This window comes from Rosa chinensis, chromosome 7 (assembly GCF_002994745.2).
Source record: "Rosa chinensis cultivar Old Blush chromosome 7, RchiOBHm-V2, whole genome shotgun sequence".
NCBI lineage: Eukaryota > Viridiplantae > Streptophyta > Magnoliopsida > Rosales > Rosaceae > Rosa > Rosa chinensis.
In genome coordinates this window covers 18,593,517-18,737,695 of record NC_037094.1, presented here as the reverse complement: position 1 = coordinate 18,737,695, position 144,179 = coordinate 18,593,517, and the positions used below count along the sequence as shown (strand labels likewise).

The window sequence follows — 144,179 nt, the reverse complement described above, 5'->3', positions numbered from 1 at the left end:
CATGCTAATTTTATTTTCTAGATATAAAACCAGGATATACCGGCTCTGACTGATTACCTGTTCTGCTATTCCATTAACTTCCAGATTTGGTAGTAATGATTGAAGCTATATACATCAAGGCCTGTACTAGTACTGGTTGATGAAGAATATAAATACATAAATTTTTTTTTTTTTTTAACCTAAGAAACCCACAAAAGGGAAATCCATTAATGGAGATCAACCACATTTTGCATGATGGGGACCATTCACACTTAATAGTGTTCACAAATCATTCAATTCAACGTCCTTTTGTTTCGATAACTTATATGAAATTGATGTTACATGTTTCAATTGAATGTTCTATAAACCATCATCGTGACTGGTCCTAACAAAAATGAGAAGAACTAAACCTCTATCAATAAAAAACAAGAATAATATTAGGGGGATTATCTTTACCAAAAATGTGAAGCATTTTTGCTCACTTCTTTTAGTTAAGGGTTATATATTCACGTTTCCTCTAATATGTTATTACCTATCAAAAACTAATGAGTATAACCAAATAGTTGATATTTTCATTTTATCATTCCATAATTAATGCCTGTATTTTTTGGTAAACAAGGCCAGTTGAGATATGATTGTTCTGGGGAAATTGCAACCATTGCCAAAAGTGAAAGAAAATGTTGCGCTAACCTGTTTACCAGATAACCAACAAGCAACATATCATTGGCAGTCAAGCTCATATATGCATTTTCTAAAACTCAAACCTCAGTTTGTTTTCTTTAACCACCCTAATGTTTCATTTGAGTTTGACCAATCGATGTCGAGAAGATTGTATGCACCGACAGTGCAAGTGCACTATAGGTTATTTTTATATCTTAAAAATAATAGTCACTCATCTAATCTACTCCTTTATATTGATATGAACATGAGTTGTATCAAACGATTTACATCATATCTGTTTTCCAATTTGGTTAGGTCGCTCTTGGTTCCGCATTTGGCAAGGTTTGGATGCCTTTATGGGCTGCCTTTTCCCTTGCACCCCCCCCCCCCCCCCCCCCTAGATAAAATTCTCAATTTTGAGTTTTATTGAGCAGGTGGGAATATGAATAAAACTAAAAGAGAAAAAGAAAAGGAAAAAGAAATAGAGAAATCATACTCCTCCTTAAGAAAATTCCGGTAGGAACCAATTATATTTCCGATATGGGACTTTGATTGTTACTTGATTTGACCAAGTCTCCAATATGGGACTTGTGCCCCAATTTAATTGGATTTGTTAATTGATTTCACATGCAGATTTAGAGTTAGGTTGCACGTGAAGAGATGTGCTAGAGATGAAATATCTCACATTAAATTGGTGACGAAAATAAGTGGGTGGATCATACTCAATTTTACTGAGGCTTTTTGTGTTAAGACCTAACACCTAATAGGTGATAATAAGTTTGAACAATATCGATCGGTACATTAATAGTGGGCCACTAGCCATGCTTGTTGCTGACTCGCTCTTTAACTAATCATTGTATGAGCGTTTTGATATTCTCTCAACATTTGGCTATGGATGTGCATATTGATGTTTCTTTCTTTTCCAATTGATCTAGTTAAGAGGAGGCGCCAATTTTCTTACAGAATGTTCTCTACCAGAATTCTTGTAATGCTAATGTGAGCGTTAGGGGTACAGATTTTATGTCCCCCCTTATGCAACACAATAAAATAAATAAGGACTAAATATTATTTAATCCTTGAGCTTTTGACTATAAAACACTTCAGTCCATGACCTTCTAATTTCACACGTTTAGTCCTTGTACTTCAAAATTTCAGACCAATAGGTATTTACCGTCTAAAAGTAGCAGCGAAATGTCTATTATGCCCTCAGTTCTTTTTTTTAATAAATTTATTCATTTTTTTTTTCAAACAGAAAGAAAGAAAGGGAAAAAAACAGAAGAAAAAAAAATAAACAGAAAGAAAGAAGAGAAATTTTAAATACACATCCCTAATCACTTAATACACATCCCTATTATTTTATATTTCAAATTAGATTTTTTTTAGGTAGGTTGAATGACCAAAATAGACATCTATGCATTAGAAAGAAAGAAAAAAATAGTCATATTTTCCTTATATAGAATAATTTATGTATAAATAGTTAGATAAACATAACAAATTTCTATACATGGCCTCCTAATTTAGTACAAGAATAAAGTTAGAAACTATCTAATTTATTTTTTTCTTAAATAAATTGTAATTAAATGAGGTTAGAAACCATAATATTTAGAATTACAAAATCAAAGGCATTAAATGTTTTTAAAATGGATCGTTTTACTCCCTTTTTTGGTTAATTTCATTTTCTTTTCTTTTTTCTAAGAGATACGATTAATCCATTTATTTTCTAATATAAAACATCACGGGTGAAAAAAACTTTGTAATTGTTAATTTGTTTGGCCTCTCTAATGATAACTTTGTAGTTCCACCATTGGAGAGAAACTAGTGATATGGTTTTGGTTAAATGTTCAACTCATAATTTTATACTTGATCAACATGGTGTTTGGTGGATGAGAACTCAAATAATATAAAACCTATTTATATGCATCTATTTAAAGGGAACAATAATAAATCTTTATGGATTTCTGAATAAGTAACACAAGTAATCAATATGGTCATTTAAAAACATCAATATACTAGAATATACTAATCATATTAAATAGTAGCCTTAATATGGTCAAATAATAGGATATTTCATGATTTTTGAGATTAAGGATATTTTAGGTACTTTGGGTTGTGTATTTAGTAAAATATTATAATGAGAAATTAAATGGGTGGTGTATTAAGTATGGAGTGTGTATTAAGTAATTAGGGGTGTATATTTAAAACTTATCAAGAAAGAAAGAGAAAAAAAAAATTCATTTTCCAAAATAAATAAAATAAATAATTAATTAAAGACACCAAATTAATGGGCTGGGCTTGGCTCTCCTTGATGGACTTTTTTTATGCAGTGGTGTGGACTGTTTTGCTTGTTTCCTCTTTTTTGTAATAACTCTCAAACTCAGGGGCTTTCAAACAACTCCTTGCTTCTACGAAGCTTCGCGCACGTCTCTTCTTCAATAGTATGCAAAAGAACCTTGGACGTCGTCACCTGACTCACTGAAACCCTCCACATTACTTCAGAAGTTTCACAGAAGCTCCTCTCAACAAAGTACAACCTACCACAAAAATTTCCACATTCACTCTGCTATATTGCATGGATCATTCTTACTAGCCAGCTATATGATTCATCCGCGGTCACAGTTTTACGGGCGGAACATGTGTCCTCCGGCCGTTTCCGAGAGGACCCTTCAGACCTTCCCGCCGGAGAGGCACACCAACCTCGTACGCCGGCCGGGAGGTCTCATCTCCGTCCCCGGGAGGCTCTGGAAGGCTCCGGAGACCCGCCCGGAGAACTCCCAGTACCGTTTGACGAAGCTGCTTCTGAATGTGACGATAGAGAGGAGCTTGGGGCCTGTACACGTGTTGATGTCGCCGGAGAACACGGTCAGTGATTTGATAAAGTCTGCCGTGGAAATATACGTGAAGGAGAAGAGAAGGCCTTTGGTGAAGGAGACTGATCCGCACCGTTTCGAGCTTCACTACTCTCAATTCAGTCTGGAGAGTAAGTAGTCATGTCACGAGAAATTTAGATTCGTCATTCATGAACTTGAAAGTTCAATATTTGGCCATATTTCTTGGAAACTCTTATATTTTGTTATTTTCTTTAAATGTTAGCCTTTTTGTAGTGACAGTTTTTAATGAAAGATTTTGGGTTATTACAGGTTTGAAGGAAGATCAGAAGTTGATAAAGTTGGGGTCTAGAAATTTTTTCTTGTGCTCAAAGGCATCAGATTCAGATGCCCTTTCATCTAGCTCTGTCGTCAATCCTTCGAATTGCTCAAAGGAAGCAAAGAAGGAAATCAATTCTCCATTTCCATTAATAAAGTTAATGGATTTCTTGCTGTAATTGCTCTTCCGTTAAGTTCATATATATATGTCATGTATTATGTATATGTATGTATGTTTCTTTCTACAAAGAAATAGCATCGATCTATTGTGAATTAATGCTGATCGAGCATGACTAACCCAAGAGAAATTCCATCATATGTAGCGTTTGTTTCTAATTGAACATTCAAGTTATTAGTGAATTTAATTCTCAAAAAAAAAAAAAAATTATTAGTAATTTAAGTATTATGGACAAAACTATACAAGCATAATTTTCTACTTTCAAACAATCTCATACTCAATTTCAACTTTCACAAATATTACAAGCATACCTCAAAGATCTTTTAAGCTTGAGATTCAACTTGTTTTCTTTAACCATCCTAATGCCTCGTTCGAGTTTGACGTTATATTGTCGAGTGAAAACTCATAGCATAGTTGTATCGACCAAATTTACATCCGTATTTGATTAGGTTCTTGCTTCCTCAATGGGCAAGGCTTGGGTGCCTTTTTATGGGCCTCGCCCTTTCAAGCATCCCCTGTATCAAATTCTCTCAATTTTGAGTTTTATTGGACAAAGTGGGAAGATTGTTTTTTGCGCTCTGTAAGTATTAAAACAAACAAAAATAGGAGAAAAATCATTATACTCATCCTCGAGTCTTCGAGTCTCCTCCGACCATCGATATCAAAAAGAAAGAGTCTTCTCCGATCGTTTTCGTGTATCGGCAGCCAGACCCGGCCGCGCGTGATTTTTCTGCCACGCGCCTCTTTCAGGCCATCTCATCATCCATACTGTGTTGTAAATTCGAAACAGAGATTGAGTTAGTAGCAAGTGAAAGAGAAAGATTGAGTATAAATGGGGGATCTTTACGTTTGGTTAATTTCCTTCTTCCTCCTCATAGCCCTTCTTGCTCTAGTTGTTTTCCAGGTGGGTCAATCACCAAAACTCGTTTGGAATTTTATCTCAATTTATTATGAGTTTATTGGCAATTTCAGTTTCTATTTTATTCCTATTAAATCAGAAAAGGATATCACTTCTTTGCATACTAGAACTTGTTTTAGTCTAGAGGATCTGTATGTGCTAAAGTATGTGTTTTTGGTGATAAAATCAAGTACTTTTATGGCAAATGTTAATAGAAGCATATAGGTGTAGTAGCTTAATTTTGTCTGAATAATCATATGTCATTCTGTAATCTGGCTTTTGAGTATGGTGATATGTGTGTTTGTGTTTTGGCATTCAGTCATGGCAGTTTTTCTTGAATATAGATTGACATTGGTTTCCACCCAGCATTAGGTTGAAGCCGAAACCAAGTACCATCAAGAAGGGGTGTTATTGAAAGAATTTCCGAGAATCTACCAAAACAGTATAAATATATGAAGTTAAAACTTTTTCAAAAGAAAATGAAGACATCTTTGATTTAATTTCATATCCTTGTGTCAAACATGAGACCTTATTCAGTGGCTGTTACGTTTTACCCAGGGAGCAGCAATTTAGGATTTTCTTATGTTGCCTTGACTTTTCTTCAGTTTTATTAACCTTGGATTGGCAAACCCCATAATGTCAACTTGTATTGTGCTTGTTGAGGTGCTTAACACCAATTCATCTTGTATTAGGTGATGGTAGTGCTAATGATACCATGAGAAATCGTTTTAATGTTGAAATTGCTGTTGTGAAGATTATGTTAGGACATAGAGCATATATATATTTTGAAATTACACGGGCTATGGTTGATTGTTTATATAGCGTCTGTGTTTGCATACTGTTATGGCTTCTCTAGTACTTTTTTAAGGGATATGAAAACTGAATCTTAACACTTCTAAAATTGTTGCAGCTGATGTGCTTAGCAGATCTAGAGTTTGATTATATCAACCCTTATGACTCTTCAACACGGATTAACAGAGTGATTTTGCCCGAGTACATCCTAGAAGGACTATTAGGTGCCATCTATCTTATGACAGGGCATTGGATCATGGCACTATTCTGTGGTCCATACCTCTATTATAACGTGAAACTGTAAGTCCTGTTACTTTTTTATTGTGATTACTGTAAACTTGTAAGAAAAAGAGAAGGAAAGGATGAAGAAGAGAGTAAGAAAGTGTCCCAAACAAAGCCTGGTTTATCAGCATCAAGACTATGCAAAAATAAGAGTAGACTGGAAATCGTGGAAGGGGGAAAGTAATTATTAATAAGAAGTAAATAACACTTAGAATCTATAGTTAATTGAGGAGTGAGGGAAGGATATACATAAAAGAGGTATAAAAAAATTTAATTCTAAATTTATATCTTTCTGCTACAGCATTGATGTTGAAATGGTCTTATTTTTGGTGCCGTTGGCACACACAACAAACCAAAATTTAAACCTACACATTCAAGGACTATAGCAACAGTTACAGATAATGTACCATCAGATTTCTTTTCGGGGCCTGGGTCTTTTTACAGATGATGTACAATATTGTGTTCAGCTAAGTATTAGAACAATACTCCAAGGATGGTTACACTATCACTGGTTTGTTGATGCACATGAAAATGGTTTATGTCACACGCAAGCTGGTTGATAAGGATTTAACCCAATTGCCACGAATAAACCTGATAACTCCATGATTTATAGGCTAGATGATGGTACAGTAGTTTATCATGTCTTGGTGCTGTGAAATACTGAATGTGTTCTGTTCAGTCTTATGACCTTAGTTTTGTATCCTGAGCTTATGATCTTACTAACTTTCTCCTTTTCTGAGTAGGTATACGAGTAAAAGGCACCTCGTAGATGTTACTGAGATATTCAATATGCTCCACAAAGAGAAGAAGCAACGACTTTTCAAACTCTTCTATCTTGTTTTCCTTCTCTTTCTCTCAATATTCTGGTACTGTGGCTAAGAAAGTTACACGTCTTCCTTGAAATATTCAGTCTATGTATGTTTAATCCGTCTTATCTCATATTCTTTCACCCACCTTTGCAGGATGATTCTAACTGCATTGGACGACCACGAGTAACACAGACAATTGCTGCATCAACTGACTGTTGACCGGAACTCTTCAGTTTGTTGCCACTAAGTTGCCACTTTTTACAACTTCTATTCCATCACCACTGATGTAATTTGTGCACCTTCCATTGATGTTGTATGATTATTGGATGGTAGATTTCCTTAGTACAGCTCTGTGACATTCTTTTCAACCCATATATCATAGCTGTAGTTCGAGGGATTCATGATTTGTATTCTTAGTATTGTTAGGTTAGCAGGTTCAAGCAATCTAAATTTGTCGAATAAATCTATTAAATCAGACATTGTTCTGTTTCAGTTTTCATTTGTGTATGGTTGATGAACAACTCCTAATTGCATGCATTTGAAGCTGATGCCTTGATTTGTTGTGATCACACTTGCATTTTTCACTGGTTTTGTAATACCACATATCTAGAGAACCCTGTAATGCTGTGGTTCTGAAGGAGTGGATTTCTTTGCCAAAGAAACATTTTTCTCACCATTTGTCTCTTTTTGCATTCGTTAACCCAAAGTGTGTATAATTTCTTGAAAATTTTTAGGACATCCAATAAGCCACAGCTAAGATAGAACTTCTCTAGTTTCAAGCCATTCTTGGTTTGTGCCTACTCTTAAGTTTGTATGACATGTCATTTCAAATGATTTTGTAATCCTTATTAATTTATTAAACTTATTTTAAAAGAACCAAATGAATGATATGTACAAGATTAGTATGGTGCTTAAAAATCATATCACAGAAAAAAAAAAATTTGACATTAAAATGAAGTTAACGAACCAAACTACAGGGACAAAATTGAAATTTACTCAAAGATAAGAAAATATATATATATATATATATTTGGGTGAAATTTTCAGCTTGCAGCGGCCAATAGAAATCCACTGATTCCCAAATAAAGCAGAGACAGCCTTCGAGTCTGTCCTAGAAAGTGCGGAAGCTCCCGCGGCTCTGCAACAGAAAGAGGTCAAGATTCGATCTTGTTCGTATCTGTTTTGTAAATTTAAGTAGTTATTAATCAATTTTTGGGCTTTATGGTTTTTGGGGACTTGGGTTTACCTGAAGAGCTGTTTAGGTGTGAAATTGAGTTTGATTGTTATAACAAATGAATGTGTTGTTCTGGGTTGGGATTGGTTTCATATGCTTATGTTTGGTATAGTACATCTTAGTATCTGTAGAGACTGGTATTGTTTATCTAAAGGCACTACTTTCAGTGCTTTGATCAATTCTATATTTTCGGCTTCTGATCAAGAATGCAGAGAACATTGACTTCCATATGATAGACTTGTAAAACTAGACCCTGAAGAACACTGTTTTCGGGGATCAAAACTAATGTACACTGTATTCTGTATCATTCTATGTTTTATGAGTTATGATGGGTAGAAAGGCAAAAACTTGTATTGCTTCTGTAGTTTAGATCAGGTGCTCTAAAGTAATTTGTTTTGTGGGTTTTGAGTAAAATGACTTTAATTCTTGGATACTACTTCAGTTGTGACACTGAAGCATTGCTGGCGATTGGTATAATCTTATTCATTTTTTAAAATTATTTGAATAGCTAAAGAGATTAGAGACTGCTAGTTTCTGTAAGGGTAGTATCTTCATTACTTTGATCAATTCTTTCTTGTTGTGGATAGCATTTGAAACAATACCGTTAAAATGTCGCTGAGCATATCCTCTATGTCTACTATGGTCAAGATAAAGGATAACTATTTCAAAGAAAGTTGTTCTCATTCCTTGGTTTTTGTTTTTGCAGTTAAGATTTTAAGGTTGCTGATACATTATGGTGAATGCTACTAAAGGATTGTTTATCTCTTGGTAAGATGCATGTACCATTGTTGGGCTGTGCTTTTCTTATTTTTACACATAATCAAGTATCCTCTGTGAAGATCTGGGTTTAGAATCGTCCTCACCTGTGTATAAACAGAAAGCTAGCTCAAATGTTTGGTTGAACTCAAATAAATGAGAGCATATAGAAAAGGGAGCCATTATCTGTGCTGCAGTTAAGTGCCTAGAAGGCATTGTGTGCAGCATTAGGTCTTCAAGCAACTGCACGCATCCTGAATTTTTTCTGGTCCTTTATGATGGTTCTGAGGCAGACTTAGTTTGCCTGTTTAGGACCAGTAGAACTTTCCCAATGTGACAATAGGGTTTTAGGAAGCCTACATAGGGGCCTTTAAGAGTCTTGCCTCCTTGGTTACGTTGGGTGAGACCAAAAGACTGATGCATAAGCCCACCCAAAAAAAAAAGTAAACTGTTTATGTGGTAAGACACTGGTACCAATTGTGTTTTACGTGTTTCCTAATAAAACTAAAATGGTTTTTGAGGACATTATGTTCTGGTTGCTCCTGTTTCATATAATGTATGTAATTATGAAAGTATGAAATTTCAGCATTTTGTATTGTGTAAGAACTATTCTATCACTTGGGACTGATAGTTTAGTGTTTTTGAGATGAAAGTGAGGGTTTAGTTTTGGACATCCTGGAAATCACGTTCCGGCACTTTCTAGTTGCTGACTTGCTGTTATATCAGATTCTATGCTTTAAATATCAATCAAGATTAGGTTGTGCATTTAGTGGAAATTCATCTTTTAAGCCTCATATTTAAGTTCTTATTAGCAGACAAATGAACCTACTGCTTGATCCTGAAAGAGTAGTTTGAGACTTGGAGTTGCCTTGTTTGCTTAGTCAAGCTCTCTTTTCTGTCTCTGAAAGCATCTGTCTTTCCCTTGTGCAGTGACATACCTATGGCGCAATTCATCATCAATTACAACAATTCACTGCCTCCATCACAAAAGTTCATAATACACGTCTTGGATGGCACTCACTTGTTTGTGCAACAGCATGCAGCTGAGATGATAAGAAGTGCCATTTCAGAATTTAGAGACCAGAATTCTTATGAGAAGCCTACTTGAATATCTTCTATTGACCGGATGTTTGCATTGTACCTTGGTTTCGATCATCCTTGTATTATCAATTGGTGAATTACAGCTTTCTACATGAGTAAGCATTTGCCTACCTTTTGAACACAATAGAATTGTTAGGTTTGCTTCCATTATATACGTGTATTGAATTCAGTGTTCATGAAGTGAACATTGCTTTGATTTTGGTCTTCTAAGGAATCACATTTGATAACTTAACTTGCAATCGGAGCCAATGTACAGTATAGTTTTTTTTTTTTGGGAGAATATGTACCATATAGTTTGGTTCATATTTCTGGTCATTCTCTAAATTTGTCTAGAGCAATTTTCAAGTGCCTCAATCTGTGCTTCCCTAGGATGTGTTATGTTGATCAACTATACATAGAAGTCTCATCGCCACTGAGTGAAAAAGTTTCGTAGTCTTATACAATAAGGAGGATACAGTTGATTACAAAAGCTCGATCCTGAGTTATTGGAGGTGTTTCTTTGATACGGGTTCATAACTAAAACTTGACTCGAGTAAATACTTAAAATTCAAATAGAGTTACAAGACCCCGGATATTTTAGTAAACTGATTAAACTGAAAGAATCACAGTTATAAGCCAATCTAGCAATGAATGTGTTCAAGAAATCAACTTGGACCTTCCTTTGCGGGTCGGGTCGGGCCGGGCCGGACGGGGCAGACCCATGACCCGACTCTATTTGTCTCTCTTTCTAAAACAGTTTAGATTGGTTCAGAAAAATAAGCTGCAACTTCTTTCTCCCTCACAAAACTCTGTGCTCGGCGAAAATGGCAGTCTCTTTTGCCACAACGACGTACACTCCAAGCCTTCAGGCCCAAGCTAGACTCTCTCACCCTCCTCCCAGGTTCTCTCTCTCTCTCACTTGTTTAATTTTCTCTGTTTCTAATCCAAAACAAAAAAAGATAAATGTTATTGATTGTAATCCGTAATTGGTGTTCCACAGTTGCTCAATCAAGCATTTTTCTGGGTTAAAGCCTGAATCTTTAGGTGTGTTGGGTCCTCATTCCTTAATCCCATATGCTAATTTCGGCCTTCTTTTGTAGGATGTAATCGGTTTTTGAATTTTGTTTTTCTTTATCTGATAAGGTACTTTTGGAGCTAAAAATCCCAACTTGACGGTTGAGTTCTATGGCAAAGTTAGTAAGAGCCTTCTACCCAGGTAAGTCATTATGGGCTTGTAATTTATTTGCTTAATCCTTATGCAATTTGGTGGTTGAGTGACAAGATTAGGGTGCTGTCCACTTAGTTGTTAACAGCAATAAGTTGGATTTAAAATATGTAATCAAGTGTAGGTATTGGAATCATGCTTCTTAAACTCCAAGAAGGCTTTACTAGAAACAATTTATGCAGTGTCTGACACAGGGTAGGCTTAAGTTGTGACAAGATTTTTAGTTAAAGAAAAAGACTTGACAATACAGCGTTCATGCATTCTTTCCCCTTGGGTAAGTGTACTTATTTGACCGAGGTTCGTGCATGTATGTGTGGTGTTGAGGCTACAATTATGGTATTTTAGATTTATGTTTTTGAATAAGTAGACGCATATTGAAGGTTTTCTTGTCTACTCTTTAACCACCTGCAGTAGAGATGTAATGGTGACAGTCATGTTTTAGGAGGAAAACTTGCTTACATGCTAGATTAGTCTGTCAGATTGAAATATGTCTTTAGAAGTTTCATCGTTGATTCACCGTCAATGGAGAAGCTCATAGTGATTTATTTTGATTACCAACTGATACTTTAGTATAGCATTTTTCAACAAAGTGAAAATGCTTGATTTGGTCTTCTTCTCATAAAAAGAGTAGCTATACATTTGCACTGTACACTCTTTTCTGGGGATTGTTTAAATCTCTAAATCAGGCTGTTAATGCATGGATGATGCAGCTTTATGTTTGCACTTTTCAGGACAGGAAACCACAGATCATCGCGTGGACAAGTTCGAATGATGCCAATAGGGACACCAAAGGTTCCCTATCGAACCCCTGGTGAGGGAGGTTGGCAATGGGTTGATCTTTGGAATGCTCTGGTAAGTCATTAGAGTTAATTTCAAATCAAATGAACATGCATTTATTGAGCTAGGGAGGTTATAGGTAGATGTTATTAATAGTAATACGATCTGTTGGTATCAACACCAAGGGGCTTGCAGCTAACTGACCCTAAACCTTATCTGAACCAGAACTTTCTTTAAAATCTCTTAATCTTTAGTATCTTTTCTCTTTTTAAACCCTGGTGAGGGAGGTTGGCAATGGGTTGATCTGTGGAATGCTGTAGTAAGTCATTAGAGTTAATTTCAAATCAAATGAACATGCATTTATTGAGCTAGGGAGGTTATTGGTGGAGGTTATTAATAGTAATACGGTCTGTTGGTATCAACACCAAGTGGCTTGCAGCTAACTGACCCTAAACCTTATCTGAACCAGAACTTTCTTTGACATCTCTTTAGTATCTTTTCTCTTTTTAAACCCATAATATTTGAAAGTGCGGTGGAGTCTTTCTTGAACATGTCTTGCTAGTGGTATTAAAGTGAGATTAACTGACATCCTATGTCAAGAATGGTGTTGCATCTCTGTTAAATCTTTTTCTCTTTTTAAATTTGTTCCTATACAAAATATTTGAAAGTGCCATGGAATCTTTCATGAACTTCCTTGGTAGTGGAATGACAATGAGAGTAACGACATCCTATGTCAAGAAGTGTGTTGATTTAAACTTTTTTATCCAGATTTTACTGGATTCTCATTTTATTGTGTGTCTCTAATCTCTTGTTTTCTGGGAATGTAGTACCGGGAACGTGTTATCTTCATTGGGCAAAATATAGATGAAGAGTTTAGCAATCAAATTCTGGCAACAATGCTGTACCTTGACACAATTGATTCGTCCAAAAGGCTTTATATGTATATCAATGGTCCTGGTGGAGATGTAAGCTTTCAGTTTTTCATGATGAAATTCTTTTACTTATTTCTTGATCTTGTGGTTCCATGTGGCATATGTCTAAAACTTGCACCATCTACAGCTTACTCCGAGCATGGCTATCTATGATACTATGCAAAGCTTGAAGAGTCCTGTTGGCACCCACTGTGTGGGCTATGCCTATAATTTGGCAGCCTTTCTTCTTGCAGCTGGAGAAAAGGTAATGTTCTTTCCCTTTCTAAATCCAGGTTTAATGAAAAGCATCATGAACCTGGTGGAAGTTAAGCGGTTAAATAGTTCTATGATACATTTAGGAGTCGGGCCCATTAAGATTTTATAGAAAATGACTCCATTTCATTATATATGAGCTCGTCCTTCACATGGCCCTGTGCATTAATGATTTGATAGATTATCATCATGTTTCCAATAACTTGTAAGAAAAACAAAGCACTACTTTCATCTATTCTAACTTAGATGGTTGAACTCTGAAACTCCACCTTTTTGTTGTTTTCTGCTTTGATTAGGGTAATCGATTTGCAATGCCACTATCAAGAATTGCACTGCAGTCTCCTGCTGGGGCTGCTCGTGGTCAGGTATAACCTCGTATTTTGGTATGTGATTCATTGCTTTCAGGTTTGCAGATTTTTGGATCTTTCTTAAATCATTCAAAAATTTGTGGCAGGCTGATGACATACGCAATGAGGCAAACGAGCTTCTCAGAATCAGAGATTACCTTTTTAATGAGTTGGCAGAGAAAACTGGCCAGCCAATTGAAAAGGTTAGCTAGTTTGACAAGTAAAACTTAGAATTGCATCTGGTTAGGTGGTTTGATGACTTCATTAAGCATGGTCACTTGCTTCCTTCCGTAAGTGCTGCAACTATTGCATCATGAAGCATTATTTCTTTATTTAATTATTTTATTTCCTTATTTTGGAATTCAGTAGCCACCCTTTTGTTTTTATTGTTCATTGATCTACTTCAGAAATTACCCAAGCAAAGTGGCCCATGTGTTTTACCAAAAAAAAAAAAGAATTGCCTATTTGAATCTTAGGTTGAAAATGGTTTATGCCCATTTGAATCTGCTTGGTCCTTTATAACACCATTGCAATGTTTAACTAAAATATTTATCATGATAGGATGAATGCTTATTCTGAAATGTGTATATGCAGATTAACAAAGACCTAAGTCGGATGAAGCGCTTTAATGCACAGGAAGCTCTTGAGTATGGGCTCATTGATCGTGTAGTTAGGCCGCCTCGTATTAAGGCTGACTCACCTAGCAAAGATGCGGGAACAGGTCTTGGTTAGTACAGATCTTGGCTTCTCACTGACCAAATTGGATTCAAAATGTTTCTGCAATTCAGTTTTCTGTTGTAGAATTTTCTACCTAGTCAGAATTGCTGCATAGAAATTTTTCATTCTCTCTTTAGAAGGCTTTTGGAAAGAACTATTTTCTGAAAACAAGGTGCTGTTTCATTTATACACCCTCCCAGAGCACATAATCTAAATGGATATTTAATGTGGTTTAAGACTTTGAAGTGTTTCAGCTTCTGTGGTAGATAAAGAAAATTGGATAGTGATATTAGTTACAGGTTTCAGAACTAATTCTGTCTGCTTGTGTTCTGTGCCATATTAGAGCAACTCCAACAGATTCCCTATATTTTGATTTTTCTCTACTTTAGAGAAAAATAAGCCTATTTTGTTCCAACAGATTCCCTATAACTATCTCTATTTTAGGGAAAATGAGGAGAGAGAAAACCAAATTCCCTATATTTACAGCAAACTCTAAAATTTAAGGAAGAATTATGGAGATTTTAGAGATTGCTGCAAAATAAGGAATCTGTTGGAGTTAGAGAATAACAAATAGCTAAAACTTTGACTTTTGCTTCCCTATAATACAAAAATTATAGGGAAGCTGTTGGAGTTGCTCTTAGTGTTTTGATTCGTTTGTGCTGTCACTCTCCACTTTTCCGGTAACTATCCAATGAGGGGATGTGAGCCTTTGACTGTACAGTATTTGAGATTAGCAAACCAGATCAGTGTATATTAATAGCAATCTTCTTTACAAAAGTTGTCAACTGAAAAAGGAAAGAATTGTGGAAGGCAACAACATTATATAGAAAGGTACACTTATTTCACCTCAAAGGAGACGACGAGGCAGAAAAATACAAAAACATATTTGGTATTTTACAGAGGGCAAATTTGGTTGAGGTTGAGTTTTGTTTGTATGATCTAATTTGCTCTACATATTCAATCTACTTTGTGGAGAAAATTTGAGGTAATGTTTTTACAACTGTAAAGATTATAAGGGATTGATGCAACCTAAAAATTGCAGGGGATTGCATGGAGTATCCCTTAACCTCTCTTCTCGCCATCCCTTGTAAACCCTATCAATGAAGTTTTCGACCCTTGTCTCCAAGTTATCATCAGATTCGTCTGTGTCTTCCCAGCCAATTTCATCATCGCTACCATTGTCATCATCATCTTCGTTGTAACCGTCAGAATCATATTCTCCATCTTCTTCTTCACTTTCATCAACTTGATCGTCAACATCCTCACTGCCATTAACATGACCATCCATATTGCAGTGCTTGTTGCTACCATCATCCTCAACACCATCAGTTGCATCCTCTGCTGAACCTGATAGGAATGGTAAGATGCTGTCAACTTCCTCAGTAGGTGGCCGATGATCTCCAACAATGATGGCAAAGATTATGATGTTACAGAGCGAAAACACGAATAGAGGATTCGATGAGAATTGAAGATTTTTTTGTTTCGAAATCGACTGAAACAATGAGCTCAGGACAAGAACAACAGCTAGGAACAGCAATAGAAACACAGGCCTAGGTACCCAAACGAGCCTCATGCCCTCGTTCACCAAAAAAAAGAAAAAAAATAGCTGTGATTTTGATAGTTTAATTCTGAAGTCTCCTCTCTGAACATGCATATATATATATATATAGATGATTGCTTCATTGTATTTGATATAGGAGATTTTCCGGGAAAGTTTGAGAAGAGTATATTATTTGTATACACCATTTCACATTGAAATGTAGTTAGTTTAGGCGTTAACCAAGTCAAAAGTGAAGAAAGCTTCCAAGCATATAACAACATTTCTGGGTTTATGGGTTCCTTACTTAGAAGCTTAAAATGGAGCTAAAACACAAGCCAAGTCCACGTATGCACATATCACAGTTGGGTGTTAATTTGGGCATATATAAAACTAATGAAGCCAATACAAAGTTGAAATGTGGGTTATTAGGATGTCAATATGATCATAATTTAATATAATTTAGTATCACAATGATTGTGAAGATTTTTTGTTAATCTTCACAAGAAATTGGCCCGGATTTGTGAATCTGAATCAACGTTATCAGACCTGTGAGGTATTGAACAAGCCAATTTGTGTAGTACATTAAACGAGTGACTTGGGAATGTTGGAATAGTTCTATTTTTGGGTTTAACACAGTCGCTGGGAAATTTCCATGAGAGGTACTTTTCTTTTTTTCTTTAGGGTTCTGCTGCTTCTGCATGAGCCATGAAACTTCACGTAGTTGACAAAAACAGCCGCAGATTTGGGGATGTTTCGAAGTTGACATATTGAATAAATATTACGTTGAAGTACAAGCCAAGATTTGTGTTTCTGACCAGATTCTCATTACATTGTTGCAAGTTAAAGAACTGGCAACTAAGAGTTCATGAAAAGAAAAAGAGCTTTGCCGCCGACCTTTTCTGACGAATAGGCTTTGGCTAAGAGGCCTCCAATAAAAAATAAAAAATAAAATAAAAAAGAGTTATAGGTATATTCATCGAATCATCATCACCTGAAAACTAAAGCATGACAATTTAACTATGAAATTTCTTTCCCAAAATTTTATTAAATTTCTTTATTCAAAAAAAAAAAAAAAAAAAAACTTTGTTTCATTAAATGATTAATGATTATAATCGTTACGAATGACATCTATTTTAAATTTAAGTCATGTTTAATTATCACTATTCCTTAAAGCATAAGAAACACACAAATGAGGCACATCATTTGCGTTTCTCCGTACATAATTAACCTTGAATTGAGGATCATCTCTCAAAAGCACCTTGATGTCCTCTATTAGAAAACTCGTTGTAGACAAATCCTGACCTTCTCGATCGGTTAATAGCTTGTACCAAAAGGGAGCAGTCTGTCTCAAAACATACCTGCGCATATTCTGCCAGCTTCATTCCTTCCAGCAGCGCAGCGAGCTCGGCGTGACTGCTTGAAAGGGCGAGGTAAGCAGAGCACCTGGTCTAGCAGCGCCGGCTTTGACTGCTACACTAGGCTATTACAGGCCGGTTCTTCCAAATGCCCCTAGCAGCATAAGCATCTTAGTCACCTGTTCCTTACTCAAATTAAATGGGAGACCGCCTCCATCAACCAGTGTTGGAAATTATTGAAAACTCCCCCATCCCACTGAAAATCCTCTCTATGCCATACCTCCTGCGCATATGAGCAGTCCACGAACACATGCAGGCTATTTTCCAATGCATGATCACACCGTACACATCCCATCTCCCCTACATAGCCTCTAGTACTTACGCTCATTCTTGTAGGCAAGATATTGGCTGCCACTAATATTGCATTTTTGATAATTCAATCGTAGTTATCAATTGCAGCGAAAACCTTTTATTAATAGATTCACCTAGCGTGTTATATATGCAATCTTTATTTTATGTTCATTCTACTAAGAGAGAAAATTTGAATATTTGCTGGGTACATTTAGAAAAATCCTAATTTTTTTTATATTTGTTAGTTAAAAATTAATAATAATAATTCAATGTACAGCAATAACTCCGACTTTTTTCCTTCATTTTAAATTATCATTGGACAAAGTTTTAACAATGCCATTATGACTTACCTTTTTCTTTTCTTTTTTGGTTACAATAAGTTAACCAAACTTTCAGGTTCTTCCCATATCGAAATTTAAAAAAAAAAATGTGAAGAAAGGTCTCGAGTGACTTTGCCTTGACCCCAGAAATTTTCGGAGCCGGCCATGTCCGTTGTTACTGTTGAAAACGACCTAAGCTCGAGTAGTTGAGTGGGCAATTCCCTTGGCACAACTCTGTTGTTTCAGTTCACACACAATATTCGGTGCCAAAACGATGGGGATTACTCAGAACTGACCGCGAGTGTTTCTTCTATCATGACTTGTTTAATCAAGATGATAAATAGCTTCTCATGATGTATGACTTGATGTTGACGGTAGCTGACTTGAGTTGAGTAGGCTAGGGTTTGTCATGCTTGCTGGGATTGGAAAGAGACTGGGAAATCTTTCAAAAACAAAACCTTCGCAATCAATGTTTTATTCTGAACCATCAGAATCACAGGGGTTAATAGATGAGACCATTGCCGGGTTAAAGCAACATAAACAAACGAATGAGACAATAGCGTGAGATTGTCACAAACTTCTAAATCACATTGCATCAATCCAAAGAGATTACGAGAGTCAGATTCCGGTCGGGTGCTAATATCACATCACACTACTCTACATGACACAACAACAGCAGTAGTGCAACAAGAGCCTATCTAAGCGGCTAAATTAAATGATACATCAAAGTGGGGAGCAACCCCAGATGAAGCTAGACGACTAGTAGTCAACAAGTTTACAGACAGCAAACAAGGTGAAGTGAGATCCAACAGTTGGGGACTGGGAGAAGAATTGCCGTTGTGGTCAGTGAGAAACCTCATGTTGCAACAAATAAGCATAGACTCTTCACATTACACCTCCAGGCAATGATACATTAATGTCAGTCTTATTTTTATGATCGGATTGATACGAAGACCAATTATCACCACGGAAGGAAGTCGAAGATGAGAGGTTTGTCTTTGGTTCAGCACTTGAAACAGGAATAGCCATAGTTGGTGTTGCATTAGAAATGTATTCATGTTTCTGTTTCTTGGGTTTCTGCTCATGCTGGTTTCCCGCCAGAAAACTGCCAACTACAACCTGATATAAATCAAGAAGAAATATTAAAACCATGGTCTATTGTTTTCCAAATTTCAAACCATCCTACTTTTTTTTGTTTTTTTTTCCGTCCTAGAAGTCTGGACCCCAGAAACTAATCCATACCTGCACAGGACTTGCAGCAACTAATAGTCCAGCAACTCCACCACCTACGACACGCCCATCTGGACTTGCTAAAGAAACACTCATCCCACCTGATCTGCTTCTTGTCCCTCCACTTTCATTTGGCATAAAGGAACCAGATAAAGACAGTATCTCGAAACGACCCTGCAAGAACAAGGCAAAGAGATGGGATATCCACTAGTGGTTAACAGAGAATGTTCAATAAACTGTAAGAGATTCAATATTAGAAATTGAAAGTTATAAAGATAAAACATGTTCCGTTGTTTAGAAGTATCAAATGAAAAGAAAATCATTAAAGCAATGGACAATGTGGACAAAAAAAATCATGGAGTGGCATTTGGGAATAGGTGAAAATCTTGTGGATTGAGGTTGCAACAAGCTGACAAGACATATAAACAATGATTGCCCAATGTCAACCTAATGGAAAATAGTTACGCAATGATGATGGAAAATTTTCTGTCCTCTTCGAGTTCAAATCCGGAAAGATAGACAAAATTCACTTAGCTTTTTCCTATGATGAAGTTTGCATTAAAGCACAATTATACGTCTTCAGTGATTCTAATCACCCACATTAGTGTACACCTTAGTTCCCATTCCCACATTAGTGTACACCTTAGTTCCCATTCTCTCGCCTGTTAACTTCTTTAGTTATGCACAGTACAGCACCAAGAGTGCTAGATGTTCATCAGTCTATTAAGCACACTTAACCCCAAAAAGAAATGTAAACTTGAAAAAAGATGGGGGCTTTGACTACAAATTGACTAGCTCTAAGCCTCACCATCCAAATTATGACATCATAAACAGAGTTGAGGGGAAAAACTTCTTTCTTTGAAGGGAAAAAACACCCTTATTTAAATGTCCACTATAAGGATAAATATTTAGTAATACCAAACTACACAAAGAATCAAGAAGTTTCAAACTATGCTTTAGAGATTAGATAAAAAGCACACTACTGGATATAACCACACATAGGAAAAGCATATTATGCTGATAATATATATAAGCATAAAATTGCATAAAGTCACATATTATCTTACTGAAAAAAAAAAACTACCAACAAAATAAGGATAAGATGCATCACCTCGTATGTCAATGTACCGCCAGAAGAATCAGGTTGACGAAGTGTAACACTTGATATAACACCATTTGCGGAGAGCACACATATAGCTCGAGGACCTTGTTGAGAAAATGATATAATCTTCATCATGACATCCTAAGACAACAGAGTTGTTACAGAAAAAGTTAACTTTAAGCAATGAAATTAGAAACATAGAAACAACTAAAGAAGTTACTAAAGATCTGAAATGTATACTGGCTATCGAAGACAACTGCTGAATCTAGTTATCATAATTGGCCATCTCCAGCTATTTAAACCATGTAATGTACTCATTTGGACCAACAATTAACATAAACTCAATTCTTCGAGTTAATTACCTCGCCAGAATTAACATTGATGATATGAGGAGTAAAATTAGCACCAACAGAGCATGCAACCCATTCACCTACACAAATGAAATTCTCACATTATCAGACACCTGGAAAAGAGCTCTCCACTTTGCAATAGATTCTGTGATATTTGCACTACATGAAGTTATTTGTTCCACAAATCAAAGTAAGGAAAAGTGATATAGAGTACCAATTTAGAGATCTTTAACAATCTAATAGGTTCCCTTACAAAAGCTTTAATCTTTTGTTTTACCAAACAAAAGTGTTGACTCAAAATTCTGCCAATTGCATATCTCACTCAACAAAACCAACAATAACACCCTCGGCATCAACCATACACAACATATTAGGAACTAACTCTACAACAATTTCAAGAAATACTAGCTTAATGAAGATATTATGCATCAACATATTAGGTAGTGTTTACAGATTCCTAATCATTTTTGTTGGACAGTACATGGTGTAAGATAGTAAAAGTTTTACTCAGAACCCTTGTTCCCAGAAGAAACTTTATGCCTGGCTACTCACGCAGTACAAAGGTAAACACTCACAGAAGTAAAGTGGCAGTTTTTGTTTACAATAAAATAAAAATTGGTACCATTCCTTATCTATCTTGTTTAAGAATAACTAATCATGCAAAAAAAAATTGAAAAGAAAGTCCAAGTATCTGTTTATAAGCATATACCCAGTGCACAAAGCAATAATGGAAATACCTGGGATTCTTGTACCAGTGATAGAATACGCAATCAATGGATTATCAAAAAGGACAAATGAAAATAAGCTGAGCTATATTTAATGCATTGGTGAAACGAATTCAGTGAATGAATGGAAATACTGAGATGTAAATCATGTAATTAAGATGGATGATCCATCTGGAAAGAAACCAGTAACTGCATGCGAACTTACAAAGACAAAATGATTTGACTCATTAGAATTAACAGCCAAAGAACTACTCAAAATTCCACATGGCACATTTCTGCTAATAACCGGTAGCTCAGATTTTAAAGATTCCACCATACATCTTGCAGAGAATAATTCAGAGAATTACAAATCATGCTGACTCAAATGAAAAACTAGCAGTACATGATAAGACTCGAAAAGCCAAAGACCATCTCAATCTCATCATGAGATACCAACAATACAACACACAATCAGAGCTGGGTCTCTTCAAGAAGGACAAAACTATATCAAAGAGTGGGAGAAAGGGGATATCCTTCTATAGGTTCATGTCAGCAAGCTTAAGACAGGTTTCAAGTCCAAGCAGTCTGTTCACCATCACTTGCAGACTTTAGCAGGTACACAACTTGGCACCTGGCATAAATCTCCTTGCTCAAAAAGGTGAGAGAAATGCCAAAGGACAGCCATAACAGCGAGATTCCATCATTCCCATACCAACCCACAAAAACTCATCTTTTCAGAACCACCACACAAACACCAAGATCTGTCTCTCTCTCTCTCTCCCCTCTCTCTCTCTCTCAATAACAGCATCCAATCACAGGTCCCACATCTACCCAACCAAGAATCCCATAAACCCCAAAGCTCCCTATCTAACACCCTCTTAAATTCTCAGTCCCTCCCAATAAAAAGACTCAATCTTTCCCCCAATCCCCACATAGAAACAACACTAAAATCACAACTTGGGCTCAGAAGCAAACTATAAATATAAAAATCACTCAAAAACTCAAAAGGGTATGTGCATCAAAAACAAAAAACCGTTCTTTCGTTACCTAAATTCTCCATCTCGTACTTGTTCTTGCTCACTGAGCTGGCCGGCTTCACTTTCCCACGCGGCTGCTTCTCCGCCGCGAAATCAATCACCGGAGGCGGCGCCGCCGACGATATCGGCTTCGGTGACAGCGCCATAGTCACGCTCCCATCTGGCCCATACTTCCTCGGCCTCCCTCTCTTCTTCTTCACCGCCACGGACCCGGCCCCCGCCGGCATCGCCGCCCCGGGCGGCGGAGCAACCGGCGGCGCAGGTGCTGATCCGGCGTTATTGGCCGGGTTTTCAGCCCTCGGAGCCACGTGGTAGTCTGACGGAGCATCTGATCCCACTACTGTAACCCCACTAGTATTCACAGCTTCCCTACCCTCCATAGATATAGTTTACCTTAAACCCCAAAGTTTGTTTCTTTAGAGATTTTTAACAGAAACCCATTTTTACTTTACTGATCTAAACCACTCTCAGAAAACAAGAAGCTCAGTGATTTCACAAGATTTTTGGAAACAGAAACCCACAAATGATACAGAAAACCCAGATGGAAAAAAAAAAAAAATTGGGAAAAAGACTTGAAATTTGAGGATTTTGAAAGCTCCCTAAGGCTTTTGAACTCAAAAACTACAAGATAAAGCAAAAAAAAAAAAAAAAGGTTTCTGAATGTTTATTTTACTGAAAGCTGCAGAGTTAGCTGGAGAAACTGGGCTTCAAGGCAAAGATATTGAATTTTATTTTCTGGGGAAGGAAAAGAAATTTTTGATTTTTATTTGTTGGGATGGGAAGAAAAAGAATGGAGTATTGAGGTGTTTGATTTGTGATTTCAATGGAAAATGGTGAGATAATAATAAGAAAGCTGGTATTTGTTTTTCGGCTTATTGGGTGCCTAACTTTCCTAAGACTGTCCGAATTGAGATTAAAAAAATGAAACGAAAGAAGAAAAGAAGGAAATATTAAATAAATATGGGCATTTTGAATGCGTAATGATTTATTAAAAAAAAAAAAGGTTAAAATACGAAGTTTCTGGTTTTGGTTGGAATCCGGTGAGAAATAATTATAGTTTATAAAAAAATTGGTGGTGGGTAGGGGGGATTTTCTTTTTCTTCCTTTTTTTAAGTATAGTTTTTTGCTTGAAATATGGGCAAAAGTGAAGTGAAGTAATTATTGTTTTTATTATTTATATAGTTTTTAGGTGAATGGAAAAGTAAAATTAGGTTGCCAAGGCATGAAGAAAGAAATTGTCTAGAAAAGGGCAAAAGATGGGGTGGGGGTCGGCTTCGGTAGGCATCAACTTTTTTGAGTTATGGTACAAATGAAAAAGATAATTAGGAAGAAAAAAAAAAGAGCACCAACCAAGAAAATAAAAATTAAAAAGCAAAATCATGGAAGGATAAGTCTCATTTGCAATAGGTAATTTCCACATACTTATAATTCCACATTTAGAGGTACAACTCTCCCTTCACTTATAATTAAGGGAATGAGCAATTGGATGCTTGTTTCTCCTAAAATGAAAATTCTTTGACCTTTGGTACTTGGTGGGATAAGAATAATCGACTCCTGAAATTAGGCTTCTGAGATTGGGTGAGCAAACAATAGCAAAAAAAATAGTAAAGCTAAAAGTCTAGAGGGAAATATGGCATTGTCATAATATCCATAATTACAGTTTTGAGTTACTATTTTTTTAGATCACGATGAGAAATCTCTCTCTCTCGAGTAATTTATGAAGTTAGTGTATATCTTAGCTATAGAAACTTAAAACATAGATGTGTTTCGGTGAGCCGTGACATGTTGGTAAGTTATAAATCCAACATAGTAAAGGTCATGGATTCAATTTTCACTGGCATATGTAAGGGTAGGTGGGCTGGCTAAGGGTTTTTAAAAATAAATGAATAAAATCAATACTAGAAGAGGCTTTTGATTAGGGCTGCACACGGATTGGGTTGGATCGGTTTTGACTCCAAACCATCTCTATGCCAAAGTGAGCGGTTTAGGCATTTTGGAAAACCGGTCATAAAAAAAAAATAATAATAAAAAAACTCAATCCGACCCAATCCAATCCAATTAAAGATGGTTTGGTTTGGTCGGTTAGGCGGTTTTGACCTATATAATATTAACATGTTATTTATATAAAAAATTCATAGTAAAAATTCAGTCTCAAGAATTGAAATTGTGTTAAATTATCTAAATTTAAAATTCAATAATTAAAATCCAAAACATATAGTCCAAAACTAAAACCTAAATTAGATTCAAAGTGATTCACTTATTTAACGACTTAACCATCAATACTAGCTTAATATGATAGTATTAAAGGTCAAAGAATGAGAGATTGAGATATCAGAGATGTGATATGAAATGATCAAAAAAATTGTAGCGATTATATACTAAGGTTTTAGGCCTTTGAGCCTTGAATTCAATACGATAGTATATCATTTGAGAATAAAGTTATAATTGGAGATTTAGAACTTACTTAGAACAAACCGGACAAATATATATATATATATATATATAAACTTTTTCTCTTATATATGTTTCAAACATACTTGTCGGTTCGGGTTTCGCGGTTTAAGTACAAGAGAAACCAAACCAACCCAGTTCATAAATGGTTTGGTTCGGTATTGAACCGCTTTTCAATTTTTAAAGTTAAAAAACCTTAAGCAAACCATATTTATTGGTCGGTTTGTACCATGTTTTGCAAACCCCTACTTTTGGTTACTATTGAAATGCAAGATCTCGAGTAATTCTAAAGTTAGTATATACCCAATCCGTAGAAACTCAAAGCATAGGCGCGTGCACCGACTTCACAACATACGTATATTAAATTATCAATACTTGAAGAGGTTTTGGGTTGCTATTGAAATGCGAGATCTCTATTTTATAAATCCCAATAATCTGAGCCAATAAAGTCAAGTTGCATTCTAAACTTTTGTACGTTGTCTAATATATTAGTATCTATCATATCAACAACCAAATTATGATTTTTTGATCGAGAGAGTCGCAAAAGACACATCATTTCTTTTTCATGTTAATGGAGTGATGGCTTAAAATAAAATCATACTCATAGCAATTGGGTTAATGGGGTTCAAATGACAAGGCAAAGTTGTGTTTTGTTTAAGAGGAAAGAGAACCAAAAGAAAAGTGCTTGAAGTTTATAGCGTGCTTAAATAAATATGGGGCATGTTTAGTGGCTGCACAGTGCACATGTTAGAAGCCTTATCTCATATTTTTAGTGTCCTATCGGTTAAGAGATAATAATTATTTTTAGTCATAGTGGAATCATATGTACTTAGAAGTTAGAACCATGTTAACTACCATTTGGCGTTTGACGCCCAGCAAACCGCTTGGAGTTGTTAAAACTTGTCTTAATTTGGACAAGATTATTAAGACATCAACTTAAAAGCTGTTTTTTTTTTCCTATTTACATATACAGAAGTCTTCAAATTTGAAAATCTAATTTAGTGATTAGAATTGTTCATTCTATATCGTCTTTGCGTGTACAATAAAAAAAATTATCAAATTGAAAACCTTTTTAACCATTTAGTATTTTAATTACCATTTCTTATACAAATTTTATTTACAAAATTATTTACACAGTTTATTGTAGAAAATTAGAAATTTGATTGATTTTCTCTCGTGATAATTGCTGCGTACGTAGGAATTCAATAAAACAACGATTGATTGTGAAACTAAATTTTATAATGGTCAATGATAATCTTTTCTTAATTATTTTCAAAAGGAAGTTATGATCTTGATATCTGAGTTATGTAGAGTCTAGATCACCATCCCTTCCCTCATTGTCGGAAATTATTAGGCATTAATCCTTCTTATCCTCTTTATATCTGGCGCCATGTATTCACCATTGAGACAGAACCATTGTGTTCTTCCATTCCCTCTTCTTCATAGCCTAATAACAGTGTGAGAGGAACAACGTTGTTCACTTACGAAGTTACGATGAAATTTTTTTTTTTTTTTATAATTAAGATCATACGGTTCTTCAAAGGTTTTCTGGGCCTCATCTATTCCCCCCCTCCCGGGCCACCAATAATATATTGCGAAAATAAGCGTCGGTGGGAATGTGGGATTCGAACCCGAGTGTAGGGGTTCTCTATCTGAAGGCTCTTACCAACTCGATCACCTATGGTGGTTATGAAATACTCTCTTTGTTCATCGTCTTCCTCGCTGTTGTTGGTTTATATTTAATCAACATTCTCGATTTCTTCATAATTACAATGACAACCACAAGAGTGGTGATTATTAGATTTGGCTACAAGGGTCCATGGAATACTAATTGGGAAACATAGTTCCAAACTTTCTTGAAGAGCCGCATAGAGGTTTGATTGAAATATTTATGATGAAATCACAATAAAATGAGCTTTCAATAGTATAGACGGAGGCGAAGCCATAAAAGATATGTTTGTGATCGAGGATAAGATAATAAATTTCTTCTTCTTCTTTCTTCTAATGGGTGGAATAGCACATTTAATGTTTTTTTTTTTAGTTGAAGGAGGTTAGACTTTATTGATAATCGAGAAAAATCTTAGAGTACAAGCTTTCTAAATAAGAAAAAAAGTTGCAAAAAATGCATCAAAAATACAAGAAAATAGAAATATATCAATAGCGCATGCGCTGTTTTACCACTACGGATTGCTACCGTATAGTGAACTTTGTAGTCGAAGGTATGACTACACATGCATATACAACTCACAAAATGACAAAAGTCAATTTGAAGAAGAACATAGGGCAATCCTCCATCAAAATATTGAAGCTGGTCAAGGGTGTCAAAACATGGCGGTGTTGGCATACGATCCCTTTCGAACATATACCATAATCCCGGGTCCACAACCCAATACAAAGAAACATCATAATCTCAAAACTAGTGCAATAATTAGAAGGGAGCTCAATAGAAAATTTGTATCACACTTCTGGGTCGGATCTAAGACCCACCAGGATCCCATATCTTGATCCAGCCCAAAACCGTCCACCAAACCCAGCACCAAGTATTGCCTAGAGTCCAAGGGCGTTCAAACCTTCCGCCGCCGACGTACCATCCGACCATCAAACTACCCGGTGGCCCGTCACCTGCAACACGGTCTGTACCACTTCATCAACGAAGGTCATCAACTGTCAAGAAGAAGTCGACATCACACGCCACGAACCCACATTCTAGTAGTAGCATCATCAAGTGATCTGGCCGGAGAAAATCCACTATGATCGACTACAGCACACTCGAAAAGTCACCATCCTTGCTGAGATAAGTCAGCCTTTTGAGACAACCATGGAAGAGAGACGAGAGATTCGACCCTCCTGGATCCCACCCTCCACCACCAACAAGACGGACTCTACCACCATCGTCAAAACCTAATCTCAACATCCCTTCAACAACCTCCGCCATAGAAGAAGGATTGGATTCGCCTTTAATCTCATCATCCTCAACCGCCGAAGTAGCGAATTGACAACCACGGATCCCCACTCTCGCAGCCACCAAGCCTGACGCCGACCGCTGCAACGATCCGGATCCCATACCGGTCAGATCCTACTCCACCCGACAGCCTCTACCACCCTTCACTGTCAACCCAGCACTCTCTTGGCTCTCCGATAAATCAACACCAGGACCAAGATTCCCCTCAACACACACTGTGCCCACGACCACATCGAAGGCAAACACAACGAGGCCGAAGCATGAACAAAACTCCATGAATAGAGAAGGTGTAGGACGCGATGGACACATAGATACGCCGCTCCACAAACCCTAGCAGAGCGGTGGGTCTAGTTTTTTTTTTTTTTTTTTACAATAGTTTAGTCTACTATTTGCGGAAAAGACTCTGACGAGCACATTTATTGTTTATATTTGGCTTCGCCATTGATTATGGGTAATAGTGTCGCCATGGGAGGCCTGGTTGATGACATAAAGACTGCCATAAGGTCTTTACATAATGTTTCAATATGCCATGCTCCAAGAACTTGTAATGGAGTGGCACATAGACTAGCTAATATTGCTTTTGAAGCTAGGGAAAGCTGTTTTTGGTTCACTAGTACTCCAAACTGCATTATGGATTAATGCAGAACGATTGTAACCGTCTTGGTTAATGCCTTCTAAATAAGTTATTTCCTTGATTAGAAAAAAAAAAAAAAAAAGGTAATCGTCGCTCATAAATTATACCAGTCATTTGTTCTTTGTGATAAATAATATATTTCGTTTTGAAGGCGTGCCCCGGTTGTAAATTCTATTATAAATTTGTGGTTTAGAATTGTATAAACTTGTGGTTTAGTAATAAACCTGTCTTAAGAAATATTAATTTGTTTTCTTTGTCCAAATGAAGAAGAGTAATCCAACTGTTTCATGACACTAGGATGGTAGAAAAATCTTCTATGTTTGTCCTTTATTTTGAGAAAATCTAAGATTCGTTTTCCTATTTCAAAAGTTGTATAAACAAATTGAATAAAGATGGTCTTACCGAAAAATTGATCAAAGATGGTAGAAATTTTGGAAGTGATCACACATGGGAGCACATAATAAAATCAACACGAATAAAGGACCACAAGCATGCATTGACCAAAGAAAATCGAGTATGAGTAAAATATTCAAAAGCCTTGATGCATCCTTTTCAAATTAAGCACAGATAAGTTACCAAAACACCAGAAAAATGTTAAAGAAATTAAGGGTAGATACGAACAACTAATTATTAAATTATGTGAGCAATTGAAAAATATGGTGATGAACTCGATGCACATTAGCTTCCACAAGTTTGTGTTTATTTTTATTTTTTTCCGGTATTATTGGCCTGCAAGTTTGGCATCATTTTTCATCCCCTTTTCATTTTTTAATCATAATGGAAATGAGACTTTATTATTGGAATTTTTTTTTCATTGGTTGAATAAACCATAATTATTTCAAATGTTGGCTTCACAGAGAAAAAGTTATCTGAGCAGATAATGAAGCACGAAAAAGTAAACTTACTAATAAATAGTTAGAATAACATAATGTATTATATTATAGTTGAATTAAGAGACACTTTGCCCTATAAGAAATTGGCACCTCAAGCTAGCTCCAAATATGCGTTGCACCATGTCCATATCAAAATTAAAAACAAGACTATGAAATCTGAAGGAGAATACAAGCAATATTTATTTTCAAAATATTGATGAATACGTGTGTGATCGATTATGCATGTATATACATATAGAGGCCCTTCCACTAAGGGATTTCTTTTTTTTGTATTTTTTAGGAATAGGGCATTAGACCAACTTTTCGATTACATTTTGCAATCTCAACCGTTCAGTTTTTAGGTCCTAATGTCTAGATCACCTCTGCAAATTTTCAATCAAATCGGTGATCGTTAAGGTATTGAATAAGATTAAATTAATAGACGAACCAAATCTGTCTAACATAAACAGTTCATACATATAATTGTAAATTATAGTTTTGAATGCCTTAACGATAATCAATATTTGCAGAGGTGGTCTACACATTAGGACCTAAAAACTGAACGGTTGAAATACCAAAATATTATCGAAAAGTTGGTCTAATGCCCTATCTCTAAAAAAGACCCCAAAAATGGGAAGGGTCCTGTATACATATATACATGTAAGTATAGGTAAAATTAAGTAATGCCACGATAACCAGCATGCTTATAATATATAACACGTAGATTACTTTGTATGAGAATTTAGGCAGAGACTTCAGACGGTTGGAATATCAGTCAAACCGACTGTTGACTACTGCATTCCAAGTTCAGATGATCATATCGATCCATCTTAATTAATACAACGTCGAAGACTAGTCAAAATTAGTTGGTCAAGTCTCTTCTTCCCTGTGTCTCTCATCAAAGCCAATAGTGTTATATATGTTTTTCCTCTATTCCTGTTGTGTTCTGGTTCTAATTGTCTTTGAATCTCTATGACTTTATCCCCCAAGTGTCTTCTAAGAAAAGAATACGAAACATGTATTTCCGTTTTATACTTGGCTAGATCTAGAGAGAAGGTGCGTAAAAGAATCTTTTGCGGATGTTTGTTTTTGACATACGTAAAATTATGATTCAAACGGAACATTCTTATTATCTTTACAAAAATTCAACATAAGTGATTGATTATCATCAATTTCATTTTAATTTTTTCTTTGGCACAGTTCTAATTACCAGGCCCAAACTGAAAGTGCTTATTTAACAAAAATTATTAATAAAATTTGTTGTCTCATGCTCAAAAAGAATATAAAAAAATGTATGGTCGGCCTCCGGATCTGAAAGCGTGTCCTTGGGGTGATCTGGTTGTTCTTATGGGGTGGAGGTGATGGGCAGATGGGGTTAGTGCTTGGATTTTTGTTTTATCCTTTTGCTGCAATCACTCGAATGGTAGAAAGGAGTACTTCCTCATGTTTATATAAGACCAAACCCATTTAACTGTTTAAGAAAGATTATCAATCCTTTTCTTTTTTAGTAATTCGATCTTCATGAGTGGTTGTGAATGATTACCGTTTGTTAGTATTTATAACCTTAGTTGTGAAATTTTGAGCGGTACCGGAATTGTTCCGAGTCAAATAGCAATGATTCAAAGTTTTCGTACTTTTATATTAGGAACCAAAACAGTGTTTTATTAGGATGGTTTTTCGTTTTCTTTATGAATGATCCTTACATGTATAGGAACCTTGATAATGAACAATTTCATGGTCGCCAAGGGGCAGGTTCAAAGAATCAGATGTACTTCCGAAACGGCTGTTGTTTCCTTTATGTTGATGTTTGTTTTGCATCCACAACATCAATTTAGGGTTGGGGGTTTTGGCTTTAGCTGCTTAGGGCCCAGTAATTTGAAATTTCATACTGAAAAGTACATATCAAATCGGAAAATGTGGTGACTAATTGGGGCTAACATGCTTGATTGGAACTTCTATTGGCATATTGGCTTGTTTGCTTCAGCTCTTCTAAGAAAGAGCAAATCTAGTTGAAGCATAGCATGCATGGATTGACAGGAAAACAGCCTGATTAACCTCTTTCTTCAAGTCGTCCCAACATGAGTTGACATGAAGAAACAAATATGCATGTGAAGTTGTTGAATTTGTACAGATATGAATGACATTTCGTTGACGTACAGAGTCGGTCAGTACACAGCAGTCACTATTGTTTCATCGGCAATTCAACTGGAAAATTCAACTCAACTTAAACCGTTCAATATCTACGATAGAGTGATAGATTCCCCCTTTCCAAATAGAAAGGGACTTACAGTTAGCACAGACATTCCAATTAAAGGCTTAAAGCCATGCACTTCCCTTTGTTGGTCATGCTCTGATAACTGACACCACCTTGTTTCAGATCATCACACTTCTGGCTCTTTGGTGTTTTGCTTTTGAAGCATCCAGCAAATTTCATTTGAAAAGATGCGGGTGCTTTCTTTTCATGGTATCTTTTGAAACTAATCCTTCCACATTAGTTCATTAGACATCTCGTATTTTCGTTTTTGTAAGGATGTCCCACATGTGATATATGTAAGAGTTAGATCCTTGAATTACATCGACACTTGCATTTAATCTTTTTTACAGTGATTAAGCAAGGAACAATATTAGCGTAATGAGAGAAAATCGAAAGATACATATGGAGTCTCAGCGATTGATATCAGAGGTATGATTCGGTTGAGGAGCCACTGTTTGGATTTAGGGTGAAGCAAATGGGTCATGAGAGTTTATATCAACTGACTAAGTGAGGTATTTGGTTATTTTCTAATGGGCCTATCTAAACCTGCTAATCTTTAAGAAACCTCTCTTTTGAAAGGCATCCAGTTGTTAATCTGGCATGATAGTGGGCCTATCTCTTTCTTGCTTAGCAAGTCTTACTTTGTCTTAATCAAGTTTAGCCCAAATCATTAAGCATAATACAGGCATGTGCACTTCTTTTCCAAATCATTTGTTCCCATTAGATTCTGGTTTTAGTTTTGAGTGCTGATAGAAGCTACTGTTTGTGGCAATATTTTAACCTTCCTCTCCAAAGCTAGTTCAAATTCTGGCGAGTTTACACTAGCTAATTCAAGCTTCTATTCATTTTGGTGGATTCAGATCCTCAGGTTGTCACGTATTTGCTTAGTTATAAGTTTATAACGATGATAGTTTCGTTTTCGATGGGCACTTGGCTTTTGAAGTTAAGGGTACGTCTTCTTAATCAGTACAGTTGATTTTCTAATGCTTATGTTCCCCGGCCGGAGCTGTAATGTTGCTGCTGCTTATGGCATGAGAAGTAGTAAATGGGAATAAAAAGTACTAGAATCCCTCTAAGTCTCAACTGGCCGGCTGCTTGATTAATTTAAACTACTTGAAGCTCTTGGTGGTTTGGTTAGTTCCATCATTATATTGAGTAGGCAACCATACGTACCTAGATTTAGGACCAAGAATGACATCCGAAGATATCATAAAGATACATTATGTTGTTGCACATCATGGATAACAAGGAATCTTCTTATTCTAATTAAAATTCTCCTTAATTAAGCAACCGTTTGTGATAATTAATGACTATCTAACAGATAGACTATCCATAGCTTCTACTTGTATATTTCGGTCAACCAGAAATCAAATTCAACGGTTGGTTCTTTCTCATAAATATAACTACAAATAGAAGCCAAATGCTGGCATGGCTTTGATTCTGCTTACAAATAGAAAAAGACCCTCTTTAGCATCCGAGATTCCAATTAGCTAGAGGCCTAGAGCAATTAGCTAGGTCTCTCTGGTGAAAACTAGCGCTGACTTTGTTTCTTGAAGTTGATTAAGATGTTAAATTAACCAATGATAATAAGGTTACTTGAGGAGGTTTTATTATGAGACTTCCAATGAATTATCCAGCCTATACAATTTAATTGTTAGTTCCAATATGATAGGATTAACAAGGAAAACAATGTTTCCTGCAACTGTGACATTGTGTTTCTCCCCCTAAAATATGGCCTCATATGTTTGTTGCTATCTGGGTATCTCAAGGGTCAAACTGTTCTTCTTTTGCCAATAATCACTTCCATTCCAGGTCTCAATATTCCTAGTCCAGCTAATTAATCCTATAGGTATTTTTATTGAATAACCTCGGCGATGTGAGAGAGTTCTCTATTGGTAAAAGATTAGAGTATTCAAGTATAACGAAGAACCTAAAGTCGTAGGAAACAAGAGAACCGAGCCAAAGTTAAAGCAAGCAGGATGAACACATTTAATTATTTCAATTTTGAGTGGACTTTTTAGCTCTGGTGATTGACATGATCACATGATGCACAATGACATGCACCAATGATCAGAGTTTGAATCCCTGCCGAAAAAAAACCAATGACACCATCAATCTCTAGCCTCGATTAGTCTTTGTAACCGAAAACACTAAGGCTTCACAGTGTTGCCGATATAGCTTTAAAGTTAATTAGATGTAGGCAAGAATTTAAGGAAGCTGTCCAGAATGGCTTTGATATTGTAAGAACATTGGAAGCTTCTCTGTGGGAATTTTTGCCTGTACGGAATTTCTGGAGAAAAAGGTCATCCCGATAGCTAGGAAGTTTCCAACATTGTATTTCACTTAGAAGACGATAAAAATAATGTTCATGAAGTTGCAACTTTAGGACTATTGGCTAGCTACACTGTTTTTGAATATGAGAATCTTCCAGGGAGGAGATTAATTACTAGAAAAAGAGGAAGCTTAAAAGAGAAAGGGAAAGGCTTTGTGAACTTGCTGACGAGATCAGAAACCAGATAAAACATGTAAGCATGTACCGACTTATTACAAAAGCTATGTGAACAAGTGAAAAGGGCAAGGGTAAGACAAGAATAAAGAGAGAGATTCCATACATAAAGATTGCGGCTCATCGCAGCAAAAAAACAAGTCTCATTTGGAAGCACAAACTTTCCCGGATTCTCCATATAAACTTTCCTAGCTAAGGATGGTTAATCTAATATTCTGCTTTCAGTGATAATTAAAGATTTAAACACTGGGTTGCGCGTAATGTAAATTCGACTGATGGAAGGTTTTGTTGGTTTGTGGCTTAAATTAATAAGCTCATCAATTATCTTTTGGACTAAGCCCACATGATTAACCTAATTCTATAAGCTTCGTGCACATATAAATATATGCTTTCTGTCACCAATTAAGGTGTGAGAGAGAAAAGAAAAAGCCGCAATTTTTTCAGTTTTGGGGTTCTATAGAAAATTACTTTTTGCCTTGTTGCTTTTGTTCTTGTGAGTGACAATATATTTGAGGTAGTTGTTCTTCTATTTGGTCTTTCTCTTTCCGTGAGTGTATTCGGGTGTAATCGGGTTTTGGGTTTGAGTGCTAAACACCTTGTAATCTCCTTTTGATATTAGTTGAATCTCCTCACCGTTTCCGCCCGTGGATGTAACCCTTTGATTTTGGGGTGAACCACGTAAATCTTTGGTCTTCTGGATTTTTTCTATTAATTTATCTTTTCATATTTCTGATACTTCATACCTATTTGACGCTTCCGCACAACAGGTTTGAATTCTCATCGACAATGGTGGACAAAGAGACATTGCTGGTAGCATGCATGAGCTTTAGCACTCATAAATTTACATTGAATGTCAACTTAATTAATACCATGAGGAATATTAACTTGTTGGAAGACAATCTTTAGCTCTTAAGTCACATTCAGTATAATATGTTTATTACTTTTAGGCAATTCACGGAACAAATGCTTTGTTCCCTATATTTTCACATGATTGAGATTCGTCAAGTAAATTCGCATCACTATCATTTGGATTCAATCCGGTTTGGTACATTATTACATTGTATGCCACTTGGCTTGATCAGTCCCATCATCAACTAGCGTAAGAGCCATAGTCTTTACAGTAAAGAATTTCGTATATCCAAACTAACATGTCAATATATTTGTGTATGATTCCAGACTATAAGACAAAAGTGCCTGATACATTCCTCAAGCATCTATTGAAACCAGAATTAGATCAGCATATGCTCTTTTAATTGCATCAGCATAATTGTAAATATATACAGTTTGTTGAACAACAACAAGAAAAGGCCAAGAAGGCATTTGGATATATACAGATTCCAAATTCCAACCAGAAAAGGAACTAGAACTAGCAGCCAAATTAGGTTCCCGTCCTCAAAAATTACTAACAAGTGACTGATTAATTTGTAAGTTACCACAAAGGGAAAGCGCAAAAGAAAAGGACCCATGTCATCGGAAAAAAAAAAAAAGAGAGAGAGAGAAAAAGACCCATTTCACTAGAATTTAGGATACACAAAAAGAGAATTATTAATCTGTAGCATCGTTGGCTGAGAATCTCTCCTTTCTTCTTGTTTACAAAAACCAAGTGGTATAGCTGTTAGATAAACTAACTAGGTTATGCTTTGCATTACTTATATTCTATTAGGACTAACTTTCCACGCATGGATATATAAATGCAGTGCAAAGCTGTATGAATGTGAGAAGTAGAATTTGCCAGAAAGATAGAGAAGCATATAAAAGAAATTCCACTAACTAAAGAAGCTAAGCAGCTTGATTCAAATAAACAAAGTGACCACTTTGTTGGAATCTCCGATCGGACATGTTTGATATAGGAAACGACCAAAAGAGTACTTGGATTATGTATTGGATAGCTGGCTGTACAATTGGAATGAAAGGCCAATTGAACAAATAGTGGGGTTTTTATTAAACTAGTTGATTAATAGGTCGTTTTGTCTATCAGAATGCTAATTAATCCTCTTAGCTTATGTTATGTCAGTTGTGGGAGACCCATTAAGCTGATACGTGGGTATAGATGTTATGAGGTAAATGCCAATACAGAGAGTTGGGTTGTTTGGAACCTTGGATTGATGTTTGTCCTTGTGTTAATTATCCGATAGAGAGAGAGGGTACAGAAATATGAGGACAACAACTAAAACAGGAGATTTTAAGACTCAAATGAGTGTAAAACAATATGCATATGCTTAGACAGCCGATATCCCAAAAGTTTAAGTTGTACCCTCTCGGTCAATTTGTATGTAGGGAGACAGAGAAAAACTAAGAGATGAAGGAGTCGAACTCAAGACCCCTTATAAAATATATATATATATATATATATATATATATATATACAGATCCTATTCAGAGTGGAGCTCCGCTTTGAAAATTAACGTGTGAAGTTCGAGTTTTGGGTCACTTTTCAGTTGCATATCCACATCTCGACCGTTCAGTTTTTAAGTACTAGTGTATAGATCATCTCTACAAATTTTCAGTCAAAATGATGATTGTTAAGACATTGATAACGGCCTTAAAGCTAGTACGGTTCAGGTTGACAGATTCAGTCCGTCCATTGGTTTAAGCGAGTTAGATACCTTAACGATCATCAATTTGACTGAAAATTTGCAGAGATGATCTATACACTAGTACCTAAAAACTGAACGGTCGAGATGTGGATATGCGACCAAAAAGTGACCCAAAACTCGAACTTCACACGTTAATTTCAAAGCAGAGCTCCGCTCTAGATAGGATCTGTATATATATATATATGATATCTTGTTAGACAAATAATATAATTTTAACAATGCCAAATATCAATGTAATATATATATATATATATATATATATATATCATGTACCAGTGGCGGAACCAGGATTTGTAACTTGGGGGGGGTCCAAAATAAGAAGTAAAAAAAAAAAAAAAAACCAACACTAAACAAAGTTAAGCACTCGACGTATATTGCGTAATCTCATTAAGAAAATAAACCATATATATATACATAATGTAGATATATGCAAAACATTAATGTCCTCTTAACACTTAAGGTTCATGCGACGTCCATTCTTTATACATTTTTGATTTGTTTCCTATATAGATTTAATCTCACTAATCGAATTCTTTTAAATTTTAGTAAATACTTAATGAAAAGTATTTTTTTAGTAAGTACATAATTATCAGATTTAATTAACATTTCGATCTCTTGTATTACAATATACTTTTGAGTTTCTTGTTCATCGTACGTTTTAGATTTATGTATTTAATATATAATTATAATTTATGACTACATAAGAAGACTGAAGGGGGGGGGTCCAATTGGGTAAGATTGTGCAAGGTATATATGATTTCATTGAAATCATTGATTAATTAGCTTATCAGCTTATGTCTTAGGGGGGGTCCGAACCCCTGCAGACCGAACAGTGGTTCCGCCACTGATACCGTATGATCAACCCCCATACGGATTATTAATTCTACTTGACCAAACACTACCATGTTAGGTGTTCATTACTGAATGAACAAGTGAAAAGATGACCACCCGTAGTTCTAGTGATTGAGTGTATTAATTCTCTAAGTACAACCTTAAACGTCTCCATTCTTTTAATATGGCAATTTGCAACCCTGTATAGTTCGTGCATCTTTAACTATCCCACCAAATCATCGATGCAATGTTACACTCATGAATCATGACATTCTGCAGAGCATACATGTTTTCTTTTCTCCACTAATAAAATGGCACTGTCAAAGTTGTCATTGTGGAACAAATACTAAACCAAATACATGAATAATAGCAAATTGTCAACGAAGTATCTTCCATGTTTATGAGGATTCACATGCACACAATATTTTGAAAACGAAGTCTGAGGAGGAAGCATGAGGATTGCCTCTTACAAGTCGCAATGACCATTTTTGTAATGCCTTGAGATCGAAAGATTCAAAATCATAGGCACATAGGTAGCTCCATTACCATTAGCTAGGTTAAAGAAAGAAAGGGATAGGTAGCTCCATACCCAGTTACAATTTTCCTATAACCAATGCATGTGTGACTTTCTCTGAGCATCAGTATCAGCTTTTTGAGCCCCCAAAAAACCATGAACAATTATATCCAAGGTATCATATCCCTCAAAGCTACCACACAGAGAATAAACAAGTCTATGTAAAGCAGAGCGGCAAGAGCCAATTAAACTCAGTGACATGCAAATTAAATTAAGGGCATGTGGTTAAGTGTGATTCTCAGGCTGCAGATTCATTGAGCTATAAAACAAAAACTAACAAGGCCAGCCAGCTATGGTGAAGCTGTGCATTTTAACCGGCGTATTTAAAGGTAGGCGAGGCAGGGCAGGGCTTTTAGTTGTAAACAACCAACCAGCTGCCAAACACCATTATGATATAATACTTCACCTTCCTATGGTATAATACTTCACCTTGGACCACCATTATGATATAATACTTCACCTTCCTATGGTTGGTATGAGACGTCGTTCCCAACTTCCAAGTAGAAATTTATTGCGAGAATGAGAATATTGTCCTATTAATTCAAAAACGGTAGAATTTTTTTTTTTTTTTTTCCAAAATGAAGGGTTGTTAATTCATTTTAAATCAATCGATCAATGATTGTCATTAATAACCAACACAAATTAGAATAGGCCGTTATATATCATTCCACTGTCATTTAAGGGCATAGAAAGATAAGAACATAATATTAGTACCCTCAGTGATACATAGAAATAGACCTACCCATTATACCTTTAAATACGTAGAGGTAACGTGAATCCTCTTTTGGTATTGCTCCAGAAACGCTAGAAGTACATAAAGTTTGCATAGGCCTCATCATTTAGCCCTTTGGTCTGTAGGGCTGAAGCCCTACCCGACCCTTGCATTAGGGCGGGCCGGCCCTACCATTTCTCAAATAGGATAGAGTAAGGGTCATGCAAATGAAGCCCGCCCAATTAAGCTCTAATAATTTTCTATTTTTTCTATTTTTTAAATATGTTTCTCTTTAGTCTATAACATACAACTTATCTATTTTTTGTAATTGATTTCCTAAGCTTTATTTTCTTTAATTTTTGTTTCCTTTGTTAAACAACAATTAATTTTGGGAGATTTAGAGATATAGTTAATTGAATATAACCATCTTAACTAATATTTATAAATGTTATAACTTATAAGTTAATTCCAATATATATATATATATATATATATTTATAGTAAATATGATTAACAAAAAATAATAAGTCTTGTATTACCTATATAACCATTGAGCCACATTTTGAGATAAAAAATAAAAGTGATATATTTCTTTTTGTTAAACAAATTAAGGCCCATTTTGGCACTATTCGGAAGGCCGGCCCTAGTGGCTTAGGCCTTTCGGGCCTGTAAGGGTTAGCATATTTAAGCCCCGGCCCGACCCTACCTGGCATAGCTTCCTAAGAGACTAGAAAATTATTGAATTTAGATGACTAAAAACATAAAAAGACCTAAGTCAAAACAACCCAGCCAAAATAGGAGCCTACTAGCCCCAAGAAAGAAACCCAACTCAGGCCCAACAAAGAATGGCTTGACCCAAGCCTACAATCCATCTTCAGCCTCACTGTACGGCAGCTATCTTGGCAACCTGGCGCCATATCCTACCACCGCGTACCGACGCTAACCCTCACCACTGCCACCTAATGCAGTAACGCTAGACGTCGTCGCCGCCGCCACAACGCAACGCCAAACTTCATTGCCTTAACCCCCTTCGAAGCCTAACCGAACCACGTCGAAACCAGCACTCCACCACCACTGGTCAACCCCTCCATCACATCGCAGATCATGGAGGTGCCTCTAAGACACGACCCGCGTTGTACCGCCGCCCACCGCGCCTAAGATTTCATCTCGTGCTCATCGTCAAAACCACTTAGCCAGAACATATCTTCCACAAGACTGCCAGGCATATGGTGATCAAATACTCGTTCGGCAGCAACCTATTAATGACGAGGCAGACTGATATCGACCATGAGCGCCATCGGACGAGGAGGAATTCGCAAACCTTAGACTCAAGACCATCCGAGTTTTTAGGATCTCTCGATTCTTAACCTTAAATAAGAAATATTAAATTATTGAAAATCATGGCTTGTCAATCCATTAATAAAACGTAAATGTAGTTAATAACATAAACATGACCCACCCTTGCGGGCTATGTCAATATTGAGCCATGCAAGTAATCCTAGAGATACCTAAATATCAAAACCTAAGTTAAGCACCAAAACCAAAATAACCATGACAATACTAGGGTGATGGACCAAGGTCCACCTAAGCTTATTCGAAAACACATGAGATCTCTCTAAGCAGAGGGGGCTTCCCTAGGAGCACAACTAGCAGAATCCATCAAAGTCTCCTTCACACTATCATGAGAATCTATAGCAACCTCATCCACCATCTCCAGCTCACGCTTAGCAGCACTAAACCTGCACTTCTTGGCTTTCTTGGAACCTAAGACAGCAGCTTCCAACTTCCAAGGACGAATGTACTTCATTTTAGGCTTATTCTTAAAACCCATAGGACGTCCCACCTTGCGTTTCTTCACCAGAGAGACCAACAATTTCCAATCCTGATAAGGTAGATCCAGATCATGTGCATACTCCAGAGCAAGAGGAGCAGACTCAGCAATTGGAGCCACAACCTTGGGGTGTTTGCTATACATCACCAAGCTCATAGAAGCAGGGCGCTTAGCACTAGCGATAGGCTAGCCTAGAACTGCAGCGCTGCGCTCAGGAACCTTAACACCATCGGTGCTGGAGAGCAAAACAGATTGAGCTGCGCAGCCAATTCTGCTCCTGATTGATATGCCTGGGAGAGATGAGTGAAGAATGATGACACTGATAGGAATAAATTAGGGATTAACGCCTGAGTCACAAGTCTGCCTACACTCAACGAAGCCGCACACAACAGAGAGATGCCACCAATGAATTTGATGAGGAAGTCTTGAAGGCATCGCCATGTCTTCTTTCAATTTTGATCTATCGAGAGCTGAATGCCAAGTAACTTCTATTTAAGTTTTCACAAAATGATGTGGGGTTGAAAATATTTGTTAGATGCCAGAAAGAGGCACAAATCATGGAGTAAGAAATGGGTAACAATAAATATAAGTGTATTGCAAATTGCTTCAAAGAGAGCAAGCATATAACGCTCCAAAAACATTTACTCCTGGACAGGCATTTACAATGTAGTTACCATGGTTGATTCAAATTAGATAAATTATAATTTATATTCACGATTAAATTAAATAAGGGCTAAATACTAGTTACTACCCTATGGTTTAGGTCCAAAATCAATTCAGTCCATGGACTTCTAATTTCATCAAAAACACTCCTGCACTTTCAATTTTGATCTAATAGGTTCAATTCATTAATATTCTGTTATGAGTTCAAGTTATAGTTGGATTATTTGTTAAAAAAACTATTTATTTATAGTAGGACTTACTCCTAAATTGACTATATGGGCCATCTCGACACCACATCATAAAACATAGGCTATATATGAGCCACGTTAACAAGTTAAATAACTTCAATTATTGGAAAACTAACAAATTGGACTTATTATATCAAAATTGAAAGTTCATGGGTGTTTTTGATGAAATTAGAAGTTCAGAGACTGAATTGATTTTGAATCCAAACTACAGGGTAGTAATCAGTATTTAACACATTAAATAATGTAATATATTAATATTGAGTTCCTAGCGAAAAGAATATATTTCACCGCAATTAATTGTTTGAACTTTTCAAAAAGAAGATTATGTTAACATAAGGAAATTCTTTATAGGATTTACAATTTAGGGTTAGGGTTCTTGATTTGCAATTTAGGGTTAGGGTTTAAGGTTTGTAGGTTGGAAACTTAAACTGAAAGTATGATTAGTTAATTGTAGACGTCTTATTTAAAGAAGCAAAATTAGAGAGCAATGCAGACAAAGCTGCAAGTATAGATATTGTTCGACTAATTGTCGGGAGTCGTGGTGTTTATGCCTTGGACACATAAACCACATTATTAGCCGCTCTCTTTTCTCATAGTCATAGACAAAACCAATTTCAATTTGTTTAATTATCCATTTTATTTCTTTTTATCCTTTTGCTTGCCTTTGACTACTTTCAAATCCAATTTGTCTCAACCAGTTGATATATGATATAACTCCCTGATTTGTTGTCTATCCCATCCACTCATCCAGTCGCTATTGGACCCAAAGCTGCATGAACTTATTATTCAATTTGAATTATCATACAATAAAATAATAATCACATTCTTAGATCTTTTGCTAAAATATGTTAGCCATACACAATATAAAACTACCCATGTTGTCGGTTCAACTAGTAAGTGTCGATTGTGCAGGATCTATATGATCTTCATCACAACTCACGAGAAATTGGAAGTTAGCATGAACGTATTTTATATAATCTCAGTAAAAATTTGTAGATAGTTAGTATTTGTTTAATTCGTTCGAGACTTCAAAATAGCTTTGAAAATGGACGTTTGATGGTTAGAATTTGGGCCCTTTGGCCTGATGGTCTCTGTAACTGTGGTTTCTTGGGGTTTAGGTTCATGTCCCCCCATTGTAAGCTTTATTAATTAGAACTGTTTTAAAATATAAAAAATTCGTTCGAGACTTAACTCACTCAGTTTTGAAAAATGTCACTGTGATATTAAAATAGTCAATATATCATAACTTAGTAAATATTTGTGATTTATTACTCATAATCTGTCTCAAATTTGATGTGGTGAATATTTCAATATCAAATAATTACGGGTTAATTACGCTTGCATTTCACTTACATATATAAAAATGGATGGCAACGGTTTTATTTTATTTTATTTTTTTAAGAAGAAATAAAAAAAGTAATCATATGATGTACCTAATATCTCTAACCGAGCAACGCAAACCCTAGCGTTGAGCAGAGAGACCGGCGGCATCGTGGTCGTGGTGTCAGGTCTGGCAGTGGTGTCGCTTCGTCGCAGGGTGTGCGTCGTGGTCGTGCGCCGGCAAGCTTTTGAGTGCGACAAGTTTGGTCGTTGTGGTGTTCGGAGATCGTCGGCGACAATTGCAGAGAGTTCAGTTAGGAGGCTGTGGCAGATCCTAACGTCGGGCGTGCAGAGGGGGCCGGTTTTGGTGAAGCTGTTTCGTCGGGTGAGGAGGACCAGGGTGGGTCTGCGTCTGGATTCTGGCCTGTCTTGGCAGGGAATTCTCTGGGTTCTTGCTAGGTTCTACTACCGGCTGCAAGGGAGGTTACTGATCTGTAGCTTGACGGGTGATAGGAGCATTTTAATGTGATATTTTAATAGTTAATTCCTCACATTTTGCTTAGTTAATTCCTTGACGAATCGATTTTTAACTCAATTTCTATTTTCTTAGGTACATTGGAGTAAATGATGGTGAAATGAGCATTATGTCCACACTTACCTACAAATGGTGGAGATAAAATTGAAGTAAATGAGTAGGAAATCCATCATCATCATCACCCAAAAATATTCCATCTTTTAGGGTGTAATCATCATGTTTTCTCCATCATTTCTCACACTAATCCACCATCATCATCACCCAAAAACATTCCATGTTTTAGGGTGTAATCATCATGTTTTCTCCATCATTTCTCACACTAATCCACCATCATCATCACCCAAAAACATTCCATGTTTTAGGGTGTAATCATCATGTTTTCTCCATCATTACTCACACTAACATACTCCACTTTCATTATTTTTCTTCCACTCATCATTTCACTCTTCTTTTTCTTCCCTATATAAACATCTTCTCCTCTCATTCCAAAACATCTTCCTTCATCCATCTCATCTTCTTTGTCTCTCCATTTCCTTTCCATTTTCTCTCCATCCTCTAGTGCATTCAACGTTTCAAGCAAGGGAGAAGAAGAAGAAGAAGGAGCCGTGAGCATCATCATCCATCCTCCACCTTGAAGCTTGCTTTCGAGATTCAAGAATCCATAACGTTTCATCCTTCATCCCCATCTCCATCTCACGGTGTAATTCAACCTCTTTCTTTGTAATCTTGCTTAGTTTCGTGAGAATTGTTTTTAGTTAACATTTATGTTTGAACAAGGTTTATATTCTGAAATTTTATGATTAAATAAAGAATTTCGATTCTTATGTTGTGATTCCAAAGTTGCTTATGTGTGATTGTTCGATTGAATTTGCTTGATAGAAAACTTTTATATGTTTATCTTATTTGGGTCGACACTTATAGGATTTGCATATAATTGGTGCTAGGTTTAAGAACATGAAATCGACTTTTCGTTTTGTGTAAACTTGAATCAAAGTAGTAAAGGTTTTGGACAAAAATCGAATTCAATTGAAGAGGATTGCAATTAGGTGAACTTATTCATACTAAGTTGTACACTTGAGTTGATAGCCTTTCTCTATGTGTAATGCATTAAACATGACATGATTGACTAGCTTTCTAGGATTTGATTGCATGTTTAATAGGATTAATCTAGGTGCTTTCGCTTAGATTAATTAGCATTGAAAAGTAAAATATGGGAAATCGTTTGCTTTCGAATGTTTCACATGATCAACTCCTTTCACATGACTTGGAAGAACAATGTAGGGTTAATTCGAATTCAATGATAAACTAGGGTTTAATCTTTGTTTCTTATGTTTCATTCTTGTACATGTGTTTTTATATTTTCTTTATTTTAATTTTCAATTCTTTAATTCTTAAAACCCCCCCTTATTTTTGTTCACTTGTATATATTTATTCTTTATTTTATTTCTGTAAATAATACTTTTCTTTATTTGTTACACAATTACAGGTGTACCCTCAATCCCCGGAATAGAACGATCCCTATTTGCTTATACTACTAACGATATTTTCAGGGTTAAATTATGCGCTTCCCAAGAGCGCGTCAATTTTTGGCGCCGTTGCCGGGGATTGAAAAATCACTTGCTAAATTGTGTCATTTATTGTATATATTTGTTGTATATAAATTGTTTGAAACTTAGTTTAAAATTAACTAGGATGTTATTTATATTATTGAACACGAATTTTAATTGTAGGTTGTAAATTGAGAGGAATAGGTGAAGTCTCTTTTGTTAATATTGGCCTAAACCCCTTATTGGTACCTAGCTCAGGTCCCTTAAGGTTGAGGGCGGCCTTTATTAACACTTGTTGAACTGTCTTCACACTTATGAACTTTTTCATCTTAGTAAGAAAGCCTATGTGAAATGGTGTCTAGGAAGGGGACAACGTTCATGACGGGTTTTTGAATCCAGAAGTGCTTGCAAATGGGCCTAAACCACAATGTGGGAGTAGCTCATGCCAAAATGGATTTTTCCTCTCGTGTTCGCCCTCCCCCACCTGGCCATTTCAGTAAGGTTGCCCAAACGATTTGAAAGGGAGTTTGTGTCTAGGCGACTATACTTGGGCCGCACGTCCACTTGATTTACCGCTTGGAATTTGATTCGATATCAATAATGTTTATAATAAAAGAAATACTTGTGAATACTCTATACGTGTAAATTATTTTGTTGTTTCACACTTTAAACTTGTAAAAATACTTTTCACGTTTTTTTTTTTACTCACTTGAGTACTTAACTTGTGTCTTATGTACAATATACTTGTTAATTATACTTGTAGTTTGTAATTAATAGTTATACTTGTTTTTATTTTGTATTTCTTTGTTAATTATAGTTACTAACTTTATTTAATGTAGGTACCGTCTGGCTGCAAGACGTAAAATACAAGCGCTACTTGGGAGGCAACCCAATTCAGAATATAATCAGATTTGCTTTCTCTTTCCCTATTTCTTTTTATTTTTCATTTTTTCTCTATTGTTTTTATTTTAGGATTTGTTTTCGTAAATGTCTTCTATCTATGCTTACTTATTTCATTGCATGCTTTTAATTGATTGCATTGAAGATAATGCAATATTTAAGTGTGGGGGAAGAGATTTATATAATTGTCTTTCATTTTGAGTCCTATATATATATTTGTCTTTTATTTTTGAGTCCTTTATATAAAAAAAAAAATATATAAAAAAAAATTTGCATTCATTCAGTCTTATTAAATTCAGCTATTTACAAAAAAAAAAAAAAAAAAAATATATATATATATATATAATAATAATAATAATAATAATAATACTAAGCCATGTCTGCATCTCTGTAGGAGTTGAGACTGAGCTCAAGGGAAATGTGAGAGCCACCGCCATAACCGCCACCTCCCTCGGAAGTAGTCTTCATGTTGCCCAAGATGTCCTCACCATGCATGGGGAATAGTGGAAGGGTTTCAATCTCCTGGTGATATTCTCCTCGTTGTTCCATGATCGATCCATCAACACCATAGCCGACACGTGAGCCAAAGTTTAGATCAATGGATCTACCATCATCAGTAGAACTAGTGGATCCAAAATTGAGATCGAGAGATCCACCAACCGGAACGTTCCGAAATTCCTTCAACTTCTGCCTCTCACGAGCCTTGAGGTTCTGGAACCAAAAGAAGACGTTCTTGTCCTCGATCTGCCCATACTGTTTCAGATGAAGGCAGATCTCTTGAATCTGCTCTGGAGTTGGGTACTTAAAACCCTTATCATAGTAAAGGCCCTTGAGGATTCTTAGTTGAGGCGGTGTGGGAGCCCACCGGTTACTACTCCCGGCTGCTTGGATGCTTCCTCCCTCCTCGGTTGGTTGCTGGGCTTGTAATTCCATTTGTTGCTGGGTTTGTAACTCCATTAGTTGCAGAGTTCGTGGTTCCATGTTGATGAAGAAAGGATTGGAGTTTCGAAAGAAAGGCTGAAGGGTTGAGAGAGAAAGGATGGAACTCGGAAGAATTTTCTTTTGGAGTGAATAGTCGCTCCCTCAGAAAGCACCTAATTATAGAACGAGTGAGCAGATCTCCACCGTTGGATGGACGACCTCTGAGATTAAATCTACGCGTTGGATTAAAGTCACCCGCAAACACGGAAAAGCTGTTGCCGCGTGAAGGACACGTGGGGGAACCAAACTGATCTCGAGGAGCTGTGACAGATAAGCTACAGCCGAAAGCAGGTTTAATTGCCGTGAATCAAGGAAAAGAAAGGACGCGTGGGGGAATCAAATGAATCTCGAGGATCCGTGACAGACAAGCTATAGCCGAAAGCATGCCATAAATCCAGGAAAAGAAAGGAATATTTACACGTGGGGGAGTTTCTTGGGCCGTGAACTATCATAACTCTTCTCCTTCCCGGAGAAGCTTTGTTAAAACCGTGTGCCTGTTGAGATTTCTACCCTATTTTGTGCTTTACATATACATCCTTTTTTGTCTCCTCCAGATTTTACTAAGGTTTGTCTAAGCGTGCAGTTTCAAATTCCTTCTACTTCCTCATGGCTCGAACCAAGGTTACCCCTCGCAGGGGCGTCAATCAACGCCGTGTTCTCTCTTTGGAAGAAGAAGGTCGTCAAGCGGCCACTAGAGCTGGGCTTACTCGTCCATGGGACCATCGTCCTATCCGTGAGCGTACCCGCAGTCCCCCTCCTCTGCCTCGTCGCTCTCCCAGACTGCATCCCGGAGAGTCTTCTTCCTCACCAGCTGCTCGTGCTCCTCGGCCTATGGCCACCCTGGAAAGCTTGTCGGATTTGATTGATGATTTGCGTTCCTCTCTCCGCGATGGTATTATGGTGACAGATTGGAGAGTCAATTGCATGATCGATTACATCTCTGAGATGAACTGCTCTTTGATCCGCTGTCACACTGCAATAAACAAGCTTGCTCAGGAAGTCAATAACTTGCAGAGTTATCCTCCTGGGTTTCCTCGCAAGGACGCTACTGCATCACAACATGAGGACCCGCCTCCGAAGGCTGAAACCAGCAAGAGGGCTGCCACTCGCCCGCATACCGCTCCTCCAAAGGAGTAAATGGAGGTACAAGTCTAGGCTGAAAGACTTTAAACATTAAGCGCTGCATGGGAGGCAACCCATTTCAACTGTAGCTGTGGAGGAGCCATCAAACGCAGATTTGCTTTCTTGAACTCTTCTTTCTATTTTATTTTCATGAATTTTAAGTTGTTTTAGGTTTCGTTGTGTTAACTTTCTCTTCTATGCTTGATTTATGATTTGCATGATTTATATTTGTTTATACATTGAGGACAATGCATGAATTAAGTATGGGGAAGGATTATTGCTTTATTGTGTTTTTAGTAGTTAGTATATAAAAAATAAAAAATAAAAAAAATAGTTGATGTTGGATTGTGTTTTTATTGTGTTTTTAATTGATGTTGTGATACACTAAGGTATATTGGATTAAACATAGTCTTGAAAAAGGGTAGCTGTTTCAGTCCCATTGCACATCGAGACTCCCTGTTCCCGTACCTAAGTGTTGAAATTAAATTAAATTGTAAAAAAAAAAAAAATGTTGGTTTTAGAGTGTTTTTGTTTGTTTGAGTCTTAGGATGCTCCTAACGTCTAGGATGAACATGTCTCCGAATTCATGGCTGAAGGTTTTCACAATCAAAATAGGACTTAATTGAATTCTGTGGTTAATCGACATTGTGATGCTTGTATGAAGATTTGAGATAGGATTGTAACTTGGTTCATTAAGCATGCTAGGATTAAGTCTGATTCATTTGACCCAAGTGAGCTGTTGAGCTAAAATACTTTCTTTTTGAGTGCTTACTGATAATTTCAGAATTTCATGGCTGTATTTGCAAAACCTCATCATTCTTTGGAAATCCAATGATCATGTGCCATAGATTTTAATGGACTAGAGAGTACTAGAACTCGGCTGTTGTGACTGTCAAAACTTGTATGCCATAATATGCACTGATCCTGGATAGGATAGAAGGCATTAGGGTAACCACCATAGCCAAACAAGCATGTATCCCCAATTGTGCCCGTCGTGGGACTCCTTAGAATGAACCCCTTTGAGCCTACGTTGAAAACCTTTGTTTCATCACCCTCACTACCCTACCATGAGCTTAGTACAGGATATCTCTACCCTAATCTTAAGGACTTAGTAGAGCATGACATAGTATGTAGGGGTGACGATGAAAGACAAGTGTGGGGTGGGGAAAATCCAAGAAGAAAAAAAAAAAAAAATTTGCCTTGAAAAAAGAAAGAAAGAAAAGCGGCAAAAGAGAAGAAAAATTGAAAAGAAAACTCTTGGGAAAATTTTGAAGTGTGGTTTTGGACTTGCAAATTTGTAGAAGGCTCAAAGTTGAAAATTATGCCTTTGTCCATTCCCATGTTGGTTAGAGTGAAGGTTTGACCCAAAACAATGATATTTGGTCTACAAAAATGATAACATAAGGTGGTCCTTATATGCTCTGCTAGGTCCTTAGGATTTTTTGTATCCTTAATCTTCATTTCGAAAACCCTAGCTTAGCCCCATTACAACCTGTTTTAAGTGCTGACTTGATCCTTGAGATGGGCAGTCTTTGGTTAGTGGAGTCAGTTACGCAGTCGAGCTTATGGTTTAGGTCCATTTGTGCACTTAGTCATTTCATGAGGTCTTTAAAAATTCTTCACAAAATGTGTTTATTGATGAAATATGCAAGCTGTTTGTTGCCTTACAATTTGTTCTCTTGCATATACTTGAGTGTGAAGCTTTTAAGCATAGCCATTTCTGAGAGAAAAATCGAGAGTATGCCCTGTGAGTTTGGATTGGACTTGTTCGAAACATGCTATCATTCACTGTATAACTTAAGTTCTCCATATCTTGCTTAGTCATATGAATGTCACAGGTTTATTAACCATGGAATTATCTTTGTGATTTTGATTAAGTGTTTAACGTGAAAGCCATGAGTTTGGAGTCTCTGAGACAACAGTTAGGAGCAATAGAGTAATTTACTTGCTTTTTGTCAAGTCTTTGTTCTGTTTTGGATTTTTTTTGTTTTGTTTTGCTAAGGGACTAGCAAAAGCTAAGTGTGGGGGAATTTGATAGGAGCATTTTAATGTGATATTTTAATAGTTAATTCCTCACATTTTGCTTAGTTAATTCCTTGACGAATCGATTTTTAACTCAATTTCTATTTTCTTAGGTACATTGGAGTAAATGATGGTGAAATGAGCATTATGTCCACACTTACCTACAAATGGTGGAGATAAAATTGAAGTAAATGAGTAGGAAATCCATCATCATCATCACCCAAAAATATTCCATCTTTTAGGGTGTAATCATCATGTTTTCTCCATCATTTCTCACACTAATCCACCATCATCATCACCCAAAAACATTCCATGTTTTAGGGTGTAATCATCATGTTTTCTCCATCATTTCTCACACTAATCCACCATCATCATCACCCAAAAACATTCCATGTTTTAGGGTGTAATCATCATGTTTTCTCCATCATTACTCACACTAACATACTCCACTTTCATTATTTTTCTTCCACTCATCATTTCACTCTTCTTTTTCTTCCCTATATAAACATCTTCTCCTCTCATTCCAAAACATCTTCCTTCATCCATCTCATCTTCTTTGTCTCTCCATTTCCTTTCCATTTTCTCTCCATCCTCTAGTGCATTCAACGTTTCAAGCAAGGGAGAAGAAGAAGAAGAAGGAGCCGTGAGCATCATCATCCATCCTCCACCTTGAAGCTTGCTTTCGAGATTCAAGAATCCATAACGTTTCATCCTTCATCCCCATCTCCATCTCACGGTGTAATTCAACCTCTTTCTTTGTAATCTTGCTTAGTTTCGTGAGAATTGTTTTTAGTTAACATTTATGTTTGAACAAGGTTTATATTCTGAAATTTTATGATTAAATAAAGAATTTCGATTCTTATGTTGTGATTCCAAAGTTGCTTATGTGTGATTGTTCGATTGAATTTGCTTGATAGAAAACTTTTATATGTTTATCTTATTTGGGTCGACACTTATAGGATTTGCATGTAATTGGTGCTAGGTTTAAGAACATGAAATCGACTTTTCGTTTTGTGTAAACTTGAATCAAAGTAGTAAAGGTTTTGGACAAAAATCGAATTCAATTGAAGAGGATTGCAATTAGGTGAACTTATTCATACTAAGTTGTACACTTGAGTTGATAGCCTTTCTCTATGTGTAATGCATTAAACATGACATGATTGACTAGCTTTCTAGGGTTTGATTGCATGTTTAATAGGATTAATCTAGGTGCTTTCGCTTAGATTAATTAGCATTGAAAAGTAAAATATGGGAAATCGTTTGCTTTCGAATGTTTCACATGATCAACTCCTTTCACATGACTTGGAAGAACAATGTAGGGTTAATTCGAATTCAATGATAAACTAGGGTTTAATCTTTGTTTCTTATGTTTCATTCTTGTACATGTGTTTTTATATTTTCTTTATTTTAATTTTCAATTCTTTAATTCTTAAAACCCCCCTTATTTTTGTTCACTTGTATATATTTATTCTTTATTTTATTTCTGTAAATAATACTTTTCTTTATTTGTTACACAATTACAGGTGTACCCTCAATCCCCGGAATAGAACGATCCCTATTTGCTTATACTACTAACGATATTTTCAGGGTTAAATTATGCGCTTGCTTTAAGCGACATCAACGGGGATGCGGTGCTTGGAGTGGTCGGCCTCCGGAAAACTTGGCGGTGGCGGCGACGGCGGCGGTGATGGATGGGCAGATGTATTCTAGGGTTTCTGCTCCATTTGCTCAGGTTTGGACTTGGGTCTTTGGGCCTGGGCTCAAGCTTGAGCTGTTGGGCCCTATGTGGTGGGCTAGAAGGGAGGGTGTGTTGCCACCCTCTTTTATCACTTAGTGGTGAGGATGAGCCTGGCCTAAGAGGTGGACTTTCTTGGGCAGTTGGGCTAATATATGGTCCATGACCAATCGTTTGCGGATCATGACTTCTTCATGAGTTGGTAATTATCTGGAATAAGATTGGCATTTTTTCAAGCAGCTTATGGATAAGGAATTGCTCCTATTTGTTTGTTTAGGAAGTGGCTCTCTATTGGTACCGCAATTGCGCGCCTGGCTAATGGGGATGCTAGTCATTGATTTTGCCCTAGAAGACACGGAGTTGTTCTTTGTTTATGAGTTCGCTTACAAAGCGGGCTCAAAATTGACTTGTAATGAGTTTACATTACTTAGATAGGAGCATGGTTGTTACCCCGCTATTTTTTCTGTCTTTAAGTGTATGTTAGACTCTGGCTTTTTGACTGGTCATCTAATGCAATAAACCATTGTTTCAAAAAAAAAAAAAAAAAAAAAGTAATTTGAAACCAAGATATGCCCATGTTCTCTTCGCGATGGTCGGGTTTGGTCGCATGTCTGAAGCTGATTTGACATCAAGAACATGTCTTGGAGAACACGGTTACCTCTGAGTGAAACTGGAATTCAACAGAGTCAACAAAATTACCAACTCCTTATTTAAATCTGTGATCTTCTTGCCCTACAAATCTTGACGATTTTCTTCTTTGACAAGAAATCTACCAATGATATTTTCACACACAGCTTATGGGTCCTGGTGCTGTCATTATATTATATTATATACTAATTAAGGGGGTGGAGAATACTAATAAGGGGATTAGATTCTTCCCCCATTGCACACAAAGTGAAAAACCTTCTGGATTGGACAAGGAGATAGTAGAAACATTCAATTAAAAAATATCAAGTCAACCATTAAAACTAATAATAATACCTTAAATCATAGAGTTGCTATGTACACAAATCTAGCTGTGGTGCTTAAGACTCCTATTTCCTTTTACCTAACATTCTCTTCTTTTCCTTCCAGCAATAAACCAATAAATTCACTACCACCCAACACCCTTTTTTACACCCATAAGTTCGTTCCCTCTACTAATTTTCAAACACAAGCATTTAAAATGGAGTGGCCCTGTCTCTATCAATTCCCTCCAACCAGACCAAACCCACCTATAAGAGCAACTACTATCACCAAATTCCCACCTTCCTTCTTCCTTTTCTCTTTATGTACAATGCCAAAACCCCAAGCAAAGAATAATATACCATCCATTGCCAAATACCAGCAAAGTGAATAACCAAATCTTCTACAACATCCTCAAGAAAAAGACCTGATGAGTCCCAAATTGTATAGATTCCTTCTCACTAAGCTCCCAAGTGATAACAGCACTGCCCCACCAACCCCTAGTGCTTGCTCTTCTCTGTCACCCTCTGAATGGCAAACGGATGGCAATTCCTTCACTTTCAAGTCACTCAACCCTACTTTCTGCCTCACTGCATCAATGGTTTCTGGATCCGCAGGGTTTCCAATTGCATCGGTGACATAGAAAACGTTTAGAGCCTTGTCTGTTGAGGTGGATATCTCGGCCCTTGTCACATTGAGACCGGCCTCTCGGAATGTTCTGGTGACATTTGCTAGAAGACCTTCTCTATCCTTGGTGCACAATTCAAGTCTCACACCCTGCAATGACATAAAAAAACAAATAGTAATTAGCACAATGAACCCTAAACAAAATGAAATTACCAAAACAATCGGGAATACTGAAGATATGAACAATACCTCAGATGCTCTTCTTTCAATGGCAGCTTGTAAGCATTGAATTACACGATGTCGTTCGGGTTCAGAACTAATTGGGGTTCCATCAGTATGCCTAATGTAAAATTCCTGAAAACATAAATCAACCAGACCCAGGTTAGTTAATTGACTTAATACTGACACTTTAATATATTAAAAACAGAGCGCAGCATAAACCAACTACAAGGAAATGAATATATACCATGTGTGCACTATTTCCCGCTGTTTTAATCGTGGCATGGAAAACCACATAGTCCATATCTGTCATTGTGCAAACAACATCGAACAAAAGCTTTGCCCGATCCTTGCACTGAATATTCACTACAGAATAGCTCCTTTCGGCCCAATTCTGCACCGTTACAATCGGAGAATCAGTGCAATGCTGTAGGATGGGCTTCCTTTCATAATCGCGATCTGCAAACATCATCTGATGGAGTCTTCTTTCGGTGTGCGTGACAGCCATGGAAACTGAGGTTTTCGCACTCCGAATGTCATTGTCTCCCTTGAGCACAGTCCTCAACCGCGCTTCAATTGTATCAATTTTCTGGGAGTCCTCAATTGGGCAACCTGAACCACAGTCCTTGACATAAATCAGTGAAGCAATTCGGCCGTTGTGTGTCCATACCTTGGACTCAACCACATTGCATTGCATCTCAGCCAGCACTGCAAAGACCTCGGAAAGAAGACCAACTCGGTCCGTTCCGGTTAACTCCAGGGCTGTTAGGCCGTTAGAACAGTTGGAGGTCCCGAAGTGAATCGTTCCGAGTGACTGTCAAATACAAATAAATAAACTAGTTACAGTTTCAATTCTAGACCGATCTAATCAATTAATCATAAATTTGGGAAGTAAAAATTGAGATTAATGGCGCAATAAATGATTAGATTACCTGCTCAATGTAATTGATAACGCTCTCGTCCGTTAATTTGTTCCCATTTTGGTCAGTAACATGGAAAACTGTACCAAAAACATAACCCAATTGAGAAAGAACATTCAAGAAACAACACCCTTTAAAGAAAATTAATTAAAATTAAATTAAAGATTTGAAATTTCTTACCATCCATGAACCATTGTCCGTCAGAAGAAATATAAGCTTTTTTAATGGTGAGATTTAGGTCTGTGAGGACCTGAACAGCCTCTAGAAGAATTCCGTGCCTTCTAGCACTGTCGACCTGGACAACGAAAACAGAGGCTCGATCAGTCAATTTCTTTGAAAAAATCAAATCTTATATTTTGGGGGAATTGAATTTCTAAATTGGGCTTCGTAGAAGCAAACCTTGACTAAAGTCGCAGTGGAGCAGACGGCATTGTCAATCACGACCCTGCAATGTAAAACCAACCGAATGGTCAAGTCAGATAAACACCACCACCGTCGCGTCGAGAAAAGTCACAAATTTTGAACACGAGATTTTGGGAAGTAATTTTAAAATATATATGTTGGGTAAAATAGTTAACAATCTTCAAAATTATTACTTGCTGTAAAGGAAAGTAATTGAGGAAGAGATCTGAGTCTTTTTTGAAAAAAATTCTCAAGAAACGGAAGGAAAGTTCGAGATTACATTAAACCCGGAAAAGCCGAAAAATTTTCAGAAACCGAAAAACAAACACAAAATCATGAAGAAGAAAGAAGGAACATACCTAGGGGTGTTCATTCGGAAGACGAGTTTCTCATATTCATCAAGACAAGCAGTCCACTCCATCCTTCAATTCTTTGTGAGAGGGAAAAACAGAGCAGACGAACTGAGGGCGTTTAATAAACCGAGAAACGAAGGCGCTCTTTGGGGCTTTAAAGAAAAGCACCCAACAAATTCTTCGCGACGAGACAATCGAAGAAGAAGAAGAGGAAACTTCGCCGCCGTATCAAACAAAGCCAGCCAGCAATGCGAGAGAGGTGAGTTGCCTCCGGACTCTCGCCTTCTTAGATCAAATCGCCACAACTCACCCAACACCAACACCAACACCAACCTTCTGTGTTTCTCTCTCTACAAAGAGAGGTACTATTACTCTCTGTCTCTCTCTATCTACTCTCAATTTCAAAAGCGCAAAGCACGCCTTGTATTGCCTCTTTACCCATCTGGGTGGTCACCTCCCTTATATATATTTATTTTATTATTTAACAAATTCCGGCAATAAAGATATTTTAATATTCTATTCATTATTATATTACTTTCCTAACCACGCCCTTACGCAAAGAGTTTAGGGCGGGTAATTCTTACTACTGCTACTAATCACATGCCATGAGTAACGCCTACCCCAAAAACCCTGCCCGGTCTGACCGAACTCTCCCCCTCACTCGCAAGTCGCAACCTCCCCACTCAAAAAGTCAACCAACGAGAGATACACGTGGCGCTTGATCCCTCATTGTTAAAACGGTTCCCTGCCACCAGCTAGGATGCCACGTGTACATCTCCAAAACAACCTTTGCGTGCGTTCAACTCAATTACGAGAAACAAGTGTACATAAAATCCACGTGGTAGGAGTGTTGGGTCCCACATGACTTGGTAATGAAGGGTGCGATTTGCCGACCGGAATTATGGCCTTGTGACTTGTGACACCGGCCTCCTTTCGGCTTTTCCTCTGTCACCGTTTCGGGACGGTTTTTCTCCGTGTTTTTTTGCCGCCATTAGTGCCAGTTTAGTGAATTTAATCATGGCTTTTGTTAAGGTCTCGCCGTTTTAATGATACTTGTTGGCGAATATTCGGACCATTAGGAATTACAATCGAGTATTGATGACGGAGTCTGTTATGTTCAGTAACGTCCTAACTTGATCCAAAAATGTTTCCTTTCAGTCAAATGCGGGATGAGATGGCGGATCCTGATTGGCGAGACTACGCACGACTTGCGGGCATGACCTTAGACGTAGTCGTGGAGGCACGCTTCGTAGGAGCTGTTTGAAATCTCTAACACGTCGACACCTGTCGAGCAAAGGGGAGAGCTACCTACTGAATAGTTATTCCCACAGCTCAGTCCTGGACCCACCTCGCTACCTAAGGTCCTTCCTTGTCTGACAATCACGTGCCTGCTCCTCAGAAAACACGTTCCTGCTTTGGCTGATGTCTCTTGCCACCGACGTCCCCGAGTTAACGGTCCCCGCACTAACGACTGACAACGCGGTTCAGCGGCAAAAACAGAATAACAAAAATTTAACGGCGGGGCGTTAAATTTCAAACGGTACACACGTCCGCGAGGGATTTCGAATCGTCGGTTTGAAGCGACAGGTGTGGGGGTGGGGGGGGCGCGGCAGTTATGTGGATCACTCAAAAGCGCGCCGCTCCATTTATAAAACTGCTGGCGGGAAACACCACCGCGTTTCGCGCCAAAATGGGGGTGGTGGTGGTGGCCCACGTCACGGGGAAAGAAAGATCCACATCGATGGTGATACAGGGGTCCCATGGTAATTTCCTTGGCTTCAAAGAGCAGTGGCCTTTTGCAGGGAGGGGGAGAGGGGAAAAAGTTAGGTTGGGTTGGTCGCTCGGACATGTACGAGGACTAGAGAAAGCTAATGGCTACACGCCATTGACAGCTAAGACGGTCGGTCGGGTCCTCCGGTCTGGGTAAAAATATCTTCTTTTTAAACTACGATCTGGGAATTCCCGCCTCTTTTTTTTTTCTAAGCTTGGGTGTCTTTTTGACCGTTTAGTCTTCGGCGCCAAAATCGAGGGCCACGTTCACGTTTTAGGCGGGGATTGAATACAGCGGCGCCGCAGATGGCTCCGTGAGACAGTGGTGGCATGTTTTATGTTCAACGTGATCAGACATGCCGGGGGGTACAGAATTTAATTAATGGTTTAATCTGATCTTGGTTTCTATTTGTTCATTAATTAACGGCATGAACCTGGTTGTGCTTACCACTCTGCAGAGCGTATACACTAAACCTAATAAGTAACTCAACGATCTTAGGTACGTCAGAGGAAGAAGATCTTGGCCGTTAAATCAGGGTCGCAGGCTTTGCAGGTATGGGAAGCTGGAGTCATGCATGCATTGGTCAGGATCTCAAAGGAAGAGTAGAAGTGTGACTTGTGAGGTGAGGGTGATGTAATCATGTATAGCACTAGCACAAATTGATCTTAAAATACTAAAATATGAACCAGCAATATACATATGTCACTGTGCGAACCATGCGAGGTGAATTAAATTCACTTCTAAATGCATTTTTTCTTAACTTGAGATATTTTTTGGTTCATGTATGATGCTCATATAATTAATATATTTTGTTAATCGGAATGATTGTTTCTTCTCATAATCCTACATGTTATTGCACACAATTCAAATTAATTTTCCAACTTAGAACATAACATCCGATACATTCGGAAGTTAATATGCTATTTTCTTTAAGGTTACCAAATAGAAGATGATTTTCGTTTCTTGATTAAAGCACATCATGAAGGCAAAACATACAAATTGCCCGACATGTGTATATCAATAGAAGCTCTTTTCACAAGAGTTCATTCTATCAATTAAATTATTGTGGCGCTCAGGACCGCGACTTTTACTCCCCCTATCTCTCTCGCTCTGCTAGGGTTAGGATTTGAGTTTTTTCAAAGTTGTGCGGCGTATTGGTTCATGGCTGCTGCTATTGCTTCCATGACTGCCAGGCTAGCGACCAAGTTGTCGCTCCGGGAGGGTGAAGAACCTGTGGATTTGGGGAACCTTAGGGTTCCTGGGAAGGAATTCCTCGCTCGCCACTTTTACTTGGTGGGGAAACTTAATACCTGTAGGGCGGTGGTTTTGGACTCTTTCCGGAGTGCGGTGAGATCTATGTGGAGACTGACGGGGACAGTGGAGGTCCAACCACGGGGTGACCGATTTCTGTTTACGTTCATCCAGGAACGTGATGTTGCTCGTGTGAAGAAGGGAGGTCCGTGGGGCTTCCAACGTGCCATGATCTTGTTGAATGATTATGATGGTTTCTCAGAGATTCTGGCTGTAAAGCTTGATTTTGTTTGGATCTGGGTTGAGCTCCAAGGTATTTCACCAGGTATCTTAACGGAACCCACCGTCCGGCTGGTGGGAGGAACGATTGGAGAAGTGTTGGAGGTGGACCGTGTGGCCCTGCACCGTGGAGAAGCTCGGGTTCGACTCATCTTGTCCATAAATGACCCGGTACGCCTGGATCGTAGAGTTAGGGTTTCCCCTGTTGATGTTCTTACTTTGCGGTTCAAGTATGAGAGACTTCTGGGGCGGTGCAGGCTTTGCGCCCTGCTGAATCATGGTGGGCAGAGATGCCCTAGGGAGGATGAAATGGAGGCTGCTTCTGTGGGGGAGGAAGGCTTGCCGCAGGCACCGGGTCCGGCTCTCCCCACCCTCGTGTATAAGGCTAACTCCCTGCCTTCTCCTTCCCTGCTTTCGACTTTCAAAGTACCCAACGTGCTGAAGAAGAAACAGGTGCAGATACGGCCTCTTCCAGAGCTGGTGCCTTTGCCTGGCTCTGAAGGTTCTTCTGTGGCTCCTGTGGTTGGTGTTCGGCGTCCTAGAGAAGAGGAGGACTCTGAGGAGGGTAAACGGGCTAAACATGGTCTAGCTCTTATTCCAGCTACTCTGCACCCAGAAAATTTAGGGCTGGCACTTTCCTCTGATGGTCTAGTGGAGGTGAAGGTATCATCGCCACCCAAGGTCTACAAGAAGAGGGGCAGGCCTCGGGGACATAGAAACAAAGTCAAGGCGGCGGCGTCTATCTGTGAAGGCACGGAGTCTATGGCTCATATGCATGGTGGGCATGAGGGGGCAGTGGCTTTGCTTGCTTCCCAGCCTGAGTAGGAGATGATTCTCTCCGTCTTCTAGGGTGTGAGGATGCCTGTTTGATCATAGCGACGTACACCACAAGGGTCTTAGGCGTCAAAGGGATCAACGAGGTGTCATACGCTAGGAGATGGAGGGTTCTTGTTTGTTTTTTAAATTATTTGCTTTTGCTGGTAGTTCTTGTTTCGGATTGTAGTTTTTTTGGATCTTCTTTGAGTTTCAGTCTTTTGATGAGCATGCTTTGTAATATGAAGGGTGGTTTGTACCATTCATGCTTGACCGAGTGAGGTCGTCATGATTTTATATCAATGGATCAGTCTTCCGTTGCCCTCAAAAAAAAAAAAAAATAGAAGCTCTTTTCGGTTGATTAATTTTTCTAGGAGGTTGCAATTTAGAAATTTTCAAATAATTATCAGGATCGTTCATATTTTAAGTTATTATTTAAAGATTATGTATTTGTTTCTAATAAAAAGATATTGTTTAGTTTTGATTTTGTATGATGGATTTTTTTTGTTAACATATATAATTTAAGTAGTCAAAATGATTTTTGATGTCTGAATGATATTTCATAATGGTTATAATCTTCTAATTTCCTTGTCTAGATTTATTTTTATTTTTTATCAAATAAACAACTCAAATGCTACAATTAGTCTTTCGTGAGTCAAACTCACAACCTCCCACTTACAAAAGGGATACTATGCCACTAGACCAAATGGTACTGAGCATTTCCTTGTCTAGATGATTATAAGTGCATTTTTGTTAATGCAAATAAACATTTTCCATCAATTATCATTAGTTTTTATTTTTTGGGTAAGTCTTCTTTTTTTTTTGGGTAAGTCCAGTTTCATGTGTCATTATGTCCCTTTGCTTCAAGTCGTTCGCTAATCAAAGATGGGAAAGTGAAGGTTAGGAGAAAGGACATTTTCAGACGTTGAACAATACAAAAATCCTTCATATTAATGTCACATTAGAAGATTGTAACTTCGATCATAAAAATAATAAGATTGTGACTACTTTCTCAGATTCCCCACCTAAATAAGTACTTAGAGCATCTTTAGCAGATTCTCTATTAATTTAACTCCTTAGCTATTTTGGAGAGCATCTTTAGTTTTTTTATCTATTTTAGCAACTATACCAAACTCTTAAGTGGTTTTCAATTATAATTTGTAGCTATCTCGTTTCTAAATATATAGAGCGAGATAAGACTCTCTATAATTTAAAACATTGCAGGCCTTTTGACTCTCCTAGAGAAGACGTGTACACACTTAACTAAACACTGACCTTTCGATTCTATCACAATTTTGGTTTTCAATCTTGAAAACCGAAATTTTTCTCAACATTTTAATCATTATAAATTGTATATTTTCTTCAGCAACTAGAAAAAAACAGAATTCCTTCTTCTTCTTATGAAAAATAAAAAACATGGAATTATGATAACGACTTGTATGACCAAATTTTGTACATGGCCTATTGGAGAAGGCGTTGGTCACATCAATGGAAGCTTTGATGGTTCTTCTACTTTTGGTTGGGGAATAAATATATTGTAAGTAATCTTGCATTTTCTCTTAACTCACAACAATAGGAAAGGTGATCAAATTCAAACTCGAGTAGAGATAAATGTTCTTAACTAATGATTTACGAGCTCCCTTCTTATATTTGGTTGGAGAATACTCAAAAATGGCACAGTCACAATCTTATAGTCTCACTATTAGTCAAAAGATCATTAAACATATCATCAGCTAGCATATATGGTGAAATGTTCATACCGTGCTGGATGAAGAATTAAACATATCCTAATTGCGTATATATTCATGTATGGAAACGCAGACATTTCATACATATATGGTGTGAATCATTTTCCCGTTCATATGTCATAAAGCCTTGAAATCCAGTTATAGTACACTAAAGTTCCAATTGGTAAGTTCTTCTTCGTCTTCTTCTTTTGGTAAGTTATCTTTGTTGATCAAAACTTACGTCATGAGTGATCACATATGGTTTGACGATGATTCAAAAAATCTCAATAATGATGCATAATGACTATTTAATCGCTTAAAGAAAAATGCATAACGACTAATTTGATGAAAAGGTTGACTTATACGGTTCTTAATTATCCTTGTCTTGTCAAGGATTTGATTGAGTCTTAGAACAGCTAGCAAATTGGTGAACTAACTTCATGCATGGTAATTGAAACTGTTAATCAGAAATTAACATAATGAGGGCAAATGATGCTATTCCTTTTTCGACAGAAAGTACATCGTGGGTGGACAGACACAACTAATTTTTTATTTTTTTTGGTCAAATAGACACAACTAATTTCATTATGAAGAAGTTACTCACTTTTCTGATATATAGCATCACAAGGTGAGAATGCCTAGTATCTGTGATTAAGACATAAAACGTTACTGTTTGACTGAGGTAATATTTCTGTCAGCAAAGAGAAGACCAGTGACACCTTAAACCGTACCAAAAATTCAATTTTCTCAACTTTATTCTATGGATAATACTTGGTTAATCATAACAAATAACAAGAGGATATATGTCCAATAACCAGCTAAAAGTGATTGACAATAATGTGAAGAAGATTCCAGCGGAATACAATACAAAAGTAAAAATTATGAGTATTATCCTTGTTAAATAGGCATGTATTTTCTTGTTATTGGTTGTAGTTAGCCTTAACTAATCAAATACTAGAAAATGTCCACACACCCGATGGGTGTGAGAGTAGTGGAGAGTGTGAAATAGTTATTTTATTTTAATTTTTTTGCTTTTTACATTTTTATCCCTGATGTTAAAATGTAATCCATGATATTTTAATATTTGAGAGTTATAAAGGTAAAAAAAATCAGTTTTAGCTAACAACACCTCTTCTCTTAATAATAGTATAAATAATCCTTATTCTATTACATAAATCAAAAAAAGAAAAAAAAAAGTCATTTGATTAAGAATTGCAAGACATTGTGCGTGATATTGTTCTATAACGCCTACTCTAGCTTTTATAAGAGATTCCGGATTCATCTAGCAATGGCAAGAAATGAAGTTAATCTTACGTTGCATTACTAGTTTGTTTCATTCTTAATTGTCTTTGGCCGCAAAATACTAACCATATATAGAGTTATAGATATGGTCCCTAGTTTAATTTTAAAAATGGTGTGTGGTTGATAAAATCTTATGTAAGTACGAGGCGAGCTGTAAACTCATACAGATAATCTGGGTCTTCATAATTATATATAATATATTAGATTACTTGAAAAAAATATATATATATAATACATACATACATACATACATACATACATACATACATACACACCCAAGTGACCCAACTGAAAAATAAATTACGAGAATCTGACGATATATTTACCCTAGGATTTGGGATCTAATGATTCACAAGCTAAAGACTAACTGGTAAACCGTAAACCCATCCATGCCAGCAGCATCATGAGTTGCATAAATCTCAAGGCTTCGACTCTGTTAAGGCCAGGAACACCTTCATACCCTACTTTTCGATTTGTGCATAACGAAATAATGGAAAAGGCTCCACACACGAGATTTCTTAGGTGCTACACATTTAGCTAGAGATTCACACGACCCCACCTCACTTGCATAAGGTTTCCATCTTCTTCTCTGAACAGTACAAACCTAAGTTCAATCCCACATTCCAGTTTGACTATTCTGCAGCTGATAGAATCTCACATTCTTTGTACCTACACTGTTTGGCTTGCTACTAAGTCTACAGGTCTTTCTTCCTCCCTCCCTTAATTTACTGCACCAATTATTCATGAGGACCAGACCAGAGACCCTTTGTCTATTAATATAAGAAAAATGGTGGCCTAATCTTGGGAGGGGTGGGTCCATATTTTGAAGACTTTCTCAGGCTAGCTGCTACTGTGCTGGTCTCAAATGGTGGCAGGGTGACCCTTCTTGTTTAAATTTCACATGGGGTTTCGGTTACCATTGTGAGCATTGTCTATCGAAAGTCTAGAGTTAAAGGTATTCCAAATGCACAGTTTCATTTTAGACATTAAAACCCTGAAATATATAATCACTAGCTTGTTGCCTATTCGCATGACATTGCAAATGAGTTGGCCCTGCCTTTTCAGGACACTATGCTTCCATAATTGGTGGCCAAACTGGAACCTACCTCACAGCTTGAAAAATAATTACTGCTATATGGGTTTTCACTTTTTCCAGTTCATATATAAATATATGATCAGAGACATAATCAATGTAATAGGTATGAACAATGAAGGACATGTTCCAGAACTGAAACCAAGCTATGCGTTTGAAGATCTAACAGCATTAGCTGTGGGCTTGATGATGGAGCTGTGTTTATATTAATGGCGCCACGGGGACAAGGTGAACAGAGACTTTGTGCATTTGTTGGGTGGCTGATTTATTGTCTCTGTCCGTCGATCATTTTGTTATAATGATATGAACCATGCGAAAGCGAGCGAGCGCATATATGTGTTTGCAGGTCTCACTCAGACACTCCTCATTGATCACACTTCACATTTCCTGTGCTTGTCAAGCACAAGTTCAATAAGTAGATCCATCTGTCCAGCCCAGATGATGATCAGTAAATGCTATTAATAAAGCTCATTCGTTGGAAAGCTCTTGCAATATTCAAGTTGGGGCAAGTTGTAGGTCAGACACGTTCTGAATTTAATCTCCCATATACTCATTTGAAGAGCTCGTAATTCTGATAGAATCCAGTAATCCATAGAACTCACGACTCACCACACCGATGTCAAATTTTAAGCTTGGGTTGGTTTTGGTTGTTCGGATTTCTTGTTTTTCAGGCCCAATTGTTAACCTTGTTTCTGTTGCCTTTTGTGGGTCTGTTGCTGTTCTATTTATCCAAAAGCCCAATTTTAGATTTTCTAATTAGAGTTGATGCCTTTTTATTAATGCAGGTTTGCTCACCTAAGAGACAGTTTTAAGGGATTGTGAGGGACAAATGCATCTCAAGTTCTCAACCACATGTATTAAATATAAAAGCTGAAATTATAACAATTTAAAACTGTGCATTTATTTTCAGCAATCAGATTCACTTGTCCCTTACAGTCTCTTAAAAACTATCCCTTAGGTGAGTAGGCTTTTTTATTAATGCATTATACGTTCTTTTTCATTGAAAGAAAACCTTCTCCTCATTTTATAAAAGTTCAAGCCGAAGAGAATAAAAGAAGATAGTTGTTGTTTTCTTTTTAAGTCCTGTTATAAAAGTTCTAGCCAAAGAGAATAAAAGAATAAATTGGGTTGTGGCTTTGGTCAGGTCCAAGAAATGTTGGGTAATCCTACTTGGTTTTTTTTACTATAAACTAGTGATGTGAACTCTCGCGATGTCACGGGGTAGAATTTCTACTTTCAGCTCGCTAAGTTTCGCATGTTTTTACATGTTTGATTAGCAAAGACAATTAAGATGTATTTAAATGAAACGGAAAATATGTGTAATAAAGTAAACGACTATTATTTTTATTGCTTTCTTTTATTATTGTTTTTTAGTAGGTTGTGACTTTATACCAGAAATAAGCCCTTACCATTTTATGGTAGGGCGACGTGGGCATTGTCCCGGTATGCATACTTTGTGTGCCTTATCTGGCCTAATGAGGCGGCGAGCTATTTTGATCAAATGGATGCAACCTTCTAGTGGTAGGAAGAAATGAAGTGTCACTGGATTTGTTTCCGTGTGGCAACATAGTAGGATAGCTGTGCTATTTGTAATTATGCTTCCTTGTGATAGAGTTATCTTACCGTTATGTCACCGCTTTGTTAAAATAAATGGTGTAGTCAGTCAAGTGCTAATTGGTGTATGTTAGAATACATAAATTTTGTAGAGATTTCTGATATTATTTCATAATGTTCTCTTGATACTTATTGCAATGTACAGTTCAGGCTCTATGTCCCCCCCCCTCCCCCAAAAAAAAAAATTTATTCTACAGTTTCATCAATCAAGATTTTAAGGCAGCCGCACTAGCCTCCCTTTCAAAAAAAAAAAAAATTGTTTAAGAGTTAGGTCACATTGATGAATCTTGTTCTAGGAGTTGCAATTTACAATTAACATTTGTACAAAGCATTATCTTATCAAATGGTGGATTTGATTTCATTACAAATGATTGACAATTTGACATGTAGGGAGTGAAAAAGATCCTCCTGATTTTGATATAGAAGTTGGTGGATGAGAAATTGAGTGTGGTTTGGGAAGTATAGGTGGTTTTTTTTTTTTTTTAAAGGGGTTTGGAACCCAGCCGCCCGGTTCCATTTATTATATTAATTTCATAATTTTGCAACCCGGGGGGGGGGGGGGGACATAATACCTGAACCCCGTGCTACAGCAAAACTAAGAGAATAATCCTAGTAGAGTACATCCTGAATAATAGCAGGAGTCTCATCTAGCCAAACATCGTTAATGGAAAATAAGCTAGCAAGGTGGGCAAGTCTATGTGTCACACCATTTGCTTCACGGTAAGCATGCCGAGCCCTTACATATTGAAAAGCAGACATATAATCTCTACAATCATCAAGAATCCGACTTACCTCCGAAAGGTTTTCCTCCTTACTTTTGAGGGCAGCAATCAGAAGGGCAGAGTCGCTCTCAATGTCAATGTTCGTCCAACCTTGGTGTATACCAAGAAGAAGACCATCCCTGCACGCCTCAGCCTCCATATTAATAGCAGAGTGTGCTTGCAGAAAAGGCCTCGCAATAACTACCAACCCAATGCCCAAATCATCCCTGACCACTACCCCAATACCTCCAGTTCCACTCTCAGATCGGAATGCACCATCAATGTTAATTTTCAGCCTACCCCGTGGAGGGCATTCCCACTTAGTCAATGGTCTTTTCTTCTTCCTTATAGCCTTGGTATGGTACTTCTAGAACTCAGTCAAACTATTAACACACCAACTAATCATGTGCATGGGTTGAAACGTACCCCCCTCCCAGACTAGTTTATTTCTCTCTGTCCAAATGGTCCAAAGAGACATGACAAAAAGTCAATCTGATCAGCACCCAACACCTCCACAAGATCAATGATCCACTCCTTCAAAGTCGGCGCTGCATGTGACTTAGCCTTCAGGTGCAAAGGACCATAGGCCCAGAAACACTTTAACTCATCACAATCTTTAAATATGTGTTTTACTATAAATAAGGATGAGAATTTATATTAGTGGTGTATTAAAGATGGGATGTGTTTTAAGTATTTAGCAATGGGCATAATTGCTAATTTGCTACCCTAGGTTTCACCTTAGTGTCAATTTACTACCTTAGGTTATATTTTAGCCAATTTTCTACCCTAAGTTTTCAAAATTAGCCAATTTGTTATCCTATGTTTTATTTTCGCCAATTTGCTACATTTCCGTTAAATTTTATACTCTAGGTTTTCGAGATTAACCAATATGCTTCTTTAAGTTTTCAGAATTGGCCATTTGCTACCCTTGATTTTTAAAATTTATCAATGTTTGAACTGAGGAATTGAAGTAAGGGTAGTAAATTCGCTAATTTTTAAGACATAAGGTGGAAAATTGGCAAAAATAATACTTATGGTAGCAAATTGACTAATTGTGAAAATTCAACATAGCAAATTGGCTTAATTAAAATTTAGCGTAGCAAATTGACAATGAATTGAAACTTAAAGTAGCAAATTAGCTATTATGATGTCTCTTTCTTTTATTCTCTTTGGTTTGATCTTTTATAAAAAGGGCACTGACACTAGGGCTGTCAATGGGTCGTGTCGGGTTGGGTTCGTGTCGGGTCACGGTATTTGTTATGTCGCAAGGTACAAACCCAAACCCAAACCCAACCCAACCCATTTAATAATCGTGTCAAAAATTTAAACCCAGACCCAACCTATTTATTAAACGGGTTACCCGTTTCCAACCCGCTTAATCCATTTAATAAATAGGTCGTGTCGTGTTAGATAAAATGACTCATTTAAGGGTTAAAAATGCGACCCATTTAACTAAAAAAATGCATAAATTGATTAAATTCATTAAAAACTCCACAAAACGAAGAATATAAATAATTATATATAATTAATAAATAATTAAATCCAATAATTATAAAGCAAAATATTTCAAATTGTCTAATCCTATGATCAAATACTCCCAACGTCCAAAATTTTAAGAAGTATAGTATAATCGGATTATACGGGTTTACTTCGTGTTGGTGGGTTGACCCACGGCCAACCCGCTTTTTAATCGTGTGGGTTTTAAGTCGTGTTATCTGGTCGTGTCGGAATTGACAGCCCTAACCGACACCCATTACAAAACCTGATATTGGGCGCTTGGATGAATACAACAGCAACATATTCAACAAAAATAAGGATAACAATTAGGCTTAAAACAAGAAATTCAAACCAAATCCCGCAAACACCAAAAGCTGATAACACTACAATCGGAACTTATGGAGTGGTCTTTACCGTCAATTTCTTCTAGATAGTTAGGAGGGATCAACTTTTGTAGAAATGTGTGTGTTTCCTTTCAAATTCAAGATGTTAACATTAGAAGTAAAGATGTATATTGGGCAAGACCGACCCAAGTCATCACTGTCCAAGCACCAATAATGATGGACCAGGCCAAGCGAGTCCGAAATATACTAATTCTATCTCATCAACACCAAAAACCAATAACACCACAACCAGAGCTTACGAGGTTTTCTCCACTACCAATTTCTCATGGATATGGTCAAAAGAGAATGACATTATTAGAAATGTGAGTGTTTTCTTTTAAGCCAAAGATATTCACATTAGAAGTAAAGATGTAAACTAGGCAAGACTAACCCAAGCCACAACTTTAGATTTATTGCATCGTTTCTCATTATTACGAACTTTTTTTTTTTTTTTTGAGGAAAATTATTACGAACATAAATGAGGTTCAGTTTCTAGAACTTCCTTGAAATATTTAAAAGCTCACACAACCTAAAATTATGTTAACCACGTACATCATTTGTTATTGATCATTTCAACCCCTTTCTCAACCTCTCCTCCTTCTCACATATCCTTTGTAACCATTCCTCTTGTCTTGCCATGAAAGTCTAGATGCACATGAATTGAGATGTTTTCAAGTCCAATAATTTATAATTTGAACAGTTTCTACCATTAAATAAGTAAGAAGAACAAATACATCATAGAAACCAATGGTAAAATCAATCCTGATAAATGGAAATAGAGATCATATAAAGTAGGGAAAATTCTACAATGTGTTAATGTATGACATGCATACAATTGCCTTAAAAGTGGTAAAATGAGTCCTCAAAATAGTAATATTAGTCCTTAAAGTGGTAACATGAGTCCTTAAGTGGTAAATTTTCTTAGTTACCACATGAATCCTCAAAATAGTAATATTAGTCTTCAAAGTGGTAAACATGAGTCCTTAAAGTGATAAAATTTCTTAGTTTACTTTATGAGTCCTCAAAATAGTAATATTAGTCCTTAAAGTGGTAACACGAGTCCTTAAAGTGGTAAAAATAGTTGAAGTATGAGAAATATTAACACACCATAGCTTTACCCATAAAGTAGTATGATTTAATATCATCAAAAGGATGCACAAGAGTTGAGATATTTTTTTTTGGGGAAATATTTTGAATAGTTACATCGATTTTCATAAAGAAACAAAAGAAAACACATTAAAAATGTAAGTAAAGAAAAGATAAGGAACAAGGCTTAAATATAGAACTGCATCATAGTCATGAAAGTATGAGGTGAAACATCGTTCGCACTATTTTCAACTACAAGTTTCTCATACTGGCTAGTCAGTTGTTGATCTCCGAGGCTTGAGTAATTAACTTGACACAACATAAGATTCGTGAATGGGATAACTACTAGTACATTAGTCAATAAAACGATGAAATTAAAACAACAAAACACAGGGCAACATATAGGCAACAAAAACAATCAAACCACACCAACACCACAAGTTCCGCTGAACCACCTTCATTTCTTTCCCTTCTTATTCGCATTGCTAGTAGTTTTGTCAAACTGAGGGTCTAGAGTCTGATTAGGTGCATCCATGTATGACAGACCACCTTTTTTTAGGCTTCTTCTTATGAGTCTTCTCCTTTTTCTCCTTCTTTTCTTTCTTCTTGTTCTTCCTTGGATCCTCTTCCCCTCCAGCTTCCGCATACACCTGAATGGAGAGATAGTAGCTAGGCGCTGAGTAAGCTGAAGTGTTTGGATCACAAGGTAAGAGCTATATTAGTTGGGCATAGAGTTGTTATTCTCATCATATCTTGAATAGTTGTTGGGTGGGTAGGCACCGTAGCTCCCTCCTCACCATAGCAGGTATAGTTGTCGTTGGATGGGTATGGGCAGAAATGTAGGTTACCTTTTCACCATTAGGAATGTAATAGGGAGGATAGTTTGACGTCATTGGGGTGATTAGTGGTGTGTAAACTGGGATGAAGAGTTAAGGAGCCAAGACAGAGAGTCTGCTAAAGATGATCTAAGTAGTTCTCCATTTTAGCTTTTAGCTATCTCCTAAATATAGAAAGGGAGATGAGGCTCTATATTATTTTTGTTAGTTTTAAACATCATTTTTAAGTTATTCTATTTGGGTGGAAAATATGAAGATTAATGTTGAAATATTGAGACTCTATGTTTACACCAACTGAGGCACCAATGATTTGATCCGCTATATATTTGAGGTATCATTGATATGTGCACAAATTCAACAAACTATGGTTACATCAAAATTTATTTTAGTGTCATCAAGTTTTAAGATGGTGATTGACAATTGTTCGGTTTATGCATTGTACTATTGCATACTAAATATTGAATAGATGTATGGATTCGAAGAGAAATTATAATATTGTTCATCAAGATCAAATAAGGGAGAATAATCATAGTTGTAAATACTTATCTAATTGTTATAGGTGAGAGAAAAAATAAGAATGAAAGGATAACAATCTTGCGCTATATAAAAAAGCATCTCACACATCTCATTACATGATTATAAATTATGCATAAAGCACCACTATCCAAAAAATTTGATATGAACTCAATGCAAAGCCAAGGCTACTAATCAAAGGTAATTATATATGATAACTAGTGCAATAGTGGGTCTTCATAATAATTAAATTTTTACACATCTCAAGAATTCATATTAATCTCAATTGTTCCTCATCAAGGTATTTAAGTCTCAAACTAATTTATAGTATCCAAGAAACTCCAATATATATGGAAGACAACGACATATTATGTACATTTCATCAAACATCTATATCTATATGATGGGATCATTTGAATATGTTAAACGGAATGGTCATCTCTATCATCCACGCTTGTGAAATAATAGAAATTAAAGGCTAATTAAGTAGCACCGCTCTCTCTTACGATCAAAGAATTGTAAGGTCTTGCATCTGATTATAGAGAATGACAAGAGGGGTGAAAGAGATGATTGAATTTTTGAGTTGGTGATTGATAATTGTTAGGATTGTGCATTGTATTATTGGATCCCAAATATTGAATGGATGTATGGATTCGAGGAGAAATTTTAATATTGTTCATCCAGACCAAATAAGAGAGAATGAATACTTATCTAATTATTAGAAGCGAGAGAAAAAATAAGAATGAAATGATAAAAACCTCAGACTATATACGAAAAACATCTCACACATCTCATTACATAATTATGGATTATGCACAAAGCACCACTATCCAAAAGGCTTGATATGAACTCAATACAAAGTCAAGACTACTAATCAAAGATAGTAGCATTTGTTAACTAGTGCAATAGTGGGTCTTCATAGTAATCAAATATTTTCTTAAATCATCATCTTTACTCAGCCCAATCATTTATATTAATCTCAAATGTTCCTCATCAAGGTACTTAAGTCTCAAACCAATCATCATTTGAAACCGGTTGTGCTCTCCAAGATGCCCAATCATAAAGCCAAAAAGATATTTATATACTGCAATAACTTTAAAACTAGTCTTAAAAGCCATGTGAAACGGAATCAAAAATAAAATAAACAACTATGAGGGTTGGCCTTCATCTTTTGATCTACAAAGGTTGTATAGAAAATAATGAACTAATGGTTGGTTGTGTGTGGACAATCCAACTTTCTGGACATCAAATATATATTTTAAGCTTCATTTATCACGCATCAAAGAATTCATATATAAATATCTTTTTGGCTTTATATGAAGAAATCATTTTGGGCTAAGAAACTTTATGAAGATTAATGTTGAAATATATTAATGTTTAAACATCACTTATAAGTCATTCTATTTGGGTGGAAAATATAAAGATTAATGTTGAAATATTGAGACTCTATGTTTACACTAACTGAGGCACCAATGATTTGATCCTCTATATATTTGAGATATCATTGATGTGTGCACAAATTCAACAAACTATGGTTACATCAAAATTTATTTTAGTGTCATCAAGTTTTAAGATGGTGATTGACAATTGTTCGGTTTGTACATTGTACTATTACATACCAAATATTGAATAGAGATATGGATTTGAAGAGAAATTTCAATATTGTTCATCAAGATCAAACAAGGGAGAATAATTATAGTTGTAAATACTTATCTAATTGTTATATGTGAGAGAAAAAATAATAATGAAAGGATAACAATCTCGCGCTATATAAAAAAGCATGTCACACATCTCATTACATGATTATAGATTATGCACAAAGCGCCACTATCAAAACAATTTGATATGAACTCAGTGCAAAACCAAGGCTACTAATCAAAGGTAATTATATCTATTAACTAGTGCAATAGTGGGTCTTCATAGTAATTAAATTTTTACACATCCCAATCATTTATATTAATCTCAATTGTTCCTCATCAAGGTACTTTAGTCTCAAACCAATTTATAGCATCCAAGAAACTCCAATATATGGAAGAAAACGTCACATTATGGTACTTCTCATCAAACATCTATATCTATATGATGGGATCATTTGAATATGTTAAAGGGAATGGTCATCTCTATCACCCGCGCTTGTGAAATAATAGAAATTGAAAGCCAATTAGGTTGCACCGCTCTCTCTTACAATCAAAGAATTGTAAGGTCTTGCATCTGATTATAGAGAACGACAGGAGGGGCGAAAGGGATGATTGAAGTTTTGAGTTGGTGATTGATAATTGTTGGGATTGTGAATTGTACTATTGCATACCAAATATTGAATGGATGTATGGATTCGAAAAGAAATTTCAATATTGTTCATCAAGACCAATAAGAGAGAATGAATACTTATCTAATTATTATAGGCGAGAGAAAAAATAAGAATGAAATGATAAAAACCTTAGATTATATACGAAAAGCATCTCACACATCTCATTACATAATTATGGATTACGCACAAAGCACCACTATCCAAAAGGCTTGATATGAACTCAATGCAAAGTCAAGACTACTAATCAAAGATAATTGCATTTGTTAACTAGTGCAATAGTTGGTCTTCATAATAATCAAATATTTTCTTAAACTATCATCTTTACTCAGCCCAATTATTTATATTAATCTCAAGTGTTCCTCATCAAGGTACTTAAGTCTCAAACCAATTTATACTTGATGATTTCACGTTTTTTAATTGGAATTCATTAATGTATTATACTTTCATCTAATAAGAAAGAACTCTCTCCTCATTTTATAAAAGTTCAAACTAAAGAGAATAAAAGAAGAGAGTTGTTTTCTTTTAAGTCCTCTTATAATCACAATTGCACAAGAATAATGTTCATAAATTAGGCTGTTGGCACGGGTCATCAGGCCCAAGACGAGTTGGATTGTCCTACTCTTTTTTTGCTATAAATTTTTCACTTTCCTTATTCCAATTCCTTGTTTACTCATCAGAAATATGGAAAATGTTTATGGTGCAACCGACTTTCATATTTACCATAAGGCACTCACCACACACATGCAGTTACTTTGCCTAACTATCTTCCCACTTCTGCAGACTCTCTCTCTCTAGCCCATTTTCTTCGGCTGCATTACCATCTTTCTTTCAACTCTCGTTTTTGAACCATTCTTCCATTTGTTTTGCTACAACTAATGAGCTCAAGTGAAAGATGGTTAAAAAAAGAGCAGGGAATATGGATAATTAGTTGGTTACCAATAAAAATTGATTTTTCCTTTGAATTAATATGAAGAATTGAAATAGCAGATTTGGTCATTTGAATATGGCGCTCTGCTTAATTAGGGAACAGGGACGAGAAATCTCCATCGCTCTCCCGCTTGTGAAGTGAAGTAATAGATTTGGAAATTGAAGACAAGGATGTGAAGAAATGGAGACCTCTAGGGTGGCGATCTGCCAAACGCAACATGCATGCTTGTGGGTCTCTTCCAACGAAAATCTATATGTACACACACAAAATTGTGAACTTGGCTTTATAACATCCGAGAATATACATATTCCCACATTCCACAACCAAGCTACAATATACTTTCTTACAAAAAGTAAAAGATAAAGAATAATATACGAGCAAGTTTTGGCTATGAGAAATGACATATTCCCACAGCCATGGTATGGGGCGACCAATTAACAAACAACTTTTAACCATTTCTCGGCTAGAATGGAAGTTGGCACCATCGAAACATCCAAAACACAACTGTAGATTAAGCATTGATCCAACTTGAAAAGAAACAAAAAAATTAAATCAACTCGAGGTTTTAATATCGACATTTCATTCTGGTATTTCTTGTATATATCTAACCACTATAAACGTAGATGAGGCCAAGTAAGCTAGGTTGAAAGTACAGTATACATGCCTAAGGTACAATCAAGTTATAGAGAGAATACGAAAGCATGCAGATTCACTCAAGCCCAAACCAATTAAGCAAGAAGCAGTCATTCACCAGGCGTCCTAACCAAGTTGTTTCATACTGACCTAAGGGCATCAAGGTGTGGAGGAGATGATGAAAATACTTTGTCTATACAGAACCCTTTCACCCACCTTTAATTTCCATGATATCTAAAATACTGTGACCGTCTTTTTCATACTTAGGTCATTAAAGCGATTCAAAGGAAATCCCATTTCAAGCATATATTTCACATATGCTAATTCTATTTTCGTTTGTTTTTCACCCTGTTATTAATCATTCATGAGAGAAGTTAAGTCTCTCACAATTGATGATTACAAAACCATTTATATCTATGTCAATCACACTTCTTATCCATAAAGTGATTCATTCTGATCCATTGGCAAGACCAACGAAATGATAGACATGCGAAGAAATGAACAACTCAAGCAAACAAGTTACTTTTTTTTAGAAAAGCAAACAGGTTTTTTTTTTTTTTTTGATTATTGCAAACAAGTTACTTATTTACTATATACTAAAGGTGGGTTACTGTATACTAGCTTCATATCAGTTGCCTGACACCTGTCTACTGTCTCAAAACTCCCGCGTCTTTGTTCTCGATACCTGGTCTGCTGCTCAGTCCTATCGTGTCTTCGCTACTTCACTGCACAGAGAGGTGGAGAGAGATAGCGAAGGAGGTGGCACTATTTGTTGGCATCTACGATTCGGATTTTATATTCCCTGTGTAAATCTGGAAGTCTCTATCTACACGGAGAGAGCAGAGGAAGGCGATAGAAGCTATTAAATCGTTGGGATCATCACGGGAAGAGGTTCGTTTCTGTTCAGTTTGGACAAGTGGTTGGCTGTTGGTTGCGTGGATTGTGAAAGGTTTAACATCGAAGGTATTACGTGGTAGATCTCTAGGTTTTTGGGTTTTCATTGGGGTTTTTAATGTAGTTGCTTTTGAATTGATATGGGTTTTCATGTTTTAGGGATATTGTTTGTTGTGGAATTTCTGATTTTAGTAATTGGTTGGAAGAGCTTGGAGGTGAGATTTTGATGTTTGGGCGATTTGAAAATTTGGTCTTCAATTAATATGGTTTCGATTTTTTTGGGTGATTGGTTTGTTTTGGGGTGCTCATGATCAGTTTGTTTTGATTTTGTAGGTTCTATGCAAAGGAGAGTCTCAATTGTTTTTCTGCCATTATTCCTGTATATGTTATTTGCTATTGGTTTCGTGTTCTATTGTTCTTCAGGTATGGAGTCAATGTGTTGTTGTTGTTGTTGTGGTATAATGAACATTGTGATCAATGATTGTTAGTATAGTAATCACAGATGAAAGGATATGTGGATTATGTGGTATGAAAGTGAAATTTCTATGTATAATTCCATTCTTCTTGCTTTCTTATTGATTTTCGTAGATGAATTGAGTGTAATAGATTTGGTTACTTAATTGGATGAATTGACATGTTTTTATAAGTTCCAAATGAACTGTAGCTATGGTTAGTATATAATATATATCCAGTGATGAATTTTTATTAGTTCATTGATTGATGTTAGTTGCTGACATTGACTGATATATGGAGAATGTTAAAAAGCACATATTCTAGAAACAATCTGGAAAGTTCAATCTGGCAAATCAAGTTGAACTGTTGTTGGAAGCATTTTTACTTTCTTCCTTTTGAAGAGGAAGCATTCTATATGAACTATCACAGTATGATTTTTTTATGAATTGTTCGTTTAATTAATACTTTTTAATTCAATTTTCAGACTATCAACTCAGCCACGATTGAGAGATAAAGAGATTGGGTGTGTTTCCCGCAGTTATGGAAAAAAAAGGACAAGAGGAGAAATTTAATCCCAAGGTCTGAGTGCTTTTGTTATCTGGGTTTTGTTCTTCTTTTGTTAAAGTTTATTTATTTTTATTTTTTTTGGTGAGAAGTTTGTTGGGTACTTGAATCACTGTGGTTGATGATTTTTGTTTTTTGTTTTTTTTTTAGAAGAAACAACTTTTTATTAAAAAAGCAAAAATCGAGATACAGGAAGGTGGACAAGGAGTCCGCTTTAATGATCTAAAGAGGGCAGCTAGGGCTATAGGCCTAGCATCTCGTCTAATAATACTAATCAAGGCTTAGGGGCTTATACTATAGCTGCTTGGTAGTTAAGTATAATGGAAGAAAGATTATAATCCTTGAATTCCTTAGAAATAGAAACCCATAAGGATGCCCAGAACTTGACTCTCTCCCACATGTCTTCCTTCTCCACCCCTCCATAGTTTTCAAATAATCTTTTATTTCTTTCCATCCAGACCACCCAAACTACAGCTAGCACCCCACAACCCCAAAGGGTTCTGGCCTTTTTACCTTTACCAAACACTATGAGGTTTTCTCTTAGCAAGTCATTTCTCTCTAATGGAGTTGTCCAGTCCACTCTTGCCTCCCAAAATAATTTTTTCCATAAGAAATTAGCCACTTCACAATGCACGAAGACATGATCAACACTTTCCCCTTGAGCTTTGCATAAAATGCACCAGTGAGGAGAAAAACAACTTCTTGGTCTTCTCCTTTGAAGAACATCACATGTATTTGTCTTCCCCAGTACCACAAGCCATCCCAAAATCTTCACCTTAGTAGGGACCTTGACCTTCCAAATAAACTTTGCAGGAGAAAAATTGGATCAGATCCACCACTAATTAAGAAGCTATGGAAAGATTTGCAAGAGAATTTCCCATTAGGCTCAAGCTTCCACCTCCTTTCATCTGGTTTGGACTCCACTAATTGGACATTTTCTAGCTTAACCATCAGTGAGGCAAACTCCTCAATCTCTTGATCATTAAAGTTTCTTCTGAACCCAAAGTCCCATCTCATTGGAAAATTGAGAGGGATAGCTAACCTTTCCACTGAATAGTTGGTGTGTCTTGATAGTCTGAACAACCTTGGAAAGTAGAATTTTAAGGGTTGATCCTCTAGCCAAGAGTCTTCCCAGAACCTCACTCTTTTGCCATTGCCTACAATTAGTTTATGACAGAGATAATATTGGCTTATTCCTGCTGAAATATCCTTCCAAGAACTTCTACTTGATCCACCCAAACTTGGCTTTGTGTCCCACCCATTCACATCATATCCATATTTGCTCCTTATTATAGCATGCCATAAGGACTCTCTCTCCAAAGGAAATCTCCAAAGCCATTTCCCTAGGAAAGACTTATTTTTTGCTAGTAGATTCCTGATTCCCAGCCCTCCTCTTTCTTTGCTTTTCGACACTATCTCCCAACTATTTTTGTTCATTTCAGTCATTATGTTTGATTGTTTGGTATCCGAGTTCTCAGAGTTTATGCATTTGATTGATCATGGGTAGGTTTGGCAATATGCTTCTCTATACCATTTGGTTCACACAGCAGCTCTCTCTCTCTTCCTTATAAAACTCTCTCTCTAATCATTGTTGTTCATAAAAAACGTATTCAATTTTTTGGTGAACAACATATATGGCTTTTAGACCTGAAATCTAATTCTTTGTTGTCTACTCTGCATCGAGTGATATAGGATGATTATGCAAGAATCATGATACAAGTTGATCTTGATTTTATTTGTTTACAGTTATGATTTAATGGTCAACCTGTAGTTTTGATTACAATAAAGTACAAATTCGTAGAACTTAACATCTTCATATCCGCTGATTACTTTCGTTTATTTATTGATGGTTTTGTTATTTCCCAGTCTAATAATATTTCCAGAATGACTGATTTCTAACACCTTATGGTTTTACCTGTAGTTTGGAGTCAAAATTCATCTAATATCACCTCTTTTCGGGATACTTGCTACATTGAGATTCTTCCTAAATACAGGAATGCTACATGAGGTATATTTCATTTGCTTACTTCATATATTGCTATAGTAAAACTTCTAAATAAAAGCCAGTCAAGGTTCTTTTGTCTTTGGTTCAGATTTGACCACTCTTTTGTGTTAGTAATATAGTGAGGGAAGATTGGTTAAAGAACATGGACATTAATTTCAATTTTGTTTTGTGCTGGAAAGAAGCATATGGTGAATCTTTGGTTGTTGTAGAGAGATGAATTAGTTTAGAAGAACATATTAAAATCTAGAGTTTATAGGAAGATTCTTCAATTGTATTTTTTTTCTTTTGTCAAACTTTTAAAATTGGTTTGCAGAGAAAGATGAATTAGCTTTGGAAATAAGGTTCTTTTGTCAACATGGATACATGTATATAAATTATAGGTAGTGGTTGTAATATTACACCTACCAAAACTACATGGCGCCTCGAACAGAAATCTGGAAAAGTAGATTATAAAATTTTGATAATTAGGGCTCAGCTTTCAGAGATCACTAAATAGTTATATCAGATAAAATAAATGTAAAGTTGAGGCCTAAACCAACAGTTGAGGTCTTCTCTTTTATGTAAAATAAATGTCAAGTTGAGGCCTAAACTAGCGCTGTTGAAGTGACGCTTTTACCCTTGGTTTTTATGTCAAATACGCTGTTATGCGTTGTTATTCGATGGCCGTTCTACCCTCCTTTGAGATTTTTTTGTTCTGCTGCATATCGATTTGATCTTCTTCTCTCTTCTAGAGCCCTCTACTCTAATCCCTCACACCCGGGTCAAAATCCACCTCAAAACCCAAAAATCACTACAAAAAAGAGCAACAGAGAAAGAGAGTTGTGAGCAGCAAGAACAGTGTTGATGACCATAGCTTCCAAAACAGAGCCGACCCAGAAGCTGGTTTTCTCAGACGAGCACAAAGCCACCATCTTTGCTACAGAACCAAGGTTAGCAATTGAATTTTCAAGGGCAAGCTTTGCTGTTTATGATTTTCTATTGGTTTGGTTCTCAGATTATAGGTTGTGAGGGACATGATTGTTGTTTTGTGATTGGCTTCTGCTGTTTCCTTCTTTCTTCTTTAATCATTTTTTGTATCGTTATTAACTCTCCTCTTCGTCTCCAGATTGATCTGAAGAATCTCGGTGATTGGATTTTGATTTGAGGAAGCTGAAAACGTATTTGGGTAATTAGTTTTCCATTCCTGTTTCTTTTTTCTTCCCCCCCCCTCTTTTTTTTTACTTTATTAGGGAGAGGTTTGGACTGGAAACAAGGGTTGCTACGTGCCCATCTTTCTTGCTTTCTTTAATATTCATAACAATGTTGAATTTCTTCATTTGAGTATTGCTGGATAATGAATTGGATAGTTTCAGGTATATATACTTTTAAAACATGCTTAAACTAATTTTGATATATAGCTAATGTCTTTACATTTTTTGGGCTATTATTATGATAAGAAGCTAGCTTTTTGAATCCCATAAGCAAACAGTATATTGCTTTATTTTACTGATTGAAGCTGTAGGTTTACACTGATCTTTATTTCAGCAAGGGTTTATATGTAACTAAATGAATCACTTTCTTCAAATGCTAGGCATGGATTTCAAAATATTTAAATTATGGTGGTTCTGTGGCAGGTTGAAACTCAATTTGAACAACAATGGGCGGATGGTAAGGTGGAAGAATGGGAAAATGCAATTCACGATGGTGAACATGTTCAGGATTAGCAGACTGTTATTCACCTTGACTATTTTCGCACAATAGAAGATGAAAAGCTAAAGGAGGTGATGGTGATACTAGAAGCTTAAAGATAAGTGAGTTAATAACTACTTTTAAAAGCTCAAAATCAGTAACGTGTTTGAAAGTCATGAGATAATTGATTTCGTTGAACCAGAGATAGCTCATCCCTCACCATTATATTGGTCTAAATTTGCTTATGGGAATCAAAAGTCTAATGTTTGTTACCAAATGTTTTATTTTTTACAAGTTATTCTTTCCGATGCATATGTTCCAGGTGAAGGGAGGGGAGCATAAGGTTATGTCATATATTCATCTTTAAAGAATGTTTCTTGGGTATGGTCCAAACACACATAATTGCTGTATGGTTTGGTGTATATCTCTCCTTTCGTTTATAAGTGAAGTTTACTATTATTCTTTCTGCATTGCCTTCAAACCACCCTTAATAATATGCAATTTGTCTCAACTATATCAAATTGCATTGGATAACATTAATAGTCTATTACCTAGCATGTAATAGTCTTTTAAGTTAATATACGCTTCCACACGCGCGTAAACTACAATGTATATTTTGCATATTTGCACAGCCCATATCATGTAGTGTGTTAAACACCCTTAATAGTATGCTTATGGCATTTTCACGTTGCCCTGCATTATATAAAGAGGGGCAAAACTCCCAGGCTGTTATTGAGGTAGGCTTAGTTGAGTGTAAACAATTGTGGACAAATGCAGTTCATTGTGGCACACTGAACAAGTCTCTTCCATGTTTCAATGGTGAGCTTCCTTTCAAGCTCTCCACTAGGTATGTGTAATTTTGTAAAATGAGTTTCGTTGGATTCATAAGATTTAGGTTTTTGGGTTGCTTGCATTTACCTATTTACTTATATTCTCATCTTACAATTACATTTACTTTTGGAAGGTATACGACTGTTAATTGATCAGAGGTGTTTTACCACTATTGAGTCAAAAGATGTGCTGATTCTAGATGTTTTCCTGTTTTCATTATACCCAGGTTCAATGATGCAATTGAGGGAAGAAAGGCTAGGGACAGCTAGCCCTGAGGTGGATGATGAGAAAAGAAGGTTGGCTGACTTATTGAAAGAAACAGGCAGACTTTGGAACAGAAAAGCCAGATCACTAGAGAACCTCCTTGAGGCCAACTCTGATGGTATAAACAATGATCGAATTAAGGTATGATAAGAATGGCTATCTGTTCAGGAACGAAATTTAGCTGGCTGTCTTCAATGGATCAGTTCTCGACAATAGCAAATAGAAGCATTGATGAAATCAAATTCACTTGGAATAGAATAATCAAAGCAGAAGCTGCAAGCTAAGCCAACTAAGACTCCAAATACTACTGAGTTTTGAGTTGGGATTTTTGGAATTTGATAATCGAAAGCCTCTGTATGCACCATGCTGAAAATGTACTCCCTCTTTCTCAATCACTCTTCTCTGTCTTTCTTTTTTCCCCCTCTAATTTTATTTATAAAAATTGTAATTTTTAATGTTTATTTTGAAGGGCACAACCAGGTTTTTGTTAAGTGTAATTCCAAGCTTCACAAAGGTAATTCCTTTATCACTCTTTTGCAGCTTCTGCTTATTGTAGTTATGTCTGGTTATAAGTGTTTGTTAATTGGTTTGATTGGTTTAATTTACTGCAGTGAAGACATAGGAACAATGAAGTTCAATTTGTTGGTGAGCTTAAACTCCAGGGTTATAGCTACCGGTTGAAGGTACCTTATGTGAATCCTTTTTCATTTGAAGAAGCCTAACATGTTGATTTACTTCTTATTTCTTGATAACAACACATATTATACACTTAATCGCCAATATATTAATATTGCTAATTTTCCTTCTCTCCCAGATTCGCCAGAAATAACAACAAATTTATGCTTTCAAATACTACTATATTCAGGTATGTCTTCAACACAAACACTATCTATTTACCTATTTCACATATGATCTCTCTAATTCTATATAGTAGACAAGTCCGCGATGAGCGGAAGACAACGAGCGAACCCTAGCGCTCGAGCAAGCGATGGCGGCGGCCTCCTCTCGTCTCGGGTAGAGTAGGCTGATCTGGCCCCTGGTACGATCGTCGTCGATGGTTGCAATGGTTTGGATCCTGGGGTTGTTTTCCGGGGGATGTTGGTGACGGGTTCTGGAGGATCTTTGCCCTCCTTGGTTCTGACAGGTTGGACGGAGAGCGGGACGTTGCGGCACTGTCAGAACCGGTCCCTTCCGTCGGTGGCAAGGGGGGTTGGAGTTCGGAGGTGCAACTGGTTTTTCCATCGACGGGCTTCGCTCATGCTCCTGCAAGGCGTGATCGAGGATTGCTGCAGCAGACTAGGCTGTTGCTCGATATGATGCTGTGACAGGATCTGCTGCCGGAGGACATGACGGTGGCTGAGGCACAGGTGCAGCAGGCTTCTCCTTGGTTGGCCTGGGCTCACGCTTAGGCTGATGAGGCAAGAAAGTCTTCCTGTTGAGCAAGCTCTGATTTGGGTATGGGCCTTTGGGCTTGGGCTCAGGTCAAGGCACTCTGGGCCCTAAATATTTTAGGGTATTGAGCCTGTGTGAGGTTGGATAAACTTCTATGAGTCTTTTATGACGTTTCTAGTGTTTTGCTTGTACCACAATTGCGTGATTGGCAAGTGAGGGCTAGTTGAATGATTTCTTTCCGTAGGAGGCGAGGTTTTTTCATTCTTGTATAGGCTCGCTTAATTGTGAGCGTCCCAGAGATATTTAATGGTGTGCTTTAGCTTAGTTAGGTTATACTGGATTTTTTTGCCGGGTTTCTTATGTAAGTTTTGGTAGACTACAACCTTTTTGCTGTTGATCTAATGATATCAACTTCTATTAAAAAAAAAAATCTCTCTAATTCTATTATGTATTTGCTTGAGATTCAAATACAATACAACTTATTATGTATTTACTTATGCAAATAATTAATTGAATTGCAGGTTTGACAACACACTGTAGCCATCCATTGAAAAGTTCTGATGCACCGAGTTTGGTTTGGATTTATTCATTGTAATGGAAAAATTTAGGTAAAGTGTGCCTGACCTCAAAAGGTAGCTTACCTAAATTTCTCCACCATTACCAAAAAATTTCACACCAGACCAAATGTATAAACCAAACCAAACCAAACCAAACCAAACCAAACCTTTTTTACCATACAACATTACAAAATCAATAATATTCTTATGTATAGAAACGATTAATTTTCTAAGCAATTCATTGATAATAGTAAATCCCGCAGCAGAGTGCGGACAATTTTGCTAGTATTAAGCTATTCAAGCCTTCCAAGTACTAGACTACTTCTTGCAATACTTGAATAAAAACAAGTACATCCAGATAGAAGTTTTCCTATTAAAAAAAAAAAAGGAGGAAAAAAAAAAGGGATCTCTTATAAGCCAAGAAGTACTGCTGAATCATTAGCAATAATGAGTTTCTTCAAGCATATAGATGAAACATAATGCAAATTTCTCATTGCATCACTAGTTACCAAAAAGAGGAAAAAGAAGTTGAGTCATGCCAGAGGTTAGAATTTTAAATGGAAACCTTGTGTTCGATCATAAGCTAACCTAGATTTCTTTCAAGGACATAATGCAGCAAGGCCAAACACTGAACAACTTAAATAATAAAGAACACGAAGGCATACAAACAACTAATACTGAATCAAACTACAGACCAAAAGTATTAATTCCAAGCCTATAGTAATCGAGAAGCAGGGTGGCTTTTTCATCAAGATCGGTTGCAAGCACTTGCTCAGTACTCCTCCGGAAGGATAAGTCGATCTTTAATTCCTAAAGCAGTATTCTTGTTTCTGAACACTCAATATCACGTACAATCAACAAGGGGAGCCCTTCTGAGTCTAAGCATTCTCTTTTCACTCAAGCTAAATCTTTACCCTATTCTCAAAAAAATAAAATAAAATAAAAGCTAAATCTTTACCCACTTTTGAAAGCAACACAACCTTAGAGAGCCCCATAAAATCAAGCCTGCTAATATTGTTACCACCTCTAGAGCCAAGCCTTCATTTTACTATCTTTTCGTACTCTGATGAGAAAAATACGCAAGGATGTTATTCGAATAGTCCGTATAATAGTTTATTGAAAAAGACTGCAAATTACTTTTAATTAATTCCTAAATTAATTAATATCTAAAAGATTCATTTTTATTTTAAAATATGTGTAAAATACGGAAAAATTATAAAATTTATGTTTAATAATTTGTTCAAGGAGCCGATGCTAATAAGTGATAAGGACAAACTGATCAAAGACGACAATTTTGGCAGTAGGAAGTACACAATTAATGTTTACAGGATTACCAGTTCTTGTCAAATTTAGTGTAATTTTTTATTTTATTTTTTACTTTTTTGAGAATGAAACTTTATTGAAAAAGATCAATATAGTATATAGGAATGGAACAACCATCCTTACATTACAAGACATAGTCTCTAAATCAGCCTGCTTACAGGCATTCAATCAAGGAGGATAATCCTCAAACCAAGTACAGACTTCTCGATGCTACTTTGCGTGATTTGCTAGTGCATGTGCAGTGCGTTAGTGCCACTACATTCTTTCAGAACTATGGGAGCGAAAGGTGCCCATCAGGTTATTTTCTAGCTCTTAGATCGCATGAACCAATAGCTTGTGCATCCGATTTCATTTCTATATGAGTATATCCCTGCTCCAATGCTAGTTCCAACTTTTCACTTATTATGTTCTTTTTTGCAAATTAAATTATTTTGTAGAAAGTTGAAATTGAAGATAGAAGATGAATATATATATGTGAATATGTATGTAGCTCATTTGTACAGTCAATTATATATTGCGTAATTTTAATTTGGCATTTCATGACATATATTCATGATGAATTTAAATGCTGAGTACACTGATATCTGACTCCACCATTTAATCCAGGCACAAAATGTTGAGCAAAACATTTGGTTAGCTACGCCGTCGAAACTCCAAAGTGACCCCTTGTTTTTGTTTTGCCATATATTTGGGCCCCGTGAAGATAATAAATATTAAAAAAAAAAAACATGACACGTCAGCTTGGTATTTTGCGATATATACCATACTTGGTGGACAAGTGAAAGGTGTGAAAGGCTGCTATATTGGGTAAAGTTGATAGTCCAAACCCGCTCCTCTCTCCTCTCTCCTCTCTCTCTCTCTCTGAACCCTAAAAACCTCCTCCTCTCACCTCAGCTCAGCTTCAGATCCCGATTTAGTTGTTGGGGATTTAGTTTCACGCCCAAAAATATGCCAATCTTTATACATAGTCACAACCATAGCCATAGCAGATTGTTCACTTGCTTATCTCGATACTTATTGGGTTCACTGGAGGAGAGAAGAACAGCAGATCTCATTCTGTATTTTTATCTGTTAGATCCTTAAGGCCTTAGGGTCTCTGGATCCTTATATAGCCACAAATACCTTAAGGTTTTGCTGAGACCCGAATTTAGATGGAATGTATAACAGAGATCAACTGAAGCTAAGGAAGATGGATGTCCTCCTTCCTTCACATCCTCCGGCGCCTCCAGGTATTTTTTATAAATTTAATTTACAGGCCAATTGATATTTTTGTATTGCATTCGACCCGGGTCAATTTCTTAGTGATTCATATCCTAGGCTGACTGGGCCGAATGCCATATGGGTATATGTTAGGCTTGACTCGGCCTGGCCCGATTCCGATTTGCATACAAATTTATCTTTTTTCTTGGGGTTTGTTTCAACTTTACCCTTCTTCCTATAAAACCCAAAATGAAGGCACTCGACACACTCACTCACTTCCGTCTTATATCTTTCTGCTTGCATTCTTGCATATTCTCCTTTTCTTTCCTCATCCTGTTGCCCCCTTTCATTCCCAACCCATATGGAGATAATCTGCCATATATTCCAATTAGAACTACATTATTGACCCAAACGATCCGAACCCACAGTGAGTGGCTTTCTCCGTGTAATTGAGAACCCGTATTATAATCCTCATCCAGGCATCAATTTCGGCCGTCTCAGTTTGAGCATTTCTGCTTTCCCGTGTTCTTGCCGAAATTGATGCTAGGGATGCATTCTCAATTACACAGGAAAAGCCACTGGGGTAGATGACGGGTGGGTTCGGGTTGTTTAGGTCAATATTATAGTTCTGATTTGGAACATATGGCGGATTATCTCCATATGCGTTGGGAATGAAAGGGGCCATTGTTGTTTTCCCCGTGTTCTTGCCGAAATTGATGTCCGGGATGAGGATTACAATACGGGTTCTCAACACGGGGAAAGCCACTGGGGTAGATGACGGGTGAGTTCGGGTCGTTTGGGAAGGGAACCCATGAAAGGCGAAAAATCATGGTCTGAGGCTCCTAATAAGCCTAGGAACCACAAGAACACGGGAAAGGAGAAATGCTTTGATGAGTCTCATTATAGTCGATGAGATGCCAAGATGGTTAGGCTTGTGATGCGGCTGAGCGGCTGGGATGGTGGGGTGGCTGTTTAGGATCCCGATCCCTTGGTGTTGTTTGTTTTCATCGTTCTTCGTTTGTGTTTTTGTTTATTTTGTTGTGGTGTCTGTTTAATCGTTCTTAGTTTTTGTTTTCGCATATTTTGTAACTTAATTTAATGTTGTAATGTAATGTTGGGAGTCCTGAACATAGATGTTGTGTCAACTATAGTGTTGTAGTATTCGTGTGGTCTTTTTAATTTGATGCTTGAATAAATACATGATCTTCGTGTGGTCTTTTAATTACAAATTGTGGTAAGTGTGGTAAGTGATTCTCAACTTCTGCATTACGAATTGTGTGGCTCAATTGATTTATGAGTTTGAGTTGTGAATGGAATGTGAGGTCTTTGCAGCTGATTTATCAATGTGGTGAATTGCAATTAATAATTTTTTATGCCGAATTATATTCAGGTGATTGAGCAGTCGGGAGTAGTTGAGGTTTCTGGACCATGTTACAGAATTATATTGCGTTTGATTGCCTGTGTCTATTAAATTTGCTTTGTGTGGTTTATATATTACAAATACTCTTTTCAATGCTATTGGTGATAAATAATTGTTACTTTTGATTGGCCTGGTGTGTTATGTGTTTTTATGAATGTGACTTCGTTACTATATGGCTCATTGCCATGGCATTTTACTCCCATCAGGCCACAGATTGCTGCTATGATTTTCGAATGGATTTGGAAAGGATCATTTGCTTATCGGAATCAACCATCTAAGTTGATTTCCACTGTAAAGAACAGTAAAAGAAAAAATGAGAAACAGGACATTCACTCTCTCTATCAATTATCAAATGCTGAATTGAATTTTGGATATGCATATACCTAATTAACTTTGATTTCCTTACCTTACCTTTGTATTAACCCTCTAGCAGATTCTGTTAGTGTTTTTATTTTAAGGGGGTTTTTTTTATACCTTAAAATAAGTATGCAATAAATTGAGTATGCATAAATTTTTTAAGGTTTTTTTTACACCTGTTTTCAGCTTTTCAGTATGTAATAAATTGAGCCTTTTTCTGTTGTTTTTGGATATGGATATGGATATGGTTCGTTTTAGTTTTTCGATCTGAATCAGATTTGTTTCTTTTTTATTGCACAGGAAATTTTTGCAAATTTTAATAAGATGTTCTCACTTTTGTGTTATTAATTTGAAGGTTTCGTTGACTTTTCTGCATTTTCTTTGTGTTCAAATGCAGCTTGCGATGGCTGGGGTTTTTGGTGTTGGGTTTGTTTTGGATTGCTTGCTTTTGGTCCATAAAGCTTGGTGATCAGTTTTCTGTAATTTTAGGTCAGAAATTGAAACTTAAATGACGTGTTTGTGCAATATCATTATTTAAATTCTGCATGTGTGTATTCTTCTCTGGAAAGAAGAACATGGATTGGTGAATTAGTAGTTTATATCAAACCCAAATCAGTATCAATGCAAACATTGCTGCTTAGCTTCTTCCTCAAATTAAACCCATTTCTATTACTACTATTTGTTACCAATTCTGAGTTTTCAAAAAACACAGTCAATAGTTATGCACCTGCAGAACTAGTAACCATTGTGAATCAGGTTTGAGGCTTATTTAAATGAGTTGTTGATAGGTATAGCTTGGCTCAATCACAACTGGTGCTTCCATATGGTGTGAGGTGTTGCAGCTACTAGCCGAGGATTAAAGCAGAAAGTGGAATTGAAGGTCAACATAATTTCAATGAATGTTGACAGTCCTTAACAATATGGTTTCAAGGTTATTCGCAAACTCTGTTTTCTTTTTCCATCATGCACAAGTTCTGAGGACGCTTGGCAACTTCAGCTCCTCCGGTGAAACTAATTTGCAGGTAATTTCTTTTATGCTCGGATTTATTCTTCTTCAAATTTCTGTTCTTCGTCCTCAGTTTTTATTATGAATTTGGATGATGGGTTTTGTTGGATTTTGGTTGTTCTTATGGGTTTTGTTTAGGGTAAATAGATTGATGAAGCCTTTTTTTAGTGTTAGCTGCTCCACTTCATGTTAAATGCATTTTCCTTCTTCATGTTCATATTCGTTAAAGTCATGGCAAACTTTATCAAACAGAATAGGCCTCCCTGTGTTTGTTTTTTTCATGATGATGCTGTTGAGGCTCCCAGTGTTTGTTAATCCGATAGAAGGGACTGAAAAGTTCATGATATATGCTGTTTTGAAGCTGTTATTTATTTTCTGTTTTCAGATCTTATAAGATTTTGAGTGTATTGGAGTTTACTCTTACTGTACATTTTCGAAAGCAAGAGGGGGAGGTTGCAATCATATTCTGGGTTTCTCCTTAAAGGTTGTACTGGTTTGTAGAACAATGTTATGGATGGTTTATGTCTATCTAGGAACAGCACTAGGTTGCAATGTATGAGAGTAATAATGGTGAGTTTTCTGTGCCTTTTGAGATAACAAGCATGATGCAGGACAGCACAAGGTGGGTTACTGCCCTATAATTGTGATAAGCCTTAGATGGTAAAAACTTAAGTAAAGGAAAGAGGTGTTTAGCGAGGACAAAAAGATAGTGTTATGGTTTTGGGTAGTTCTGGAGAAATTATAGAGGTTTGAAATAATAGGGAGGTGAAGAGAGACTTGGGAAAGAGATCTCAAGGCACTACGACTCTAGGAAAATGGTGAAATCTGTTTGTCAAAGTTTTTAGGTCATGTCATTGAACCATAAAGTGAGTTGTTCCTAAGAATTTCATTTAAGTTACAAGTAATAATTAAGATAAATTGTGGGATTGTCTGTTTTTGAGTCAAATGGTCATTACTTGCATCTGGGTTTTATCCGTTTTGGATGTTTGGAGGTTTAATTTTGAGATAGGGCTTCATGATCTACATAGTCTCTGCAAGCCATGCAAGACTGAGTGCTTGACAGCCTAAAGATCACTGGGAGAGTTAGCAATGAATTTCTTACCTTCTCTGTTGCAATGGAGTTAGCAGATTTTCATTAAAGTTGAACCCTAACTGATTGTATTTTTCTGGAAATACTTTCCCTGCCAACCAAACAAAATCAAGGAGTGATATTATTCCTGGGGGATGTTGGGCCAAGGTTTCTATTACATTTACATACATGCATTCTGAATTTAGAAACCCATATGAACTGTAGGCATAATATATAGTACTATGTATTCTGAATTTCTGATCACATGAAGGATCAAAATAGTTTTAAAGCATTAAATGTTCGTATACTCCAGTATTAGATATTAGCATATAGAAAATATGAACTTGGGCATCTTCCTCTTATTGCCGGATTCTATGTCCTGCCAACCAGCTATTTTGGTCTTTTCTCTTGAAAAAGTTATCGGTTAGTTAGATTTTTTTCTTATGGTTTGTTTCACCGTCGCTTTCATACATATTTGTTGGTTAATGTGATGATTTTTGCATTGCAAGTTGAAATTTTAGCACAAAATTCAAATAAATGCAGTCATGATTAAGTAATGTAAATACATAAATCAATGACAACAAATGAATGTGAATTTGGTGCATTTCTAATTGGCAATGACTATAGTCTGCCACCCCCTGATTGCATTGGATTACTTTACACAACTAAATAAACTTACTTCAGTTCTACTATAAATATCAAATTCTTTCCAAGACATTGGAATACATATTTTTAGATAAGAAAATTATAGTGTACTGAATTTTAATTGATCTGATTTGAGTTAGCATCTTATGTCTGCAAACGAACAGCAATTCCAATTCTGATATGGTTTTTTAAATTCTGTTCATTTCTTCGGCATATTTTTGTTTCGATAGCAGCAATTCTTTAGTTTTCATGGGGAAGTTAACAAAGTTTATTTTTGATACCGTTTTCAGTTTGTTATTGTGGAGCTCTGATGTTGTTAAATGAATACCATGTAAATGAACCGGCTGTTGAACATTCGAATTTTATGTGGTTATCTATGGCATCAGATACGTTGCATGGTCTGTTTGATTTTGCATTCAATCTTATGAATTTTTTTTATGTCCAATTTATTCTGATTCATTCTTCCAGATTTACAGGTGGGGAGTAACATCCTTCCAATTCAGAAAGTCCTCCATGTACATACTGAAACGAATAGATTTTGCCTTTTTTCTCTTTGAAGGAGAGCTGGACAGGGGAGAGCTTGGATATGTATAATGGGTATTTTTCAGCCTTTCGCCTCCTTTCATATGAAAACAGTCACAAGTTCTTAAAAAATAACAAAAAGTACTACAACTTCTTACCCCGCAGCATCGCACAGGTTCTTCTTCTAATTAACAACTATGTATGGAAGGAGGCAAAGAGAAAAACAGTGCAAAATTTTCATTATGAATGTTTCAATTCCCATTGACCAATCCAAGTCATGGATTATCTATTACTAATGAGCCTTCCAACTCTCCTTGCAATGTATAATTTCAGAGAGGTCGTTATATATCATTTTAGTTTAACCACCAACGGGAATTTTGTCAACATATCTTCTGCTTCGGCCACCTAGTTAGTAAAGATGAGTGAGCTGTGATTTAGTTTTTCCTCCTGCACAACAAAAATAGTCAGATGACTAGAAATATGAACACAGTATGCTCACTTGGGGCTAGGCAACAACAAACCTACACTTAAAATAGTTTGGAGGTATATATAAATCAAAGAACTAGCTTTGAACACGTGACAAGGGTTTACAAGAACAAAACACAGCAACGAAAAGTAAGTGACTAAGAGGAGAACTCATAATCTCTAAATCCTTGGCATCAAGTAAGTGAATACAAGGTATCAACTCCCTGATACATCTTCGCCAAATATAGGATTGCAGACGTTTTGTAGCTTTTTCATCTTATTCTCAATTTCTTCAAGAGTCCAAGGTTGGTTATCATTCTCAAGCCAGTGAATTACTTTTCCAACCTCATCCGCAATTTTCTTCATGACTTCTGGTTCAATATTTGAGTGATTATAAATTCTTCGCCTCTGGTCATGTGCATAGTTTTCCAACAGTCTTAGCCTCCATTTTCTTCTTATACACATTGTCCTCTAAACTGTACTTCTCTACACTCCTTGACCATCCTTTCGATTTCCTTCTTAGATAACCTGTCTCTGTAGTTTGTCGTGATTATGATCTTGCTCTTATTTCCCATTAGCTTTTCCTCAGCAGAGACAACCAAAATTCCATTATTATCAATCTCAAAACAAATGCTGATATCCAGCACTCCCTTTAATACAGGACGGATGCCTGAGAACTCAAATGTACCCAACAATGTGTTATCTCTGGGTGTTCGTCTTTCACCCTCGTACACAGCATGACAGCAATCGTCATACATGTTTGTCCACTAAAAGAAGTTGTGTAAAATCTTTCTTTCTTGGCGGGGATGGCAATGTTACTTGGGATAAAAACATCCATAACTCCCGTAAAATTTCTTATACCAAGAGAAAGTGGAGTGACATCCAATAGCAGTAAATCCTGAACCTTCTCAATATTACCTTCACCGCTCATAATTGCAGCTTGTACAGCTGCACCATATGCAACTGCCTCATCAGGATTGATGCTTTTGCAAAGCTCCTTACCATTGAAAAAATCCTCCAACAATTGTTGTACTTTGGGAATTCTAGTAGATGTAGATCCACCAACAAGTACAACATCATGAACGATGCTCTTGTCCATTTTAGCATCTCTCAAACACTTTTCGACCGGTTCCATGCATTTTGTAAAAATATCCATGTTGAGCTCATCAAATTTTGCCCAGGTTATTTTGGAGTAAAAGTCAATACCTTCACATAAAGAATCAATTTCAATGATAGTTAGGATTGTTACTGATGTCCTTTCCGTGCTTCCTCTTAAACTCTTGTATGAAATAGGTCACCATTCTGTTGTCAAAATCTTCACCCCCAAGATGAGTATCTCCTGCAGTAGCTTTCACCTCAAAAATTCCTTCTTCAATCTTGAGGAGAGAAACATCAAAAGTACCACCACCAAGATCAAATATAAGAACATTTTTTCCACGAACAATTGTGCCTTTTTGGTTAAGACCATAGGCAATGGCAGCTGCCGTTGGCTCATTGATAATACGTATGACATTCAGACCGGCAATCAAACCAGCATCTTTTATAGCCTGTCGCGGAAAGTCATTGAAGTATGCCGGCACAGTTATAACAACATCTTTTGCTGTTGATCCGATGTAGGCCTCTGCGCATTTTAACGAGAATCACTGAAGATATTTCCTCAGCAGCAAACTTCTTCTTCACATTATTGTAGTTGACCAAAATTACGGGTTTGTCCCTCACACCACGAACCTTGAAAGGCCACATCTTCATGTCACTCCTAACAGAGAGAACCTCCTACCAATCAAAGGAAAATAATAAAGGAAAAGACGAACTTTCCTAAAACCTTCAAAGTCAAAACGTTTTTAGGAGGTCCTAAAACCTTTGAACTGTGGTACACTTTTCGCTGAGTTCTCGTATATCCTTATGTTTGCACTGTTGATGATCAATGCTAATCTATATATAATGCTCAGTTGTTTTTATATTGCTTCCAACCCCATGGATAGAATATGAACGAAGGTCATATGTTTGAAACAAATCAGTCGAACTCATGTAGTATAATGATGCGGTGATGCCGCCACAACAGTGTTTGTCGAGGCAGATCCCAATAACATGTAGCACTTTTCAGTGGTTTCTATGTTTGTTAATTACTCACTACTTACCCACTGGTGTTTCAAATCTAAAGAAGCAGTCCCAATAACATGTAGCACTTCCAGTGGTTTCTATGTTTGGTAAATTACTCACTACTTACCCATTGGTGTTTCAAATCTAAAGAAGCAGATCCCAATAACATGTAGCATAGAACCCTGATCTTCTCACACGAACTCCACTTATTATAGCCTTGATCTTGCCGGTCTTATGCCAACGAACAGTCTGTGCTTCGAGCCATGCTTTCTGTCTATCCTGCTATGCTTCTGCTGACCTGTAGAATATGCATTACATGTTTTATGAAATAAATGGAAGCTACTTGCATCTTTCTTTGCACCTGAAACAAAACCAAGTAAAATGATCATAATATTAGCTCTATGAAATAAAAAGAAGAATCACACTGTACACAACTATTCATCCTTGTACACAAAAAGATTGGCTCATTAGCAGACACCATTACTCTCAAGCCTTAAATTTCCTCCAATCCTAATATCACTGTCAATGAAATCCACAGCCACTGATACACAAAGATGTACAAAACCAACACAAATATTCTCCCAGACCATAGCAGAAAATGATCGAATTCTTCAATGAAAGAGCTTAGACTGACTCTGACAGAAACACAACATGATGTACAAAATATTCGCATTACATAAATCATTACCACAACATAATATAGGCATATTCAGCAGACCTTATTATTACGAACCTCCATTCCATGCGTGATAGCCTCATTTTCAGACATCATGGCTGTGATTGAAAATGCTGTAGCTAGCAATCATTCATACATTTTGAAACAGAAAAATAATTAGTTAAAACTTAAAAGACAGCTACAGAATCAAAGTTCCATGATTTCCATTGTCTTTAAATTATTATGGATGAGATCTTGAACATGGTTATTTTGTTGGTTTGTACCATCTTGGTCGACATAAAAGATACTCATTATCAAAACTCCGAAAGAAACCCCCAAACCAAAAAACAAAACAAATAAGAGCTTTACCTTTCCTTCAGGAACAGAATACTCCCACAAAATAATGGCACCCCCAGCAACTCCAGAGAGCAAATAATGTCATACACAGCTAAAAGGATGAAGGTAAAGCTGTTAGCTTGAACAATGATTCTGAACAGTAAACTTTGAATGCAAACCCGATAAGTAGCTATCTTACCTTTGAAAAACTTATTACTTGGAAGCCATTGAGTGCAATTAACAGAAGCCTTGTGACCCGGAAGCGTAGTCAAAATTTGAGCAGTCTGCACAACCCTAAAGCCCAGAGAAAGTATCACCTTGCTCTTGGTAAACAGAGAGAGTATCTGTTTTCTCTTATGGATCAGAGAGAGCATCCCCTTGCTCTGGTTGCACAGGGATAGCATCCCCTTCTGCGGAGTGCGGTTGAGGCTCCTCTTGAGGGGGTTCCTGAATATCATCCACCACATGGGATACCATCTATATGCTTCAACAAAGCAAAGTAAAAGCTCTTGTAAATACGTCATTCATCAATGTTCTGGACAGTATGGTGACTTCCTCAAGAACAAGACGGTAGAATTCCAGTTGCAAGCATTTATTTTTGTTTGTGTTGCAAGAATCATACCTCATGCTTGAAATTACTCTAGGCTAATACTTGCTTTGCATCTTCCACACCTTCACATCAGTTCCGTTATTCCACAACTCTTCAATTATCTATCCGCAGCCGCCTTAGTTCACCCTGGAAGGTGGGGCTAGAAGTTAGTGTTCTATATGCAGGATTTCTTATGTCTTGGGAATGCGACCAAGCTCCCACAAGGCACCACCACTGATCATGTTTTTTGCATTTGTTCCTGAAAGATAGTGAACTCTACATTTTTCAGCAAACTTTCTACAGAGAATTAGCTTGTTCATGGTGGGATAATAAAAAAGAGGAAGGAAAGCTTACCATGTCGTGATAAGTGGCCTAGTGCTAACTCAATGAGGCACTTGATTGGTGAGGATTATTAGCATTATGTACAATCATAAAAGTGCACTGTCCCCAATCAGAAGAGACCTTCCATTTTTGGTCCCCCTATAATTAAATAACCAGATTAGCTCAGTCCAAAGGATGATTAAACTGTATATGTTTCAATGCAATAATTCTTTAATAGTATTCGATAAGCACAGAATACAACTGAAGTCTTGAAGACAACCACAGGAAGACCTTTTTAATAGGCTTTTACCTTGTGTAGATGCCCTAGACTCGAATTTTGTGAAATTTGCAATCCCACAGGCAACTTGTGCAAGAACATCTGGATGCCCACATCTGACCATTCCTAGCAATGCCTTAATGCCACCTTCTGCACTTAGCTTGCTCTGTAATTTATCTGAACAATGCAATTTCATTGGTGTTAGTGACAGCAGAATATACGACATAAAATTAGTCTTTATCTGGAAAGTAGATAAAGAAACACCCTGCTGAAGAATGATGTAGATCCTACTTTTAGCATTTGATGTGATTAAGAATATCATTAGGAAATTGACTACGGATTTGAACCATTTGACAAAGAGATTTACAGAAATTCATGAAAGTATTTGTAAGTGAACTAGCAAGGATTTTATTATGTTTGACAGGCCTCATAATTAGGTCATGATGTAATTTTCTTCAGACTGGAGCATAGAAGTTTAAAATGAAACCCCAGCTTCTCTCTAGTTTTTCTTCACTATCCGTTCCCTCTTTCTCTTCTTTTCTCCCTCTTCTATTATCTCTAGAGAAATAGTTCTCTGTTTTTAGTGAACCAGACACAGTATATAGCAAAACGACAATAGACACAAGTGCGAAGAAAGTTTCTCACAATAGAAATATGATTAACAAATCTAATTCTGGTGCAGCCTCTACTGTAACTTCAACAGCTAAAAGTCTGTTCGCTACATTCTCATGCAATTCTAAGTAGGAGTAAGCTTTCATAAGATTTACTTGAACTCATTTAGAACTTCTTGCAAGTTGCAACTTGGTGTAATCTAGAATTAAAAAAAGTCGAAGAAATGAACTTCAAAGAGGTTAGAAAGTTTACTGTTTCCGCAAAGATTAGCAATGGCTCCAGCAACCATTCGAAGGGTTTCTGGATCTTCACCATTGGCTACTGTGATAGATAACAAACTAATCACCCCTTGATTCATTATCAGCTCCTGGTTGGTTTCAGAGTTCAAAGCCAAATTAAAGACCAGATTTTATCAGCCAATATTTGCAATATCTACGAAGAATCATGAACTAGGGACCAATATTTTTACCATCATTGCTAAATTTGCAATGGCACCTGCCGCAACTCTATGTATAGTTTCTCAGAGGTTTTGAGTCAACAAAGATGTGAGAACGCCAGCTTCTACAATTTCTCCTCATATGCTTCTGCAAATTATGGGGGAGCAGTTATTATTGCTTGCTATACATTATAGTGATGCAATGAAGTGATCGTGTCAGATCTGGAGATCGAGCTTTATTCAACATATAAACGAATAAGAAATCTACATATAGAACCGGTTCAACAGCAAAATATTCTGACCCAAAATATATTACAAGGGAAGAGGGACCCAATTTTTATACACAGCATTAGAAGCTACTATAGATAACAGATGAACTCAGTTTCACCACAAAAAATAATTTATAAATCTTTACCTATCTTTTCATCTAACCATACTTGCCTTGTTACCAAGGAGTACTAACTGCTAGTTGGACCACGAAACAGAACATACATCTTTAACTTTCACATAGCCAAGCTATTGATGTTTGCTTCATGAATCTTTTTATTCCAAAACAATTAGCATGAATCATTCTCAGGCCAATTGATCATTACTTGAAGCCAAATTCCCTCTAGCATCTTCAATAGTCGCTCTGTTTAACAACATATTTGGAAAAGGAAAAAGATCTTAAGAAATCAATTGTGCTAGTTTTTTATCTTCTTTTATCCCAGATAACTCGCACAGATCTTCTGGTATTGAGTGGTCCTTTGAAACTAAATGATATTCTACTTCAAGCATAAAACACATACTTCTACATATGCAATTACTCTGTAGTCTCTACATCTGAACAGATGTTCTTAAAAGAGATTACGCATTATGCCACATGTAATATCAGTAACATGCTGGTGCATTGATTTTGAGAATTCAGAATATAAGCATGTAATATGGCAGTAGCAAGGCAAGGAAGATGAACGAGGTAGAGAATTGAAATCACCTTCAGCAGCAAAGATTTTCTACAACTTAGAAGGCATGAATTTGCACATCATTGTCTTCAGCTTCAAGTAATGACAAGATCTTATGCAATCCCACTAAAAATATTATTTACCATTAGTAATAGATACACAAAAGATAAGCAAGAGAAAAAGTTAATGAATATTATACAATATAGCATCAAGTGAAAATAAGCGAGCACTAGAGCCAACTGCAACCTTGTTTGAAGATTTTTGCTATTGAGGCTATGACCTCATTTCCTGAATCCTTGAGCTGTAGATGCCTAACTTGAGTCATGAGGGAGTCAAGGTCACCAACTTTTCCAAGCCCACTCCTATCAAGTTGTCTACTTGTCTGCAAGAGCATATGTGTTAATGCACATTTTAGGACTGTGGAAACCATGGAATTGCATGAAATGGGGCTATTTAATACCCAATGAAATAAATATTATAATACAAAAAGGTAGAGGAAAGGATTGTCCCGGTTCATATGCAAAGTGTTGGTTCCATTTCAAAACGTTAAATTCTCCAGCATTACAAATTTTGTGAGAGTTGACTGTCTCAAAAAGTTCTTGGAAACATAAAGTTCTAGTACAATGGATTTGTGATTAAAGAAATTGCATATTCAAGTAATTTGGCGAATGGAAACTAATTTAGACCTCATTCCAAAATTTCCTTTTATACCTAAACCATTGCAACACTATTCAGATTGTCCACAGATATGGCCTCATTACCTTTCTAACTTCCTTACAAAGATATTACATCCCTTAGCCTGCCTGGTCAGCACTGCAGAAATTCAGGGCAAGGCTTGTTGCACTAGTTACACTAAGGCATGTCTCTCTAAAAGATGTCACCCCATTTGGAGCTAGAGTGCTTGCGGATGGCATGCATCCCTCATGGTTAGAAAGTGATAAATGATACTAGGTTTTGACTTGAAGCATCTTAGCCAGACCACACCAGTCACAGAACAAGACCATATATTTATCATTTCTCACCAGCACCAACGAGAAATAAAGATACTAATAACTATAATCTTTATTTCTGACCAGGGGATGATACTCTAATTAAAAACTCCATTGGAAGAAAAGGGGAGTTGGACCATTACTTTTTGAAGAGGTAATAATTTTCATTTTTAAATACCAACCGGAGATATTTAAGTCAATTATTGGTGTTTTTAGTCCTCATTTCATCCATAAAAATTTACAATTCCTACAGCAGAGAAAAAATTTCAATGAAAGTTAGAACAAGGAAATAGATGATTTCCAACAAGAGTTTTAAAATTTACATATAGCATACCTCACCAGCATCAAGGCTTCGTTGCAACAACTGACAGTGAAGTGTTGCTATTCTCCTTCAAGTTTCTCCTTCTGATGTGCCGCATCTTTCAGCATCTTACGAAGCTTTAAGATCTCTGAATTTCCAGCTGCCTACCACATCAAAAGAATTTCTCTATGTAACATCCGCAAGATTTCAAAGATAGGTTCAATGATATGATATCAGAATCATTAAACTGGTGATAAAATGCACCTCTAACCTCTACCATTGAGTCAGTTGACTCTAAACATTACTGGCTTCCTCTTCAGCAGCCTTCCTAAGACTTGTCTCAACCTGGAGCAACTTTCTTAAGTTATCAATTTCCTCAACATGCAACCTGCAAATCTATGTATAATAAACTTGTTAGGAATACTCCAAAACACAACATTTCTGTACAAGACTAAAAAATCGAATTGGCAGGTAATAAGAAAATATAGATCAAGGGACCACTACTTGATCGGTGGGAAAAACTTAATGTGAAAGGCAGCTGGAAACCAAGATAACTTTGTGCTTAAAATGACAAAAAAGAAGCAGCAAGCAATCTTCATTTACACACAATGTATTCCAATCACCAATTGTCCATAGCATTTAACTTTTGACCTTGATAAAATGCATCATGATATGTTACTTCCCCGCATGCACTAGATAAAAGCTGCAGGAACATCTTTAGAGCCACAAACAGAAGAAATTCATGTGGGTGAGTATCAATAATACCCATACCCTCCCAGTGACAAAACTTTTCCATATTAGCAGAACGTGTAGCAAGTATTATCCACATAAGGTGTTGCGGGTAGTACCTGTACCCAACCTACCAGGTAACCTGTTTACCTTCTTTTGAACTGTTTATACCTTTTTCACTGATATGTACATACATATATAAAGCACCAAGTTGATTATTCTTTCTACTGCAGTTTTTCTTCCCAGAATTCTGCAATTCCATATGGATTGATCATTGAAAATAAAAAATCATTGCAAAGCCAACCGGCGGCATTCAAAACAGATCTACCAATTGATTTACCCACTTTTCTCATTTAAACAGGTAAATAACAGTGAGAAAGAGAAGTATAAATATAATAGGTCTCACTCAACCTGATTAATTCACAATCCATAGAAGATAAGAAATTTCAACTACAAGCCAGAAACTCATGTGAAACACAAACAAATTCACTATGAAACTACACAATTATTCAAGTCATAAAGCATCAAAGTTGATGACCTCGACACCTGGTAACAACTACTGAGGCATCTACCATCATGGACTTCATCTCATCCAAAGCAACAAGGATATCGATCTCCCTTTCGAATCCAAGGTTCTGTTCTCCAAAGATTTCATGGCATCTCCCATTTTTTCACACTCCCTCTTCTGCTTCTCCTTATCCGCTTCCTGAAAACAAAACAACATATACAAATCGAGTCATTAAACAGCGTCCACAACAGCATAACAAAACCTGAAAACAAAAAACACATTTAAGAAGCACTATGCTTCAAAATCAACACTCAAATAAACATACTTTCCTACCATAATTATTCTAAATTTGTTTACCAAAACAAAAATCAGCAACAATGAAAAAAAAAAAAAAGGAAGCAGAAGAAACCCCAAAAGCTAAAATTGACTAACCTTGACCAATCTGGGATCAAAAACCACATCAGCCCGGTTCTGAAGTAATGCCACGGATGCCCTAAACACGGCATTGACGCTCTGCAAAGCTCCTACAACCGAATTGTGGTAGCTCAGATGATGTATTAACCAATCCAAAGGCTGCCTCAATTCGAACTCTTGAGAAGGCCTTAGGATCAAAGAACAAAACTTGATAAAACTACACTCCTCATGATACATGATTCCACAAGCTAATATAACTATGAAATTGATAATACCTTGGAGTCAATAAGAAAGTTATGCAGAGCATTAACTGCGCAATTGCACGTTAATGCTGAGGTAAGTACTCAAGCATCGCAATTGCTTGTGCCTGAGCAACAACATCTTTGTCCTTCGCAATTGCACGTGCTCAAGCATTTCAAACATTGTCTTACCCTTCAGATTCCCATCACGTGCTCATCGCAAGCAATACGGACCTTAATGAAGACCGAAACGTTCAACGAAGCGACCAGTATATATTTAAAGAATTATTCTATTCTATATATCAAGGGAGAATAACAACACTGTTGCACTATTCATAAGAAGTGTTGGAAAAATCCTCACTGTTGAATGGAATATCAAGCTGGTCTGTGTTGGATAGGGATAATGATCGGGAGTTGGGATTGAGTCAAGATGAGCAAAACTGAAAGAAGGGAGCAGAGAGAGAAGAGAAATAGAAGGGACGAAAGGGGAAGATATGTGAGCCGTGGAAAGAAGAGAGAAGAAAGAAAAGACCATCAAGATCAACAAAAGCGAAAGAAAAGAGCAGAGAGAAAAGAGGAATAGAAGAGACGAAAGCAGAAGATCTGTGAGTATTTGCCTGTTCTTGGTTTCGTTCTCAATGATAATACATGTTTTTACTTTTCAACAGCTCGGAAGCTCAGCTTCTATTACCAATCTGAGAGAACAAAACAAGTTTAATGTTTAATGAAAATTTCTTTTTGCTGCTATTCTTTCAACTTTTTATGTACGATAATTTCTATTCCATTATTAGTTGTTCTTAATTGTCAACTGATATTACTTTTTATGTTGCGCAGATCCCTTTGTTTTCTACTTTGATATCTGGGTAGCCAACTGCAACAGTTTCAAGGTATGCTTCTTATTTCTCACAATATCAAATCTTTCATCAATTTGTTTAATGATGTTTAAGTATAACGAAGGTAATCAATTGATTTCCAATGAAAAAATGGGCAAATCTATGGACTAAAGCAAGGTTCAACAAAGACGTGAAACAGGTTGCATAAGAGAAAAAACCAAACAGATGCACACTCACCAGCTTTGGGTTTTGTGTGATCAATTGCGGTAACCTATGAAATCATATTTTTAGTTAGAGTAACATTAAACCACTGTAGATAGCCTATTCCAAATTCATTTCTAAGGCAAGTCCTTGCAAGCTGTTTGCCTTATTTCAATTATTACAAAGAACATTCACTCGATCATTTAAATTCATAGACTTTTTCATTTTATGAATTGCGTAAATTCTGATTCATTGCGTTTGGGAAACTGATTAGTTTCATTCATAGTCTGTTTGCCAAATTGTGACAGTAAGATAAATTGCAACTTTTGGTTCTGCTTTTCTGTTGGGAGCTTCTCTCAGTGTCAAAGTCTGTAATTCCCTTTATTTCAGTTTGATAGTTATTCTATTACGTAGTTTTATCGTATAAGGATTATGATGCAGACATGGAGAAAGATAACGAAAATAGAAATGTACATCATTCAGGTCAAAGAATATTAGGAGAGCCAAAGAAAAAGCTTGCTATAACGACTAAATTTATTTTAGTTTCCCACCCAGCTCATGCTTTTTGGTATATCTTAATATATTAAGATTAGTTGCTCATGATTTCTCATTCCTTCGTTTGATCTTGGAGTGCAGCTGTGGTCCTTGCAACAGTGAGAATTTGGTAAGCTTCCAGCTAAGTAAGATCAACGTCAATATCATTGTTATCCATCTTTTGCTCATATACCCAAAGGGATTTCGTTTAACTTTAGCTATATTATTATCTTCTTGACAGCGATTGATCCCAAATTCATGTTGTTCGTTTTCTAGGTTTGTAAAAGTCCAAGCAGGCAAGCACTAAGATACAGAAGACAACATGACAAATCAATCTTTGTTTCTTTTGGAAAAGTTAGATATTACGAGTTTGATTGATAACATTGATTATAACAAATTGAATGTCCTTGCCTTGATAGAACTTAATTTCCGAGCTCTTACTATGTCTAAAAACAAAGCTTCTGTTGTCTCTTTCTTTCCTTAATTAAAAGTTTAGGGTAAGAACAAAATCGAATCAAATACAGGAGGGGATTCAATTATCATATTATTCAATCGTTTATATATGAAGTTTACTCTGATTTTGTAGCCTTTGGTCTACTTTTTGAATAGTTCGAACAACCAAACTCTTTTCGTACTGTTAGATAGAAAAAGCAAACTGAAGGAAATAAAAAAAGATCTGGTTTTTAATCTAATTTATGTTTGTTATTATTTACTAAGGGATGATTTTTTTTTCTAATGCAGGTTTGGTCAAAGCAGGTTTGGGATAAGCAAATTATAATTTGAAAACAGGTAAGAACATTGCTTGATTTGTGATTTTTCTAGATCAATTCTGGTTTGCAGTTTTCAATTGAATTAATGGTTAACTAATTTTGGATGCGATTTTGATGTTTTTCTAAGTTTTTTTTATTTCTTTTGATTGACTGATAGCAGTATGTAGGAACATGATTTGCAGGGTCTCCGAAATCTGTTACCACAAATTGATCTTTAGCTTTCTGTCAGTTTTTCAGTTCAAGTTAGAATTTATAACTATATGATATAATGCTTTGGGTTTCATAACGAAATTGTTTCAGTTGTCTTTATTGAATTTTACCCTTTGATAATATATTAAGAATGCAGCAACAATCATAGCAGTAATCGAATTGAGATTCAACTTTCAAATCTTCTTATTATTTGTCTGAATCATTCGTTCTTTTCTTCTTTGTTATATATTCTTTGCAAAAATAGTTACATGATGTTTTTAAATAGACAGATTGTTGCATTTAGATTCGTTAAGTCTAGATTCTGTTGGAGTAAAACACAGGCAGCTAAGCCCTTAACACAGTTAATAGAACTTTGTTCTAAAGTTGGGGAAAGCTTCAGGAAGCTTGAAGTTGACAGTGGTGTAATCAATGTTATTAAACTAATTGAGATTCATAATTGGGATCTAAGACAACAAGGTCCAATCTTTGATGACATCTGATTAACAGCAACCAAAAAGGCCATACATAGTAAAGACTCGGTATTTTATAAAGAGACACCTAGCATAGCTTGAAAATTTTAAACCAAAAAATAGGTAGTTACCAGTCGTAAAAGTTATTGAACACTTTTTGTCAGTAATTGATCTAATCATATTGAATTTTGAGACACGCCTTCCGATCTCAGCAAAAATTTCAGTTCTACTTCAACAATTTTCAAGAAATTTAACCTATAGGATAAAGCTTTCATTTAGAGTGATATGGGTACGTATTTGAAATTTGGATTGCAGTTCTCTTTTTTTTTTTTCCTCCAGATTCATAGCTGTTAATCTTTTGAGTATCTTACAATTTGTGACTTTTTAATCTTTTGTTGGCATGCATTCTGATTTCATTTGTCTTTTTTTTTATTGAAGTTGGTAACAGTTGCTATTGTTTTGATTAAGGTTTGAGTTCTTGGCTTTGGTTGCATCTGCTGAAAGGGTTAAAGCTTTTGTGTTTGTGTAATTGAACAGACTTTCTTGGTGGATAGTTCATATATATCTCTGTTTGATTACTTGGAAACACTGCAAAAGGCTTGGATTTCTTGATTTTTCTTTATTTGATTGATGAAAAAACTGTGTAGAAGATAAAATTCTTTGGGTTTTCTGTGTTTTTGACAAATTATGACCTGTGCTCACGTAATTGCGTGTTCATCAGATAAAATTTTATTTCCTTTTATATTATGGAGGACAGGCATTACTCCTCCAACTGTGTTTATCATTTTCGCTGGAAGCTTCAAAGGTATGAGAATTATTTTTTTGAAGTATATAAATTGCAGCAAAAGGATTAAGGGCAGTGTGTTTGTTTGTCTCTCTTTAGTGTAAGTTTTCTATTCCATTATGACAAAGACAAAAGAAGAAAACATGAGAGGCTTTATATACTGAAAAGAAATTATGATAATTAGACATGTCAGGATCACATTACCATATATGTAAACTTGACTGTAAGCTCCAACTCAAGTGTAGGATAGGGTCACTGAGAATATAGTAAGTCCCATGTATGTATAATGATATAAGTTTGACTACCAAATGCGGTTATTTAAATGCTTACTCCCTTTTTGTAGATGACATTTTAAAAGTTGGAAATGATGTTTTAGGTTTCAGAATGGTGGATGTGTATATTAAGAAACCTGATTTTCCCATTGTGGAAGTTTCTATCTTTTTGTTGTGGTTACTACTCAATGCACCTTTCATTGTTTGTTTTGTGGATTTAGCACCCAGGACATCACTTTCCAAATCAACCTGAAGTTCTTTAAACATAGCCATAACCTGAATCATTACATTTGCTGCAAATGACGAATCTGACTTTGTACACACATGACTACCTTATATGAAATAGTTGGTCACCACTACAAGTCTAAACCATTTGTTGTCAAGCCTGACCATGTCTGCTATATGTACATAAACACCTACTATTGTTAGCATATCTAACTTTGAAATCTGGCCAACTTACCAGATTTTGAACATGTAAGACAATTTATAATATATAATGTAGCAATGTAATATAAACAATGTTTCTAAATTCAGTAGCATTGAATCAAACGATATCGCTTATATTCCAGCAGTCTCTGTACCTGAAAGCTTTTACTACTTTTGTACCTTCAGTCTATAGTTTGCATTTGTGAGAGCAATGAAAATTAAGTTATATCACTTCATATTAATGCACTTGAATAGGATACTCATTCTTTTGCTTTCAATTCTAAAACTGATTCTTATTGTTCTGGGTTATGATTGTAGGTACAGCTGGTACCGAACTTAAGAAGAAGAACCTGCTGTTCTGTGTATTACCAGATTAAAGGTACTGCCTTTTGAAGAGTTTTTTTACTTTTGTATTCTTACAGTTTGCTTATAATCTGAATTAACAACAGCTACTGCAACCACAACCTCTGGTAGTTCGCCTTATCCATATTAGCAATAGAGAATAAAGATATATATTTGCAATTACTAGAGTCTTTCTGTGAAATTCTGCAAAGTGATTGATCTATTTTCATTCTCTTTCAGGGCCTTGAGGAATCCTTCAGCTGATGCAATTCCCATTAAACTCGAGGAACTTAAGAATGTATTTGAACAATCTCCTAACCACATTCCTGTGATGCTGGCCAATCCTGATTTTGTGACTATTGAAACTACAAACACAAAATAAGTGAGTGTAGCTTTTATGCTTCATTAAACATTGACATTCATTAACTATTCCCGCAGCAAAGTGCAGGTAGATTTTACTATTCTAAATATACGAAAGACAAACCAACTGTTCACACCTGTTCATTGGCGGTGAAAGGTCGTTTCTACCCTTGCTTTTCACCCGCAATCTCAGACTGCCATTGGTGTGTACGCATATCAACATCATCTTCATAAGTCTTGCCAACCTTCCACGTGTAGTGATTAATTACCATACACCTATCGGGCTTGATGTCCTTCTGAAGTAGACCGATGCATCGAATTCTCAGTCGAGATCAAATATCAGCTGATACGCTATTCACCAACAAAGGTAATACTATTTCTTCTTGCTTTACTCATATTTCTTCTTGCGTTTGCTTTTGACCATATTGTTATCTTTTTGAAAATGATTGATCTGAAATTCGTTTTCTGTTGTTCGCAGTCTCTTTCAAAGTTCAAACACTGCAGTCAAAAGAGGGGTCGACGAATCAATTTGTCTTATTTTTGGAAAAGGTATATCGCGTATTCTTAGAGTTATTACATCGATTCGTACGAGTTCATTATCTTTACCTTGATAACGATTCATTTCTGAAATTTGCAATTTGTCAAAACCGAAACCTATGTTGTTCCCCTCTTTCGTTGATTGGACATGAATTGATTTAATTATTTACAGTATTGGTTTTTTTTTTTTTTTATTGTATGGTTTTCTAGCTATGATAGTCAGTGTTTCTTTCTTTTGGTATTGTATCCAGTGCTTTGCGAGTTGAGTAACTGGAGTTTGTACCTAGAAGATTGGGTTCATCGCGGAAGCTAGGTGAGATTTTGATTTGGTAGAATCAATAGCAACACAGCTTAAGCTGATTTTCTTGAATTGGTTATGTGTTTTTTCAGTTTTGTAGTGGTTATAATCTGCGGTTGTTTATTTCTGTTTTGTATCCAGTGTGTTGGGTTTTGATTGGGTCCAGTTTGTGACGAGAAGACGTTAAAAACGAGTAGAACAGGTGTGGTATTTGATATTTTGTTTGTATTTATCTTTCTTTAATTGATTAGTTGAAATTGTGTGTGTTCTGATAGGGCTCTAGCTTCAGAGCACAAATACTGTGAACTTTTGTTCTGGGTCTGTTTAATTTGATCGGTTTCTTTCATTTCTGAGCTGAATTGACAGAGAGCGGGGGTTGATTGGTTTGATTAGGTGTTTGGTTCATCTGTGGAATTTGTATTTGATTGATTGCAGATAGAGGTTCGGGCGGTTGGTTGGGCTGATTGGGGAAAATGGTGGAGCTGCAGACGCCAAAAACTCGGGCAATTTTTTCAATTTCTTGATTCCTTTGCAGCCGGTCTCACGTTCCGCTCCACACGCCATTTTGCATTTGAAGTTGGATTGTTTGCTTGAAGCTGAGCAAGTTGGAGTTGAGGTATGGATACCCAGTGACGCTTTTTTCAATTGAATTCTTGAGTTTTAAGCAGAAATTGTGAGTTCAAACCTATAATTATTGTTGAATTAGGATATAATTTGGTTGAGTTCTCCCATACACAATTACTCTTCTGCAATTTACAAATTCTCAAGGTTTTTCTAATTTTCAAAATTTTACTGCTAGGGATATGGCGTTGTTCTTATTAATACTGAAGAGGCAGGTACCATGATAGTCACCAATTTTCAGCTTCTTTTTCTGGTAAGTGAGGCGATTTTACCATCTATCTTCAACGTGCATTATTCTTTTTCTGGTATGGAATACAGATTATGTAATTCACACACACATATTATTTAATAAACCTTGAATATAATGACACTGGCGGTTGTGTGACTTCCCAATTATTGCCATTTTGCCATTTTGTCACCTTAGCTTCCTTCTTTTTTCTTTTTTTTTTAAATTTCAGATTGAGGGAACTAGGAATGTTATTCCGCTTGGCACGATACCTTTGGCAACAATTGAGAAGTTCAACAAAATTGTAAGTTATACTGTCTTTATAAATCTATGTACACTAAATTATGTTCTGGAGGATATATCATCTTCAGTCTCAAATGTATTTTCATCTATAAGTTCTGCTTGGAGAGGTACAGACAACAGTGAAATTAAATTGAGGTAGTTTGCAGAGATTTTTCACATGTTAATCGTTGATGAAAGTTTCCCCTCTCAGCGATTTCTGTTCAGTTTTCATCCTGAGCTGAGGTCATCATCAGCGTGGTGCTTCAATCGATTTCCCAAGTTTGAGACTTTGTGCATGTGTAAGTTTTTGTCCTTTTTTTTTCTTTTTCTTTTTTCTTTTTATTTTTATTTTTTCTAATTTCAATTGAATCAGGTTTCAATCTTATTCGAGTGAGTTGTTGATAGGTAGAATTTGACTCAGTCTTAAATGGTGCTTGGATATGGTTGGAGGAATGGAGGCTAGCCAAGGATTCTTTTGTCCGTCAAGGTGCGCATGTTACCAATTTGTTCTTATTTTGCCTCTCTCTTTGCTAAAACGAAATGCTGATGGACATTGTTTTATTGAAACAGTAGGTCTACTGCTTGCCTTCTCAATTAGTCTCTTCTTTTTTACTCAAGACCTGTTTTCATTTATTTGTATGCAGCCTCAGCTCTATTTCAAAAATGTAAATCACTTAGCAAGGACAGAGAAGTAAACAATAACTTTTTCTGCTGTGTGTCAAAGCTAAGTGAAGTTTCAGGTAAAAGCTTCTATCTGTAGGATAAAGATTGGTTCTTATCTCAAATTTATTGAGTGTTTTGAGTTTTTTATGTTTAGCAACTTTTTGAAGAATCTTGATATTGTTAACTTTTATTTTTTTATGTGCAGCAGTGCAATCAAGTTTAGTTGGATTTGGATAATATCTGGTAATACACCATGTTCCTTTTTTTTTTTTTTTTCCTTTTTTCTTTCCGGAGATAGAGCAATCTTGCACTTTTGATATATAGAACAATATCTGTATCATATCTGGTATGTATTGGACTTTTGAAGTTTATATACACCTGTTTTCATTTATCTGTGCACAGCCTCACCTCTATTTGAACACCATGTTCTTTGTTATTTTTTATTTTAATAATAATAATTATTATTATTATAATTTTTTTCAATCTTATTATTATTATTATTATTATTATTGCTCATACTATTCTGATTTTAGTTTTTGCAATCTGTGTTTCAATGAATCTGAATTCATCATAACATATAGAAAGTATGAGTCAGTTTAACTTTATTTCTGTTTCTTATTTTCATATCTCCTTATATTACAAATTGATTAATTAAAAGATCATGTTAAAACCACTAAAAAAAATAGATACAAATTCTTTCAAAATTTATCTTTTCATCCATCATAATGAAAAAAATCATGAGACACATTAATCCAATTGATGACTATACGTTGCAAGTTTTACCAGTTAATAATTCATTTTGTTGCTGCAATACTTGCACCATCCAAATTTACAATTTACTTCATATAAATTTCAATCATGAGTAGTATTGGAGTGTGCTTTGTTTCGTCTGTGTTTATTTTGCCGCACATGTTCTCTAATACAACTCTGAATTCATATGTAAAGTTGCCTTTTATCTGCATATGGGATTCATCATCTCCATGTATTTATCTTTGTGCTAGCAGTTTTTCATGTGCTCTACTGCATCACAACCTTCGCTTTGGGAAGGCACAAGGTACTCTCTCTCTCTCTCTACAATTCATTGTTTTTGTTTTTCTGGACTACACATAAGAATATGGATGTATTGGGAGAAAGAGACAAAAATAGTTGGATACCAGTTTAGTAATGGTAAATTCGTTCAATCTCTTCACTTAAAAGCTAAATGCATCCATTCTTCAACATGATATTCATTTGACTATGCAAATTAATTAGTTAGTCTGCAGGCTGACTTTCTTTACATATCAAGAGTTCGTACAAATTAAGCTTCTGTGGCCTGTACTTTTTTCCTTTTTGCAATCTATAATTTCATCTCAGACACCGGTTGACAAAATTTAAGCTTTCTTAGTCGCAAGAACTTCTTGGATTATACCTTATAGTGTTTGTATTGCAGATTCAGAAAGGTTTAGGTATGCTAGGGATACATCATTCGGAAAGAGTCATTTGAACTTCTGGAGCCAGTCAACAGTTCTGCTTTGGATTGTACGTAAAGCACTACTTTGAAGTTGAGCTTTATTGCATTGTTAATAGGAATTTCTATTTGCAATTGTTGGATTTTACAAAGAATTAACTCAGTAATGCATGGAGTATGTAAAAGCTATGACAACAAGGTTTAAGGGTATTCTCCTTTTCTTATCAGGTGTGCACCGTGTGCTTCGTCAAACAGTTTTTCTGGTTAGATATTATGTACCTGACTCTGAGGCATGGTTTTATCTCGGTAAGTAAAACAGTTTCAAAACTCATTCTCTTACCTTTACGAGGCCTTAGGTCAGACTAAATCTCAAATTCTATGGTTTGTGATTTCAGGCACATCTAGCACCTGAGATCATTTATTCTCATGCTAACGGGTGAGAAAAGAGGATTTGGCAAAGGACAGGAAACTGCGTTTGAAGCATTTTAATTGTATTTGCGATTTTGTTGAACTAGGTTGTTTTCTTTGCTGCTTTTTTGTTTCTGATTGGTTCAAGACATCTACTGTTGCTGAATATATAATTCTATTTCAGTCTATTTGAAAACTAGAGAAATCAGGTTAGGAAAGTTTTTTTTTTTTTTTTTTCCTTGAAATAGGTCAGGAAGGTTATGTGCAGGGAGTTGGAGAGATATTTTGTTTAATATATGATTTGTGTCCCTGATAATTGATTGTTGGAAATAGTATAATCTTGGGTCAATTTGAAAAGTATTGTGAATCCACACACAACTGTCGGAAGAAAGACAAGGACAATGATGGTTGAAAATTTGGCTATTGGCAGTGAGCATCCCATAAGGATTCAAACAATGACAACAAGTGACATAGATGATGCTTCTGCCACGATTGAAGGGGTAACTGGAGGTAATTAGTTTTGAGCAAACTCTGTATCTCTATTATGTGTGGCATAAAGCCTTTGCTTTCTGTTAGTTTTGTTTATGTTGCACCAGTTTTCCTATCTGTTGTGGAAATCACAATTCAACTGTTCTCATTCTTCAAACTGCGTTGATTCTGGTTCTCTGCTATCACTTCTTTCTCTATAGTAGTGTTTTAAAAATTTCTTCTATGTGCTCACTTTTAATAATTTGACGCACATTTATGTTTTCTATTTCGTATTTCTCAATCTCTCTACCTTCGTGTGTTTTTTTTTTGTTCTGGAAAAAATGACGAAAATAATGTCCACTTTTGGTAATATAAAGTATATACATGATATCACAGAGAAACTATGCTCTATATCTGGCATGATTCTGATTATGGAAGTTGACCGCAGGTTAACTCTCTTCTATGCTCAGATTCTTGAAGCATCAAATGATGAAGAGGTTGCCTTACTGTCACAGATGTTCAGGTGAAAAGCAAGCACTACTGAATTGTGTTGGCGTTAGCATGAATACGACGAATTGTGTTGGCGTTAGCATGAATACGACGACTTTGTCTTCAGATCGGCTAACACCTTTTGTGCATACATACCCAGAGCAACTAAACAACTATTTTCTGGAAAATGCTCTAGCAGCAACTGTAATTAAGTTAAACTAAGATAGCCTATTTGTTACCAGCTGCTATCCATATTGGAAAGAAGTGATATTGTACTATTTTGTCCTTTATATTCTCTGTCCTCTCAAGTTTAGTTCTATACTAACAATTGGAGGTGATGAACAAGAGGGAGTAGGAAAAGGAACAATGGATTAAAGGGAAGCCTTCAGTTCAGAGTGAAAGTTGCCTAAATTTCCCTAAATTTAAGTACATTTCACGATTGCTATTCACACCCCGCAGCAAAGCGAGGGTACCGTTGCTCGTTCAGAATGAATCATAAAGAGCTACTCTCGAATTTATTTATCTATCTCTAATATATATAAAAAAAAGAAACGTAATCATTCATTAACGTAGCAAATGTTGCAATCATCGTAGTCAATCGTAATCAATATTAGCTACATAAATTCCAAGGTGTCCCTTTGTCCATTTTAGCATCTCTCAAACAAGACTAATTATGACCAGATTTCCATCTTCTTCGGCAACTAATTAAACAAATACTAATAGACCGTCGCGACTTCTTATTCATTCTTGTCATTCAGTATGGGACTGCACAAGTTATCGAGCTTTCTCAGCTTATCCTCATATTCTTCACATTCAGCAAGATGATTCTCATTCTCATCAAGCCACTCAATGACTTTTTCAACCGCATCCACGATTCTTTTCTTGTCTTCTTGGTTGAGGTTTGAGCGATTATGAACTGTGTCCATCTTGTTGGTTGCATAGTTTTCTAATGCAACCATAGCCTCCGTTTTCTTCTTATAATCATCGTCATCGGACATGTACTTCTTTGCCTTATCGACCATCTTCTCAATTTCCTCCTTGCATAAACTGCCTTTGATGTTATTGGTGATTGTGATCTTGCTCTTATTATTTGTTGATTTTTCCTCGGCGGAGACAATCAAGATTCCATTGGCATCAATCTCAAAGCAAATGCTGATATCAGGAACACGCTTTGAAGCAGGACGGATGTGTGAAAGCTCAAATGTACCCAACAATCTGTTCTGTTTGGCTATTGGGCTTTCCCCCTCATACACATCAAACTGGATACATGATTGTGCAGTTACGACGGTTGTGACAGATCGTTGTTTCTTGGTAGGGATGGTAGTGTTTCTTGGGACAACAATAGTCATATGTCCTTTATAATCCTCGCAACCAAGAGTAAGTGGAGTGACATCCAACAATAGCAAGTCTTGAACTTTCTCATTATATCCCTCAATGCTCAAAATTGCAGCTTGTACGGTCGCACCATATGCAACCGCTTCATCAGGATTGATGCTCTTGCAAAGCTCCTTACCATTAAAAAGATCTTGTAATAGTTGTCGTATTTTTGGGATTCTAGTAGATCCCCCAACGAGAACAACATCATGAACAATGCTTTTGTCCATTTTAGCATCTCTCAAACACTTGTCCACAGGCTCCATACATTTTACAAAGAGATCCATGTTGATATCCTCAAATTTTGCTCTTGTTATTGTCGTGTAAAAGTCAATATCTTCAAATAAAGAATCAATCTCAATGGTAGTTTGAGCGGTAGAAGAAAGAGTTCTCTTTGCTCTTTCACAAGATGTTTTCAATCTCCTTAGTGCTTTGGGGTTCTTACTGATATCTTTTTCATGTTTTCTCTTGAACTCTTGTACGAAATGATTCACCATTCTATTGTCAAAATCTTCACCTCCAAGATGAGTATCTCCAGCTGTAGCTTTCACCTCAAAAATTCCCTCTTCAATCTTGAGAAGGGAAACGTCGAATGTACCACCACCAAGATCAAATATAAGAACGTTCTTTCCGCCAACAGTATTTCCCTTTCTGTCAAGACCATAGGCAATGGCGGCAGCGGTTGGCTCATTGATGATACGGATAATATTCATCCCTGCAATTACACCGGCATCCTTTGTGGCCTGACGTTGAAAATCATTGAAGTATGCTGGAACAGTTACAACAGCATTATTTACTGTCGATCCGATGTAGGCTTCTGCTATTTCACGCATCTTAACGAGAATCATGGAAGATATCTCTTCAGCAGCAAATTTTTTCTCAACATTCTTGTAGTTAACTACAATCATGGGTTTATCCCGACACCACGAACCTTGAAAGGCCACAACTTCATGTCACTCCTAACAGAGGCATCGCTGAATTTCCTACCGATCAAGCGCTTTGCATCTAAATTATAATTTAGATAAAAACATAAGTAATTTAACATGCATGGCTGCAAAAGCTTTAAAAATAAAAATAAAATAAAATAAAGTTTTCATGGAGACTAAGAATAAACTCACCAAATACAGTGTTGGTGGGGTTCTTGGATACTTGATTCTTGGCTGCATCACCAATTAAACGCCCATTGTTCGTAAAAGCAACGTAAGACGGTGTTGTTCTATTGCCCTGATCATTAGCTATAATCTCAACACGACCGTGTTGCCAAACTCCCACACACGAGTAAGTTGTTCCGAGGTCGATACCAATCGTTGGACCCTCACATTTTGTAGCCATAGCCATTGCACGTATATGATTTCTTCTTGAATATATGAAGAAAGCTTAAAAAAGAGAGAACGTGTTTGTATTATTGTGTGCGATGGATGTCTATATATAGAGATTTGAGTGATGGATGCAGTGTGTATTATGTACATGCTTAATCCTAAAACGTTTAGGATAGTCTTAATCCTAAAAAGTTTAGGATAGTAGCAAATCTATTCCTTTTTTTACTGGAATAAACTATTCTAATTGACATTAGGAATCCTAATGTAATTGGTCAACGTACAAACAATTATTTGAGTCATGAACCATTGTAGCTGTAATAACAAACTAGTTGTTTCCACAACTAGTTAAGTACATCCATAACAAGATTAAACCCAAACACCGCACCAAAATTGAAGGAACTCTACCGCAAAATAACCCTAGCCTTTCATTTCTGATCATAGCAAGAGAACACTTGCAAAACAATCAGAGAATTTTATTTAATAAAGCTAGTGATGCTCTTGTTAATTATGGTGCTTCTTCAGATAGGTTTACTTGATAGGCCGGATTCAACTCCTGATTTTATTGTTAGTCACTGTAATAGGGATATGTTGGGTCTTTCTAATTTTTTATTTTGTTAATTTGAGTTCTTTTTGTTAGAAAGATGGGTGTGTTACTCTTTACATGCCTTCCCTACCTCCAATCACTTTTTAACTATTTTTTTTTATAAATAAACTTCTCTCGCTTGAGATTTCATAAAATATAATTTAAAAAAAAATTGTCTGTTAAAATGATTCTTAGAGATTAGTACCTAGATAACTGAAGCCTTCTGTAAAACTTAAACATGACTGAAGAATGTACGTGTCATTATCAAAATTCCAAAGCCGCTCATACTGTTCGGATTGTATTTTCACTATTTTGGTTCAAACATATATAATTTTGGTGCAACCATAATATCTCAGATTTACATGCTCGATCACCACTATTTGTCGCCAGTGGCGGAGCCAGAACTTTAAGTTTACTGGGACACAAGTAGAAAATATAAAACATACAAAATTTCTAAATAAAATTTCTATCTATTAAAATGGTTATTGACATCGACGTAATTTTATATTTTAAAATCGTTTCAAAACAGTCTTCTTGACTATATTAGTAAAATATTTTTTCGCAATAAAAGAAATGAAACAATCGTTTGTTATATCGCAACACTATTTAATTTTCTTTTAAATGAATATATTAAGCATGAAAAAGAGTACAAGTAGAATTGAAAAAAGCATAAAAAGATGACAACAATATTTGATTTTCTTTTAAATGAATATATTAAGCAAGAAAAACAGTACAAGTAGAATTAAAATGGCATTCAAGCAAGAAAAATAGTATAAGCAGAATTACAAATAGCATGCTGTGAATGAGAATTGAACTAGGAACCTTTATAACAACACAGTCAAACCGAACCACTACACCAAACACTTAATACACGATTGTAGCTAATTAAATTTTATTTCTATGTGAAAAATTCAGTGGGGCACGGGACCCACTGGGTCTCCACGTGGCTCCGCCCCTGTTTGTCACTAATGAGAATCTGTCACGCTGTTTCAGAGACAAAATTAGTGATAACATCATTTCGTCATCCATATCGATTAGTGATAAAAGTGTACTAATTGGCGACAAAACAGTTTTGTCACTAAAAGGGTTTTCTCTTGTAGTGAGAACTAAAACCAATATATCATAAAATAAACAACAGACTATTAATTAAAATGAAATTGAGGAAGGAAGGTGATAGTCTTATTCCACCACACCAAATAGAGGTTGGACGTAGAATCATGTTAGTTGACAATAACAAATGAATTATTTTGACAAATAGTTAAAGTACATCATAAAAAAAAAAATATATATATATATATATATATAAAATAAATAACCCAGTTAAACCCAGAGATATGGACTCAATGCAAAGCCAAAACTACTAATCAAAGGTAATTATATCTGTTAACTAGTGCAATAGTGGGTCTCCATAATAATTAAATTTTTACACATCTCAATCATTCATATTAATCTCAATTGTTCCTCATCAAGGTATTTAAGTCTCAAACCAATTTATAGCATCCAAGAAACTCCAATATATATGGAAGAAAACGTCATATTATGGTACCTTTCATCAAACATCTATATCTATATGATGAGATCATTTGAATATGTTAAAGGGAATGGTCATCTCCATCACCCGCGCTTGTGAAATAATAGAAATTGAAATCCAATTAGGTAGCACCGCTCTCTCTTAAGATCAAAGAATTGTAAGGTCTTGCATCTGATTATAGAGTGCCACACCCCGAATTTTGAAATAAGGATTCAAATCCGGAACATGACTAATAACAATACAAATAACGTTCTGAATTTTTCTCTCAGAAACAACCACTAGTTACACCTCTTGATATTACATAAACAAAATCCTCAAGCTACTTATTACAGCACACTCTCACCAAAACAAATTGTAAAACCCAAATGAGTATAATTCTCCTCACAAAAACAAATGCTGCAAATCTAATACTACTACTCTAAACCGCACGATCACTGCCCTGATTCTCCTGACCTGTGAGATTACCCGCTACACAATTTGAATAGTGTACCGGGATTGCAACAACACCAAACCCGGTAAGCTTTTTGCAAAGCTCGTGAGTAAATAAGAAAGAACTGTTGATTTATTTAATTACAAATCTTATAATTCAAATAAACAATCAACACATTCACAAGGTAATCTCCAAAAATCACAGTAACATAAAAGTAGGTATTTTTCGATACTCTTTTTAAAACTCAATCAACAAATATTGCATCATTAATATGTGAAATAACATTAAAGCAATGCATGCTTGATTTTCTTTTTACCAACACCTTCACATACTCAAAATATATCATGGATAGATATTTGATCAATTTCACATAACACCTTCACATATTCAAAATATATCATGGATAGATATTTGATCAATTTCACATAAGTACATTTCTCTTTTTAGTGAATTTTCAGATTAACTGGTAACAAATCATAAATCCACGTGTTAGGGTCCAACGTACTATACCCAAAACACGGGAAAACCAGGTTGACTGGTAACAAATCATAAATCCACATGCTAGGGTCCAACGTACTATACCAAAGCATGGGACAGCCATCAGCATACCAAGGACACTACCAAAGTATGTATACTCAAAGTAAGCAACCTTCCTAAGAGTATAATAGTGCACTATCTGTAGGGACTAGGGCCCAAGGCTAACTTCCACATAACACCAAAACACATTTACCAGTAATTCACTTAAGCACGGGGTAGTAGATAGCACCCGGCTTCACAATTGTACTTCTCAGACATAACCAATTTCTCAACATACAATCTTTAGAAGTTTTAGATTGTATAAATATGTATAAATGTATATGTACACCCATATAAAGAGACATATTATTTCAAGACAAATCTTTACTTCTCAAAATAATTTCCACATATTCATAATTGGCCATATAAAATAGCTTTCACATCACATGATCAACATTTCATTATTCAACAATTAAATGGGAGATTAATAACTTGAATAATATCCAATCAATTCTCAATCATTTCATCATACCAATCACACATCAATCAACATATATATTTCACGTAAATATATATATACGTAATCATCCGCTCAGGAATGACCACTAATATCAACTATAATTCAAGTATAAAAACCGTGAAATTCATTTGTATAATAAAATCATTTTACTTACCTATGGACCGTAGTTGATCAAGTCCATATGATTTAAAACAAATATTTATTCCATAAATATTTTCACACAATTACGACAAATAAATTAATTAAAAGTACTCGGTTCGTAATATGAACCGCGTGAGGTTTACTCACCTCTAATCCAGCTGCGTCTTCTAAAATGTCAAATATAACGATATTCCAAACGCTCGTCAACTCAAACCGTCAAGTACCTAATCAAGTATGGTCTTTGCTTAGTAAACGAAACACGAAATAAACTTAAACGACGATCCAACGGTCAGATTCTAAAATAAAGACGATCCAACGGTCGGATTCGAAAATAAAGATGATCCAACGGTCGGATCCTCACGGATTGCCCTTAGGATCATCCTCCAAAATTATCTCGAAGATCCAACGGTCGGATCTTCCTGAATCGTCCTTATAAACATCTCCACAAAATTTCATGAAAATCCGACGGTCGGATTCTCACGAATCGCCTTCCAAATCACTAATTCACAATTATACGAAGATCCAACGGTCGGATTTTCGCCCGTGACCTCACAAAGTCACTGGGACAGTCATACGATCAACATATTAAAATTATAAGTCCATCCGACGGTCTGATCTTCACAGATAACAAATCGAACGATCGAAATCGATCGAAATCGTCAAATTCATAACTAAATCATACGATATCCAAAAATTGCGTATAATATATCGAAATGATCGTATTGAAATGTAGAATCTAAAAATGTAAAGCAATCACATTTTTGACCCCCGGAGGTGGCCGGAAATGGACGCCGGAGTTAGGGACCGAGCCGCCGCCGACCACCGCCAATGGTGTCGGGTCCAGGCTGTTCCTCTTCATCTCATCAAGCCCAACCACTTTCCTAACTAGCATGAAGTCTGAAAATGACTGGAAGGGATAGAAATTACCTTGAACAGTCGGGTTGGCCGGCAAATTTCCAGAATCCTGCGATAATTTGCAGAACCGGCGAGCTTGATTTCGACGTAAAAACTTCACTTTCAGGCCTCGATTCCTTCTGGATAGTTGTTAATAACATCAAGGCGAACTCACTGGTTCAAGAATCACTAAAACGAAGCTCTACAGATCGAGATATCATGATCGAAAGCTTCGGTGGCCGGAAAAACCCCAGAATCCGGCGAGCTTGAATTCCGACGTAAAAACTTCAACAAATCGCTTCGATCCCTTCATGAAAGTTGTTCATAACTTCAATATGAGTTCATCAGCTCAAGAATCACAAGAAATGATGGTCTGTACCTCGAGATATCTCGATCGAAAGGTTTTGGTTTTCGATCGAAAACCGGCCGAGCTCCGACGAACGTGAAACCGGTCACTACAGGTGTGATCCTTCTGGTATGATGATCAGCATGTTGAGACGAGTTCATAGAGCTAAGGATCGGAAGTTTTGGTGGCCGGAGCTAGGAGAAAACCGGCGTTGACCCTTTTATGGTTCAAAGCTTGCAGCTCAAAACTGCCGGAATTGAGGCCGTCCGGGTGGAAAAGGTCACGTCCAGCAGCTAGGAGAGGTCGAGGCGAAGCTTTGGTGGCTCAGGGGCGGCTTGGCGTCGACGGACGGCGGCGCTGCAGGCGGAGGAAGAAAGCCCAGAAAGAAGAAAGTGTCGGGGGCGAGGAGAGAGAAGAGAGAAACCGGGGGAGGAAAATAGGAAAAAGAAAATTTATGAAATTTCAGAAATATTTTTCTATTTATAGAAAAATCTCAAGTTTTCAAATATTCGAAATAAATTGATACGAACTCCGAATATTGTGTTCCATATATGCACGCGATCGTATCGACGAGCTCTGCAACTTTTGTGAAGGAAGTTTTCCCAAATTCGGTACGTATAAAAAGTCAACTTTCGCGGGCGCTTAAATAACGTTCGTTTTCGAAAATAAAATCGTTCGAACTACTTCCACAACTTCTCCAAGCTTCGTACTCACTCCTAATACCGCAAAATCAATTATAAAAATCCATGGAATTTAATTTGGATTTTTTTCGGGGTATTACATAGAGAACGACACGAGGGGTGAAAGAGATGATTGAAGTTTTGAGTTGGTGGTTGATAATTGTTAGGATTGTGCATTGTACTATTGCATACCAAATATTGAATGGATGTATGGATTCAAAGAGAAATTTCAATATTACCAACTCTATTATCTTTATCTGGTTTATTAGTACGCGCTCCACGCGCGGCGACTTTTCAAACTCTGCAACTCCTTCACGGCTTCACAGATCTAAACTGGGAATCATTGTTACCGACGGTGACTCCTCCACTGATTGAGCACTCTGCTCTTTCTCTGGCAACGGCGACCCCTCCCATCTTCACCTTCTCCGCCCTCCCACCGGGTAGTGGCGGAGAGGACTCGATGTCTGCAAATCAAAACAAACGATGCCGAGCAAACGATGCTCTCTGCGACAGGTTCACGGCGGCGCAAACCACTGATGCAGAACCTGCAACTCCATTACCTGTTTCTTCCCCTGATTCGACTAGCTATGCCGCTCGTCTTCTCAACCCGCTCAGTCACTATGGCAAAGCTGCAATCGAAGATTTTGCAATGACTGAAGAGGATTACACTATCACTGAAGGTACGATTGCTCCAAATATCTGTTTCTCTCAGCGAATTAATGATAAATTGGACATTGAATGGCGGTGTGCTGTTATTGTGAAGTTGATGGGAAAACCAAATGTCAAGAATGCCTATACTTTTATGCATAGTGGTCTCAAACGAAAATGGAACCCTCAAGGTCCATGGCAACTCATTGACTTGCCCAATGACTTCTACATAGTTAAATTCACACTGGAAGCTGATCTTAATGTTGCCTTATGTGGAGGTCCTTGGATTCTTGCTGGACAGACCTTGGTTGTCCAAAAGTGGCGTCCTGCATTTGATCCCAACAATGAAAAAATAAACAATATGGCTGTATGGGTGAGAATTCTGGGTATTCCTGTTAGATATTTCAAGGATTATACACTTAAGGTGGTGGGGAAAATACTGGGAACTGTCATCAAAATTGATAAGTTAACTTTAGCTCAAGCTCGAGGAAAGTTTGCTAGAATTTGTGTTGAAATTGATCTGCAGACACCTTTGAAACCTTTTGTGGAGATTGAAGGAGTTGCCTACGGAATTGTTTATGAGGGAATATCACAAATTTGTTTCAATTGTGGTTGCTATGGACATGCCAAAGCTAATTGCCCTCATTCTGCTCCCTCTAAGCCTGTTCCTGATGCTGAAAATCATATGCATTCTGAAACTCCCGCGTCCCCAGATTCTACTGCAACTAACTCTTTTCAGCATCCTACGGAAACTGCTTTGCTTACCAAACCCAACCATCAGTGTAATGGCATGGAAATTGCTGATCAGAATGTGCAAGCAACTCGAACCGGCCACGGACCATGGATGCTCATGTCGTACAAAAACAAGAAAGCAAATTCTAGCAAGATTCCTGCTAACAGTGCCCCTGTTCCACCTGGTTCGAGATTCGCATTACTTGAGACTTTTGTTGAAGGAGAGGAAAATGCTCTTAATGAGGTACAACCTACTCCTGTTGATTCTTTAGATGTTAAAGACAATTCTGAACCTGCAGTGGTGCGTATGTGGAAACAAGTTCAAAAAAAAGCCAATATGATCACTACTGACAATGTGCAGCATGCTTCTACATCCAACAAAAACACCTCAATTGGCAAACCTTCCGGATCTCAGAAAAAGCCTCTCAAAGACATAACTAATGGAAAGTCTAGTTCGAGACCATTTGTTCCTAAATTCAACCTGGGAAAAAGATCTAATCAATCTTCTGGAAAACACATTGTGACATCTTTAGCACAGAAGTCTAAAGCAACATCTCAGCCTATACCCATTGATAAAATTCAGTCTTCAGTTTCTTCCAGCTCAGTTCAAGATTCACATCCTCCATCCAATTTCTCTGCCAAATTTGGGAATTGCCCTCCTGAGAGCTGTACAAATTTGGAGTCAACTTGCACTGAAATGGATTCGACTAATGAGGGTTCTACTAGCAATGGTCAGGTGTGTTCTGTCCTTGCTTCTGATAACTTGAACAACATGATATCTATTGTCTCTGGTGAGAATACTGATCTATCCTCCATTATGGAGGATATGGTTGATAATTGATTTTGGGTCTCAACCCTCTTATTACCTGCTTTCCAATGATTAAAGTTCTCTTTTGGAATTCTAGAGGTGCAGGAAGTGAGAAATTTAGATCTGACATTGCAGATCTTGTTAAATTACATTCAATTGATATTTTGGCTGTTTGTGAACCCCGTGTCCAATTTCCTAGAGCTAAAGATTCACTCTTATCTCTTGGATTCTCTGATTATATCATTATTGAAGCCAATGGATTTTCTGGTGGTATTTGGCTCCTTTGGAAACCTAATCTCTTTAAGGTCCAATTTGTGGATAAAAATTGTCAATCAATCACAGTTAGAGTGACTCTCTCTGGTGGTATCACTTGGATGCTTACTGTGCTTTATGCTAGTCCTACTAACTCTGTTAGAAGCAATCTATGGAATTATTTTGATCACCTGGTTTCAACACATCAGTTGCCTTGGATTTTTATTGGTGATTATAATGAGCTTTATTCCTCTGCTGACAAAAACTTTGGTCCTATGCGTGGAAGAATTGGAGGGCTTAAGCAATGGGCTGATCATAACGCCTTAATTGATATGGGATTCATTGGGTCCAACTTTACTTGGTCTAATAACAGAATTAAAGAAAGGCTTGACAGAGCTTTTTGCACTTGTGATTGGAGATCTTACTTTCCTGAAGCTTTTATAAGACATTTGGCTAAAATGAAATCTGATCATTGTCCTATTCTTTTACAGCTTCATTCTAATAATTCTGTTAACAGAGCTGCTATCCCTTTCAGATTTCAGGCTATGTGGATGACTCACAATGATTTTGCGGCTTTTGCCTCTTATGTTGATAATACCTGGAAAAATTCTTGTGGGTCTTTTGTTGAAAAAACTCAAGATCTATCACATGCTCTTCTGGACTGGAACCAAAACACTTTTGGTAATGTCTTCAAAAAAAAGAGACAGTTACTTGCTCGCATCGGTGGAATTCAGAAAGCTACTGACAGGTATAGCAATCCCTTTCTCCTCAACCTTGAAGCTAAGCTTTTGATTGAGTATGAGACTTTGAGAGACCAGGAAAATCTTTTTTGGAAACAAAAATCGAGGATCAAGTGGTTACAAGGAGGTGACAGAAATACCAAATTTTTTCACTTGAGTACTCTTGTGAGGAGGCGGAGAAACAAAATTGAAGGATTACTTGATGAAAATGGGGTTTGGCAAACCGACACTGATTCTTTGAAGAATATTGCTGTTGCTTTCTTTCAAAAGCTTTTCTCTAACTCCATCACACAGGATTCTAGATTTGTTATTCCTTGGCTTTTTCCTTCTCTTGAATCTGATGAGCTGAATGATTTATGTCTTCCAATCAATATGTGTGAGGTTAAGACTGCCATGTTCTCAATTGGAGGACTCAAAGCTCCTGGCTCCGATGGATTTCCTGCTGTTTTCTACCAAAGGTTTTGGAATCTTTATGCTACAGAAGTCTTTTTGATTGTGCAGAATGCCTTTACTTCTGGTGAAATTCCTTGTGGTCTGAACCACACCATTATCTCTTTAATTCCTAAAGTCAGTGGACCTCAAAGTATGATGCAATTCAGACCTATCAGTCTGTGCAATACTGTTTACAAGGTAATCTCAAAAATCATTGTGGCAAGAATTCGACAGTTCATGCAAAAGCTAGTCAGCCCTAATCAGGTCAGTTATGTCCCTGGTAGACAGATTTCAGATAATATAATGATTGCTCAGGAAATTCTTTTTAAATTCAAAAGGTCTGCTGGCAAGAAAGGCTTTTTTGCTTGGAAAGTGGATTTATCTAAAGCTTATGACCGCCTCAATTGGCAGTTCATTGAGTCTGTTTTATGTGAATCCCTTCTGCCTCAGTCTCTCGTAAAACTTATCATGAGTTGTATTACCTCCACAAGTTTCCAGATTTGTCTTAATGGTGAACTTACTCCATCTTTTAATGCTCAACGAGGAATAAGACAAGGTGATCCCCTCTCACCTTATATCTTTGTTCTTTGCATGGAGAAATTGTCCCATTTAATTCAATCTGCTGTTGATATTGGTGCTTGGAAAACTGTGAGGGCTTCTCAATCAGGTCCTAAAATCTCTCATCTCTTCTTTGCTGATGATCTGATGTTATTCTCTGAAGCAACCTTTGATCAAGCCTGTATTATTAAGCAATGCCTTGATATTTTTTGCTCTCTCTCTGGACAAGCTGTCAGTTATGAGAAGTCTCTCATTTTCTGCTCTCCTAACACTAGCAATGAGATTGCTTCTCATATCAGTTCCACTTGTGGCTCTCCTCTTACCACCGATCTGGGAAAATACTTGGGTATGCCTCTCATCCACTCTCGTGTTACTAAGTTTACTTATGCTAGCATCTTAGATAAAGTTCAGAGTCGATTGGCTGGTTGGAAAAGCAAAGTTTTAAGTTTAGCTGGCAGATTAACTTTAATTCATTCAGTTACTGCTGCTATTCCTAATTATGCTATGCAGACTGCTAGATTGCCCATGTATATTTGTGATGACTTGGACAAAATAAATAGGAACTTCTTGTGGGGAGATACTGAAAATAAAAAAAATATCCATTTGGTGAACTGGGATACTGCTTGCTTGCCTAAGAACCTTGGTGGTTTAGGAATCAAGAAAGCTTCTGATATGAATCAATCAATGCTTGCTAAAGCTGGTTGGAGGTTATTCCAAAATGATGTTGGCTTGTGGGCTTCAATTTATAAAGAAAAGTATTTGAAGCGTGGCTATTTGTTTGACCAAAACCATCAGCAACCTAAAGACTGCTCTAGTACTTGGAGAAGTGTTCTTCATGGTGTCAATCTTTTGAAAAAAGGTCTTATATGGAGGGTTGGTGATGGTAGGAAAATTAAGTTTTGGACTGATGTATGGTTCTCTCCTACTGCACTTATCAATCATGCTCTGCCTGAGTGTATTATTAATTTTGAGGCTACTGTTTGTAGTTTCTGGAATGATAATGGTTGGGACTTGACTTTACTTTCTGCTTGTCTTCCTACTGATATTGCTAATCAAATTTTGCGAATTCCTCCTGGTTTTGATGGTTGTGGAGATGATATCCAAATCTGGGGATGCACTTCCAATGGTTCTTTTTCTGTCAGGTCAGCTTACACCATCTTCTTTGAGGACTATGATCAGATGAACTCTCCTTGGAAATTTATTTGGAAAATGCAAATTCCCCCAAAGCTCAAGACCTTCCTATGGGTTCTTTGTCATGGTAAACTTCTCACCAATGCTCACAGAGTTAAAAGACATCTCACTGATGATGATACTTGCCCTATATGCCGCTGCAATAGTGAGTCCCTCTCTCATCTTTTCAAAGATTGTCCTGCTGCTCTTAATGTGTGGAAGTCTTTCACCTTGCCTCAGCCTGTTAAATTTACCTTCTCCATGAGTTGGGAAGGTTGGTTACAGGCGAATCTTTTCTGCAAAGCCAAATGTAATGCTGGAAATCTTTGGTGTTCTACCTTTGTTTTCATATGCTGGCTTATCTGGAAATGGAGGAACAATCATATTTTTGAGTCTCACTTTCGAAAACCAAATTATCCAGGTATGGTCATTAGTGCTGCTATCTCTGAATGGAACAATGCTCAGTTGAAATCTGACTTGAACAGAACTTATTGTCTTAAGCTTCTGAATTGGATGAAACCCCCTCATGGAACCTATAAATTAAACATTGATGGAAGTAGAAATGGACATTCTGGAAAAATTGGTGCTGGAGGGGTTATCAGATGTTCTAATGGATTATGGATCAAGGGTTTTCAGATAAACTTGGGCATAGGCGAAGTTTTAGATGCTGAATCTTGGGGCCTATATTATGGTCTCCAACAAGCTCTTAAATGTCACATTACTCATGTTGAAGTAGAAACGGACTCTGCAATTCTGGCAAAGTTGATCTCTCATACTGATGTCACTCTTCATCCCATGGGCTCCCTTATTTGTTGCTGCAAAAATTTGATCAGAAACTTCCTTTGCTTCTCCCTAAAGCACATTTACAGAGAAAGTAATATGGTAGCAGACTGCCTTGCTAAGGAGAGCATCAATCATGATTATGGGATAATTGAGTTTGATAGCCCTCCCACTCATGCCTCTTCTGCTTACCTTGATGATCTTGATGGTGCAACCCGTCAAAGAAGAATCTCTGTTAGGCATGATGATAGGCCAAGCTAGTTAGCGTCCTTTTTTGTTTCTTTGTTTCTGGGTCTTTTGACCCCTTACTTACCAAAAAAAAAAAAAAAAAAAAAAAAAGAGAAATTTCAATATTGTTCATCAAGACCAAATAAGAGATAATGAATACTTATCTAATTATTATAGGCGAGAGAAAAAAATAAGAATGAAATGATAAAAACCTCAGGCTATATACGAAAAGCATCTCACACATCTCATTACATAATTATGGATTATGCACAAAGCGCCACTATCCAAAAGGCTTGATATGAACTCAATGCAAAGTCAAGACTAAGTCAAGACTACTAATCAAAGATAATTGTGTCTGTTAACTAGTGCAATAGTGGGTCTTCATAGTAATCAAATATTTTTTTAAAGCATCATCTTTACTCAGCCCAATCATTTATATTAATCTCAATTGTTCCTCATCAAGGTTCTTAAGTCTCAAACCAATTTATACTTGATGATTTCACGTTTTTTAATTGGAATTCATTAATGCATTATACTTTCATCCAATAAGAAAGAAACTCTCTCCTCATTTTATAAAAGTTCAAACTAAAGAGAATAAAAGAAGATAGTATGAGGTTTTTATCATTCTATTTTTCTCAAGTCCTCCGCCTCCGCCTTCTTTAGATCCACCTTAAATGGAGGTTTTGCTTCGGTACCTCGGTGGAATATACACAAGCCATTGAATGCAAGCTCGGTATGTATTTGTTTGTGGAATTTTATTTGAGTTGGGCTTCATTTTTGGGTTTCGTGCTTTCAGGGATTGGATAGGCCCAATTTATTTTTAGTGTTCATAAATCGACCCTCATTTTAGATGAAATTGCAGAATTGCCTTTTTAATTTAGCTATAAAAAGACGACATATGCATGTGAGGAGGTTCAGATCTCAGTTTTCACCCCCTTTCCCTTATTACTTCCTCTTTGACCACCCACCATTCTCTCATCTCTCAAAACCATCATCCATCATGGATAACAGCAACAACGGAAGACAGAGGACACAAGTCCCAAAAGTCAAACCAACCACCCCAAGCACCTCCCAATGTTGGTACTCTTGCCTTCTCAAGATGTCAACCTCAAGGCCATTGAAGCCTATTGGAAAACATAGTGGGAGCATGAGCAGTTCCTGCAGCGGGAAAGGGAGAAGCAGATCAAAACATTAGAAGACTTGAGGAGAGGTGGAGGTCACTAAGGTGACATGGTGTGGAGGAGTACGGCGGCTTCAGTGTGGAGGAGTACTGTCGAACTGTTACTTTTTTAGTGTTAGTATCTTAAATTGGTAATTAGCATTTCAGTGTGATTTAGGGTTTGTCCTATAATGTTTTACAAAATATTTTTTGAAATATTGTCTTGCAAAATGAAAATGAGAAGTGTGCCGGTTTGGTAACCTTTTCAGAGGGGCTTTTTCATTTTCAAAAACAAGTGAATATGCGTTCGGTGGACTTGATTAGAAAAACACGGAAAACGATTTTCAAAAATAAGAACCAAATTACACTATAAATTTGAAAACATCCACCGTTTTTAAAAATGAAAGAGAGGATTAGAAAACACGGAGAATAAAATATTGATGAAAGCCACGATAAAGTTGGCTCTTCCACTAGCTCTGATCTCCTTCCGTCCTCTCTTTCTTTAGAAGTCTGATCCTAGTAAATCAGTAGTTCTATAGTATGGGTCTTCCTTTTCACTTTCAAGATCTACAAGCAAACATCTGTGATGGAAAACTATTCTCACCATATCTGAATGTTTCTTTGGTTTGGGTGGTATTGATAGACATCAATTGGTTGCTAAATATGTAGACATATCAAATTTAATCATCTATATTGTAAATTGAGGTTGTTTTATCTGGTTATCAGTTTTTGAAGTTTCTCCTTCATACCCACAGACGGACCTGTTTGATATTTTTAATTTTGCAGCAACTTACACCTGATTAATTCATATATATTTTGGAAAAGATTATTCGCTAATGTTTCTATGCGGAAATTGTACTATAATGACCCATGCCCCGATTTTTTAACTTGCCCATATCAAAGCTTGGAGAGCTTTATGGAGAAGAAGCTCTGCTTTGAACAGTCTTCATATTTTAGAACAATGATACATTAAGCAAGATATAACTAAGGGAGAAGAAAAGAACCGTAGTAGATTTGTTTTTTTTTTTAATTTTTTTTATTATAAATATATTATTTAGTTTGAAATCATACAATTTCATTCAAAAATTCTTAGATATAGTAATTCGATGAAATGAAATGCCAATCACGAATATGCCATAAAAATTTTATATTTTGTTATCGAACAAATTTTTGATGTTTTTATTTTTGGAAATGATTTTGAAAAAAGCTACTAGACATGTTCTCCAATCTTTAAAATATTAAATCATTTCTCATTTTCATTTTTAAAATATATTTTTTGAAAATTGTTTTCAAAAACATTACCGAACAGGATATAAATTTTTACTCATCCCAATCATTCATATTAATCTCAATTGTTCCTCATCAAGGTATTTAAGTCTCAAACCAATTTATAGCATCCAAGAAATTCCAATATATATGGAAGAAAATGTCATATTATGGTACTTTTCATCAAACATCAAACATATATATCTATATGATGGGATCATTTGAATATGTTAAAGGGAATGGTCATCACTATCACCTGTGCTTGTGAAATAATAGAAATTGAAAGCCAATTAGGTAGCACCACTCTCCTTACGATCAAATAATTGTAAGGTCTTGCATTTGATTATAGAGAACGACAGGAAGGGTGAAAGAGATGATTGAAGTTTTGAGTTGGTGATTGATAATTGTTGGGATTGTGCATTGTACTATTGCATCCCAAATATTGAATGGATGTATGGATTCGAAGAGAAATTTCAATATTATTCATCAAGACCAAATAAGAGAGAATGAAGACTTATCTAATTATTATAGGCGAGAAAAAAAATAAGAATGAAATGACAAAAACCTCAGGCTATATACGAAAACATTTGATTATAGAGAACGACAGGAAGGGTGAAAGAGATGATTGAAGTTTTGAGTTGCTGATTGATAATTGTTGGGATTGTGCATTGTACTATTGCATACCAAATATTGAATGGATGTATGGATTCAAAGAGAAATTTCAATATTATTCATCAAGACCAAATAAGAGAGAATGAAGACTTATCTAATTATTATAGGCGAGAGAAAAAATAAGAATGAAATGATAAAATCCTCAGGCTATATAAGAAAAGCATCTCACACATCTCATTACATAATTATGGATTATGCACAAAGCGCCACTATCCAAAAGGCTTGATATGAACTCAATGCAAAGTCAAGACTACTAATCAAAGATAATTGTGTCTGTTAACTAGTGCAATAGTGAGTCTTCATAGTAATCAAATATTTTTTTAAAGCATCATCTTTACTCAGCCCAATCATTTATATTAATCTCAATTGTTCCTCATCAAGGTACTTAAGTCTCAAACCAATTTATACTTGATGATTTCACGTTTTTTAATTGGAATTCATTAATGCATTATACTTTCATCCAATAAGAAAGAAACTCTCTCCTCATTTTATAAAAGTTCAAACTAAAGAGAATAAAAAAAGGGAAAATTCTACAATGTGTTAACGTATGACATGCATACAATTGCCTTAAAAGTGGTAAAATGAGTCCTCAAAATAGTAATATTAGTCCTCAAAGTAGTAACATGAGTCCTTAACCACATGTTCTTAGTTACCACATGAGTCCTCAAAATAGTAATATTAGTCCTCAAAATGGGAACATGAGTCCTTAAAGTGGTAAATTTTCTTAGTTTACCATATGAGTCCTGAAAATAGTAATATTAGTTCTCAAAGTGATAATATGAGTCCTTAGAGAGGTAAAAATAGTTGAAATATGAGAAATGTTAACATACCATAGCTTTACCCTAAAAGAAGATAGTTGTTTTCTTTTAAGTCCTCTTATATCACAATTGCACAATAATATGTTCATAAATTGGGCTGTTGGCACGGGTCAGGCCCAAGACAAGTTGGATTGTCCTACTCTTTTTTTTGCTATAAATTTTTCACTCTCCTTGTTCCAAATCCTTGTTTACTCATCAGAAATATGGAAAATGTTTCTGGTGCAACCGACTTTCATATTTACCATAAGGCACTCACCACACCATCTTCCCACTTCTGCAGACTCTCTATCTCTAGCCCATTTCCTTCGGCTGCATTACCATCTTTCTTTCCACTCTCGTTTTTGAACCATTCTTCCATTTGTTCTGCTACAACTAATGGGCTCAAGTGAAAGATGGTTCAAAAAAGAGCAGGGAATATGGATAATTTGTTGGTTACCACTAAAAGTTGATTTTTCCTTTGAATTAATCTGAAGAATTGAAATAGCAGATTAGGTCATTTGAATATGGCGCTCTGCTTAATTAGGGAAAAGGGAGGAGACATCTCCATCGTGCCCCTGCTTGTGAAGTGAAGTAATAGATTTGGAAATTGAAGACAAGGACGTGAAGAAATGGAGACCTCTAGGGTGGCGATCTGCCAAACGCAACAGGCGTGCTTGTGGGTCTCTTCCTACGAAGATCTATATATACACACACAAAACTGTGAACTTGGCTTTATAACATCCAAGAATATACATATTCCTACATTCCACAACCAAGCTACAATATACTTTCTTCCAAAAAGTAAAAGATAAAGAATAATATACGAGCAAGTTATGGCTATGAGAAATGACATATTCCCACAGCCATGGTATGGGGCGACCAATTAACAAACAACTTTTAACCATTTCTCGGCTAGAATGGAAGTTGGCACCATCGAAATAGCCAAACCACAACTGTAGATTAAGCATTGATCCAACCTAAAAAGAAACAAAAAAAACTAAATCAACTCGAGGTTTTAATATCGACATTTCATTCTTGTATTCGTTGTATCTAACCACTACAAACGTAGATAAGGCCAAGCAAGCTAGGTTGAAAGTACAGTATACATGCCTAAGGTACAATGATCAAGTTATAGAGAGAATACGAAAGCATGCCGATTCACTCAAGCCCAAACCATTAGCAAGAAGCAGTCATTCACCAGGCATCCTAACCAAGTTGTTTCATACTGACCTAAGAGCAAGTTCACCCGTTGGGTCACTAGGTCACCCATTATTCACTGCTTTTTAGTGTTAATTTCACCATCTGGATCACGAGCACAGTGTATTTCGTACCCTGGGTCACCAGACGTCCTAACCAAGTTGTTTCATATTGACCTAAGGGCATCAAGGTGAGGAGGAGATGATGCAAATACTTTGTCTATACATAACCCTTTCACCCACCTTTAATTTCCATGATATCTAAAATATTGTGACCGTCTTTTTCATACTTAGGTCATTAAAGCGATTCAAAGGAAACCCCATATCAAGCATATATTTCACATATGCTAATTCTATTTTCGTTTGTTTTTCACCCTGTTATTAATCATTCATGAGAGAAGTTAAGTCTCTCACAATTGATGATTACAAAACCATTTAGATCTATGTCAATCACACTTCTTATCCATAAAGTGATTCATTCTGATCCATTGGCAAGACCAACGAAATGATAGAAATGTGAAGAAAAAAATGAACAGCTCAAGCAAAAAGTTACTTTTTTTTAGAAAAGCAAACAGGTTTTTTTTTTTTTTTAATTATTGCAAACAGGTTACTTATATTAAGCTATTCCAGCATTCCAAGTACTAGACTACTCCTTGCAATACTTGAATAAAAACAAGTACGTCCAGATAGAAGTTTTCCTATTAAAAAAAAAAGGATCTCTTATAAGCCAAGAGGTACTGCTGAATCATTAGCAATAGTGAGTTACTTCAAGCATATAGATGAAACATAATGCAAATTTCTCATAAGATGCAGTAATCATGCACTAGTTACCAAAAAGAGAAAAAAAGAAGTTGAGTCATGCCAGAGGTTAGAATTTTAAATGGAAACCTTTTGTTCGATCACAAGCTAACCTAGATTTCTTTCAAGGACATAATGCAGCAACGCCAAACACTGAACAACTTAAATAATAAAGAACACGAGGGCATGCAAACAACAAATACTGAATCAAACTACAGACTAAGGGTGCGTTTGGATGAGAAAATTATAAAATCCGTAGGAATTTATAAATGATGGAATCTTTAACTCCATCAATCTAAAATTTCATTAATTGGAATTTCTATTGTTTGGTTGCATCTATTTAAGATTTGAAATGTGTAATAAATTAAGAAAGTTTAAAACAAATAAAAAGATAAAATAGAAAAAAAATCTTGTTTTGGAAATAAAAATGGAATACTACAAAGGAATTTGTAAATGACAACTATTTTGGTAGAAATTGAAGTGAAAAATTTAAATAACGAATTCCTTCGTTTTTTTCCACAGAAAAATTTAAAATTTCCAATCTGATAGTGCCAAATGAGGGAATTGGCTTTTAGGAATTATGAAATCCTCACTTTCAATTAAATTCCATCATTTTTTCCCTCATCCAAACACACTACAAAGGTATTCCAATTAAGCCTATAGTAATCGAGAAGCGGGGTGGCTTTTTCATCAAGATCGGCTGCAAGCACTTGCTCAGTACTCCTCCAGAAGGATAAGTCGATCTTTAATTCCTAAAGCGGTATTCATGTGTTAGAACACTCAATATCATGTACAATCAACAAAGGGAGCCCTTCTAAGTCTTAGCATTCTCTTTCCACTCAAGCTGAATCTTTACCATATTCTCAAAAAAGAAAAAGAAAAAAAAAACTCAATCTTTACCCACTTTTGAAAGCAACACAACCTTAGAGAGCCCCATAAAATCAAACCTGCTAGTATTGTTACCACCTCTAGAGCCAAGCCTTTTTTTTTTTTTAATCGCCACCCCATTCATGATGGGGCTTGAACTCCTGACCTCCCAAATAAAAGTTTAGAGCCTTACCACCCCACCAACACACACACACTCCTTCATTTTACTATCTTTTCGTATTCCGATGAGAAAAATAGGCAAGGATGCTATTCAAATAGTCCGTATAATAGTTTATTGAAAATGTCTGCAAATTACTTTTAATTAATTCCTAAATTAATATCTAAAATATTCATTTTTATTTTATAATATGTGTAAAATACAGAAAAATTATAAAAATTATATTTAATAATTTGTTCATGGAGCCGATGCTAATAAGTGATAAGGACAAACTGATCAAAGACGACAATTTTGGCAGTAGGAAGTACACAATTAACGTGTAGAGGATTACCAGTTCTTGTCAAATTTAGTGCAATTTTTTATTTTTTTGAGAATGAAACTTTATTGAAAATGATCAATACAGTACATAGGAATGGAACAACCATCCTTACACTATAAGACATAATCTCTAAATCAGCTTGTTTGCAGACATTCAACCAAGGAGGATAATCCTCAAACCAAGTACAGACTTCTCGATGCTTCTTTGCATGATTTGCTAGTGCATGTATAGTGCGTTAGTGCTATTACATTCTCTTAGAACTATGGGAGCGAAAGGTGCACATCAGGTTATCTTATAGCTCTTGAATCGAATGAACAATAGCTGTGCATCCGATTTCATTTCTAGATGAGTATATTCCGGCTCCAATGCTAGTTGCAACTTTTCACTTATTATCAGGGGCGGATCCAGGAATTCAACCTTGGTGGGGCTTGAATTTCTTAACAAATGAAAAAAAAAATGGCTATGCACATTAGCAACACCCATGAACTCCATTCAAGTTTACACACAAATTCAGCAAACCCAACCCAGAAATCAAATTCACGTTTACACATACACAAAAATTCAACAAACCCACAAATTCACGTTTACACAATTTCAGATACCAAAAAACAACCCAGTACCCAAAAGGTCAGAAATCAAAAAGGGTTTAGCTAATTAGCTTTAACAATTTCAATTTAGGTTTCATGAATTGGTTATCAGAATACCTATTTAACATCGGTGATTAGCTATTTCGGTGGACTCACTGATCAAGCCATCAAGGGCCAAAGACAGAGCCAGAGAATGAGGAGAATAAGATAAGAGACCTGAAGCAGTAGTCGGTGGAGTGACTGATCAAGCTATCAACGCATCGAGGGTCGAAGACGGAGAGGAGGAGAAGAAGAAAAGAAGAAACCTAGAACTTTCGTTTACTGCTGGAGCCTGGAGGCCTGGATCTCGGAATCGAACAGGAATAGAAGAAGACGAGAAGAATCGGTGGTGGGGCTTGAGAAAGGGAAAGAGACTTCAAAAAAAAAAAACACAAATATATAGACTTAATTTTTTTTTCCGGCCCAAAAATCTCGGTAGGGCTTGAGCCCAACCGAAACATGGCTGGATCCGCCCCTGCTTATTATGTTCTTTTTTGCAAATTAAATTATTTGGTAGAAAATTGAAATTGAAGATAGAAGATGAAAATATGTGAATATGTATGCAGCTCATTTGTACAGTCAATTCTATATTGCGGTAATTTCAATTTGGCATTTCATGACATATACTCATGATGAATTTAAATGCTGAGTACACTCTGAATATCCGACTCGACCATTTAATCGAGGCACAAAAGGTTGAGCAAAAATTTGTTTAGCTACGCCGTCCAAACTCCAAAGTGAACCATTGTTTTTGTTTTGCCATATATGTGGGCCCCCGTGGAGATAATAAATATAAAAACATTGCTATATATACCATACTTGGTAGACAAGTGAATGGTGTACGAGGCTGCTATATTGGGTAAAGTTGATAATCCAAACCCACTCCTCTCTCTCTCTCTCATCTCTCTGTGTGAACCCTAAAAACCTCCTCCCCTCACCTTCAGATTCCGATTTAGTTCCTGGGGATTTAGCTTCACGCCCAAAAATATGCCAATCCTTATACATAGTCACAACCATAGCCATAGCAGATTGTTCACTTGGTTTTCTCGATACTTATTGGGTTCAATGGAGGAGAGAAGAAAAGCAGATCTCATTCTGTATTTTTATCGGTTAGATCCTTAAGGCCTTAGGGTATCTGGGTCATTATGTAGCCACAAATACCTGAAGGTTTTGCTGAGCCCCGAATTCAGATGGAATGGATAACAGAGATCAAGTGAAGCCAAGGAAGATGGATCTCCTCCTTCCTTCACATCCACCGGCGCCTCCAGGTAATTTTTTTTTTTTTTAATTTAATTTCTTCAGATTTTGAAAATTTTTTAGCACGGGCCAATTGATATTTTTGTATTTCTAGGTTAGCATTCGACCCGGCCCAATTTCACAGTGATTCATATCCTAGGCTGACTGGGCCGAATGCCGTATTGGTATATCCTGGGCTGGGCTCGGCCTGGCCCGATTCCGATTTGTTCATAAATTTACCCTTGTTTCTTACAGTTTGTTACGAACTTCACCATTCTTCTTCCTTTAAAACCCGACGAGCGGAGGCACTCTTGGCACTCCCATTTTTATCTTACTGCTTGTAATCTTTGCATACCCTCATTTCCTATCCTCATCCATGGCCAACAACAACCCCCGTTCATTCCCAACCCATACGGAGATAATCCTCCATATGTTCCAAATCAGAACTTTATCGTTGAGCCAAACGATCCGAACCCACCTGTCCTACTGAATCCCAATGGTAATTTTTCCCGGGTAATTGAAAACCCTTATTACAATGCCCGATTCCGATTTGTTTATAAATTTACCCTTGTTTCTTACAGTTTTTTACGAACTTCACCATTCTTCTTCCTTTAAAACCCGACGAGCGGAGGCACTCTCGGCACTCCCATCTTTTATCTTACTGCTTGTAATCTTTGCATACCTTCATTTCCTATCCTCATCCATGGCCAACAAAAATCCCCCCTTCATTCCCAACCCATACGGAGATTATCCTCCCTATGTTCCAAATCAAAACTATATCGTTGACCCAAAGATCCGAACCCACCTGTCATACTGAATCCCAATGGTAATTTTCCCCGGGTAATTGAAAACCCATATTACAATGCTAATCCCGAGCAGATTCAGCCTGCACACTTTGAGCCCCGTGAGAGAGAGAGGAGGCTCATGGGAAGGGAACCGATGAAGGGCCCTTAACAAGCCCAGAAACACCCCTCGGGAAGCGGGGGAATACGGTTCTGGTGTGGCTGGGGGGCTTGTGGAGTGGCCGGGTGGTGGCGGTTTAGATCCCGTGGTGGTGTCTGTTTTAATCTCTTGGTGGTGTCTTTTAATCGTTCTTAATTTCTGTTGTGTATTTTGTTGTAATGTATTGTTGGAATGTGGGATCTATATAATAAAATTTCATGTTGGGCTTGTGGAGTGGCCGGGTGGTGGCGGTTTAGATCCCGTGGTGGTGTCTGTTTTAATCTCTTGGTGGTCTCTTAATCGTTCTTAATTTCTGTTGTGTATTTTGTTGTAATGTATTGTTGGGAATGTGGGATCTATATAATAAAATTTCATGTTGTTGTAATTTTTTTTTGTTCATTGTTATGTTTATTCAGTACAAAATTATCACTCACGAGTCACGACCAGGTAAAAAATGATTAGAAAGTAAGATAACTACTATTGCTTTATCTTAATGCAAACCCATCTGAGCAGAAGAACTAGAAGACTCGGAAATCTCACTTGTTCCTGTATGTTGCATTACCTCTATCAATGGATACGAGGATATTAACAAAAAAAAGAATATCATAATTGTTAACTTGTGGTCTACGAAGTTGAAAACATCTATGTTCAATTGGGGAACTGGCAAGTAGCAACACGTGAGTCACTGAGATCAGCGATAGATCAGATAAATTTTGTAGGATAGGTCTCCGATCACAATCCTGCTCCATTGCCAATTCAACTCTCTCAAATCTCAAGCTGAAACTGCCATATCAAACAGTGGGTCCTTCATATACTTGAGGCCTTGAGGGTAAAGCACCAACTTCATAATTTTCGCTTTAAGACGCATACATACAACCATATAAGAGAAGGAAACAAGCAAGGATCAAGAGGTAGAGGAGTTGAGTTGTGGGGAGGGTGGACGCGTTCTTGGCCTTAATTAGGTCATTATGATTACTACTACATTACTACTACTTTTGTCGCCAACCGCCCTGCCAAATACGTCTTCCACAGCGACATTTAAGCATGCCTTCCTTATTGTGGGATGGTCTCTCATTTCCCACTGTTGCTCTGTAAGCAACACTAGAGAGTAAAGAGCAGCGGAACACATGCCTTCTCTTTATTGTGGATGGTCTCTTTCAGAACCCCACTACTGATTGATGGCTCTGCGCAGAGCACATGCTCTCCTAATTATTATCCCACTTTACAGTTTTGAATGGAAGTTAGATTTTTTGAAGCAATGGAAATTACCACGCGACCTCTTTTACCATCGATGGAGATTTTCTTTCCCCGTAACGTGGGCCCTCCTTGTCGCTTTAAACCGACGCTTCGTACTCCACTACTCCCTGAACAGCCCACTGTTAGTTTTTAAAAGTAGTAAACAAAATTTCACCCAAAAAATGAACAAAATTTTCAAAAAAAAACAAAAAAAGAGTAGAAACAAAAATAAAATAAACTGCCATGAGGGATTGGCCTTCCTTTTTGATATACCAAAAATGCATTTCCTTGACAGCTCTGCTACAAAGCTTTCCTTGGGAAGACAATTTATTTTCAATTTTTCATGTAGATAATAGTTGATCGATCAAAAAAACATTTAATTTGTTGGGTTAGATTGGTCATCGAGTACAGGACTAAAAGAAATAAAGATAACAGTTGATTGATCAAGAAAATATTTCAGTATAAAAATAATTTTATTGCAATAATTAAGGGACAAGATTCAAAAGATACATACTCAAAAATTAATACTTAGTTGATCCATGAAGAAAACATTACAGATTTACATAAATGAAAATAATTTTATAGTTGAAATGATGATACTACACAATAGAATATCACTCCAAATCAATCAACACTGTTCCCTATTATATATTTAAGCAACAATATTCAAAAGATAACGGCAAATTAATCGCAATCATATAAGTTTGAAAATAAAAGTTTCCAGCATTTTTATAACCCATGTAACATGTAAATTGTTTTACAATACCACTTAATTTCATGGTAGTGATGGTAAAAGTTTTGAAGAGGGGTAAAAGAAAAGAAAAAAAAAACACATGATAATTGGAACATCGCGAGGTTGTCGTGTATGTGACAAACAGAGACAATAATTGATCAACATAAAAGGAAAGGGGAATGAATGGATGATGTTGATTTTGAAATAAACTTGACATTTGAAATTTTAAATTTGAAAATCAAAGTATAATTGATGGAGGGGATTAGTTGATGGGTAGCTAGGTAGGTACAGGAGGAGTTGGACATTGATAGTCATAGTAGCACGTTGTGCATAAATTGTGTGCTTAGATGTAACCCTAAACAATTATATGAGTATTTGCGGTGTTATGACTGGTCTCCATTATATCCATATATTATAATAAACAACTATGTTTGTTAAAAAAAGACGGTTGGTTAAGTTTTGAGATTGAAGAATCTAGCGTCAATCCCCTCACTGCTTGACTCAACCCTAAACATTTTTTTTTTCCTCATATCTCTCCTCTGTTTTTCCCCAATTTACCCAACCTAGTACCTCTTCCCAGCCTACATCAAACTAATCGATATCTCACTATTTGTTTACCCGGTTGTATTTTTATTTTTTTTATGGTTACCCGGTTGTCAAACATCTTCTTCTTGGTGGTTGTGTGGCTGTGGCGGAAGTACCATTCTTTGAGTATGGAGTATGGAGTTTGATTATGGGAGCTAGGCTGACAGTAGTCATGACACCATGCCCATACCCAGTAGTGGGGATGTAGTGTAATAATAAAGGCCGACACTCATGACTCCATTCACATGGCCAGTAAAATCCATGCTTTTACTTTGACCAAAGCTATGTGATACCATGTCAAAATTGGTAACGGTGTTGGAAATAATGTAGTTTTTTTTTTCGGTGGAGTCACGTTGGGGCACGGTGGGTCCGGTGCCCCAGTAAGATTTAGTATAAAATCTTTCTAGTTTGATATTACCATTGATAGCTGGTTTGCTGTAGTGGTAGAGGCTTTTTTGGATGTGGATGTGGTGATGTGGTCCTAGGTTCGAGTATCGCTATCATCAGCATTACTAGGGATTTTGTCCATTTACACCATTTTTATAGATTTTTTTCCCACTTACCCCACTAAGTTTTTTTAATTCCCTCTTACCCCAAACACTCTAAGGAGGTCTTCCCTAATACCCCATTAAGATTTTTTTTTTGTTTTTATTATTTTTTTAATACCATTTTACCCTCACCTTTGTTACTTAGAGAGAGAGAGAGAGAATGGAAGAGAGAGAAACCATAGGGGACTTCGCCGGAGTCCGGTCACCGGCCGCCGGAATCCGGTCACCGGCCGCCGGAATCCGGTCACCGGCCGCCGGAATCCGGTCACCGGCCGCAGGATTCCGATCACCGGCTACCACCCACCGGAAAGTTTTTTTGCCCCCAATAGACGTCTATTGCCCCCTAATAGACGTCTATTGCCCCCCAATAGACGACTATCAGCCATGTATTGCCCCCCAATAGACGTCTATTGCCCCCAATAGACGTCTATTGCCCTCCAATAGATGTCTATTACCTCCTAATACCCATTTATTTATTAAAATTAGATAAATAAAACTTTGATTAACGAAAAAAAGAGAGGAGATTACATCAATTCAAAACGTCTACTGCCCTCCAATAGACGTCTATTGCCCCCCAATAGATATTTAAGAGGCCTCTATTGCCCCAATAGAAACTTTTTTTTTCTTTCTTTCTTTTCATTTTGGGCTTCTGAACCAATTTACAGCAAAAAAAAAAAAAATTGATTTGGGCACCCAGAGAAAAGCTCTGGGCACCAAATCGTGGTTCTCCTCCACCACCGGCATACCAGATCCATGTTCTCCTCTACCACAGGCCTGTGTCGAGGCCGGAGAGCCTGGGTCGAGCACCAGAGGTCGAGCTCGAGCGCCAATTCCCGCCGGAGATGAGTTGCGGTTTTGATTTCGTGATCGGCGAAGCCAAGCAACCGGTGAGTTCAGCCTTCAGCACGAACTCGCCGCCGGCAATCGATGGTGCGAACTCCGAGCTCGCTGCACTAACCGGAACTCCGACCTAGCTGCACGGAGGTGACGTAATGGAACTCCGAGCTCGCCGCCGGCTGTACGATCGATGGCGCCGGCTGCACGAACTCGCCGCCGTCTTCTGGGTTGCAGAAACTCGTCACCAACTGCACGAGCGCCGGTTTCTGGGCTGCACGAGCGCCGGTTTCTGGGCTGCACGACTATTGCCGGATGAGAGAGAGAGAGAGAGAGAGAGAGAGAGAGAGAGAGAGAGAGAGAGAGAGAGAGAGAGAGAGAGAGAGAGAGAGAGAGAGAGAGAGAGAGAGAGAGAATCAGATCGAAGAGGAGAGAGAGTCAGATCGAAGGGGAGGGAGGAGAGAGAGCTCGATGGCATATGGTGTAATTTATTAATTTGACTGAGGGTAAAATTGTCTTTTTAATTTAAATCGGGTAGTGGGGAATAAAAATCTGTTGCTGGGGTAAGTGGGATAACTTTGGCTTATTTTGGGGCTTTGGGTCAAGGACCCGCATTACTATTATTCTTTCTTCTTTTTTTCTTCAAACAATAATATTATTCTTTCTACTGACCATTAAAACTATTCTTTAGTATGATTTAAAATTCATAGATAAATTAAACTTCCATTATGAAAAATTGTCTCAAATCTAAAAACTATAAGTTTGATTAATAAAATATGTAATTAAAAAAAAATATTGTTCGTAATATTATTTTAATTTTTTATCTTTATTAAAATTTTGATTTTTTTTTTTAACTTTAGAGAGCAAGAACTAATCTTCTGAAAATTAGACAGATAAAACTTTGATTAAAGAAAAAAACAAAGAAATTATATCAATTTTAAAACGTCTATTGCCCCCAATAGATGTTTCGATTACAGAAATGAAAACTAATTTTTCTAAAATTACACAAATATAACTTTAATTAAAGGAGATTACATTAATTCATCCAAAAGACATTGAATTAAATGATTTGTGAAGGTGTGAATGTGGACCCATCATCCAAAATGTGGTCGATCTCCGATCCATTAGTGGATTTCCCTTTTGTGGATTTCTTAGGTTTTTTTTTTTTTTTTTTTAATTTTTTTTTTATGCTTTATCAACCAGTATCAGTACAGGGCCCTGATGTATATAGCTTCAATCATCACCATCAAATCTGGAAATTAATGGAATAGCGGAATAGGTAATTAGTTAGAGCCAGTATACCCGGGTTATAAATGAGTTTTTATCCAAAAAAATAAAATTAACACGATATGATTGAAACTTTAAAATTTTGCAGTCACTAATTAGACAATCAGAAAACTTGAATGATAAATTTTCCATGAACAAAATGATAATGAAACCAAAAATAAAAAATAAAAATTGGCGGTGGTCTCAAAAGAGGTGCTTGAGATTTAAAATGACGCGTGCGAGCTTGAAAAAAAGGCGACCCAACTTGAATAAGAGATGCGCGAAAAAGACTAACCAGCTGCATTCCACGATATATATGAAAGAATATCAACAAAGAAAGCCGAGAAGAAGAAAAATGGTTCCAAGCATTTACAAAGTAACAGTAGTTCTAAACCTATGAAAAACAATATTGCCGCAAGGAGTAATGCTCCATTGAGCTTGAAACTCTAAACACACTCACATATAGTATGCAGAAAAGAAAAACACACATATATTTGGTTGTAAGTGAAAACCTAAAATGAAGGGTGAGAAGTAGATAAACTTAAGCTTATTAGAACGAAGTCATAGCTAGCGAGCTATGTGCTCTATCTATCAACATTTTGCAATTGAAGTACGTCAAATTATTTCTTCTTGTATAACCAACATAGGAATGACCGTGTAAAAAAAATAATAATAATAAAAAAAAAAGTAAAGAAAGCAAAAAAAGAAAATCTTTGGCACATGTAGAACCTCTAGACTAAAAGTACTTCTTGTAAGCAATAAGTAATTTTCCTTTTTTGAACTTGTTTTAGGGATAAAAGTGAAACTGAAATTTTCAATGAACTTAATTGGTATAGATTGAAAAAAAACTGAAATCCACTTCGTAATCACAGTTAAACACAAGTACAAGAGCGCCATATATGCAAAGCACAAGCAAGATGGCCAAACAAAATGAAAAAAGCACAAGCAATACGTACACACATGTGCATATATATTTAGCCGAAGTATGCAGAGTAGGGTCCGAGTTACCAGCCTTGGTTGTTTGACTGCAATGATAAAGTCATAAAGTTAGCCGAAGTATGCAGGGTAGGGTCCGAGTTACCAGCGTTGGTTGTTTGACTGCAATGATAAAGCTTTCCTTGGGAAGACAATTTATTTTCATTTTTCAATTTTTCATGTAGATGTAGAGTTTGCTGGGAAGCACATGATTTATGGACTTGTTATTTTCAACACAGAAAGCACATGATTTCTGGACTTGATATCAATTCTCCCAAGGTAACAGACCAACCATGCATCAAACCCTTTTCCGGACACTTCAACCATATAACTATGAATGGATTCTGCATAAACTTTCATATATTTGCATGTGCATGGTATCACAGTTAGTTAGGTCTCTGATTTATTTATTTTTTGGGTTTTTTATCGTCATCAGAAAGTCTTAAAAGGTAAATGTGGTATTGCTTTATTAGAATTGAATGAAGATTTCGACTTCATTTAGATAAAAGTTCATTGCAACTAAATCACCAAAACATTATGTGCAGAATTTTTAATCGTTAATTTTTTTAATCTCCGAATCATCCTAGATATAATGCAATTAAGCTTAATTTGAGAAACTTAGTTGGTTCGATCAATTCCCATTCATCAAAATGTTGAGAAAAGGACACCAAATTTCACATTAATTTCCAAAGTGTTATTATCCACTCTGATATGCATGCCAATACCACTTGCAATCTCAAAGAGTGTAAGCTTTTCCCACAATTTCCAATCCAAGTTCCGAAAATGCACCAACTTTTTTTTGGCAGGAAGAACCCAATAATGTTCATAGAACTCATGCCCATGTGGTTCTTTACTTCTGTTTGGTCAGTTTTCAATCCAAAGTCAGTAAGAGGACCACCATACTGTCCTTGCCTTAATTTGCCAGCAATTCGTATACAATCAATGCTTGTGTAAATTGATTATATGGGGATTTTAATGAGGTGATAAAGATATGGGACCTCTGAAGATGTGGGTTCTTGTGAAGAAAATGGCTCCGGTTTCAATTAGCCAATAGTACCGTAAACCCTATATAAATATATATATATACACACACACACGGAGCCGTTCGAGAGCGGACGTCCACAACTCAGAAAAAGTGTGGACGTCGCTCCTCCGACCTCGATCAAGAGTCGATGGCGTGGCGCGGCTTGCCGAATGGACTCCGAGGGTCTGTGAAGCTGGTCTGCGGTTGGGTGGAGTCGTTGGCGACCGTTCTGCAGCGCTACACAGAACCTGCAGTTGCAGGTGAGGTAGTTGCCCAGAAACTGGCAACCCCGACCTCCTCCGACCTCAATCGTTGCCCAGAAGAGGTTTGGGACGCCTCCGGCCTCCCTCCGGCCAGCCCTACGCCGCCGTCGCCGCCTGAAACCTACTGCTGCGTCGACGTCCGCACTTTAGCGAAAGTGCAGATGTCCGCCCATGATAGGGCCTATATATATATATATATATATATATATATATATATAGTACCACAATGGAAGATACTCTTATGTGTCGGGGTTTGTTGGATGCTGTAATTGGTTTGGGACTTAAGTAGCTGTAGCTTGATAAGGAAAAATTGAGATTAATGTGAATGATTGGGTTTTGTAAAGATGAAAGTTTAAGGAACAATTTGATTACGATGAAAACTCACTATTGCACTAGTTAACAGATATAATGGCCTTTGATTAGTAGTCCGGATTTCGCATTGAGTTCGTATCAAGTATTTGAATAACAGCACTTAGTGCATAATTTATAATTTATAAGCCCCTTCCTCTAGTCCAACCCAAGATAATTACCAATTCCGTAGAACCATGATCTAAAGTACGACTGACACTTTACAAACCTTAAAAAAGCTCAAATAACCCAAGTAGGTCAATTTCTTAGGTCAGACCCGCCCGACGCGCTAAGTAATGAAGGAGGGTACCCTCCTTGGCAGCCCCTAGTTTAGGCCTAGGTTTAGAGCCCAGCATCCCATTGAGCCCAGGCCCAAAAGCCCAAGCTGACCAGACAGTCCCTAGCCCTCAGTAGCCAAGCTGCCGCTAATGCTGTCCTTTCCGGTGGTCGACCGCAACCAAGCCTGACCATGATGGACTCAATCCAACAAACAAACATCGTCTCCAAGCACTTGCACAGCCCGATAACGACTGAACCGAGCTTGAAACTTTGATCAGAGAACACCGAAGAGCATAGAGCACTATTGCAGCCTGTTCCAAGCCCAAACAAAAACCAGAGATAGAGATCCGATCACCTCAAACGCCACGCCTGACGCCGATTGTCAAGCACCCAGATCATATTCCACCCACCACCGAACACGCCTTTTCCAAAAGAAAAACCAGAGCAAAAGCAGATCTATTCCTTCGCGAAATCCTCCCGACACTGGCGTCGCTAAGCACAACGGATCCGGCCGAAATGCGGCGCCGCTGCTAGACTCGAAACCCTAGGTTTCGCTCTCTCTAGTTGGATTTGTGTTTATTTACTACTTAACAACCAGTTTAAAATAACAATTAACCTATCCTTATTCAAACAAAAAAAAACCTCTATATATAAAGTTAAATAAAATCGGATACAAAGTAGAAACATCTAAGGAATTGAAAAGGGTAAGTAACGATACTCTAAAGATGCATTTTGTTTTTCTCAAAGCAACCATGAATATCCAAAATTATTGGGTAGAATGAGCAAATCCATGAGGGTAAAAACACCGTTTACATGTCAATCACATCAGTTTGAGCCAAAATAGCTAACCACTAAGGAGAATTATCACTCCATGTATGCGTGTAGCAGCGTCTCTAGCAAGTTCATAGTCCCATTTTATAATTATCAGAACTAGCTACTTCGCAAATAGTCAGAATAATTATAAGAATATTACTGTAACCGAAAAGCTAGGACACTCTAGGACTTAATTTTGGAACGTACGTATGACCTTTAGTCACAAA

The 144,179-nt window shown here is 36.6% G+C and overlaps 8 protein-coding genes, 6 long non-coding RNA genes and 2 pseudogenes across 58 annotated transcripts; 9 read left to right on the top strand and 7 right to left on the bottom strand.

The window, feature by feature from the left end:
* The first annotated feature begins 3,097 nt into the window (after positions 1-3,097).
* LOC112179603 (uncharacterized protein At4g22758) lies at positions 3,098-4,095 on the top strand. Its single transcript, XM_024318066.2, has 2 exons — positions 3,098-3,616; positions 3,777-4,095. Exons 1-2 carry the CDS (start codon positions 3,235-3,237, stop codon positions 3,959-3,961), a joined length of 567 nt encoding a protein of 188 aa, XP_024173834.1. The 5' UTR covers positions 3,098-3,234; the 3' UTR covers positions 3,962-4,095.
* A 407-nt stretch (positions 4,096-4,502) lies between these two features.
* LOC112175370 (protein cornichon homolog 4) lies at positions 4,503-7,269 on the top strand. The gene is made up of 4 exons (XM_024313041.2): positions 4,503-4,864; positions 5,769-5,950; positions 6,676-6,798; positions 6,895-7,269. Exons 1-4 carry the CDS (start codon positions 4,793-4,795, stop codon positions 6,926-6,928), a joined length of 411 nt encoding a protein of 136 aa, XP_024168809.1. The 5' UTR covers positions 4,503-4,792; the 3' UTR covers positions 6,929-7,269.
* Positions 7,270-7,748: 479 nt separating this feature from the next.
* LOC112179177 (general transcription and DNA repair factor IIH subunit TFB5) lies at positions 7,749-10,071 on the top strand. The gene is made up of 3 exons (XM_024317519.2): positions 7,749-7,894; positions 8,682-8,743; positions 9,662-10,071. The coding sequence occupies exons 2-3, from the start codon at positions 8,709-8,711 to the stop codon at positions 9,837-9,839; spliced, it is 213 nt and encodes a 70-aa protein (XP_024173287.1). The 5' UTR covers positions 7,749-7,894; positions 8,682-8,708; the 3' UTR covers positions 9,840-10,071.
* Positions 10,072-10,557: 486 nt separating this feature from the next.
* LOC112180596 (ATP-dependent Clp protease proteolytic subunit-related protein 2, chloroplastic) lies at positions 10,558-14,314 on the top strand. The gene is made up of 9 exons (XM_024319149.2): positions 10,558-10,712; positions 10,812-10,855; positions 10,955-11,027; positions 11,768-11,888; positions 12,641-12,778; positions 12,873-12,989; positions 13,294-13,362; positions 13,452-13,547; positions 13,939-14,314. Exons 1-9 carry the CDS (start codon positions 10,636-10,638, stop codon positions 14,074-14,076), a joined length of 873 nt encoding a protein of 290 aa, XP_024174917.1. The 5' UTR covers positions 10,558-10,635; the 3' UTR covers positions 14,077-14,314.
* A 510-nt stretch (positions 14,315-14,824) lies between these two features.
* On the bottom strand, positions 14,825-15,828 carry LOC112180598 (protein PFC0760c-like). Its single transcript, XM_024319150.2, has one exon. It carries the CDS (start codon positions 15,713-15,715, stop codon positions 15,071-15,073), a length of 645 nt encoding a protein of 214 aa, XP_024174918.1. The 5' UTR covers positions 15,716-15,828; the 3' UTR covers positions 14,825-15,070.
* A 1,100-nt stretch (positions 15,829-16,928) lies between these two features.
* Positions 16,929-18,603, top strand: LOC121050712. The gene is made up of 2 exons (XR_005803623.1): positions 16,929-17,298; positions 17,688-18,603. It is a non-coding gene; the product is annotated as an uncharacterized LOC121050712 (long non-coding RNA).
* On the bottom strand, positions 18,195-22,948 carry LOC112179070 (AT-hook motif nuclear-localized protein 1). Its single transcript, XM_024317383.2, has 5 exons — positions 22,061-22,948; positions 20,322-20,389; positions 19,969-20,100; positions 18,870-19,031; positions 18,195-18,746 (listed from the first exon to the last, which is right to left on the bottom strand). The coding sequence occupies exons 1-5, from the start codon at positions 22,428-22,430 to the stop codon at positions 18,513-18,515; spliced, it is 966 nt and encodes a 321-aa protein (XP_024173151.1). The 5' UTR covers positions 22,431-22,948; the 3' UTR covers positions 18,195-18,512.
* Positions 22,949-52,258: 29,310 nt separating this feature from the next.
* Positions 52,259-55,259, bottom strand: LOC112179760 (ACT domain-containing protein ACR8). The gene is made up of 7 exons (XM_024318239.2): positions 54,820-55,259; positions 54,458-54,503; positions 54,239-54,353; positions 54,071-54,138; positions 53,386-53,952; positions 53,169-53,273; positions 52,259-53,069 (listed from the first exon to the last, which is right to left on the bottom strand). The coding sequence occupies exons 1-7, from the start codon at positions 54,879-54,881 to the stop codon at positions 52,707-52,709; spliced, it is 1,326 nt and encodes a 441-aa protein (XP_024174007.1). The 5' UTR covers positions 54,882-55,259; the 3' UTR covers positions 52,259-52,706.
* A 10,013-nt stretch (positions 55,260-65,272) lies between these two features.
* On the bottom strand, positions 65,273-69,283 carry LOC112177537. Its single transcript, XM_024315822.1, has 4 exons — positions 69,239-69,283; positions 68,940-69,103; positions 68,012-68,066; positions 65,273-65,791 (listed from the first exon to the last, which is right to left on the bottom strand). Exons 1-4 carry the CDS (start codon positions 69,281-69,283, stop codon positions 65,273-65,275), a joined length of 783 nt encoding a protein of 260 aa, XP_024171590.1.
* An 8,934-nt stretch (positions 69,284-78,217) lies between these two features.
* Positions 78,218-82,049, top strand: LOC112180156. Of its 3 annotated transcripts, XR_005803901.1 has the most exons (7): positions 78,218-78,453; positions 78,630-78,689; positions 79,138-79,314; positions 80,250-80,661; positions 80,757-80,801; positions 80,899-80,970; positions 81,102-82,046. It is a non-coding gene; the product is annotated as an uncharacterized LOC112180156 (long non-coding RNA). The 3 variants fall into 3 exon arrangements; XR_002928129.2 differs by lacking the exons at positions 78,218-78,453; positions 78,630-78,689; positions 79,138-79,314 and adding an exon at positions 79,367-79,609 and having other exon boundaries at positions 81,102-82,044; XR_005803899.1 differs by lacking the exons at positions 78,218-78,453; positions 78,630-78,689; positions 79,138-79,314 and having other exon boundaries at positions 79,621-80,661; positions 81,102-82,049.
* Positions 82,050-84,358: 2,309 nt separating this feature from the next.
* On the top strand, positions 84,359-90,070 carry LOC112181001. Of its 2 annotated transcripts, none has more exons than XR_002928591.2 (4): positions 84,359-84,788; positions 86,934-87,025; positions 87,325-87,558; positions 89,725-90,070. It is a non-coding gene; the product is annotated as an uncharacterized LOC112181001 (long non-coding RNA). The 2 variants fall into 2 exon arrangements; XR_005803399.1 differs by lacking the exon at positions 84,359-84,788 and adding an exon at positions 84,830-85,718.
* Positions 90,071-90,293: 223 nt separating this feature from the next.
* Positions 90,294-99,993, bottom strand: LOC112180184 (annotated as a pseudogene).
* Position 99,994: 1 nt separating this feature from the next.
* On the top strand, positions 99,995-110,703 carry LOC112176574. 42 transcript variants are annotated; one of them, XR_002926980.2, is made up of 22 exons: positions 100,000-100,295; positions 100,525-100,577; positions 101,361-101,388; positions 102,000-103,492; positions 104,488-104,548; positions 104,752-104,809; positions 104,950-105,238; positions 105,350-105,420; positions 105,660-105,721; positions 105,848-105,908; positions 106,142-106,322; positions 106,506-106,580; positions 106,786-106,857; positions 107,047-107,134; positions 107,241-107,322; positions 107,480-107,575; positions 107,707-107,741; positions 108,503-108,552; positions 108,928-109,016; positions 109,174-109,251; positions 109,341-109,863; positions 110,270-110,703. It is a non-coding gene; the product is annotated as an uncharacterized LOC112176574 (long non-coding RNA). The 42 variants fall into 42 exon arrangements; XR_005803373.1 differs by adding an exon at positions 101,535-101,612 and having other exon boundaries at positions 102,000-102,047; positions 103,445-104,548; positions 104,752-105,238; XR_005803369.1 differs by adding an exon at positions 101,535-101,612 and having other exon boundaries at positions 102,000-102,047; positions 103,409-104,548; positions 104,752-105,238.
* A 309-nt stretch (positions 110,704-111,012) lies between these two features.
* LOC112176571 lies at positions 111,013-113,016 on the bottom strand (annotated as a pseudogene).
* Positions 113,017-115,264: 2,248 nt separating this feature from the next.
* On the bottom strand, positions 115,265-118,409 carry LOC112176576. The gene is made up of 3 exons (XR_002927012.2): positions 117,652-118,409; positions 116,872-116,948; positions 115,265-115,585 (listed from the first exon to the last, which is right to left on the bottom strand). It is a non-coding gene; the product is annotated as an uncharacterized LOC112176576 (long non-coding RNA).
* A 15,299-nt stretch (positions 118,410-133,708) lies between these two features.
* Positions 133,709-135,433, top strand: LOC121050553. The gene is made up of 2 exons (XR_005803401.1): positions 133,709-134,138; positions 134,222-135,433. It is a non-coding gene; the product is annotated as an uncharacterized LOC121050553 (long non-coding RNA).
* Positions 135,434-144,179: the final 8,746 nt, after the last annotated feature.

Bases quoted from the DNA above. Each gene is read 5' to 3' on its own strand.
- LOC112179603 (XM_024318066.2), top strand. From the start codon at position 3,235: ATGATTCATCCGCGGTCACAGTTTTACGGGCGGAACATGTGTCCTCCG. The intron at 3,617-3,776 runs GTAAGTAGTCAT...GGGTTATTACAG, and splicing joins CTCTCAATTCAGTCTGGAGA to GTTTGAAGGAAGATCAGAAG.
- LOC112175370 (XM_024313041.2), top strand. From the start codon at position 4,793: ATGGGGGATCTTTACGTTTGGTTAATTTCCTTCTTCCTCCTCATAGCC. The intron at 5,951-6,675 runs GTAAGTCCTGTT...TTTTCTGAGTAG, and splicing joins CTCTATTATAACGTGAAACT to GTATACGAGTAAAAGGCACC. The intron at 6,799-6,894 runs GTACTGTGGCTA...CCACCTTTGCAG, and splicing joins CTCTTTCTCTCAATATTCTG to GATGATTCTAACTGCATTGG.
- LOC112179177 (XM_024317519.2), top strand. From the start codon at position 8,709: ATGGTGAATGCTACTAAAGGATTGTTTATCTCTTG. The intron at 8,744-9,661 runs GTAAGATGCATG...TCCCTTGTGCAG, and splicing joins AAAGGATTGTTTATCTCTTG to TGACATACCTATGGCGCAAT.
- LOC112180596 (XM_024319149.2), top strand. From the start codon at position 10,636: ATGGCAGTCTCTTTTGCCACAACGACGTACACTCCAAGCCTTCAGGCC. The intron at 10,713-10,811 runs GTTCTCTCTCTC...GGTGTTCCACAG, and splicing joins CTCTCTCACCCTCCTCCCAG to TTGCTCAATCAAGCATTTTT. The intron at 10,856-10,954 runs GTGTGTTGGGTC...TTATCTGATAAG, and splicing joins GTTAAAGCCTGAATCTTTAG to GTACTTTTGGAGCTAAAAAT.
- LOC112180598 (XM_024319150.2), bottom strand. From the start codon at position 15,715: ATGCATGTTCAGAGAGGAGACTTCAGAATTAAACTATCAAAATCACAG.
- LOC112179070 (XM_024317383.2), bottom strand. From the start codon at position 22,430: ATGGAGGGTAGGGAAGCTGTGAATACTAGTGGGGTTACAGTAGTGGGA. The intron at 20,390-22,060 runs GTAACGAAAGAA...TCATTTGTGTAG, and splicing joins GTACGAGATGGAGAATTTAG to GTGAATGGGTTGCATGCTCT. The intron at 19,032-19,968 runs GTGATGCATCTT...TTGTTCTTGCAG, and splicing joins GCGGTACATTGACATACGAG to GGTCGTTTCGAGATACTGTC.
- LOC112179760 (XM_024318239.2), bottom strand. From the start codon at position 54,881: ATGGAGTGGACTGCTTGTCTTGATGAATATGAGAAACTCGTCTTCCGA. The intron at 54,504-54,819 runs GTATGTTCCTTC...TTTACATTGCAG, and splicing joins TTCCGAATGAACACCCCTAG to GGTCGTGATTGACAATGCCG. The intron at 53,274-53,385 runs GTATATATTCAT...TTATGTTTTCAG, and splicing joins CGGGAAATAGTGCACACATG to GAATTTTACATTAGGCATAC.
- LOC112177537 (XM_024315822.1), bottom strand. From the start codon at position 69,283: ATGACGTCAAACTATCCTCCCTATTACATTCCTAATGGTGAAAAG. The intron at 69,104-69,238 runs GTAACCTACATT...CAACTAATATAG, and splicing joins ACATTCCTAATGGTGAAAAG to CTCTTACCTTGTGATCCAAA. The intron at 65,792-68,011 runs GTAGAAACTGTT...ACTGAGTTCTAG, and splicing joins TTCTTCTTACTTATTTAATG to AAGTACCATACCAAGGCTAT.